The following is a 144,179-nucleotide window of genomic DNA, read 5'->3' on the forward strand; positions in this document are numbered from 1 at the left end:
CAATTTGGAACCTGCTGTTTTGTTTTTGTCGTGTACTTTTCATCTATTATATATTCTCTTCGTTTCTCTATTTCACTTCAAACGTTTTTGAGTCGAAACGTGATTTTTTAGCTTTCTTCTTATGGATTTTAAGATTTTCTTAGAGTTCAATTTAAGTAAAACGGAATAACCCGAGCCAAAGGTTTCAGACGTAATCATAATAAGTCTCATTGATAAAAAGAAATAGAAATAAAGCTTTGAGCCAGGGATATCAAGCAACATCGATTTCAACCCATTCCACTATAAAATAAAGAATTAATACTCAGGGGAGTGACACGTGTTCTGATTATCCCATGGACAAAAAAACAGTTTAATTTACCAAGTATATCACATGCAAATATAATTACAGACAATAATTTGCAAACTAAATTGCCAGCCATGCTGATAAAACGCTTTTATTTGAATACACCATGACATCAATACATGTACAGTGTATCATGTAGGGCTAGAAATAGTCACCTGCCATTTACTACTGGCAGTCTAAGACCATTTTGGACTTCCAATGGCAAATAAAATGGTACTAGAAGAAATTTGCTCCAAAAAAATTATTTGTCCTGCAAAAAAAACTGTCTGACCATTTTCATTTTCTGTTTTGAGCTATTTGACTACATCAATAACTCCACTGAAAACAAGCACTAACTACAGGCTATTTCAATACTAGTAACAACAAAGAAAATATATTCCAATATTTGTTTTTTTTAGCCTTCTAGGGACATAGAAACTAACTCAAATCTAAAATGTACATTCATGCATAAATATATTACTAAATAAAATGTTTGACAAAATTCAATTTTTGTACTGTTGAAGGATAATACATATATATTAACTGCATTTGAATTGTTATTTCTATTGTTCCCACTTGAATATTTTTTATATTTCCTAATTTCAAGCCTATTTTTCCCACTGGAATAAGTGGACTATGATAATGCCTAGAGTCTAATTTGGCTACTTTATTTGAGAACCTAATGTCTATAATAATTGATATATTAATTTTTGAATCTTTCCTATCACTTCCACTTAATATTGAATCCATTATTCATCCATGTCCAGGTTGACGTTAATACTGCTGGGATCAAAGTCTTCACCAGTGATTCTCTTGTACATAGCCATGATATCTTCACATGTTGTTTCAAAGTGGGTGGTGGCATCATATGACTTGGATATAAATATCTATCAAAAAATGGCATATTTAATGATATCTACTACCTATATTATCTATCACAAATAATAATCCATCAATGACAAAAACAATTAACTCAAAGTTAAACAAAATATATGCCAAGTACAAAAGTATTTTGAGTGTTTGTATATGAAAGGATAAATGATTGATATTTACAAAGGCTAGCCTGCGTCACATCCAGAATTTTCTTCTTCTAAATATTTACAAAGAAAATTCCGGATGTGATGCAGGCTAACAAAGGCAAGCATAACTGAAAAAATAACTATAATGCACAGAAATACATAAGAAAGCATCATGACCCTTGTATCCTGACAGCCCATTTCAAAGCTTCAAATATTGGATTTTGGTCTTTTCTGAGCCGTCAATCATCCTGGTCTTATGCAAATAAGTCTTTGAATGTGCTGCAATCCCTCAATTTCGGCCATTAGACATATAATATATATTGTTTTTTCCCCTTGAAAATCACAGAGAAAATGACTCGAAAATATTCCAATGAAATAATAATATTCCAGAAAAACTGACCAACATTAATAGAGCATTTCTTACTGTACCTTGCTGTCTGTCCCATCATCAAGAGGCTGATAAACATTAGAAATGGACAGAAACTTCTCATCAATCTTCCCCAACAACTTCAAGCCAGGCTCAAGCTCCTGTTCTGGATTGCTTGTTTCAACCGTTGTGCTGACTATGGCAAGGTACTTGCCTTTAGGTGTGACATTATTGGTGTAGGACACACAGCAAACATAGATATCTAAAAAAATAATAGTCAACAGAAATAGAAATTTCTAAGAGCTCCTGTTTATGACAGTTACATTTTGTAGGGTTGGTACAATGTTAAATAAAGGTGTCATTCATACAATATTGATAGGTTGCAAGCATTCCCAAGAGAGTTAAAAGACAAAAACATGGCCATTGTGGTACCGTTAACAATTGATGCTAATGAGAAATCTTTTGTTAAATGGTACCAACATGGCCGTGATGACGTAATGTGCAAATGAAGAATATAAGAAATGTTTAATTTGTTCAAACAGTAAAATAGAAACTGTAAAATGACATCAGGTTTTTTAGTTAGTTTGGTATCATTTGGAGTTTTCACCTACATTTTTTAAGTCATTATTAACAGGGTTCGTGCTGAGGTAACCACTTAAAATTCAAGGACTATTCAAGGAGTATACAAGGACTCTAAAATGAATTTTTAAGGAGTATGGTTAGCTAACTATGCAAAGGTTTTACACGGTGGTTGCACATGGCTGACTTTCAGATTTTCAATCTTTCTGACTAGATCTATTTCAGAACCATGCAAGTTAATAATCAAAGCAAAAAATTCAGGAGTTTCGCTAATCATAAAATTCAAGAGTTTTTCAAGTGCCCTTAAAAATGTGAATTAAATTCAAGGAGTTTTCAAGGAGTTTAAGGAGTAGCACGAACCCTGTATTAAGAACTGTACTTTGGAATTTAAAAAAGCTAATTGTTCCAGCCCTCATAAGCTTTCTTGCCTGTTCTTAGAGCTTAATAATTCAATATTTTTTGTCTTTTTTAAAAACAAATTAAACAGAATTTAATTTTGGACCAATTTTGTCAACAGCCCCAGCAAAATCAAAATGTGAGCTTCCCAGACCATTTAATTTTGATGACATACGTGGCACTAGTATAGAAACAAAAATTTCAGACAGGATATTAAAGTAGAATATACCCAAAAGTTCTGCTACTAACAATAGATCCAAAGTCAGTCTATTCTGTTGACCTGAAGATGTTTTCACGATGAAAACTAATTAATGCAGTCTTGAGATTTTGCCAGTCTTTTTATTAAATTATTTACCAAAAATTACTTTGATTAACAACCAAAATATGCCTGTATCTTTACTACAGTACAACCTCATCAATTCCTCTTAAAACCAAAAACGATTACCAAGGTGACAGTCTTTTATTTGCTGATTTCTTGAAGTCAGAAATATTTTTTACGGAAATGCTGGTATTTATTTTAAACATTACAAGTAAGTAAATAAAAATATAAAATAAATAGAAATGATTAAAATCTACTTTGTGCTTTGAGTGGATTTTCCACACACAAAGACCCTACTTCATCTTCAACATCTTAAAAGTGAAAATTCTGAAAAGTATAATTCTGGAGTCTTGGTAATTAATTTCTTTATTTACCCAAAAACTAGTAATTCAGATATCAGCTGGAGTAATTCTATTTTACAATGATACAATTACCTGCTGGGAATACTAATTTGGATCAATTTTCTTTCATCTATCCATTTATTCATTCCTATCTCAATTTATAACCCTCCCATTCATTCATTCACTTTCATTCTTCCTTATGACATAAGAGGAATTAATTAAACAAAAAATACCAATAGCTGAAAGAGCCATTTTATCATATCACATGTGGCATTTAACACAATATATTTGACAATATTCAATGAAGATATTGCATATGTTTTTTTATCACCATGCTAAGAAGATAGTTGGTTTTTGGTGAGATCCATTTTACATCATATATATTGTTTATCGAAGTACAGTATCAGGATCATCCAGATGGATGTAAATCCTAAGAAGCACTGTTTGATGTGACTGACATTTCCACAACTTGAGCGGAAGTCATCTTCTGAAGATGACTTCCGCTCAGTTTGTCAAAATGTCAGTTCCATCAAAACATTGCTTCTCAGGACTACATTCACCCGGATGATCATAATAGTTCAATTAACATTCATTTTCCTGGGTTCAGACCGTTTTATACAATATCATATGTTATTGTTAAATAAATTAATAACATTGGTCAACTACTTACCAGAGTTTCTATTGACCTGCTTTTGTGGAATAATAAGCTGACACGACTGGTTGTCATAGGTATTTGGAATGGGATGAGATAGAATACAAATGCACCTTACAACCTCACCGACAGCCTTCACCTTATCTGGAAAGTAAGATGGGTCACCAATGACTGCCTTTGCTTTGGCCGTTTCTTCCCCGGATGTAACAGCAACCATTCCATTCTCTGAAGTAACAGATGTAACTGTTTTGTTCAATATGAATGTACCTCCCCAAACAGCAGAAAGACGCGCAAAGCTCTGAGGCAGTTCACCTAGACCATAGACAGGATAGAGGTAAGGGGATTTACCATATCGCGACAGAGAATCATAATACAGTTTAATCCTTCTAATAGCATCTCCACATGGCTTTTCTTTATAGCCGTCATCTAAATAAAGAGCAATGGCATGACCAGTGAATTCTGCTGTATCGTTGCTAAGTCCCCAGTGCTCAAATACCTCTTTCATGGTCGTGTTGACGGGATCACAGCCTTGCCAAGTAGAAGGATTTTCGCAGTCGTAGTTTAAGGCAAAGATAAGAAAACTCCGGAAACGTCGCTTCTCGAATATTCCCATTAGGCTAGAAGACAATGCCTCTCGTTCATCTGCGGGCACTTTGTAGATATACCCGCCGGTATAGACGTAACTGCCATCTATCTGCTTGAAGTTCAAGTACTTGGTTACTCCTGTGTGCACTAACAATTTTACCAACGACCCGTGAGCCATTAAAAACTTGGGAATAAGATCCACATTATAATCTTTAGGTTTGCCCAAGCTTTCTTCAGGAACGTCGCTTCGAGTAAAGAACTCATAAAGTTTGCCGAGAGGATGAAGAGAAGCGCAGTCACCGCCATAGTAATTATTCCGGTCGATTTGTAGGACTTTCTTCCTTTTCACTGACAAAAGACCGCTCAAAATACATTCCTTTAGACCTGTGCCCAGCACAATGTAATCATATTCTTCATTCATGGTGGAATGGCAGTGATTTTGAAGGTTTTTTGTGGTAATACTTCAAAGGAATTCCTCCACCTGCGGGTGTTTTCTCTGTTGTTTTTTTCTCACTCTTCATTTTTTCCTAAATTTTCCGCGCATGCTCACACCACTGGAAACGTCCACGATAAAACAAAACATCTGATTGGTTTAATTTTGGACTAATAAAAGTCAACCAATCATTATCGTTGATATAAAAACATTTCCATATAAACCGCTGGTTGTAATATTTTCTGACAATGGGCTCGATTCTAGAGACACTTTATATTCATATCGTTGATTGGCTAGACTACAAATATCTACCAATCAAAAAGCTTCTTATATAGACATTCCACGCTATATCGCTTTAATCCTAAATAACGATATAAGAGGAGAGGTGAATTACTAAAAAATATTACTTAATTCTATCTTTCCTGAGGCATAACCGGCATCAAGACCTTCTTTCATCTCATCATAACTGAAAAGTTTACTCATTTTGATATCTGGTTTGAATTCACGGCGTGAAAATGTGTGGTGAGTGCAAGTTGTTTTGTGGACGGTTTGTTTTGTTGAGTAGGTTGTGCCAACGTGTAAGGGTTTACCCGGCGGCGATTCACGGCTTCATTTGGTGGCTTCATTCAAATATTTCTTGTTTTCCAAACATCACGAAATCTTTTGTATCTGTTTATTTCGTGTTTTGCATTAACCATTTTGTTTTTCTGTTATTTTTTAGGAATTTTTGCTTATCTTAATTTCTGTGTCCCAAGAAATAAAAAATACATCTTACAAACTTTGATCAAAGGGCTTCAAAGGCTTGAATATAGAGGATACGATTCTGCAGGTTTGTTCTTTATTTCATTCTTTAATCTTTTATCGTATTCCATTTCATATAATTATATTTATTTTTTAATCCATTTTCAGGTGTTGCTTACGATTCGAATAACAACACTACAAGGTAAGCTATAGTTTTGAACTTTGATAAAGTTGTGAAATCTTAATCTTAGGCTTAGAACCAGTCACGAAAAAAATTGTTACTCCAGAATTAGCTCTAATTTCTCTTTTTTTTTATCGAATAATTCTTATCTGAATCTAACTATATTTTTCCTTAAACGTCATTAATGTTTTTGTCGCTTTTTTAAAATTTATACCAAATAAATACGATTATCCAGACCATGTAGCAACCGTGCGTTTCCAACGTCGTCTGACGCACACACCATTGTTTTTTTCTCTCTCATTGTTATAGTATTATTACGTACATGTATTTCCGTCGTTTGGGACGTGGCTGCTTGATACTTTGCTGATACCAATATCAGACGTGAAGGGTGTGGTTGGGGCATACCTCTCATTTTTCATTATTATTTTATTCATTCATTCCTTGCAATGAACCTTTATGTGGGAAGAGCAGTGTTAAAATCAAAATGTAAAAAACTATCTTTAAAAATCAAAATTTTGCATTCAAACCCTTCCTGTGGGCATATATTGTCTCTCAGAAAGGTTTTCTTATGAAATTCACTATTTTCAAAAATCATATGAGTTTGGAACTTACTGCATTTCCTTTGAACTTCAAAGTTTTACTGATTTTAACTTACTCTTTCCAGTTATGGTGACCATATATACCTGATAAAATCCCATTCTTCCCTTTCCTTCATAGTGACTAAAATAGATTGGACAATGAGCAGGTTTCATTTTTCTTTGCTCTGTACCGTGGAATCATATTAATAAGATTTAATGATGTAAACATTGCAAGATGCATTTGATATAGTTTAAATCTGTGTCTGTAATATATATACTTGATTCCAATATTTCAAAGGATGAATTATGAGCTAATATGACCTTTTAATGAAAACCTTTTAAAATGCTTTTGGTACATTGATTGATTTGACATCAAGTTTGACATTTGGACATTGAACTGCATTGCTTAAAGTTTTCTCAGAACATTAGGTAGTCTTAACAATTCCTGTTCCTGTTTTCCAAAGAATTCCTTTTAGACTTTATACAGGCCTGTAATATGAGTATATATATATGAAGGATTATGTTTTTAATGTATTAGTAAATTTTAGCTGGCCCATTTTTTTCAGCAGGTATAATTGAATGATGCTTTACTAACCATGGTAACTAAATGTTATCAAAAATATGTGATATGTGTCGTGTCTTTTTAATAATGGATTTTTTGTCTACCAGATATTCCAATTTAAATTCAAATTATTATTTTTTAATTTGACTACCCAGTCAGTAATTTAATAACATTTGATATAATATTATGCATGCACTGACTGGGGTCATAAATGCATTATATATATTAAAGAGGATATAGATGCATTATAACCACAGTACAAATATAAATAATTGATATTTATTCTCATATACATTATGTTTTCACCAACTTAACTTTTTTCCTAACTTATAAATTCAATTCTAATATTGCAGTTATGATCAGTCCAGATTTGATGTGATGATCAAAACTTTAGAACTTTATCTCCATATTGATACCCTTGAAACAACTATGATTGCATGATCAATATTATTATTGTTAGCATTCAATTAAGAATGTTCCAGATTATTATTAGATATTTCTTAAAACTATTTAAAATAAGTAATAATGTTTAAATCTGCATTATTAAGAAATAATTATAAAGAAATGGTTTATTTTAAATTTTTATTTAAGATAAAAAATATTTATTATGTACAATAGTGTGCAGTAGATTTAATTAAACTGATTTGGTTAAAACATGACCAATATTACAAATTGTATTTCATTGCATAAAAATTTACATTTGCTTTTATGAAGCTATGAAATTATAATTTGTTTTCACAGTATTTCTAAGTGCAATTTTTTATTCCATGTAAAAAGTTTTTGTTAAAAAAAAATTGTTTCAAAAACAACTGGTTGACCAGAAAAAGAATATTGAATTTCCTTCTACTTTTTTGACATTTTTTACAAGTAATTTTATAAGAATTTTCTATAATTTTAGTACTATAAAACATATAATGTAAATAAATCTAAAATTAAAGCTGTAACTTTTGATTGAGTCATACATTCTGTGAAACAGTCATGCAATGATTTGGTTGGTTGAGCAAAGTTCATCAATGGAGTAGTTTTATTCTTTTAAAATTACTGAGAACTTTGAACTATAAAGTTAGTTCCAGAGGGAAGTCTTAATGAATGGAAAAATGCCAAGTTGCATTTTGAGGTACATGTATTTTTGATAAATTTGTTTCAAAAACAACTGGTTGACCAGAAGAAAAAAAATATTAAAAATTTACTTCTACTTTTTTGATATTTTATACAAGTAATTTTGTATAATTTTTTTAAGTACAGTAGCTGTAATTTCAGTACTATAAAACATATAATATGTAAATAAATCTAAAATTACAGCTGTTGATTGAGTCATTCTGTGAAACATAATTCATGCAATGATTTGGTTGGTTGAGCAAAGTTCATCAATGGAGTAGTTTTATTCTTTTAAAATTACTGAGAGCTATGAACTATAAAGTTAAGTTCCAAAGGGAAGTTGTAATGAATGGAAAAATGCCAAGTCACATTTTTAGTTATTTTTGAATGATGAAGTTGGCTGTGAATGACAGGAATCGTGATAATGAGCATGCAAGGACTCAGATCATAGGCTGAACTTCAAACAGGAAAAACTTGATGTCACGTCCATTAGAATTAACGCAACGCTGGTTTTGAAGTGTGGCAGACAATATCTAAGTGGAATTTCAAATTTTTCATTCATTTTGAGTCTGCCACAGCTAGACATGCAGATAGAGTTCATGTACATGTAGATACCTTCTGATCAAAGCCAACTTAATCTTTCTAAAACTTTTCTGTCTGAAGGTTCCACAGTGTATACTTGATCCCAAACGTTTTTGACCTAGTGAAACTTTTATAATATTGTACAATAAATTTCTGTTGAAAAGCTACTTAACTGTAGTTCTGCATTTTAATCATATTAAGTTATGTTACTAGGGTATGTATCTATAGTCAATTGACATTAATTAAATTGGTTTTCCATATTGCTATTTTAGAGAAAAGAAGCTATAAACAATATTTTTTCAGTATTCTTTTTCTTATATTAATATGTGACAATAATGCAATGAACATCGTTTTAGCATTTATTTGTTTAAGAATTTTAGTAATTTGAATTTTTATACCAACTAGTCAACACATAACTTAATTGAATCTTATTTTTATTCATTGCAGGATCGTAAAGAAAAGGGGAAAGGTTGCAGCCCTATCCAAACACATTGAAGGTACTATGCTGTATGTACACACACTGATCGCATTGCATACCCAAACTTTTACAATGAATTTTAAATCTTCATAATATATGATTATCTTGAAGCAGTAGAAGTTTGAGTCTAGACATTAATTATAGAATACTGTGTTTATTGCTGCAGTATATTGTCTTCTATTTGGTAGTATATGTATTGTATGTAGCCTGTTCCCTGGGCAATCATGTTATGTACCGTCTTGGTATGTTGCAGTAGTCGTAACCTAATAATAATGATACTAATGAAAATTTATATAGTGCCCATATCCATATAAAAATACCAATTTACAATCTAAAAACCTTCTCTTTTGCTGCACCTGAACTCTGGAACTCTCTACCTCTATCTTTAAGATCCTTTCAAACTGTCCTTAAATTCAAGTCACAACTTAAAACTTATCTGTTTAAAAACTATTTTGATTTTTAGTTATCATTAGTTTTTGATTATTATTGTTATTATTATAGCGCAGCGCATAGAGCATTCATTTGGATATGCGCTATATAAATGCACTATTATTATTATTATTATTATTATTATTATTATTATTATTATTATAGACACTTATAGACACTTATTATAGATAATTGTGAAATAACTGAGGGGAAAAGTAAAAATTATTAGAGGATAATATGGATAATATAAAGTGTCATTTTTAAAATGCTTGAGCCTTTACACAATATTTTCAGAATTGATTCTTTAAATAGTGAAAATAATTCATCATTTTCAAGAATGTGGGGTCTTTGAGATAGAAAGGTTTACATAATTTCCAATATGTTAATGACTATGACGTAGCATATTAAGGGATAGGAGTTTTTTATGGCAACTTTTAATATTGAACGCTGGACATTTTTTGAGAACAAATTTGTAAGAACCTTTTCGTGAGTCATGAGTAAAAGGGTGTCATGTTTTTAAAAAGAATCTAGGAAATCTAAGAATCTCATAAAAAATCTAGTATCACTCTGATTGGCAACAATAATCTGAATAAGTGTGTTTTTAACTGTTTCTTGAATGTATCAAATGGTATCTTGAAGTCTCTGAGATTGTTTGGGAGAGAGTTCCATAATTGTGGTGCAGACACGCTAATAAAAGTTTGCAGCCATGACTTTTCATGTGGTACATGGTGTAGACTCAAGGTAGCACCTGGATGCAGAATGCAGGCTTCGCATCAGTGAATAGACCTTTGCCAATTGTTGTTACTAGATAGCTTGATGCCTTTCCATTAAAACACTTACAAGTCATTAATATGATCTTAATTGTAGACTCAAGGTAGCACAGGGATGCAAACCGCAGGCTTCACATCAGTGAATAGACCTTTACAAATTCGACCTTGTTACTAAATAGCTTGATGCCGTTCCATTAAAACAATATTGCAAGTCATTAAATATGATCTTGATTGTATATTCAATTCATACTTTTACTGGTAGCCAGTGAAGTTCTTTTGGAAGTTAAGCTAATCAGTCTTGCCGAGGAGTTTTGTGCCGGAGTATATAATCCAGTATAAAAATTATCCATACAGCTGTACACTGCAGTCTACTGGTACTCTGGTACTGTACTTATATGGACAAAAGTTAAATTTGCTACAGCTGTATACTGACAGCAGCTCTAGTTGATCTATTAGCACGGTTTTCCACTTTGGGAGGTTGAAATTTAACTTGGGAACATGTTCAATAATTCAGAATGTTGAATTTAGCACAATATCTAGACCATTCATTGTTTGTCTTTCGTCTGTCAGCTATTCAGCCAATATCATATTGTCATGCAACACTTACTACTTAGGGGAGTAAGGGAGTAAGCGTTGCATGACAATACCAATAACAGCTGCATATAAGAGACTACTGTCAGCTGAAAGTGCTTTAAATGCTTTCCATGATTTTGACATTCAGATCAAGATGAATTCAAAAATGGTGAAAAAACAGACATTCATGTTGGGATTGCACACACTCGCTGGGCAACTCACGGAGAACCAAATGAACTCAACAGTCATCCACAAAGATCTGGTCAAGACAATGGTAGGTGACGACTGTCGTGATGAAAGTTGACTGGAAAATACTACAGCTGATGAATAAATGAAGGAATGAATCCAAATGCATTTGAATGAATGAGTGAAACAAGGAAGGGAGGGATGAAGAGATGGATGGAGGAATGAATCAATGAACAAAGGTCACAGGATGTTTAGCTACATGCATTCATTTGTCTCTTTCAGAATTTGTTGTTGTGCACAATGGAATCATTACAAACTACAAGGACATAAAAGTTTATCTGGTAAAATCTACATGTATTTAATACCCTTACAAGGGATGGCTTAACAAATGACCATTTAAATATGCCCATCATGATGTCCTAAAATTAGTTTTAGCTTAGTCAGACCTCACTTTTGGCTCAGCGTTACTGGTCAAAATGACCAGTAAGGAAAAGATTTCCCTTACCACCGCTCCCTTGTGGACGGGGCCACTTATATTTATTTACTAGCACTTGAAAAAAAAAAATTCTTTCCTTGGTCAAAGAAATACCTAGTGGAAAATTTTTTATATAAACTTTCATTTTATTTCATTCAATTGTTTGGAAACAATAAGTTTTATCGCATTTGTTCATATGCTCAATCTAACCTCCTTTACAAGACCAAAGGAGGCCCAAACTTTTGTTATGGTGTGGGAACCCCTGTGTTTGTAACTTTATTGGATAACTATGTAATTAAAAAGCACAAAATAATGAATATATCATCGTATAAATATTGCAAATCTCTGGGGTTTTTTTAGGAAGGAAAAGGGTTCAAGTTTGAATCTGAAACAGATACAGAGGTCATCCCAAAACTTGTCAAATATGTTTACGACAAATCTGTAAGTACATTGTGAATATGAGCACACTTGTGAGACTACAGTATATAGATTTCATTTATATAAATCAAGGGTCATGTAGTGGATGTGAACTTCTCCCCCTCTCTCCAGATCCTCTGGGTACTGTAGTTTTTCTGCCCATGGGGGGGGGGGGGGGGGGGGCTCAGGGAAAAAAGTACCAGGCGTTCTTTAATCTCTTAATCCAAAGGTTGTTCTCTGGGTTTTCCTTACTCAACAGAACCTTTAAAAACACTAACACTAAATTCTAATCAATCTGTAAGTTATTCATGCCTTTACTTCAAGATCAAAGACTGAGACTGAGACTGTTTTATGGACAGTACAATGTAATAATTAGTTGCCAAATTTAAAGAAGTTGTGAAATGTCTCTACAGGTCCTCTTTTAAATTGCCATATTTACTAATTTAAGCACCGCCCTCAAATAAGTGCCGCACGTGCGCACTACATGACCGAAATAATTATTAATAAGTGCTGCCCCCAAATTAACACCACATATCAAACCCAGCAAAATTAATAACTTCAAACAAGTAAATGTGGCATCCTACATTTAACAATGCAGTATACTTGGACTCAGATAATCATTTTGAATTTAATCAATCGTATATTGAAACCTTCTGGATAATCATGTAATAGTATATTTATATACTGTTTATAATCAAATGGTGAATAGATCAAGAATACAACAATTTGACAAAAGTTTACCAGGGTGATCTCTCAATCTTTCTCTAGAAAAAGGAAAACAAGGAATTGCAGTTCAGGCAGTTGGTTGAGTTGGCCATCTCTCAACTGGTAAGCTGGGATGGATTGTTATCGATTGTGCTACTGTACTAACAATGTAAAAATGTGATCAACTGAATGAACTTTTTCCCATCTAATTAAATTAGGTCGGAATCAGCTAGTTATATTCTTTTAATAACATTGTGACCACAATGGTTTTTCTTTGAATAGTGAACATCGGTTCTTTAATTTAACTTTGTTCACTACTGTTCAGTCCAAGGAAGTTACGTGAAGTGGGTAATCTTGTAGTACCTCTATGACCAGGCTATGTACTTGTTGGCCGACAGTCACAGAGCCAACAGCAGAGTGTTGTCCAAGTGTTGGCCATCAGTTTTTGAGTTTTTTTTGTGGGCCAATGCTTGACTCCAACACTTGGCTGACAGATGGGAAATACACTTACATGCACGGCCATGCATGGCCAATGAACAGTAAAATAAGAAAGTATCCCCAGTTGAACAATATTTAATTCTTTTGTAATATTAAGTGGATTTTATACAGTCAGTAATCAAACCCTTCAGTTTAAGGAATTCCTCTTTTAGTCTTGCTGCAGTAATAAAAAATAACTGCTACTTTTCAATTAATTTTTCTTGCTAAGAAAGTAGCTGCTTTTTACCTTTCTTAATTTATTATTAATATTAATATATTATTATTTTTGCCAGGAAGGAGCATTTGCTTTGGTTTTCAAGAGCCGTCATTTCCCAGGACAGATTGTTGCTACCAGGTATAAATGTCAATTAGAAAATTTATTGAATGCCAGGGTTTGATTCAGGAATCAAAATAAATACACCCCTGAATGCATGTCAAATAAAAAATTATATGCAAATAAAGTAGCCTGAGCCCACTGAACCAGAGTAAAATCGCTGAAATTCATACCCTGTTGCAGAGCAAGATCTCTGAAAATCATAACCTATTCCGGTATTGCAAAAATAGATACCCTGTTCCAGAGAGGAGAGAGCGTGATTTCATATACCCTGTCCCAGAGCGAGCGCGATTTTATATACCCTGTTCCAAAGTAGAATTACTGAAAACCATACCCTGTTTGGCAGCACGTACGTGTATAGCAAATATAGGGGTATGAGCATAATTAATTCAGTGTAATTAAAATTTGTGTCTTCATTGAAAAGCATTTCAAAACTTAGACAGTCCATTCAAATTGTTTTTTTCAACATAGGCGTGGTAGTCCCTTGTTGGTTGGTATTTCTACCAAAACTCCTTTAAAGGCTGATAAGCTCCCAGTAATATACAGCGAAGGTATGTACAGGTTTTTGTCATTACTTAATTATAATAATTTATATTAAATTTATATTAAATATTCATTGATAGTTATTGTAATTATAGTAACTATTTTGTGCTACCCCTTATAATTAAATTTAGATTAATATTATAATTATGATAAAAATAATGATAATAATTAACAATATTTGCCGAAGGCAAAGTATATATTTGGTAATATTAATTTTACAGTTCTGCGAGCCCTCAAGCAGCGAGGTAAATATTACATCATATTCACTGAGCCTGAGGTGAATAATTGTTTTAGTATTTTTAACACAAGTGAATTTAATAAATAACGGTACAAATCGACAAACAAGCATACATATGCCCGGTGCTATATTCACCTGTAGTTGAATATTTAACAATTATTCGCCGAAGGCGAAGTGGTTATCGAGCGGCGAGGTAAATATTCCCCAATAATCACTGAGCCTGAGGCAAATAATTGTTTTAGTATAAATACACAGGTGATTCTTTCAAAAAAAGGAAAAAAAATAAGATAAAAGGCTTTTTTTTCCCCGGTAACAGCAACAAAGTGGCTGGACGCGATTTTGGATTTTCGCTCAAGGTGATTATCGTGTGATAGTGTGAGTTGCATGACCAATCAGCGTGCGAGATTTTCTATAACCACTAACCACCTGCGTATTTTTACTAAAGCAGCATAATAATGATGTAAATTGTAACCAATGAGCGCGCCAGATTCTTATATTCACTTGTATTAAAATAATTATTATTATATTATTATTATTATTTATCATTATTATTATTATTATGATCATCAGCACTATTATCATCATTATCAACATCATCAGCATCATCACCAGCATTATCACCAGCATCATCACCACCATCATCATCATCACCATCATCATATCATCATCACCACCATCGTCACCATTATCACCATCATCATCACCATCATCATCACCACCACCATCATCATCATCATCACCTTCATCAGCATCATCATCACCATCATCATCACCATCATTATCACCACCATTATCACCATCATCATCACCATCATCATCACCACCACCATCATCATCATCATCATCACCTTCATCATCATCACCATCATCATCCCCACCATTATCACCATCATCATCACCACCATCATCACCATCATCATTACCATCATAAAACATTTGAGATACATGCATAATGCAAATGTTGATTGGCTGGCTACTGTGCTTATACCTGTCCAGAGGACAGAGCTCGGACAAATTCTGCTCAGACTCTCTGGCTTGTTCATGATTTTCTCCTAGTATAATGATTTGCAAAAATCAATGAAAACCTTTAAAAATAAGGAAAGGTGACTTTCATCAAATTATACCCATTACCACAATTAATAAATACTGGGCTGTAAAAGCTAGCTTATGCTGTACGCAAACAGTACTAATTTAAAGCTTGCTAGCTTTAACTTTAATGATACTGTATGCATAGATTTGATCTGCAAATTCTTTTTTTAATTGCAAATGTTAATGAAAATATTTATAAGCACAATTGATAAATTGTTTTAAATTCTATAATATTGCACATGATGATGTATTAAATAGAATGAGTTATAGTCTTGCAGCAAAAAGTAAGGATAATTACCTAACATTCCTCCTTTCCTCAACGCTCATCTCCTCTTCACTACCTAGCTCTCCTCTTCTCCCCTCTCCTCTCCTCTCCCCTTTTTAAAAAAGATCTAAATCACTATTAGTATCAAGTTAAATAACGTAAATAAAGGTCACACAAAGGCAGTAATTGTTACCTGCCAATATACAGTACTTGTCATTATATCAAAGCCATATTTTTATCAGTGATATGTTGAATTTAAAACTCCTGCATCTTAAATGCACTTAATTCAATAATATTTAAGCACTCTATGACTTGTAATATAACAATAAAATGCACTAAAATCATGTTTTAATAATTTCCCATCTTGCTTTTCATGTGGTGATGGGATATTAGGGGATTTTAGGTTAGAAGGTTCTGGTAAGTGCACTGACTCTCTGTCTTGACTAATTATCTGAAAATGAATCATGATTTTATCTCGTCTATCCAACATGCATATATGTCATACGTAAAGTTATGCCTTGACCATGATATAACCATGTACAATGATTGTGATTGGATGAGCAGAATGATCTAGTGTGATCTAGCTGGTCTAGCATGTTATGATTGGTTCAACAATTAGTATTATTAGGGACCTTAAGCTATTGCTAGCATGGCAATAAGGATCATCACCATGGTAACAACAGCACTAATTGCCACATTTCAACGTAGCAATTAGTATGAAATGTGACATAATGTCATTCGCTGTATTAAGGCGATATGCTGGAAATACATCATGAAATGTCCTCCTTTCCCGATGAAAGTAAAAATATTATCATGGCAATGTCAAAAGGTCATTTATTGCTGCACTTGATTTTTTGTTCTAAGTCATCCTCTTCTAAAAAATTTGGTTGCTTTTAATTGTAACGAGTGAAAGACCAGACAAGCATTTAAAATAAATGATACAATAGAGCCAGGTAATAAGTGCATTGATTTGCTGTTGTTGCCTGTGTTAATAATAGTTGCAATCTTAAAGCTTACTGTGGTTTTGCATATTCTGGGAACTCACACATTTTAACGGCTTGTTGTGAAATTGTTTTTTACTGCCGCCAGTCAAGAATACAAAAGGTAAGGTACCGAGGGATTATTTTTGATTGACGGCAGTGAAAAACCAAATTTCAGCGTGCAGTTAGCAATGCTACCGAGTTTGCAGAATATGGGAAACTGGAGTAATTAAGGTCCCTACTAATTACAGTGTGACTGTGTATATGTAGCTGCACAAAATCCACTGATACTTACTTTGTAATACTGTATCATCCTCATTCATTTATCATCCATTATGTCAATCTTTTATCACTATCCCAATTATTTGAGCTGTTTTCATGTTTCAATGACCTCTGTATAACTTTGCCTTCTGCTTTATATTATAATTGTACCAAAAAGTGAGTGCCAGGCCCTACATGTGTATGCCTTAGGTTTTGGGTGAATGACACTGAGGAGTTGTAGAAACATGAAAACTGCCCTGACTTTAAGACCATAACAGGTTTTACCATGATGTATACACCAAATTGAAAAAAGTGCGTAATCTATGATTTGACATTTTCAAACTGACCACATCTTTTCAATTTGGTATTGTTCCGTTTGTTTGTTTGTTTGTTTTTTGCATGCATTCCATTCATCACAATATTTGTTTGAATATTTATATGTTTTGCATTTGTCATTGAATGATTATTTGTATGCTTGTTTATTGTTATTACTGCTTAAGTAGTATGGTATGTTCATGTTTGTCGTGTAAAGGGAGGTGGTATGTGGTCAGATTAGGAGGGGCCTAGTCTAAAATGCCCCAGTTTGTATTATTGAGTACCCAAAAAAATTTCAGTGTTCAATGCTCCCCCCCACCCCCACTTTTTATGGGAGTTAATTTTCTAGGGGGGGGAGATAACGTTCATCATTAATTTGCAACATTGTCAACTTTATTGTCAACCTGAAAACCAGCATTAGGTCCTTGGGGGGAAAAAGGTTCAAATAAATAGCCCACTTAAAAGATATGCTTTGCTTGTCATACACAAAGAGGCTTTGTGCATAATGCTCAGTTGTTCTTGACAGGAGAAAAGAATTTCAATTCAATTCAGCACATAGCCTCATACTAAAACCTTTAAATAAAAATCAAGTTAATAAGGGAAGCATATCTATCTCAGAAGTAGGCTATTCGTTGTAATTAATATTTGATTAATAATTTAAGATAATTTATACTAATGTTTTATTGTCCTATGTTCCAAGGAATTGGCAGCTCCAATGTGATAAAGAATGAAGAAATGGATGGCAACTGGTCAATCCTGCATGAGGAGGGTGCATCTATTGAGTATTACTTTGCTTCTGATGCAAGGTAATGACAGTCAAGCTACATAATTATTAGATCAATCTAAGAGAAGGGTGCAGGGGGCTACAACCACATTCCTTACCCACCCACCCAACCACAAACAAAAAGAATGAATTATCAAACAGAAACTATCAGTTGTCAAAATGCCAAACCCATAGAAAGGTTTACTTAACTACTCAATCCACCCTCTATTAAGGCATATAATGCTGTATATCTCGGTCATCAATTTAATGATGCATGACTTTGTATGGAATCTACTATTATTATTTGCCATCACAATGCAATGTTAAGATTATGTTGGCTGTCGATCAAGGTTCATATTCTTTATAAACTTGTTCTTGATCGAAAACTTTGTGTGCAGGGACAGTGGAACCGGGGGGACAGGGGGGGCACATGCTCCCCCACCAAATTTTTTGGCCTGGCCCCCCCAAGAATATTGGTTCTTAGTCATTGTTTTACGGTGCATGCATTTGCAATCAAACAAAACATTGTCATTATCACATAGCGTTAAGTATAATATTCAGTGCTCCCCCCAAAGATTTTTGCAGTGCCCCCCCCCCCCCCAAAGCTTTTTGCAGTGTCCCCCCAAAGATTTTTAGCTTCCGCCGCCCCTGGCGTGTTTTTTGATAGTGTCATGGAAACACTTTGTCTACTAACTATACCAATACCTACTTTGTCTCACAAATCAATAATTATTATTTTATGGCTTCTTTATTATATTATTTTCATGCAATTTACATACTGTAATTCCATTATAATGCACAAGGCATATTATATAGAATACAAGTACATATTTGCTCATCAATCTTACATCGTACTTAACCAGCAATAAAAAAATCTTACAACTAATATAACAGTATGTTTAGGTTCTTAGTAGTTTGTACACTGTTTTATATCTCGTAGTATAAAGAATAACTTTATAATTATTTATTTTAATTCTTTCCAACTGTCTATTTTCTTGACTTTTTCTTGACAATGCAGTGCAGTGATAGAGTACACTAACAGAGTGATCTACTTGGAAGACAATGATGTGGCTGCTGTCGTTGATGGAAGTAAGTCATACTCAATTATTGTACATCTGTCCTGATCAGTCTATAATGACTATTACCCTATACCCCTTATATTATTCCTGAGAATATCTGATGACCATGAGGATGCCATGATGGAGATAATACAAACTAGGGTAGAATACAGGTGAATATTTTTTCAAGATGAGAAAAAATGTCCACTCCTAAATTTAAATCCACCCTAAAATGTCTAATATCCAACTGAGCTTACTTTTTCTCAAAAAGAAGGCTTTAAAATAAATATTTTTTAAAAAAAAACTAGTTTTCAAAACAGGCTTTTTTACCATGGTGTACAAAATAACCTAATATATTTGTGTACTTGCTTCAAGCTTTCTTCGCTTTATTTGTACTCTAACTTGAATGGTTGGATAATAAGTCATAATTATTATAATTACAGTTAACTCTTGTTGCAGTAGACACCCTCGGGACCATCACTTCATGCCCGTAATAGCGATAGTCCACAATGTAGCGAAAATTATTATAATGGTCATTTCTTTGTCAGTATTTTTGTCGGGGAATTTTTCTCCTGTCCGTAATAGCAAGTAGGTGTCTGTAATATCGGGGCCTGTCCGCAAGGTGAGAGTTGACTGTATTGACACCTGTTTTCATATCAATCATTTGCCAAGTACCGACAACTCCTGACCAGTTTGCCTGTGTTAAAATAAACATTACTGTCTGCCTATAGATAGTTCAGGTTCCATTAAAGATGGGAGAAAATAGAGTAAGTGCAAAGTTTCAATGTCAACATGCACGGCACCATTATCAAGCGATTTGAAAGTAAATTATATTTAGTAAATGTCAGTGTCAAGGATGTCACTACAAAATTTGCATGAGGTTAAACAAATTTAGTCCTAAGGGAATCAGATTGCATGATCAAAGTTAGGTCTCCTTTATTAGAGCATCTCGTAAAGTAAACTTCTAGTTAAAACAATTGCAAATGATTGGAAAATTTGATGTTTAGTAGAACAGACACGTATCTTAGTAGGGGTTCCAAGAGTGGTGCCTTGTGACCCTCCTTAAACTTAATTCCCATTGGTAGTTTATCTTAATATAACATTTATGCATTTTGTTGTATATTAAATATTGACTTCCTCATGAGGAATCCAGGAAAATTCCTATATTCAGAAGCCAAAAACTCAGTTTCCTGCATACAACTTTGTAAAAAAGGTATATATTGCTTTTCTTACAGATCTTACGATTCATCGCCTAATACAACATGATGAATCTGATGATGACTATTACAGAAGCGTGCAGACTTTACAGATGGAGCTACAAGAGATCATGAAAGGTATTTAAACATACCATTAGACAATAGGCTAAGAATTATCTTGAAATTGTCAAAGCTAAGTGGAGTTAAAGTTGTCAAAGTTGTGTTTATATGTAGATTCAAGTGCATTTCTCCTGTTGGCTTTTAGGGTGTGCACCCTCACCCCCCCCCCCCCCCCCCCCCCCAAAAAGGCCATTGAGCTGAAAAATTATAAACAAACCCTTCAATGTGCTGTAAGACGTCGACAAATACCATTAGTGGTGCCCCCTGGATCCATTCCTGACTTAATTTTTAAGTTAGAAATGAAGATAATTAAGAACTTACAGTAACGTTATATCTAACTTTAGAGGTTCAAGAAATATTCTGGTTTTCTCATGAAACCATCTTGGATCTGCCATGACCCCATTCCACCCACCCACCAAGGGGTATATATAGGCCATTCTAAATGCAAAAATATGACAAAATTAGACAAAATATGTGTGCAATAATATTAATTAATTTTTCAATCAATATTGCTTTTCAGGAAACTTTGCTTCATTCATGCAGAAAGAGATTTTTGAACAACCAGAGAGTGTGGTAAACACCATGAGAGGCCGAGTTAACTTTGAAAATAACAATGGTAAGTTATAGCAGTTTTCAATGTTATGTACCAGATTTTGGCACCTTATAATATTAACCCAAAATTTTTCTGGTACTTATAATTTATGCCAAGATGGAGCTATTTAGGGAAGCAAAGTTAAGTGTTGTACCTATCAGTTAGAACAATTTATTGTAGTTAGTTACCTTTTTTTCTGGGAATAATGTATTTCAGACAAAGGAACAGGACATTCCCTTGAGAATATTAACTAAGATTCTTTGTGTGAGTTACAACGAGTTACAAAGGACCACGTATATTAATGTACCATATGTATCCACTCATGCGCAACTTATTCTTCTGGGTCTGGTTTTACGAATCCTGGGTAGCACTATTCTGCAGATAAATCCTTATCCAGTGGATAAGTCGATGCTGTTATCCAATAAATTTATCCACTGGATAAGGATTTATCCATCGGATAGCACTATCCAGGCTTTGTACAACCAGGCCCTGTAAACAAAAAAAAGAAAAACATTTACTAAATGAATAAATAAAGAATGCACAACTTAAATAGGGAAAACAACAAATTAATATTATATGCCTTGGCTTTTTTTGTTATTTATTGTGAGAGACACTTATTAACAATATTGAAAAGATATATTTTATTGTTATCCAGTGCTTTTGGGAGGACTCAAGAGTTACATGAGTACCATTAGAAGATGTCGTCGCATCATGCTTATTGCTTGCGGAACCAGCTTCCACAGTGCAGTAGCAGTAAGTACTTCCATGTTAATCACCACATTAGTTAATAGACCTAATTCATCTTCAAATGGTGTAATGTTTACCCATTTCAGAATGTGTCATTCCCTAGAGAATGTTGCTGTAAGATTTTTGGAAAATTGGTGCTATTTTTTTGGTTTCCATGTCATCATTTGATATTGTCTTCCTTTATCCTAGACAAGACAACTTTTAGAGGAGCTAACAGAGTTGCCAGTTGTGGTAGAGTTGGCCAGTGATTTCCTGGACAGAAGAACACCAGTTTTCAGAGATGATGTGTGTTTCTTTATCAGCCAATCAGGTCAGTCTCAATATCTGTTCATATTATAACATTCATGCTAAAGACGAGTGTGGTGTGGGGATATGTCATTGAATACTCACCAGTGAGCACTTGCAGGTAATATTGAAACTTACCCTGGTAGTCTCTTTGTCCTCAGTATTGGCCACAGACCCTGCCCAAATGGAAGTTATACTAATGTGGCTGCTAATTAGGAGACAATACAATATGGTAATACACTGACTGTATTTTATTCATTATATAATTAGGAGAGACTGCAGATACACTCATGGCTTTGAGATACTGCAAGGGGCGTGGTGCACTTATTGTGGGCATCACCAATACAGGTATGTTAACACCTTGCCACTTCACATCGGAAAGATATACTTCTAACTACTGACAGTGATTTTGAGGTTATTTAATTAATGGTGAGGAGGTTCGGACAGTGAAAAACTGGTTTGAGGTCCTGAACATACTTTATACACTGACCAGGGTCAAGCAATAGCTAGGAGACAGGAGGGTTGATAGAAAATGCTGCCTGCTCCAACAGCCAATCAGAATGCACAATTTTTAGGATACCAGACTGGAAAAAAAAAAATAATGGTATATATTGATAAATTAATGATGGTAATTGAATTGAGTGGAGTGCAATTTGGTCTGAAATCAAACGCGCCATTACAAAATCGCTCGACCGCGTAGCGGGAGTGCAATTTGTAATTGTAAGTTTGATTTCAGACCAAAATTGCACAACACGAAGTTCAATAACCACTTAATCATATCCTTTTTGTAATCATACACAAGAAAAAGACACAATAAAGAGTGCAGAATAATCAATATAATGTAGTAGAAGAACTAAATGCGAACAAAAAAAAAACATCTAAAAAAACTCTTTTTTTTGATTTTTTTGTTTTATTTTATTTTATTAATTTTATTGTTTAAAAAAAAATATTTTGAGGATGTGATTAAGAGCTCCTAAGGATGCGATTTGGGAATTAATCGCACTCCTTTGAACCAATCAGATTGCAGGATTTGGTAGTGATTCCGAAAAGGATAATTATGATTAATACATTGATCCCAATCTTAATCTATACCTCCTTCAGTAATCTAACTATTCAATGTGGAAATTCTTTGCCTAACAATGTGTGCAATTTTCCCATTTTTTATTCATTTAAATTTTTCAAGTTTTCATCTGCATCCATTTATTCCTCTTGTTCATCCTTTCATTTCTCTCTTTCATTCATTCAATATTCATTTCATTATTTGTTTTGCAGTTGGTAGCTCCATCTCTAGAGAGAGTGTATGTGGATGTCACATCAATGCAGGACCAGAAATAGGAGTTGCAAGTACAAAGGTACTGACAAACTCACAGATGGCAAAATAATTTAACAGTAGGGGGCTGAGTAACGAGCCATAAGATACTTGAAATGTATGTCACGTTATTAAATCATGGGAGTGGACAGGATTAAATCCCACCTCTGCTGCCTATGAATCCACCTACTACACTGTAAGCATATCATCAAAAGTACTATCTCCTGCTTCAGGTAATGTTTCCCTAGTGTTTCAAACCTCTTGTAAAGAGGATTCCTTGTTTGAATTTCACCCAATAAATGTCTACCCTCTCAGGTACCCAAACAAACAATCACATATGATGATCCATTCTACCTCGTTAGCAAATTTCCTTTCCTAAGCATAAACAGATGAGTAAATTGATTGGTTGTATGTTGTTGTTATCGTAGGCCTATACCAGCCAGTTCCTCACATTAGTCATGTTTGGCTTAATGATGGCTGAAGACAGAATCTCAATGCAGGGAAGAAGAAAGGATATCATCAAAACCTTAAAAGAACTCCCAGGTATGTGCCACCCACCACCGGGTAATATCTATTGGTAAGAGCATCAGTCTGCTGTGCTGGAGTTTTTGGTTGAATCCCAGCTTGACCTACGCGCAGGGTCTCATAATAACTAAGGAAAAGGTGCTGCCTCTTACAATAAAGCAACTGGTTATGCCACTAAATCATGGCTTAGATAACCACGTTATAATTAATGGCGGTCCTTTCTCTAATCAACTATAACTTTAAAAGATGACTACGAGTCGATCAATTATATTACTGTCAAGTGACTTTTATCATCACCATAAAAAAATAAATGAATACTTTTTATTCCCCGCTTTTATCTCCCATTCAGCACCTTTTCAAATGCTGCAGAGGAATGTTCCAGAATTGTAAATTAAATTTGTTTGTTTTATTGCTTAATTAACCACCTCTTACTGGTGAGATGAAGTACATGTAACCCCATCCCACTATAATATTATCACTAACTGTTTTCATTGCTACACACGGATCTAGACTATATACTTGTGACATGGAAATTTGGTCTGCCGTCAATTAATTAAATCATTAGTAAAGTACATACATAATATGGCCTCAAGTTAATCAGTTAACAAAATTACTGTCACATGTCACCCGGCCTCATTAAATAAAGTCTTCAATCAATCAATATGGAGATAATAATGCAAAGGTCCACGGGCAACTTACTCTTGACTAACAATTTATTTGATTGATTATAGTGTATTGCCTGATTTCCATGTAGCAAATAATCTTTTTCTTGAGCAGTGCATACAGTATCTATATATAGCAATGAAAACAGTGGTAAAGCCAGGTCTTTTATCAACAATTTCCAAGTCAAGTCTAGAAATCTCTATCTGAAGCCAGGTCTTAATGTCATTTCCCAATATTACCTTGAGAGGGGAAGGTCCAAATTCATAATACTTTTATTTTATTCTTATCGTCTATGCAGACCTGATTAAGGAAGTTCTCAAGCTAGATGACCAAATGAAGTCCTTGGCAGAAGAGATGTACAAACACAAAAGTCTTTTAGTGATGGGCAGAGGATACCAGTTTGCTACATGCTTGGAAGGTGCCCTGGTAAGCATTAATATAAGACAACTTTTTATAGTTTAAAAAACTCATACCTTTTTTATTAGTTGAACCCTGAAGCAGCCTAGTATGTAGGTCAGGGTGTAGCTAGATAACACACACTGTCAGATTGATTTTCAAAAAGCCATTAACCATTACAACCATGTGGGCTCAGCTCTGTTGGGCACCATTGTTGTGGGGTGTAAAATTTATGGTCCTGTCTCATAATTCAGAGATGTTAAACAGCTAGATGACCACAAGTTTATTGATCAGCTGTGACTGTCACTTGTCACCATCACTAAAAATAAAATTGATTATTTACATATCTTGCATCTTGCTCTCAAATGCAGTGCAATCAAAATTTTAAAATGTAAAACAATTGAAATGTAATTGTTTTACATTTTAAAATTAGGGTTGCACATTTGAGGGCAAGATATGTAATAATTATGCCATTAAGACACCGGCATGCCTACAAGAGGTATTCTGGGACAGGTTCAGTCCTAGGATGGTAAGGGGAGTAACTAGTCACACCCTTTTTGTCCCTGGTGTATATTTGAGTCTTATTTTGATGAATAACTTGATTTGTTTTGTAGAAAATCAAAGAGTTGACATACATGCATTCAGAAGGTATCTTAGCTGGAGAACTGAAACATGGTCCATTGGCGTTGGTTGATAAAGACATGCCTGTCATGATGATTGTTGTACAAGATGCTGTACATGTTGTAAGTATGATTGGATCGACTCTTCATAACACCACCAACAACAACAATTAACAACTTTATTTCCTTTCAATTGGTACAAGAAATTGAAAGTTAGATGCCAATCGCTCTATTCATGCCTCTTCTTGGAAGAGATTTGACAATTCTCATGGGGCCAGTGCATGGAAGGGCGAAAGGGGTGGGTTGAGAACAACACAGTGGCCAGGCATGTTCAACATATGGCTCACAAGCAGAACTCAATTCTATTAATTGGGAAGTTCATATACTGATAGAGTCGTCCAATTTTGTCATCCCAGTCATCCTTAATGAATAACTTCCTAGTTTTCCTTTTTTTCTTGACAAACAAGAACTTATTTATTAATCTAATCTTTTTTTTTTCTTTTTTTGTTTAAACATTTTTGTGTGCATGATTGTGCAAAAATACTATTTTCATCTTTTTTCCTCCAGAAATGCATGAATGCACTCCATGAAGTCACTGCCAGAAAAGTAAGTAATATTAAGAATTATACAGTCACGAACAAAGCTGCATGTTTCAATTAATGCCAGCATGATAGCTAATACTGTAGCCCAGATTCCCAAGACTCTGACTAAAATAAATTTTAGCTTTGATAGGGTTTTTTCTGATAATGGACCATTCACCAAGAATATTTCATCTTAGATTTCAAGGCATTATAAGGTGTCCAGGGGACAAATAAAGCTTTGTTACAGCTGCGAGAGCACTTGATACTGCACCACACCACAAGAGAACACTGGCAACAAATTAAAGATGAATTAGGGCGGCACATGATCAATCACTTTTACCCATTAAAAAAATACAAACAGTCATGGAACTCTTCTATATATTTTCCATTATCTTTGTTTTGTTTTGTCCCGTGGCAAGATGGCTGTCGTATTGTCTTAAAGTGCTACTACGACGAAAATCACTCAAACTTGGATTCAGCTGAAACTTCCTAAGAATACTCTTTAAAGGTCCAATAATCACTGTATGAAGTGTTTTTTCGATATTCAGGACGAAAGTATGATATTTTTACGATTATTTTTTGGAGTCTGTGACATCATACACTCAACATCGAACATCGCTCCATACATTTCTTCGTAGTTTATGATCAAAATATCAGTAGTAAAGGGAGAAAGAAATACCCAAACACCCCAAAATATAAATCATAGTCACAAGTAATGTGAAATAAGCACATTAGCCACCCTTTGGGCTTCATAGGAATAAAATGAATTAAGGATTTATATACAAAGAAATATATGTAGCAATGTTTGATGTTGAGTGTATGACGTCACAGACTTCAAAAAATAATCGTAAAAATATCATACTTTCATACTGAATATCGAGAAAACACTTCATACAGTGATTATTGGACCTTTAAAGAGTATTTTTAGGAAGTTTCAGCTGAATCCAAGTTTGAGCGATTTTCGTCGTAGTAGCACTTTAAAAATGGACCTTTATCTTGTTGATTGGAACAATAGATTTTTCCTGCATTACCTCACATTCAAGGGCTTCAGGATGAGGATTTTCGGGGCTAAACAAAATAAATTCACTTAATAGGAAATAAATATTGTGCCATGTTATAAAAGTCCATCAAACATTTGAAATATAATCAACTAATAATCAGATGGTGTCTGTAATGCCAATATCCCTTTCCAGAATTCACTTAATGAACATGAAACAATGGTTTGAAGTCAAGACTTAACTTGCTTCTTTTATTCATCAAGTCCTACCTCCACTTGAAACCATTGTTTAGTGATCAGTCATGCGAATTCAGGAAAGGTCTATTAATTTAGTACAATTTTTTTAAAGTTTGTTTTATGTACTAATTTTACGTTGATGGTGTTATAGGGCCGTCCTATCGTGATTTGTAACCCGGGTGACAAGGATGTCCAGTGTCATGCAAGCCGTGTACTAGAGGTTCCCAAGATTGTTGACTGTCTTCAGGGACTGCTGACAGTCATTCCTTTACAGCTCTTGTCATTCCATCTTGCTGTAATGAAAGGATACGATGTAAGCTATCACCATGTAATGTTAGGTTATCACACTATAGAATCAGCAACTGTGATCTTGAAACTATATGGAATAAAAAAAACTCCTTGATGGTAGCACTTCATAGACAAAACTGTGGCCGTCATCCATGATCAAATTGGAATAAATTTAGGATTGAATTGATTTTTCTGGAGGCAGGAAGGGACACAGGAGAGAAGCAACTAATTAACAACTCTAATCACATGCGCCACCAAAATTAAACCCTGCCAAACTTAAACCTATGTTGCATCAGTTAGAGGAAAGCAGTCTCACTGCTATGCCACCCATCCTTCCCAATATTGACCCACAAAAATGGTGCCGTACATGTAGCATTTCAAGGGGATTGGTTGCTACCAAGAAAACAACATGTTCTCATCTTTTCAAATTGATTTGTTTCTATAGGCCTATCCCAAATTTGCTGGTCATGAATGACTTCTAAAAATTGGCTCCTCGGCTTGAAGCCCTTGTTTTGTGGTCACTCATGACAAGCAAATCTGGGAAAATTCTGTTAACTGCTGCTTGGATATCCTTGAATAAATAGCTTCTTATAAAAATATAATTAATTGATTAAACTTTCTACTTTTCTCTAGGTTGATTGTCCACGAAATCTGGCCAAGTCAGTCACAGTTGAATAAAATAACTGTTAGAGAAGATCATTTTAATCCTATTTTAGCAGGCACATTTTAACTCCATGTGCCCAGTTGATATATCACAGAGTGACAATAATGACTCAAAGTAGAGCTGTCCTAACTTTAATCTCTATCGGCATTTAGTATTATTATTCTCTTTCAATTATAGATTGTTGTTAGAGTATAATAAATTGAAAAGAAAGACAGTTATTAGTTAGGAGCATTGTAAGGTAGTCTGTAGGTAGGTGGTTTGGTTGATTCATCTACAGGTGTAGTAAATAATTAGTTACACCCATTTTCATAATTATGTGACCAACTCAGCCCTATAGACATCTCTGGGTTTTGGGCTCTATCAAAAAATTACTATTCAGACCCTTGAGTTTGATTGGCAGAAGCCAAAATCGCAGAGACATCTCTAATTATAGCTAGTTGTCTGGCTGGCGTAATTATGGAAATGGGTATACGTCTGATTGAGACAAACTTTCATTGACTGGTTATCAGGCATTAGACTGTCAATCAAATATTCATCTCCATTAACTTCTCGCAGTTCCCATACATTACTTGAGTTTGTTGTAAATTATTGCTGTAACAATGAAAACATATAGAGGATATTACATGGGCACGCGGAGATACAAATTTTATCTTCAAGTGTTCAATTGATATCTCACGAGTGAGCGCAGCAATAAAATTCGTATCTCCAAGGAGCCATGTAATGTTCTGTTTATTATATAGATATCGATGAAACTTTTGTTATTAAATATGTTACTATGTCAACAGCGATATCTTCACGTGTGAAAGACATGGTATCTTCCACTGGTGAAAGATATCAAGTTTTCAACACTAGAGAAAACCTGGTATTTCATCGATATCTATGTAATAAATATACATAGTCAACAATCTAATAGTGCATGAAAACAAATAAACAAAAAGCATGCATATTTTACAAACATCACTCCCTGTAAGGGGTTCTTCGTGTGAGGTTCACTAGTGCATTGTTTGTGTCATGCAAGGTATAAAGTAACTCAATCAATAAATTAGCATAAATATTGGAACATTATAATTAGAATAATCATTTTAATCCAAGGGCAGATCCAAGGGGGGCTGAAGCCCCCCCTTCAGCAGAAAAAACGATGCTTTTTTACATTGTGTTCCGTTGTGTCGATGGAAGAAACTCCATTACTCCCCCCCCCCCCCCCCCCCCCCCCCCCTAAAATTTTGGCTGGATCCGCCCTTGGAATCACTCAGCAAAAATCAGTAAGGTACCTAAGCCTACTGACAAGAAAGGATGTAGAATATTCTAGCTTAAAAACATTTTACAGCCCAGGAACATTTATTTAAGGTAATGTTTTATAGCATTTATGGTATTCAATGATGTAGAATTGGTATAATAAAAAGGCATTTTTTGAAATGATGGTACACAATATTTTGTAGTTTGTATCCTGGAATTTAGTGCCTGCATGACATCTGTCTGCATGCTGAGAGGGCTGTGGGCAGGGCAAAGGGCCCCTCTGGATATCAGCCAGGTAGCTGAATGGGCCCACCCTGTTTAAATAAAAATAAAGTCTTTAAAGACCATCTGAGTAGCAGAGACTGGTACAAATTGTAAAAATAAAACTGAATCCAGGGAAGCTTGCCTGAACTTGCTCCAGTCTTGTTTTTACTTAAAGAATGAAATAAATATAGGAATTAGCAGGAATTAGCAGTGGCATTTCCAGAGTGGCTCCTTATCCACTGGATTCCATTTGAAATTTAGAAGTTGATTTTTTTGGAGGGAGGACAGTTATCTGGAAAACCCCCAAGCAGGCAATTTGTGCTATTTTCCTTTTATTTGCAGGATAAATTAGTTGGTGACAAAAGTTGGTCCAGCTGTGGAAGAAGAGGGTATCCCTATTACCAAAGAAAGATCTTCTGCCCTCTTTTACATTGAGGGATATACTCATTCCAATAACTGCTAGGCGTAGGTCAAACGTCGCACTTCACATGAGCCCAAAATCTAATTGAAACAATTCTGACTTGAGATGCAAACTAAATATCAAAATTTCAAACCAAGAAGCAGCATTGCCCATAACTTTTTTTATTTATACAAACACCCTGAGTCGGCTCTATCCCCTTTACATGCATCAAATCCCCTCTACATGCATCAAATATCATAATAAAATAAAACACTGAGCCTTGAATAAGCCTCTATTTTCACTAGTTTATATAAAAATATGAGTGATTTTAACTGGTCCTTAAAAAAATATAAAGTATAATAATTATTTATAGACCCCTTGCATGTGATGTCAAAGCAGCTTAATCTGCTGGGGGACAAAATGAAAAATTCCAATCCTGAGAATTGCAGCCTATTATTTTGTCCCCCAGATTGAGCTGCATTTTCTAAGTGCTACAAGGGGTCTATAGATGAAGTACGTAGGCACAGTACACTAATTCCATTCTTTTCTTTTCTTTTACTTTGACTATTGCTCACTAATTATGCAACTATATTTCATATTAGCCAAGTAAAATCACTTGGACGTTTTGACTGAATATATCTAGCCAGTATACAGTGCTCCTGTAATCCTCCCCACAGCCACTTCTTGCCTCCACTGGAGAAAACATTGAGACAGTGTTACTTTTAATTTGTTTTTTCCCCACTGAGTGGGGAGATTAAGAGTGGCTGTACAACACCTTTTGAGTTAGCAAAGTAACTTGTGTAATAGATAAATAACACAACTAAGAAATTATATTTACTGTGAGTTTTCTTGTAGAATTCACATTGCATAATATATATTTTTAGATACCTAATCTATACTAGAGGTTAAATTTACTTAGATCTGAATATTTATGATAGGCATTGCTCCTTCATGCATCATTTAACTACCTAGTTCCTTTTCAAATGCAAGGTAAAATCTTTTAAAGTCATCACTCAGCATGCAACAGCAATGATACAAGCATAATCTATAACCAACGCCTGCTACATAACTGCTTTAGCCCTTCTCACGTGCGAAATTGTACAATTTGAAGTAGGTTTTGGTGGAGGCCAAACAGATATGTTTCATAATTACAGATTTGTGCTAAAAGCACAAACTTTTCAAAGCCATATGCCCTTGGGTTGTCATGGAAATGCCATAATTGACGTCCACCAAAACCTGCTTCATTGCAATAGCAAATTGTATTTTTCGTGCATGTGATTAAGAAGCACTGTCATAATAAGGTCACTCCTATAGTACGGACTCTTATTGTTTTTGTTTTGATGGGGACACCCTATTGCTATGCCAGGCAATGCGTCTGGTCTTCTGTCCTGTGTCCCTATATTTTTATCCCTTACATGTTCTAATTGCTACAAAGTTCTATTATTGTAACAAATACAAATTCCAATCTTCTGATAACCTGCAGTGTTGGGCAGGAGGGAAGGGGGGGAAAGGAGGTGTTGAGTGGGGGTTAAAATGAAAATAGGTATAATAAATAGGTTGAGCTACTTTGATCCCACATACAAGCTATAGTCTTAGTTACCCAACGCCTCTTTCGCCTCTTTGATGTCTCCCACCAGCTTCCGCGAAAAACAAAACCCGAAAATCTGTAGCATAGGTAACGCGGCTGCTATGGAAGCCATCATAATAAGGTTACTCTTCAACCACTTCTCCGCTTCAACAACACAACCCGATGTATATACAACCTTGCTGGCTTCAGCATTGGATTGTTTTATCACACCAAAGCCACACTGAGAGTTTATTTGATCTTCAATGCAGCAAGAGAATGGCACGCCACATCTTTCTACAGAAGGAGAGGAACAGTTGAAGTATATATTCTGTTCCCAATCTCGATACGTCGTAGTGCCACAACATTTCAGCTCTTGTTGGAGAAGGTCGATGATGTTCTGTAAATCAGGATCATCCCGGTACCTTTGTATTGCATGATGTACAGCATTTTCAACTTGGGTTCTTACTTTAGTGGCATAAACATAGCCCAGAACGGCGGCAATTATCTCTAACAGTAACATCAATCCCAACATTGCTGAGTAGAAGCGTAGAAAGCATATGTTCTCTCTCAACGCGCCCAGACATCCAGCAAACGAGATCAAAAACATCAGTACTCCGGCAATGGCGAGCATAACGGCAGGGTCGGTACTCAGTTTAGTGATTTTTCCGTAGAGTTCTTGCTTGTTTATAATGGCGTATATAGCGACAGCGATGATCAAGCAGCTTATAAACCAGAACAACACGTTCATGAAGAACATGGTGAACTTCACACAACAAGTAGATTTACTGGGGTAAGAAGGTTTCGGAGTTGATCGCTGCTGTCTTGGAGTCTGGAATGGCTGTACACGAGTAGAACGAGCCATCTTTATATTATGGAACAAGAAGAACGATTAGACTGATCACACTTCAAGCTGTTTCTTGAACCACTTTACGTGCTAGAATGAGAACTCTACACAATATATTACATTTTCCTTGGTGAGTGTTCGCTTTTCTCGTCAAATGTTTACTCAGATATTTAGTAAATACCAAAACTGTACAGAATGTATTTGGTTAGCAACATAAACGTTCCCAGTGACGTCTCGAGGCCAGTTCACTAAGGTATGACGAAAAATTCTCTCGTCTGATTGGCTGAAATAAATCTAATTAAGGCCAATATCGTACCCAGAGCCTCAAAGGACGAGATTAGTCCCTGCTGTGACAAAAAGTGAAAAATACATAGAATATTTCATCGAATTAACCTAAACCAAGTCTGTTGGAGGGATGTGTAGTAAAAGGACTGCCTCATTAGAAAATTTAATTTTAACGCTAGCAGTAAACTTGACAGTGCCTACACCTCATACGCAGAGAAAAAAACAGTAAGCACAGCGTTTGTAGATTGTCCATTGGGACTGCCTTCCCTTTTATTCGTCTTTGCTCAGTCTAAGCCTCGATTGTGCACAAATGTGTTCTTTTCTTTTATTAAGGTCCAGTCACAGGCGGCCAAAACAAGGTTCCTGTGTATGGTTTATAAGGGAATGTATGGAAGTTATGATAAAGTTACGAAAATAAAATGTTTCACTCAACAATTGGCCTCAAAACTTGCTGCAGTTGTTGCTTTTACTTTTGTTCAGTCTTCTGGCTAAGTTTCAGCGCGATTTGAGGCCGTTATTTAGGTAGAGAAGAGCGGATTTAAAAAAAAAAAACACTAAACGGACGCGTGGGAGCAAACAGAACTCGACCCTGGAGTATTTTCTACAATTTTTCAATTAAAACGGAATCTATTCGATCTAAAACTCTCCGTCGTACTAAAATTCGTTCACGATCATACGCACGCAGCTGGGCAGGGATTAAATGCCCGGTAATTTTTAATTCGACGATTCACTAAACGAATCGCAAAGTTACGAAATAAGTAGCTATTAGTTTCAGGTCACCCATCCAGGTACTATAAACTTCGCTCAACCGGACTTGACTCAGTGTCATCATTGAAGCCCATGTTTTTACACCTCGTTTCCAGGTGAATCAGCATATCAATGTCAATATCAAAACAATGCACCAAATCAACCGAATTCGTGTGCGGCAGGATGTAAAGGATTAGCTGTTGATATGGTGTGGGGGGCTGGCTAGTCTCTCCCCTGATGCTTTTGGGCTAAAACATTTCCCCTCTTTTTTTGCCTTATTCGTACACCCAAGAACTGAAAGCTATAATTGCCGTCAGGTCGGAAGTCCATACCACGCCTCAGCTCATTGTATGTCTCCAGTGGAATGGTATTTTGTTTGTTCGTTTGTTTGTTGTTGTTGTTTTTTTGTTTTTGTTTGTTTGTTTGTTTGTTTTGTTTTGTTTTTTGTTTTTTTTGTTTTGTTTTTTTTTTGTTTTGTTTTTTTTGTTCTGGGTTCGGATGTTATCGTATTCAGATAAGATTTTCTTTCTTTCTTTACTCCACTTGACTTCAATTCTCGGTATTTTCTCTCTACATATGGCTATATTTTATGTTCAGTTATATGGTACTGCGACTACTGCATGTCTATTCAAAGGGGACAGTATTTCTCAGTCCCCGCGCTTGCCGCAATATTTATAAATAAATAAGTACTCACAACACGCAACAAATCGTTTCTTATTTGCAACAACTCGTCTAACATGCAACAAATCGTTTCTTATTTGCAACAACTGTGTAACATACAACAACTCGTTTCTTTTTTGCAACAACTCGTCTCTCTGGCTACAAGACTATGTAGATAGGTGTGTGTGCTAACGTGCATGATGGAAGAGGATAAACAAGTTGCGAAAGAGATTGTCAAGGTTATTGTTGTCTTCCCATACATTCCCTTGTAAGAGCCTTTCGCTGAATAAGCGCGAAGTCTTCGAAGAAAATCTTTAATTTCTCAGCCTGTACATAAGCTGCGAACTCCAAATCAGCAATTTCAGCGACTTTGGAGCTCTGGCTACAAGACTATGTAGATAGGTGTGTGTGCTAACGTGCATGATGGAAGAGGATAAACAAGTTGCGAAAGAGATTGTCAAGGTCATTGTTGTCTTCCCATACATTCCCTTGTAAGAGCCTTTCGCTGTTCGCTGAATAAGCGCGAAGTCTTCGAAGAAAATCTTTAATTTCTCAGCCTTTACATAAGCTGCGAACTCCAAATAAGCAATTTCAGCGACTTTGGAGTGAACATGCAACAAATCGTTTCTTTTTTGCAACAATTCGTCTAACATGCAACAAATCATTTATTATTTGCAACAACTTTGTAACATGCAACAAATCGTTTCTTTTGCGCAACAACTCGAACGAGTGAGAGATTTTCGACACGAGAAGATAAATTTCGTATCTCAAAGCGCCCATGTAATATTCTGTTTATTTTATAATTATCCATAAAATTAGCTTAATAAGCTTTTTATTATTATAAAAAGTTTTTATTTATAAACTAATAGCTTAGACACACATGGTAACGATATTTTCACATGTGAAATTATCAGTTTTTCGAAAAGGAGAAATATAGGTATTTTATAGATAATTAGTGATAAATAGAGGATATTACATGGGCGCGCGGAGATACGAAATTTATCTTCGAGTGTTGAAAAGATCTCTTACGAGTGAGCGCAGCGAACGAGTGAGAGATTTTCAACACGAGAAGATAAATTGCGTATCTCCAAGCGCCCATGTAATATTCTGTTTTTATATAATTATCAATGAAGTATGTTTTGGCTTTTTCAGGCAATTCTTTCCGTGTATTTTTGAATAGCCATCGCAATGGTGTTATTTTCACGTGTGAAGATATCAATTTTTCGAAATAGAGAAAAATAGATATTTCATTGGTAATTATATAATAAATAGAGTGTTCTTCGAGTGTTCAATTTCGATATTTCACGAGTGAGCGCAGCGAACTATTGAGATATTAAATTTGAACACAAGAAGATAACTTCCATATCTCCAAGCGGCCATGTATTTTTCTGTTTATTATATAAACCATAGCACTGTATTTTTTCAAAACAATCAAATTTTATTGTAGAAAACATCCCAAATACAAAGTTCAATTCGACATAAACCGAGAATTTATAAATACAGTCTCTAATAAACAAACCCAAATCAAGTTCAACTCTAGACTGTTCACCCTCGTAGGGTTGTTGGTTCATATTCCTCACCGTTTTTCTTTCTGATTAATAGCAAAAAACTGGACAAATACGAGTCGAGTTCTTGTGGGGAAATCTCTTCAAACGGTCGAGTCTCCTTCTCAGTTGTGAGAAATAACTGAATGAGCGACAGGTCGTTCTTTGTCTTTTTTTGGTGTTTGCATTTTCCTCCTCGATAAAATCTATGACGTCTTGTAAATCAAATGTGACAAACCTTTCAGCCATGTTTTTGAGCTTAATTTTCGATAATTTTAACAAAATTATCGATCCAGTGAGCAATCTTTGCAACCACATACGAGACAAAGCTGCCGACCGTTGTGATTTCCCCGCGCCTGTGAGAGCAATGACGTCACAGAATACTGAAAACTGTTTGGTTATAATTTTACATGTGAAAATTATCGTATTTTTACTTGTGTTGAAATACGAAATTTCTCAGTTGTAGAAATCTTTGTAAATAACTATAGTTTATATAATATGCAACAACTCATCTAACATGCAACAAATCGTTTCTTTTTTGCAACAACTCGTCTAACGCGCAGTAAGTCGTTTCTTAATTGTTTGACCTGCTGCATAGCTCTAACTAACTTCATTGGAATAAGAAGAACTAGAAATGAGCGTCAAGCAAAATAGCTGCGTTTTTACTATACAAAGAAACGACGACGGGAACAAAGCTACAAGCCATCAAATTTTCTTTCTTTTAATTTCTTCAGGCTAAAATGAAATAAAAGAATAACAACAAAAGAAAGAGCTCACGTCCAATTCACCTCCTCATTTATTACGCGGCCATCTTACTTATCAAATCAAAAGCTGAGAGGGGACTATATTTCTAACTCATGATCATGCAGACTTTAAGTGACGTTAATATACAAGCTATAGAGTACAGGCTATTTATGATTTTTAAAAAGTGCATTGTCGTAAATATTGTAAAAAAATCAGCATTATGTTAAATCGATAGAAATGTCTTTTTGCATAAATGTGCATTAAATATATTTTTTCGAGGTTGTTCTGCAGGTTCCACCATACCAAGATCCGTCAATCCACAGTTTACTAACGCCAAAGGTAGAGACTAAATGTTTAAGAAATTGTTACGAACAATTGGACCTGGAAATACGTCACCGTGAGTTTTGAAGCTCTATTACTCATGCTTGTAAGATATACTTTCAAACTGTATGTGATCAGATCTGTCCATAGCACTTCAGGTCCCCAAGTCTATAATAACCGCGTTCATTATAATCATCAGTATCTCCAAACCTTAACTGAGTGACGGGCAGCGTGGATTTGTCAGTCAACAGACCACTGTCACTGCGGGTTCCAAGCAGCTTGTTATTACAGTTACACCCCCCTGGCTCCCCCTGACAGGAGTTAGTCATACCACAAGCACACTTCTTACTTCCGGGTGTAGCCCCTCCCCAATAATCTTGTCGCACATTGTCACGTGATACCCACCAGGCGAACCCAGCGGTAATAAACATCACGTCTCCTGTGCACTCGAATTCAATGTATTGTTCACAGTTTGACGAGATGTTGGTTAGTGCTGTTATTTGAGCCATGGTTGATCCATAACTGACAGTCTGACGGTAAGAACCAGGCATCATGGGTACTCCAAGGACTGGTATCTTGCCCTCGCTATCATGACTAAAGGAAGTCACACCCACACGTCCTCTATCATTCATGTTGCAAAACACACTAAATGCAGGCTGTCCTGATTGACCATCAGGGTCGATGACGTAATTCCCAGAGGGTGTGTGGGGTAATACCTCTTTCAACTCACTGCAGCTCTTTGGTGCTATTTTTTTGAGGTCATCTGGGGATCGTGGTATTCTTATCTTTACTTCAACTCCTGTCTTTATCTTCCGTTGTTTAATCTTAGCAACGCAAACGTACTGTCCTGCATCTTGGGTCGTACATTTAGTAATGACTAGTGTGCCATTAGAGTTAACTGACGCTTGGCCTTTCACAATGTGCACAGGTTTATCATCCTTCTCCCATACTATAGTTGCAGACATGGAGGCTTGACAGTGAAGTACTAGACGTCTACCTAAAACATACGTTGACGTTGGTGGTGGTTTGATTAAGAAAACTAGAGAAGGGATAACTGTTACCCGCGCATGTGCAGTTACACGTCCCAGGAGGTTCTCAGCTGTACACACATAGGTACCATCATCATTGATTCCTACGTCAATTATTCTCAAGCTCCCTGTATATGACGTAATTGTTCGTTCTGGCAGGGTTCCTGTGGATCTAGACCATGATATCTTGGGTGATGGGACACCAGATGAAGCACATGCGAGGTGCAAATCTTGTCCTTCTTTGATGCTAAGGGGTTTGGGTCTTTGGATCAGACGAGGTGGCACTAAAATATAGCAGAATAGTAAACTGATGAGCTTCAACTAAGATTGATTGAAATACTTTACATTTTCTTTACGTTTTCTTAGGGACAGGTCATTATTTATCGCCTATGGGGAGAGGGGGTTGAGGATTAAAAATATAAAACTCTTTCATTATAGTTGTCACTGTTATCAAGAACAGCGTTTTTTTAGGAGCCTGGAAATTCATTATTTCAAAAGGAAAAGGGATAGCTGAGTTTTGTAAATTTTCTTGATTCTGATAGCTTAAAATGTTGAGCAAACCGTGATAGTACACGTGAAAGTGGTCTTTGTTTTCAGAATATTCTGGAACTCGTACTGACCTTGCACTGTCAAACTTGTCTGTGCCTGCACCATACCGTGAGCATTCGTTGCTGTACAAATATAGTTTCCACTGTCCTTTGATATCACATTTTTGATTGACAGACTTCCATTGGAATGAGCCACGTGACGACCAACTGGAAGCGATGCATTAAGCCTCGACCACGTGACTTTTGGGCTGGGATTCCCATTAATAAGACAATTAAACATTGCCATGCTACTCTGATTGACAACAAGAGCTTTTGGTGGTTTTGTTATAGAAGGGACTGATTCTGATTTTGTATTGGATACCCTGTGTTTATGGGAATCAACGGACTCAGACGGCCCTTGAGGTTCCTTATCTCTATTTGGAGCTTCAGGACCCTGGTCACCTTTTGGCCCTTGAGGTCCTGGATCTCCTTTGGGTCCTCGTAGGCACATCCTCTGGTCTCTCGTGCAGATCTTGTCTTTCACGATATTTTTCAATTCCTTTCTGATTTGCCGTCTGATAGCAGAGGTTAAGGTGGTGTTAGGGCTGCTGCGGCGTATCCTAAGAAGAGGCTCTAAAACAAAAATAACCAGAAGTATTTTACCGGGAGAAGGGGTATGTTTTTGGGGGGGAGGTGGAAGGGTCATTCAATCAGTCTCAGGGGGCTCACATAGGAATTCGGGTCGAAGAGTCAACAAAAACAAAATTTGGCAAACAATTGAGGAATCATTTTATCATGCAACAAACTTCGGAGAAAGGTCTCAGATTATTTGGGGGGCTATCAAGTGAATCCTGCCCCCCCCCCCCCCCCCCCCCATCCCCTCCCCCGATAAAAAATAAACATGGTATTAGCATGTATTAGTATAAATCCGTTTTGGTAACTAATACGAACGTTTTATTTCTAAATTCACAATGGAATTCCCATGGAGGTCAAATGTTTAGTGAAACAATGCATCACTAGTGTCTGGCTGTATGATAGTGAAGGAAATTGTATCCAGCTGGAAAAAAAACTGTACATTTTTAGCTATTTTGGACTTCGAAACTAATATCGCACACAGTCAAGTATGTTTGTGGGTGACAAACTGTCCAGTTGGACACTCGCTTTACGGACATACTTCATATTAATAGTGTTTAACGAGTAACTGTTACCAATATTTTACCTTGTTTTTTGTCGTTCTTTAGACTACGATGAAAATACTCTGAACTACCGGCCAAAACTAATTGATTACGATCCAACAGTCCTTGCTGTTTGTTCATCTTAACTTTTCCCTGATTCGCCTCAGCTGTAGATGATTCCATTGCTTTGGAGTCTTTGATATCAGGAGCTGTTTTTTGGAAGTGTTCGTGTGCGTAGAGTCTAAACTCCACGTGCAGAACACCAGCCAAACACAACAAGGATATCAACAAACTAGTTCCAGACAACAATGAACTAATGTCTTGCTTCATGACTGAAGATCTTACACGAAGAGCAGCGACGGGAGGACAACGCACACTAGATTTACAAGTATTAAGAGCAGAAATGTCTCCTGCAAGCTGCCAGCGGGCAATGTAGATGTAATCGGACTAGCAATAATTATATAGATGCAAAGATCTTTTAGAAGAAACTGTTAGTTGAACTAATGACCTTACTGTATCACATTTCATGATTCTTGTTATTTATAGCTAACAAGAAGAAAGAGTTCCATTTTTTTTTCTTTTTCTGTTTGCAAAGTAGGTCATTCCTAGCTCACGTTTTGTTTTTTTTTTTGTTTTTTCCGCTTTTGTTTTTATGTTTTTCGTTTTTGCTTTAAAATTTTCGTTTTTGTCGTCAAGTTTTTTGATTTTTTGTGATTTCGAAAACCGTAGTAACTTTTTGTTTTTCGTTTTTGATTTATTTTTATTAACGTGACGCGAAAAATAAGTGTCGCAAAAGGTCAGCGTACTAAAGAAAGTAAAAAAAAAGGATTGAATGGTTCTTCAGCCACTTAATTTCAATTGAAATTTTGAAGGTTTTTTTTGCGGAAACTGTTGCCTCCTTTGCAGCCGTTCTTAGGGTCGTCACGCAACGTTGCGTGACGACCCTAAGAACGGCTGCAAAGGAGGCTACGGAAACTGGGGAACAAGCAAATCTGCTCACATACGATGCCTAGCCCGGTTCGCATTGGTAAGAGGCGAGCCTTTTCACCATTATGTCACCTGTGCCTCCCATTAAAAAACACACACAAATACTCCATATTGCAGAATATTTTGAGCATTTTGGGGAAAGAAAATTTTTTAAATAAAAATCAATGTTTTAGACAATTTCGCCAATTTCGCAAAGGTCTCCAGTATTCTTAAACCTTGTAAGAGCACACACATATTGCTTCCGAGGCCCAACGTCTTTTAATCTCCTTCTCTCTCTCTTTGTCTACCACTTACCGTGCACACTTGTAATACACTATATCCCTCCTTTTTTCAGAATGCATAATAGGCGAAACCAAACTTCTAATGTTCAATGACTGAGTTCATATACAATTATGAAGTTATTATAGGTTAGGGTTAGGGTTAGGGTTAGGGTTAGCGTTAGGGTTAGCGTTAGGGTTAGGGTTAGGAAGAAATCGAAAGGTCTCCATGACTTTTTTTACTACTAAATAAACCCGTATAATTGGTAAAGTGAAAAACCATTTTTGACCAAAACATTTTCAAGAAATCACTGGACTAAAACATCTTGGTAAGTTTTGCTTTAAAAATTTATTATCATATCGTTTAAGTACTGAAGAAATTACTGATATATTGCTAATTAGGCAACGGTACTGTCTCCTGCTTTGACTCCGAGGTCAAACGTCGAACTTCACATTTTACTTAATAACATCCAAGAAGACCTCCTTGTTATCCATTGTTTCAATTTAGTTTGGCTCATGTGAAGTTCGACGTTTGACCTGATCGTAAGTTATCCTAGCTTTGTTTGCCATAGCGACTCTCGTAAAGGTAAAAATATCAAAATGTACTCTTAAAAAAAATTTTTCGTAGCGACTTTTTGGCCACTTGTCAACTTATTTCCTTGGTTTCTTAGCATTAACAGGATCAAAAATATCCTTTCTAGTGTTCGATAGAAATAATTCAACTTCTGGGTAAGATGGTATCGATTTATGTGACTTATTTTTATATGCAATAATTCAATAAAAACAAACAAACAGAAACTTTTAGTTTGCGAGACAAATTCACGCAAAACTTCTAGCAAAACGTTTAGGCCATAATTCGTTGCCTTTTTAGTATTGATAGGAATGGCATTTACTTTCATTTTTTTCAATTTCCACATCGGAAATTGTAGCAAAACAATTGCCGGCAGATGCCATTTTGTTGCCGACTCAATATTCCGAGATTCAGAGGTGAATATCGTACAATATTCACCTCCAATTAACCAATGACCGCGCGCGTTCTTAGGAAGTACACAAGCTGGTATATGCTAAATTGAAATAGTATAATACTGTTATCCAGAATATTTTAGTAAAATGTCGTCTAGAGTTTGGTTCTTTAATCTGTCTTTACAGGATTTGCTCTTGAATGCTTTACTTGCCCAGATAAAGACTCCTGCCAAGCCCCAACCAAAACAACTTGTGGGAATCTAGAGGGCTTTCCTGCGCCTTATGACCACTGTTTCGTTCATAGGTAAGCGGTCTAAATTCAGTGTAATCCAACCGTTTAAGTCAAATATCGTTAAATAATCTAACGTATACAAGTTGGTATATGCTAAAACTTAATACCAACGAGTCGTTTTATTTGTGTTTTAGGTGCTGCCTTTTCTTGTTATAGGTGTTCTGATTTACCAATGGGGGCCATTAGAGACGTTGCACAAGCACCATGCTCACATCCAATCAAACAACAATGCAGCCATCACAATTTTCGTTCGTTTGCAGTGGAACAAGACCGCGTTTCTATAACGTTTTGAGTGTTCTACAGCTTGAAGAGTGTTTCATCAGAGAACAGAACATAGCTAAGCCTGATCTATTCGCTTTATATAATAGATTTTTACGAAAAAAATAGCGTAAAATTTCAAAAAAAAAGATTTGTTTACAAAAAGTACGCGCGTATGTCGTCAAACTCACACAAATAAATTGGATCTATGCGATGATTGGCTAAAAAACGCGACCTATGGCTATCTGATTGGTCCAGTTACGACAAAACAATAGCTAGATAAATAAGAACACCATGACATCTGATTGAAACTCAAATATAACAGTGTTCAAAGAAATTAACAAATTGCTTGTTTCAGTTTCTATAAGTTGTACTACTAGTCATAAGTGTGATGCAGTCGTTTTTTATCTTAATAATTGTAATATAAACAAATTCATATCAAACTTTCCACATAGAAAAGTTGTCGTTCCGCTCGAGCTGTTTCTTTTACCATATATGGAATGTACTTACCATATTAGGAAATTGGAATATAATTTTCTTCACTAAATAGGCGAATTTCTTGCTCAAAACCGCTCAAATTTACAGTAAATCGAGTGAAAACATCACTAACTAGTCAGCCATCTTGGTTTTGGCCGAAAAAAGACTGGAAATTGTGTAGGGGAGGGGAGCGTGGTTTGTCACCACAGGAAGCCCGCGAATGACAACAATTGTTTGATATGGTAATTGTAATTAATAACAAACTGTAATAAAATTTCATGCATGCAACAGTCCTGAGAATATGAATGAACGTAGCAGCGTCATTGCGTTAAAATGAAATTTGAAAATCTGAAATCTTTCGTTATCATCGTCCTAGATATCATCTTCCGATCTTAGATATCAGCGTTCTCCTCGTAACAAGTCCTCGAGCCTACTACGTAATCTTTTTTATCATATGACCCGTTCGACCCTACTCGTGCGCTCTAATAAAACCTTTAGAAAAAGTCACGTGATGGAGGCTGGACGGGTTGGCGTGAGCGGGCCGGAAAAATCCGTATGGCCTTCCTTCGGTTTATGCTCGTTGTATTTGTCAATTTTAGCAGGATGTTTTAGCCTCTCACGCAACAACAAAAATTGCTGCGTGACGTACGACATGACCTGGAGCCAAATATTTTCTCGTCCTGCTCTTCCGCTCAGTCAATTAGTACATAATATACTAAAAGATATGAACTATCAGATACCAGAGTTGCAAGATACAGAGTTACAGAGTTAGAGCCGTGTGTATGTATTAGGTATTATTATGTGACATTTATGTTGTATTTTTGTCATTTTAGGTGGACAACCTTAATGACATTAGCTGTATACAGCTATTTCAAAAAACAATTTGAATGCTGCATACTGAATACTGTACACTGGATAAAACGTATAACGCAGGTTTAGAATTAAACTGTCGTGGAACTCCCACGAAATGATAGAATAGCATTGGGAACCCTGTGTTGCACATCAGTAGACATTATGGGATAGCCGAGCGCTTGATATTGTAAAAACGTCTCGACTAAAATAACTTGATTTGCAATAAACGAGAAGAAAAAAGAGTACTTTTTTTGCTCTATATGCTTGTCCGTGTTGCTCACAAGCCTATCATGACTTAACCGGACATTTATTGACTAATTATCGAAGATAAAGACGAAACGTTAACGTTTAACAGAAAAGGAGCTATTTAGTGACAATAATAATAATAATAATAATAATAATAATAATAATAATAATAATGATAAGTATATTATAGTTATATATATATATATATAATTATAATATTATATATTATAATATATAATATTATATATTATAATATATAATATTATAATTATAGTACACCCCCATGGTTTTCTGATGTCAAACCCAAACCACTCTACAAATCAACTGACGCTGAAGCATACTGGGATGTAACTGTCTACAGTCAATTCAAAAAACGTTGTCGTCGACCGGCTCAAGCCTACGCGACTGGACCGAATGGCATATGGGTAAAAATTACTGAAGCGAATATTCGTTAAAAATTAAATATAAAAATTAAATATTCGTTGTGAATTAATTGTTCCCGCTAGTAATAAAATAATAATGGCGAGAAACAATCCATCAAATGCATGTCTTTGGGTTTAGGGAAAGAAAAATAAAGTAGTCAGGATTCAGTTCACAATTTCGAAAATATAAAGGCATTAAAAAAACCGTCTCCTTCAACACCTCCCGCTCGCCTACGAAGGTTCGTGCTGTAAACCAGGCATAACTAATCAAGCGAATTTGGGATAGGTCTATTATGGAGTCAACTCATGATCAGCTACAATGCTACCCAGAGTTCCTTTCGGTCCAGTCGCGTAGGCTTGAGTTGGTCGACGACAACGTTTTTTGAATTGACTGTATGCTGACCAAATGTATGTACGATCTAATCGTGTGGACGCGCGTTTCATCGACCACAATAACAAGAAAGTATTCATGGTGGAAATGAGCTGTCCGTGGGTTAACAACCGAGAAAAGAAAGATATCGAATCGAACGAGTGAGCATAGCGAACGAGTGAGATTTCAGATACAAAATCAACGAGTGGAAAAATCCGGAACAAAGCGCTTTCCATGCTGTCATTTATTTATTTTATACATACTGAGATTTTGTTGTTTTTATGTTTATTCACCTTTAATGGGTTCTCTAAAAAAATACAAAACTGCGGTATTTTAGAATTCTCTTCGAAAAGCTAAAAGCTTGCTACATGTAAAAATATCACTATTCAAATCAAAAAACATATATCTGGTACAAAGTAAATAGCAAAGCGTTTATATTCTAAACTAAATACGAAACTGTTCTTTAGAAAATAACGAAATAAGCAACCAAAATCAGTGGTCAATGAAGTCTTATAAACTTAGTTTGTCAAAGCGGAGGGCTGTCTTCGTCTCGACGATTCAAACACACGCTTGATGCGTTATGAAGCAATGTGTTGACTCGATCTGTTGATTTGAATGAGTTATCGGTGAAAGTCGGCGACTTGTTTTCAGTTTTTATTGTCATGTCAAACTGTCCTCATTGAAAAACTGCTCCACTGAATGGACCTGCTGCAGGGAAACTAGAACTTTTCATGAATGAAGATTCACGGCACTCGGTGCCCACTGCACTTTGTAAACTCGACACTGGCCTTTTTTCCATAGACGTACTTGTAGTATTTCCACTCAGAATCAAAGACAAGTTTTTCTGTTGTTCGTTTGAGATAGTACTGCAATTCACTGATATACCCATTAAGCTCTTCTGGCGGGATTTTCTCGAATCTTCTCGTTTCATTTTTGGAGTTGAGAAACTCAGTCAGCAAACTTACATCTCATCGTGTTTTGACAGTGTTTCTGTTTTTTTGTTGTTTTTTTTTTGTTTTGTTTTTTGTTTTTGTTTTTTTCTTCGATAAACTTGTCTATAGGTTTGTCTAGAGACACAAATCTTCTTGATTGTTCAGCCATCCTCACAAGTATCTCCTAGCTCTTGATTAGATAAGTTTAATTTGAACTACGAACAACTTGAATACACTGAAAGTATTTGAAAGCTGCTCGACAAAGCTAGCCGCGATGACCGCGAAAACACAATCCGCCTCGACAGTGGTTTGCGATTGGACGAAACGTTTTTTTCACGTGTGACAAATCGTTTCGCTTTTCTGATTGGCTAAAAAAAGTCGCGAACTTGTTTTTCACACAGGGAAATTTGATAAGAAAATCTCAGTATCTATAAAATAAACTAAAATAATCCATCCACTAATTTATATCTAACCTATGTATTACCCCTTAATGAAATATATCTATATGTATATCTATGTGCATATACCCACCCATCCAACCCACTAATGAAAAAACTAATACTAACAGAGAAAAGAGAAAGAAAGAAAAATGATAAGTTACAACCCTCCCAATCTGCACACCAATGTACATGTAACCCTATTATTTATTTAAAAGTAATCATGAATATATCTCTATATATTCATATACTCGTACCCACCCATCCAACCTGTTTATCAATGGCTTATGCAGGCCCTTTGCAGATGTTGAGCCCTCCATGAACCGAACCCAGCCACAACCATGGTTGTCAAGGAACTCGGCTCATCTAAAGCTCGTTATTTACAAAATAGCTTGCACTGACTGCGACTCCATTTACATCGGACAGACTGGTAGGACCTTAAACGACAGATTCACTGAACACAAACGCGCCATTAATAAACAAGCAATCACATCGCTGAATATCACAAGACATGACATAGGCTGCGACTCTGCTACATGTATTACATATAACACCAACCAGCATCAATGCCTTACACTTGAAAGCTGGTATACATTAAAACAAAAACCGATTAGCCCATGTCAACAATTACCTGCATCTAACAAAAGATTCATTCACGACGACGTCAAACATAAGACTGTGACTTGTGATAACACCCACGCACCTTTACATAACAGTACCCAGGTGATGTGACGGAAATCAATAGAGTACCGAAGTGTGACGTCACGAAAAACAAAATTTTGCTTTTGACAATTTTCGATACTCCTTTTCGACAGAACATCAAAAAGACGTTAACAAGCCAAATTTTAAGAATATCGGTAAAAAAGCGACGGAAATATGGCCGCTTGAATGTATAATTTTCCTATACAAATCACTGTATTTTATTACGTAATGAACTAGGGCAAAAATACAGAGATTTGTTTAGGGGTAATTATATATTCAAACAGCTGTATCTCTCTTGCTATTCAACCAATTCTCCTGAAATTTGGCGTGTTAGCGTCTTTCTTGATTTCCTATCGAAATCGAGGATTGAAATTATGATAGCGTGAAAATAATATTTTGTGACGTCATCACTTCAGTACATGTTACTACTAAATAGAAATTTGAGCATATTATCAAGTATTCAATCATTTTCTCGAAACAAAAAAGCTTTGTAAGGTTAACTTTGTTGGCTTTACGAATTACAAAAAATGGATAAACATTTACTTAAAGTAAGCTTTTCTTGTAAATTTTTTCTTGTACAGAACTTGAATCACTACTATAGACTTCAAATGTGCAGCTACGACTTCTTTTCACCAGTATTTCGGCATTTTTCTACATTTCAAGAGAATACGTATTCAGATCTAACTCAAAACAAAATGGCGTCCTTCACGGCAGTTCGTCCAAAACTCTAGGCGCATGGTCATGTTAGGGATTGATTCTTTTTCGAGTCAGAAAATCATGCATTGCGCGCTTTCCGCGATCACCTGGACCCACTAAATACCGTTTACATTACGACTGAATCAGAGGTATATATTGTTTTCTCACTCGACTCTGGAGATGACTTTCGCTCAGGTTGTCGAAACGTCAGTAACCACTAACAACAGTCTTTCTCAAGACTACACTCACCCGGACGACCACACTTCTCAACAAACTGTTCATATTATCTGCCACATAGTTACTACTATGTCTGCCACAATGACATGAGTACACTATTCAGTATGCAGTATATATAATTCAATATTTTATGAAGTAGTTGTATTTACATAATAAATTCGGGGTATTTTGTTTGAAACTCTTTGAATTCAAGAACCAAATAGATGTTTATATAATCATTTTGCATTTGTAATTTTGAGGTCACCTGAAAGTTAAAAAATGTAAAAAATATTTTTGCATACACTGAAAGCGGCTGTGGGGGAGACTAGGGCTAGGCTTGCCCGCTGTTTTCTTAGCCGGATATTTTGCTTCACCCTACTGCAGCGAGGCTTTCGCTTTAGTCGCTAAAAACGAACAGACTGGCCAAATGCATCTCGACTGATCCGTATGAAGAGAATGGCTTCTGATTATTGCAAACATCACTTTAAGAATTCCAATAACAGTTATAAAGATTTTGCTCCATATCTCGCCGTGATGAACTTGTTGACTTCCTTGTGTGCAATGTTTCTTAACGCTTTGGTTATTATAACTATATGGAAAACACCTCCACTACATACACCATCACGGCTTCTTCTGTGTAGTCTTGCATTGACTGATTTCTGTGTGGGTGCCTTTGTGCAGACTTTCATCGTGATGTTCTCGGTGGCAGCCATCGTTCATTGGCCAAATGTCTTGTGTATATCCTTAGGAACATCTTTCAGGATCGGATATTCTCTTGGTGGGATTTCTTTAGCAACTCTGACAGCCATTAGTAGTGACAGATACCTGGCTATTAAGACCAAAACAGCTTATCGTACACTAGTCACAATGAAAAGAATCACCATTTTCTTGCTATTTTGTTGGACTTCTGTTACTTGTGCAATTATTCTCTTATTTGAGGTATTTTACCAACTTTTGATGATCGTCTCCGCAGCGACTGCTGCTTTATGCTTGGCAATCATACTCATATTAACCGTTAAATCTTTCCGTATCCTGAAGCGTCAAACACTTCAAGTATCTGCTACTAATGCTAATGATTCAATCTCAATTCGAACACCCGATATCAACGTGTTCAAGTACAAACGATCTCTTATCACGATGATGATGATTCTGGCAGCAATTCTAGGTTCGTATTTACCATTCACGGTGTTTAGTATCATGGAACTTTTCATGTCGCCATCCTTTGGCGTTATGGATCTTTTGAAGATTTACTTGAGTTATTTTTTAGTGGTATCGAATTCTACTCTTAACCCAATTATCTATCTGTGGAGAATGACTGAACTGCGACAAGCTGCCAAGCATTGGCTTTGCTGTAATTCATTCAACTCAGCAAATTAAACGATATTTATTCGAGAAGGTAGAACTGTAATAAATATGTTTATGGCTAGTTACTACGAGAATCTTACAATCTACTGGGATTAAATTGAAAGCCCTTATTCACGTTTACATTTGTCATGAAAATGCTAGGCGTCTAGACCCGGCTTTATATTATAAAAAACATTCATCGTTACCCTAAAATTACCTATATTTTTCCTTTTTGATGAATTCCGATTCTAAGGTTTTGTTCGATTTGCTATAGCTTAATCACATTGTTGGTCTGCTTCTTCATGCTGTATCGGGAAATGGGACGATAATATTTAATGTCTCAAGTCGGCTATCACAGCCCCTTTATTACAGCCACTTTATTCATACTACAACTTATCGAAGGTCGGTTAAAATCTAATACTATAATATCGCCATCATTAAATCTAGATTGTAAAGTAATGCCGCTTTTCTTTGAAAAATCTAGAAAGTAAAAAATAGGATGACATCAAACAACAAAATTATTATACGATTTCTATCGCGGAAATTGGGAAAAAGTGTAGTTCTAAACTCTGCTAGTCAAAACAAAACAAAAACAAACAAAAAATTTCAACTCCCTACAGGGCACGGCGCAAAAGCTGTATTCTTTGATATTCAATATGCATAATCAGATCATATGGCCAAAACTTATTAGCCGTATTTGAAAGGACAAACAAGCGTTTGTCATAATTGGCACACTTTCCTGCCAATTTATTCTCCTGCTCACAATGATACTTACTGGCAGACACTGGCTGTCATTGATTGGAGACTCTTCGTCTCCTACAGCAAACATAGTGGGCCAAAGATCTCTTGTAGGTCGGAATTATGAATATAAGTACAATTGTATTTAAAACTGGAAAAAGAAAAACAAGGATAATGACTAATCTCTCTCCAACATGACACCACCTGTTCCTTTCACAACCAGATACAAAATAATCAAAATTCAAAATCTGAGAAAAGTAATAACATAAGCAGAATATCATAAATGGACAAATATAAAATAAAGCAGATGTTATATAGTTTCTTGCAATCTGTTTGTTTCGTTTTGATATGTGTTGTTGTTGTTGCTCTCTTCTCGATGTATTTTCTGGATGTATTTTATTCTCATGTCCAACTGTGACTGGGTGCCTAAGCCTGTAATAAACGTATCCAGCAACACTTGTGAAGACAATGAGTGGAATCAGAACAAATACATGAATGTAAATTATCCTGTACATCTTGAAAGAACCAGCCCCAGTTAAAGGCAGCAAGCAATAGATAAGAGATATCAAGTTAAAGGACACTAGTAGTCTTTTGATGTTTTTCCTTGTTGCGAGGCGGCGTACCAAGTGAGGCTTAGCTAGGCCTAATGTTGCTTCCATTCCCGTCAGAATGAAAGTGAAGTTCCCGTTGCCTATGAACATCCGGGTTAGAAATAAAAGTATGAACTTGAAAATAATTCCATCTTGATGACTAAGGGAATCTTCATAAATATCGAAGAAGGTGTACCCTGGCACCAAAACCACACTGCCAAACAGGCTGTTGCATAGAAAACAAATTTCTAAAACGACTGCTGGCTTATTGAAGGACCGATACGGATCTGCCTTGATTACCAGCAACAGAATTACGTCGACAACGATCGTGCTAAGGACAATAACAGCCCAGACGATCCAGTTAATTGAAATAACATTTTGCATGAAATTCTCAAATGCCAATTCTGTTTTACTGGACGAGGAATTCATTTCAAGTTAAAACAGTAGTATAGTTTTCCAAGAAGCCACAAGATTCTTCGTCGCTTTAATTACGATTCAGTTCACTTTAGTTCTGTTCAGCACAGTACAGTTCGTTTTCTTGTTAGCGAAAGACACTTACTTTCTTGCAAACCTTGATTCCGTTAGTATTGATGTAAATTGCGATTTTCCTATATGTCCTTGATGTTAGTCTTGGCAAAAGCCGTACTTTTTTTTCGTCGTTTACTTTCCGCCTTTAGTCTCCTCAGTCTTTCAGTAGATACGACTTACTTTACTTTACGTCTAGCATAAACTATTCCTCTGTGTCTTTCTTGCCAAAAGCTTGTTATTAATACCAATAAGATCTATATTTTACCTCTCTATCTTGACCTTGTGTTGCCATTTTCGCAATATTCGACAGTAGTTTCTATTTCATTCGGTCGCAAAGCCCAAACTGATGCGACACTTTTGTCCTCCGGTTGCCTCCCTTCGCTTACAATATTAAAGAGCCTAAATACACATATCATTTCTACCAATCAGCGAGAAGAGTCGCACTCAATACCGCAATCAATCAATCAATTAACTTTAATGAAATGTCGGAAGTATTATACCTAGCTTTAACAAACTAATCGGGGACATTGATTTTAAAAACTAAGACTATATAAATATGAACACATGAAATATAACCATGATTATTCCTAGCTAGAATTGTATTAAATGTTGGCCTTAAAATTAGAATTTATGATAATAAAAAAGTAAACTTATATATATACATGCACACACACACACACACACACCCCACACACACCCACACACACATACGTCACACACACACACACCACACACATACACACACATACGCACCACACACACACACACACATACGAACACACACACACACACACACACACATACGAACACACACACACACACACACACACACTACACACATCATACATACATACCATACACACACACACACACACACTACACACATCATACGTACATACACACCACACACACACACACATGCACACACACACACATATACACACTCACACACACATACACACACACACACATACCTACCTACCTACCTACCTACCTAACTAACTACCTACCTACCTACCTACCTACCTACCTACCTACCTACCTACCTACCTACCTACCTACATATACATACATGTATATAAGAAGAATATATAAGAAATACATCAATAAATATGAAAAATATGAATACTAATTATAATAGCTCTATCTCAGTATAATTTATGAACTAAATATTGGGCAGCTATACAATTATTATTTCTATTATCACTTTTCTCGTGATGTATATGGAGATTTAATACTGTACAACCGATGGTCCACACTAGACAAGAAGGACAAAGAAAACCAAGCCTCCTACTTTTGCATAGGAAATTAAGAAAAAACTAGCTTAGAATGCTTTATCATTATTTGATATGTTTTAGCCTTAGTAAACCTGGACTTACAGTAGAAAACTCAGGGTAGGTCACCGTGTAAGAGTTTTATTTATTATTTGTAAAATTCATTAATAATGCATGAGGTAATTACCCAGTGAAAGACCTGGATTCAGGTCATGTGGATGGTTTGTAATTCTCGATACAGGACGTGTGAAACTTAAAGCACGGGGAGGGTTGAATAGTCAGCAGGGAAAGGCTGGGGTTGATGAATTGTAAATAGTATGCTTATTAATATGATTAACTTTTATAAAAAGATCTCTAACCCGCCTAATTAGTATTCTTAACTTTTATAAAGATCTCTAACCCGCCTAATTAGTATGCTTAACTTTTATAAATAGTCGTGCTAGTAGTGAACCCCCCCCCCCCCCCCCCCATATACCGTAGTAGCTAGGGGAGGGGTGGTCTAAATTCCTGACTACCCCTTAAGAATGTAGGGGGAGGGGTGGTCTAAATTCCTGACTACCCCCTTAAGAATGTAGGGGGAGGGGTGGTCTAAATACCTGACTACCCCCTTAAGAATGTAGGGGGAGGGGTGATCTAAATTCCTGAGGTGTCTTGAGGAATTTTAGTAAATACTTCGTTACATACTATGGAATGTGGAAAAGAATATATAATCTGAACGAGAGGACACAGGACATTCACTCAATATTAGAGAAACCGAAAGAAAGGCTGATAAAAAAATAAGAAAAAAAGAGATCGAGAACAGACGAATCATGTCTTACAACGACAACTCTTCTGCACGTCAGTGTTTCTGTGGTTCTCTTTGCTCAGTCTACCAATCCAAAGACAAGACCGAATTTGTAAAATGTGGAACCAAGCTGGACTACAAAAACTTGGCTGAAATATGTAAAGGGTACAAGACGAAAGAAGCCAAAGAAAGGTTCTTGGACAACGAGATCTTGGGATGCAAACTGAACATCAAGATGTCAGACTACGACATCTTGGATAACCGTCTATGGGATTACCCACCAGGAGTTCATCCACGATGTGACAAACATAATCTCTACGCTAAGATAGGTGTCAGTCATACCGAGAAGAACAAAGACCGCACATTCTTTTGTTGTGCCGTTCAGTACCCTGATCGTAGCTGTGATTACTTCCATTGGTCTGATGACCTCATAGAAGGGATGGAAAATGAATTTAAGAAATTTGAAGAGGAACGGAGAGATCACAAAAAAGAATTAGCTAAAGAAGCTAGAAAGCCTGATGAGTATGAACCTCGTCCCAAGAAGGCACGCTGGTTAAAATGAAGCAATCGGTTAGACGGCGTGAAAGAATCACAATTTAAGAGTGAACTGTGAACTATAAGCTAATGCGTAAACATAAATCATTGTAATTACAGAACCAAAGGAGTTAATAAACTTTTTGAAAAAGAAAAAGAAAATTGTCTCGTATTGTTTGGTTGTTTCTTTAGAAATCTATGATGAGGATGTAAGGGAGAGTGCGTGGTCTAAATTCCTGAATACCCCCTTAAGAATGTAGGGGGAGGGGTGGTCTAAATTCCTGAATACCACCTTAAGAATGTAGGGGGAGGGGAGGTTGGAATGTAGAACAGGGTCAAAGTACGAATTCCAATCACCAAGGCGGGAATTTGAAATATGAAATATGAAAACATATTTTTATGGAGAGAAAAGTTTAAAAGCCCGATCAAAATCAGCAGAATCACTTGCTCATCACCTTCGTCGGAAAAACCCCACTTGCACTCAGCTATAATCCATCCAGCCAGATTACGGATAGATTAGTTAACATGTCATCTGGAAAAGTAATACAAATAGGAGACCGTGGATACGTTATTTTTGCGAAGGATGTTCGAAGGGAGAAAAAAATATGTATCCGCAAACAGAAGAAAGATTTATCGAGCGGGAAGACGGTTCTAACTAGCTCAGGAGTGTCTTTGACTTTAGACGAATGGACATCACTCAAATCGGCAATTGAAACAGTGGATACGGAGTTAGTGAACAATGAGGCAACTACTGCATCCAGTCATTCCAAAACCACCGATATTCATCAGGAGCCAACGTTCTCTGGATCCATCCAAACCCTTCTGGATGATGGCAATGCGCAAAATTACGAGACACAAGGAAAAGATTATTTACCAAGAATTTTCACCACTTCTGAACTGGACACTATTTTTAATGCGCTTGGTCCGGAAATGGAACTGACAACAAGGGAACAGCAAAGTGGATTAGCTACTGGACAGCAGCAAGTACCCAGTTGGGGATCTCGAATGTACTATTATCCGCCGTCATAGAAAAATAATTATACCAAAGACATATTGTTATTGTTTTGGATTTGCTGTAGCATTTATTGAAAAGTGAAATAAAATATTTTGTTTCTTACAAATGAAGTTGGTGTCATAATTAATGTACATGTTTGATATGATTTCGAGCTCTAACATTGCAGTGTTGACAGGCACCATCAGTTTTACCTGTCAACTAGGGTCTTATCCGTAATAACAAACTATTATTATATTTCTTGTTACAGATTCTTATTCCATGTCTTCTGATTCGTCCGTTTGTATTTGTAGATGTTGTGTAGTGAATAAATTGTTCAAGAGAAATTTACGTAGATCAATAGCAACCTGGGTTGCTTCCATCCAGTCGTAATCACCAGTGTCCAGTAAATCTCGTCGGGTTCTCATTATTTTACAATAATACGCATCCCTTCTTAACGCGCGGATCCATACCAATTTTTCCAACAGTACGTTTCTCAACTCGTTTTGAAATGCAGGGATCATTTTGTTGTACGCAAGCACTTCAGCCGCTGCTTTCGATTCGCCTTTTTCCATGTACTGGTTTTCCAGAGTTTCTAATTCAATCTCGTGTCGGTCCATAGTTTCTTTGATCAACACTGACCAGCAGTCTTCTTCAGGCTCATCATCGTCATCATCAGGACCATCATATGACTCTGATTCACTCGTGTCTACTTCACTGTCTTCTTCATCTTCTTCGCTTGACGTCTCTTCATCATATATTGATTCATTTTCCTCTATATCGTTCATTTTGCAAATATGATTGTCCAAGTGACGTTTTAGATTGAACCCCGTGGAGAATGTCTTGCCACAATAATAACACTGCTTGGGTAACGTGTCCTCTAAGGGATCTAATACTAAATGATTTTCCTTTCAAAGTTTGCCGCAATTTATGTCCTCCCTGAACTACTCTCAACCTGCTCCTTAACTGCTCCTCATATGCTCCCTGCTGCTCCTTATGATATCAGGCTGCTCCTTCACATTAAATACTCCTAAGGACTCATGAAAAGAATCTCTACTCGCAGTGTACCTCGAAGCTTTTTTTTTTTTTTTTTTTTGTCTTTCTTATTTTGGATAATTTGAAGCAACAACCTTCTGATCTGGAGTCAGGTGTCAATCAGTCAATTCTTAGAAAATAACGTCACTGTTGCCCATGGCCTTTTTGTCCTTTTCTGCGAGATTGGCCTGGTTTTGTCCTTTTTGGCCTGGTTTTGGCCTTTTTGGCCTGGCTGAAGGCCATATATAAACCAAAATTAGGAAAAATAAAGTCATTTTATTTAACTCTTCCTGAACTGTAAACATGGTTAAACGAGTTTGTCGAGACTGCCCGATTGCAGGATGTGGTGCAAAATATCTCGTGAGATTATCGAACCATCTGTCGGATGTTCATTTGCTGGATGGCGATCATCGGAGAAAGTATCTACAAGAGGCTAAACTGCAACCGAAAGTAAAATTCGTTTTGAATCCAATTAGTGCCAAAACTGATGATAACAATGACAAAAACGTGACGCATGTACAAGGCAGAGAATATGAGTTTTCGCAACCAAGACAATACAGGGTGCAGAGACTTGCAGACACTGAACTAAAACAGGGTGCAACCTATTTCAAAACAAAAACCAAAGACAAAAAGAAGCGAAGTCATGGGAAATCAAAAGGATGGTTAACGATGAATTAGGACGAGAGAACAAACTAATAATTTGTGCCAAAAAGCTGGTTGTTTGTTCAGTTGAATTCAATAGTAAATACGTATGACACATCCCAGTCATGACAAAAATGAAAATAAAAGAAAGCCAAAGAAAGCCATGGTTTGTGTAATGTGTACGAGATTAGCTTGTTATTCTATGGAGTACAAGAAGGTGTCGTCACTTTCACCGGCTTAATCTTATCTAATTTTGACTGTTGCTTAGAGCTGCATTTCATCTTTCGATTGAAGATTCAAGGTAGAGTAAATGTATGTTAGACAGTAACTAGAGTGATTGCCATATGACCGTGAAAGAATAGGCAAACTAATAGTTAGTAGTAGACTCTAAACCAATGATTTTCTTTTGTTCTTTATCAACTATTACAAACTAAATGGTCTATTTTCTTTCACGGTCATATGGCAATCACTCTAAGCAATGATATTCAATAACCAATCTCATAATCCCATGAACAATAAAAGTACTTCGTTCGGCATGCTTACAGGAGTATATTAAACAATCTTGACTATACAAAATCACAGAGGATCTTGTGGTGTAATGGTTATCACGTCTGACTCCAGATCAGAAGGTCATGGGCTCGATTCCCATTAAGGTCATTGTTACTGTATTTTGGACAGAGAGGAGGAAAAGTATCCTGATTCTGGTTTTAGTCAGAAGCTAACCGAACACGTATCTGTTAAAGCACCTTACATAATCAATGAATACGTCCAAAGGATTTCGCACTCTAAGTTGTGGCCATATCGTCGAAGTTCCTTTGGTGCACGATCGCTGTGGAAAAAAGTACTCTGACTGCTCTCACACAGTGGAAATACCAAACTGCTTTATTTGCCCTGAATATTTTACGACATGCCCGCATTGTGGTGGTAATTTCTGGAATTGCTCCTGTACCTGGCCTGAAAGCCTAAATCTAGTTGACCTCATTGCCAGTGAATAGAAACGTACATACTAGTTGACAGGTAAAACTGATGGTGCCTGTCAACACTGCAATGTTAGAGCTCGAAATCATATCAAACATGTACATTAATTATGACACCAACTTCATTTGTAAGAAACAAAATATTTTATTTCACTTTTCAATAAATGCTACAGCAAATCCAAAACAATAACAATATGTCTTTGGTATAATTATTTTTCTATGACGGCGGATAATAGTACATTCGAGATCCCCAACTGGGTACTTGCTGCTGTCCAGTAGCTAATCCACTTTGCTGTTCCCTTGTTGTCAGTTCCATTTCCGGACCAAGCGCATTAAAAATAGTGTCCAGTTCAGAAGTGGTGAAAATTCTTGGTAAATAATCTTTTCCTTGTGTCTCGTAATTTTGCGCATTGCCATCATCCAGAAGGGTTTGGATGGATCCAGAGAACGTTGGCTCCTGATGAATATCGGTGGTTTTGGAATGACTGGATGCAGTAGTTGCCTCATTGTTCACTAACTCCGTATCCACTGTTTCAATTGCCGATTTGAGTGATGTCCATTCGTCTAAAGTCAAAGACACTCCTGAGCTAGTTAGAACCGTCTTCCCGCTCGATAAATCTTTCTTCTGTTTGCGGATACATATTTTTTTCTCCCTTCGAACATCCTTCGCAAAAATAACGTATCCACGGTCTCCTATTTGTATTACTTTTCCAGATGACATGTTAACTAATCTATCCGTAATCTGGCTGGATGGATTATAGCTGAGTGCAAGTGGGGTTTTTCCGACGAAGGTGATGAGCAAGTGATTCTGCTGATTTTGATCGGGCTTTTAAACTTTTCTCTCCATAAAAATATGTTTTCATATTTCATATTTCAAATTCCCGCCTTGGTGATTGGAATTCGTACTTTGACCCTGTTCTACATTCCAACCTCCCCTCCCCCTACATTCTTAAGGTGGTATTCAGGAATTTAGACCACCCCTCCCCCTACATTCTTAAGGGGGTATTCAGGAATTTAGACCACGCACTCTCCCTTACATCCTCATCATAGATTTCTAAAGAAACAACCAAACAATACGAGACAATTTTCTTTTTCTTTTTCAAAAAGTTTATTAACTCCTTTGGTTCTGTAATTACAATGATTTATGTTTACACATTAGCTTATAGTTCACAGTTCACTCTTAAATTGTGATTCTTTCACGCCGTCTAACCGATTGCTTCATTTTAACCAGCGTGCCTTCTTGGGACGAGGTTCATACTCATCAGGCTTTCTAGCTTCTTTAGCTAATTCTTTTTTGTGATCTCTCCGTTCCTCTTCAAATTTCTTAAATTCATTTTCCATCCCTTCTATGAGGTCATCAGACCAATGGAAGTAATCACAGCTACGATCAGGGTACTGAACGGCACAACAAAAGAATGTGCGGTCTTTGTTCTTCTCGGTATGACTGACACCTATCTTAGCGTAGAGATTATGTTTGTCACATCGTGGATGAACTCCTGGTGGGTAATCCCATAGACGGTTATCCAAGATGTCGTAGTCTGACATCTTGATGTTCAGTTTGCATCCCAAGATCTCGTTGTCCAAGAACCTTTCTTTGGCTTCTTTCGTCTTGTACCCTTTACATATTTCAGCCAAGTTTTTGTAGTCCAGCTTGGTTCCACATTTTACAAATTCGGTCTTGTCTTTGGATTGGTAGACTGAGCAAAGAGAACCACAGAAACACTGACGTGCAGAAGAGTTGTCGTTGTAAGACATGATTCGTCTGTTCTCGATCTCTTTTTTTCTTATTTTTTTATCAGCCTTTCTTTCGGTTTCTCTAATATTGAGTGAATGTCCTGTGTCCTCTCGTTCAGATTATATATTCTTTTCCACATTCCATAGTATGTAACGAAGTATTTACTAAAATTCCTCAAGACACCTCAGGAATTTAGATCACCCCTCCCCCTACATTCTTAAGGGGGTAGTCAGGTATTTAGACCACCCCTCCCCCTACATTCTTAAGGGGGTAGTCAGGAATTTAGACCACCCCTCCCCCTACATTCTTAAGGGGTAGTCAGGAATTTAGACCACCCCTCCCCTAGCTACTACGGTATATGGGGGGGGGGGGGGGGGGGTTCACTACTAGCACGACTATTTATAAAAGTTAAGCATACTAATTAGGCGGGTTAGAGATCTTTATAAAAGTTAAGAATACTAATTAGGCGGGTTAGAGATCTTTTTATAAAAGTTAATCATATTAATAAGCATACTATTTACAATTCATCAACCCCAGCCTTTCCCTGCTGACTATTCAACCCTCCCCGTGCTTTAAGTTTCACACGTCCTGTATCGAGAATTACAAACCATCCACATGACCTGAATCCAGGTCTTTCACTGGGTAATTACCTCATGCATTATTAATGAATTTTACAAATAATAAATAAAACTCTTACACGGTGACCTACCCTGAGTTTTCTACTGTAAGTCCAGGTTTACTAAGGCTAAAACATATCAAATAATGATAAAGCATTCTAAGCTAGTTTTTTCTTAATTTCCTATGCAAAAGTAGGAGGCTTGGTTTTCTTTGTCCTTCTTGTCTAGTGTGGACCATCGGTTGTACAGTATTAAATCTCCATATACATCACGAGAAAAGTGATAATAGAAATAATAATTGTATAGCTGCCCAATATTTAGTTCATAAATTATACTGAGATAGAGCTATTATAATTAGTATTCATATTTTTCATATTTATTGATGTATTTCTTATATATTCTTCTTATATACATGTATGTATATGTAGGTAGGTAGGTAGGTAGGTAGGTAGGTAGGTAGGTAGGTAGGTAGGTAGGTAGTTAGGTAGTTAGTTAGGTAGGTAGGTAGGTAGGTAGGTATGTGTGTGTGTGTGTATGTGTGTGTGAGTGTGTATATGTGTGTGTGTGTGCATGTGTGTGTGTGTGTGGTGTGTATGTACGTATGATGTGTGTATGTGTGTGTGTGTGTGTGTGTATGGTATGTATGTATGATGTGTGTATGTGTGTGTGTGTGTGTGTGTGTGTTCGTATGTGTGTGTGTGTGTGTGTGTGTGTTCGTATGTGTGTGTGTGTGTGTGGTGCGTATGTGTGTGTATGTGTGTGGTGTGTGTGTGTGTGACGTATGTGTGTGTGGGTGTGTGTGGTGTGTGTGTGTGTGTGTGTGTGCATGTATATATATAAGTTTACTTTTTTATTATCATAAATTCTAATTTTAAGGCCAACATTTAATACAATTCTAGCTAGGAATAATCATGGTTATATTTCATGTGTTCATATTTATATAGTCTTAGTTTTTAAAATCAATGTCCCCGATTAGTTTGTTAAAGCTAGGTATAATACTTCCGACATTTCATTAAAGTTAATTGATTGATTGATTGCGGTATTGAGTGCGACTCTTCTCGCTGATTGGTAGAAATGATATGTGTATTTAGGCTCTTTAATATTGTAAGCGAAGGGAGGCAACCGGAGGACAAAAGTGTCGCATCAGTTTGGGCTTTGCGACCGAATGAAATAGAAACTACTGTCGAATATTGCGAAAATGGCAACACAAGGTCAAGATAGAGAGGTAAAATATAGATCTTATTGGTATTAATAACAAGCTTTTGGCAAGAAAGACACAGAGGAATAGTTTATGCTAGACGTAAAGTAAAGTAAGTCGTAAAAGACACCTCAGGAATTTAGATCACCCCTCCCCCTACATTCTTAAGGGGGTAGTCAGGTATTTAGACCACCCCTCCCCCTACATTCTTAAGGGGGTAGTCAGGAATTTAGACCACCCCTCCCCCTACATTCTTAAGGGGTAGTCAGGAATTTAGACCACCCCTCCCCTAGCTACTACGGTATATGGGGGGGGGTTCACTACTCGTGTTCTTTGGAATTCTACAAGGTTTATTAATCAATAAGTTTGTACATGAATACATGCCAATATTATAGATATTACTTATTCGCGTACCCAAAGTTGATATTGCAGTTGTTAAATACTGAACTTGCACAAAAATTATTTATATTACTGCTCAACGAATCCTCTGAAATAAATATTTTTCCACCTAAATATAAAATGCGATTTAAGGCAATTCATTTAAAACACCCAATAAATTTACTTGCCTCTTGTCAGCTTTATTGAGAACGTTCAATGCATTCTCTCCTCTCGTCTCACTTAAATGTCGGTTAATCGCACAAATTACCAAATAAAGCGTTTTAGGTGGATAACGCTCTCCATTTTTCTTGGCCACTTCGCCAACGAACTTACACAACCAAAAGTTTAAGGTATTTGGCAACATGTGCTCCAGATTAACGGTCAGATCTTGAACGTCATCACCTTTGAGACCGGCCACTCCAACGTGTTCTAACATTGCTAATTTATTTGGACGTTGTTCCTGCCATTCCTCGAAAACTTTTATGCCCCATTTAGTGTTGTATTGGGTAGCTTTTGGAGTAGCTTCCGACACTAAACTGGACTCTTCTTCTTTACTCTTTGCAGAGCGAAACCGATCAGCCATGTTTCTACTACAACCTCTCTATGAAAATGAACTGCTAAATTCAGTGTTCAATATTTCGAAACTCCTTTGGGAGAACTCATTCCGGCAACTAAGCCATGAAAGAATTTTGTTATTATCAATGAATAATATGCTATTCAATTTCGTCATACAATCAACTAAGTCCTCATTTGTTAATAACATTTCAAAACTCATGAATTATTAATTCATTTCACAAGTAAGATAAAATATTCGCGTCCGACCTTTATGGGCTTTAAAACGGCTCGCCTGCGGCTCGCCGTTTTAAATGCCCATAAAGGTTCCCGCTCATATTTTATCTATTACATAATTACCAATGAAATATCTATATTTATCATATAATTATCCATAAAATACCCATATTTCTCCTTTTCGAAAAACTGATATTTTCACATGTGAAAATAACATGTTCCTCTATATAATCGCCGTTGAAAATGAAAATGCCTAATCCGCTATATCAAGTGAATATGAAGTAATGATAATAATAATAATAAATAGAGGATATTACATGGGCCCGCAGAGATACGAATTTTATCTTCTGCAATCCGATTGGCTCTCATCAGTGCGATCTAATCACGAATCGCACCATTTTGAGTTTTGAATCTAACTGTTTTGAAGGGCCAATGAAATTACAAAAAATAGCATTTGACCAATCAGATATCAGAAAAGAAAAGTGAAAAAAGACATGAGAACAAAAATAGAAGGGATTTTTTTAGGTGAAAGACGGGTATTTTGACTAATTTTTGTAAAATTTAATTTCAATTGTATTATGATTGCAGGAGATTTCAAAATGGATATAATTAAGTGGTAATTGAATTACGTGATTAACAAATTGCACAACGCGAGTATCTCCTTTTATTAACAACTGCTGCGCGGTCGAGCAATTTTGTAATCACTCGTTTGATTTCAGACCAAATTGCACTCCACTCAGTTATCAATTACTATTTATATGAAATAAATAGGTTTACATTAAGGTATTTTTACGATTTTTTTTCTGTTTGTCATTTCTGCCACTAGGAATGCCTGTTAACGTTATATCTTCCCTTTCCCCTCGTGTTTATAGAATGAAGACAACAAACACATTGATGAATTTTTTTAATATGAGACATTTGCATTTGGAAACATGCTGATATCAACATATCTACTATCCATCGTGCTTTTAAAACTATCTTCCCGTCATAAGTCACTGACAAATAAAATACAATGTCACATAAAAAGTCAGCCATATTTTTTTTGTTATAAAATTTTAACCAATCAGTTCATTATTATTCCACCATTACTAGATTTAAAATCAAATCAAATGTTTGCTAGCCTAGAAACCAATGAAGGTTCTCCTAGTAACCTGGCATACACTTCAGAAGAATCCACTCTCATAGCTTGAAAAAGGTATACTTGTAGATTTCGAAAGGAAAACCTCGCGTTGTGTAACTCTTTCGCCATAGTAAGATCAATTAATCCAAGAACAAGATTAAATTTGAAGGCCAAATATCAAACTTCATGCTATACTTCGGTCTAGTGCTGCTGCTGGTGGGTATCGTCTTTTATTCACTTAGTTTATTTATACTTGCAGTGGTAATTGTCAAGTAAACACGAAATTATATTAATACCAAATACTTTGATCTCAAAAGGCAGTCTATTTTCCACGTTCTCTTTATATAAGCTTTACCTGTTTAGTAAGTCTTCGTTAAAGAAAGATATCAAGTTAGTTTTCTTGTTGCGGTGAATATTGTACAAAGTATTTGAAAAGTTCTAGAGACACTAAATCAAAAAAGAAAATAATTGACATTTCAAAATCCTAATTCTTTGGACGAAAAATGAATGCTGACACTATCTTCGCGATACTTTTATTTCATCGGAGATTTACCATAATTGTTAATGTTCAAAACCAGCGCTTTTATTGCTTTTAACTTTCTTTTAACTCCTTTTTAATCTTCAAAAGATTTTTTCATATTTTTTAAATATAAACGTAGCTCTTGTTTTCAATTTTGAAGATGGGTTTCATTGAGCTACGTTTTTGGCGAATAAAAAGAAAAAGTGAAGAAAAAAATATCACTTAATACGAATTAAAAACTCAATTGTTTACCGGTGCTAATTTTACTTTCTAAAATGACCCAAATCAGTATTCGTTTTTCACATTTCATAACTTCCAGCAAAATTTTAATAGTATTTATTTAATTTTATGGAGTTGAATAAATTGTCCCGATTTATCAATAGGTATGTTATCTTTGTTGACCAAACTACAATTCCAAAAAAGGCACTATTTATCATCTTTTGTAACTGTGTAATTTTATAGCGGAGCTCCTGCGCGAGCGGAGCACCATAGGTATAGAATATGGTAAACTATGCAAGTAAGTTTTCGTGGTCATCGCATGGGAACCCTGTGCGTAACGCTAAAAGTGTCGCCCGCCAGGTGTACATCGCGTTTCTGATTGGTCGAGCTTTCAAATCACATGTCATTTGGAAAAAGACGACTTTTTTTAACGAGCTTTTTTACTATCATTTTTTTGTATTGTAAAAACGAAACAAAAAATTATTGAAGAAATCATGGAAACAAAGAATTCGCCACAGTGTGAAGATAGAGGTTAGGACATTTTCTATTTTGTTTTATTTAGTGTAGATAACATAGCTACAACATTACCGGAAAACGAGCAACAAACTAGTATGACGAACGAGCGAAAAAAATACTTGTTTTGTTTTTATGGTAAGAGTATTCGTAGTTCATACCTGATATAAAATAATCATTTGAAAAAGCACTTTTTGAATTCCACAATTAAACAAATCCAAGAGATTTTTGACAAAGTTTAAAGCTAAATAACCTAAATTCCTAAAATTACCGGCAAACGAGCAACGATCTAGAATGACAAACGTGCGAAAAAAGTGTACCTGTTTTGCTATTAGTATAGGAAATCGCACGATCTCGAGTACAATTTGGTAAGTTCTTGTAATTGCACGAGCCTTTAGGCGAGTGCAATTAAAGAACTTTCAAAACATTACGAGTGTCTATTAATTCCAAATTGTACGAGAAGATCATGCGATTTTTTGTTTATAGTTCACTCAACAAAATTTTAGTAAAAAATGCGAAGCGACGCCGTTCATCTTTGTCTATTTGGCGACCGATGTTCAGTCCATCGCGCAACTGAAATGCATAAAAAAGATTAGTTCTTACGGTTTTAAAATTTCATTTATATGTTTTTTTAAGAACAAAATGATAGAAAATAATTGTTTTGACATTGTTTTGGCCGTGTTGCCATAGCGACTTAATTCGGTACTCCTACGGAGTACAATTAACGCTATAATTGTACTCCTCTCGACCAATCAGAGTCGAGTAATTTTGTTGAGTGTACTATAATAATGGTAAGAGTACTTTCATTTTGAATTTCATTCAATAATTCTATATCTTTCTACGGATAATTTATCTAAATATTGAATGAGTTTTAAAATTACACCAAATATCCAACTTGAGCTTAAATTTGTGTTGTTGTGAGATATGTTATTGTATAAAGAGCGGTGCCTTGTCTTTCGCTTTCCGAAAAGCTAAGAAAATATTAAAAAAACATTTCCAAATGCCAATTTACTGACAAAGAAAATTTTATTTTGTATTTGCATTGCATTTTGCGTTATTTTCTATTTTGCCTCAGTTGTTCTTGTCAAGTATAAATGAATGTAAACTCATTCATTAGTTTTTCAAAAACTTTTGTTTTTTAACAAGATGAAAACAAGATGAATTTTCAAAATCTAGTAAGCTTATGTTTTCAAGCTTCTCGAAAAATAGTTAAGACTTTTATGAATGAAAATACGGTTCTTGCAAAAACATAAAACTTTTGATGTGGATAATTTAAGCTTATGTATTTTGCTTACCTTTTTTTTTTTTTTTTTTTTTAATCAGTTTTCAAGTCTGTTTCATAGTCTTGATTTGTCCATAAAAGTTCGGAAATCTCCAAAATTTCGATTTCAATGAAAGACATCCGAGGTAAATTTCACTAAACCTGATATTGTATTGGATTATTTGTAGTTATCTTTCGTTTTATGAGTAAAATGAACCAGGAATTCAAAGCTTTAAAAATGTCGGCCATGGAAAACTTTGTCGAAGAATCTTCCAAGAAAAAAACTAGCCCCTGGGGGGGCTGGTGGTGAGTTGTGTACAAAATATATTCTTATAAGTTGGATCGGGAGAGTATTTTCGCGCAAAAAAACGATGTAGTGCATTTTGATTCGTTTTCAGTGCATGTTTTTCTATTATGGGAGACATTATCTTAATATTGAATTAAAAAATTGAATATTTTTTTCCGATTTTAATTTTATCTTACACATTCATTCAAATTGGGCTCCCTGTGACTTGTTTATCGGGAGCTCCGCTTTTAGGCAGTGCCTAAATATATTTAATAATATTTCATTTTTGTCATTTTTTTAATGAATCGAAAAATTATTTATGATCAATATTTTTATTGCTATCTCCCTGCCGAAAGTTATAAACTACTTACTTATTTCCAATATGTATATTATTTGCAATTCATTCTAGGTCAGCGGTTGTGCACCATTCTCTATAAAGCAACATTATGCCCAAAGCCCAGGTAAGGTTAAAAATTGTAACTCTCTTCTGGACGAGTAGCAATACTAATAATCTGCGTAGCCCTTATCTTTAGAGGTATACCAAAGTAATTAATGTTATTCCAGTTTTGATTCTCCCTTGCTCAGCGTTAGTTCAGTTCTATTTTGAGAATAATACTGGAACTTTAAACTGTCTTATTGTCGAAGTTGCGCATCATTTATTTTATCCCGAGCAACAAAGATACATTTTACGAATTCCATTGTACATTTATATAGTTAGGTCTTTCGCTTCGCCTCTTCTTAGTCATTCTCCTCTTTCTTTCCACTCTGTCATGCGTAATTAACGTTTCTAAACTTGTCTTATTAGAATGTGGACACGTCGAAGGCAATTTGCTCCAAAGTCCAGGATATCCACATAATTACCCAACCAACACCCACTGCGCCTACGCTATTCCTCTTGACAAAAATAAAGCATTGAAACTACAGTTTCTTCATTTTGACGTGGAGCCATCGGTTGACTGCAGGTAATTTCCACAATGTTAAAGACGTTACTTTTCCACGCGTGACTTGGCTCATATCCGCATCGATTCCCATATAGTTGCAGTTATTAAGACCATCCACCGTTTCTAATAGTAGTAAATTTCCGTGCGTTTATCATCATAATGCTAATTACCTTATCGTATAAACAAGTTTGCGACCTTGAGACCCTTACTCGGGAAATTTAGCGTCTATGCGTGATCAGCTTAAAATAGCTAACGCCAAACATGTGTGTTGATAAAGCAAAAAAATTGTCCAATGACAATAATTAGTTCAGTAAATCTGTCCTTATATTGGCAATTATAAGCAGGTCAGTAATACATATTGGATTGAATTTGTGTTACACTTTCTCGTAGTTACGATTATGTAGAAGTGAAAGACCAAGAAGTAAGTTATGGAAAGTACTGTGGCAACACCTTACAAGGTGACGAAATGGTGATTGACGACACGCCATTTGTATACATCGAATTTCACTCTGACAAATCTCTCACTAAAACTGGGTTCCAAATAAAATTGGAAGACGTCGATAAAGGTAGGCATGCACGCAGTCAGATAAGGGAGTTAGAGTGAGGAAGAAATTGTTGAAACAAACATTGAAAAAAGTAACACTATCTTCTACTATCTTCTATGTAATGAAGAGGTGGAGTCTAATAAGACTATTTTATGTGCTATATAGCTACTCTAACCAATGTCAAACTTTATCACAATACAGCAAATTACAAAATCAATTTAAATAAAATATTGTTTAAACAGCAAGGCATTCTGATCTCTTTGCCTTTTCTTAGACATAGACTCAAAAACTTAACAATCGTTAGTTTTGTGCTTTATGTACTCGATGTAAAATTGGATGGTTTATACCGATATTGGCGAGAGTTGCCTTGCTTTTGGTAGTTCCGTGCAAAGCATGCAAATATATTGGTAATATATTTTATCTAATCTTTCTATTAACGTTCCTGTCAAACAACTGGGATTCATGTTTTCAATGGCAAATTACGGTCCTACAACGCATTAAAATTTTTCAACTTTGTTTGATCAAGCACCATGAATCAAAAAAATATTTTTTTTACATATTTTCAGGGCATGTTAATGGAGGGCACGAGGTCGAAACGGTAACGGTTGCAAACACCGAGGCACTCCACTTGAAGCCAACAACACCTCTTGATTTTAAAACACCGTCAAAACCAAAAGCAGCCTCCGAGTACAACGAAAAACAAACTACTTTACCGTCTACTGCTGAAACCAATCAACCCAATCCTTTCACAGAATTTAAAACTTCCGAAGCTATACCCGATATCTTTCCAACAAATAATAGAGCTACATCCGATATTTTTCCTACGAAAGACACTACACCTGATGCCTTCCCGACAAACGAAGCCACACACGAGTTCTTCCCGACAAACGAAGCCACACCCAACGTATTCCGAACAAACGAAAAAACACCCGATGCCTTCCCGACAAACGAAGCCACACACGAAGTCTTCCCGACAAACGAAGCCACACACGAGTTCTTCCCGACAAACGAAGCCACACCAAATGTATTCCGAACAAACGAAAAAACACCCGATGTCTTCCCGACAAACGAAGCCACACCCGAAGTCTTCCCGACAAATGAAGAAGGAACAACCGATGTCTTTCCTACAAACGAAGCCACATCCGATGTCTTTCCAACAAATAAAGCTGCAACCGATGTTTTCCCGACAAACGAGTATAGCCAAACTGCCTCGGAGACTATTGAAATGACAAGTAAGCTATTTGTTAGTGATCTTCCCAACTTGAGCTTTGATAAGTAAAGTTTGAAAATACAGATGCGTTTTAGAACGTATTTTTATTTTTAAGATAACATTCATTTGCCTACTAAGCATTATAAAATGATATATAATGAACTACAATAGCACAGTGGCTTAATAAAATAACGGGATGCCATTACATTGGTATAGCATGCCATATCGTGTCCAATGGCTTGAGTCATTGCCTTAAGTTATACATTAAAGAACATTGACTGAACTGCATGGAAATTGTCATTCTTGCATTGCAGAAGCAAAGCCAACTACCAATGAACGTCTAGACAGATTTGTCACAACTAAAGAAAGCAACATTCCTGACTCTTCTCCAGATAAACGACAAATGAAACAAGGAATTTCAAATGACAATAGTGAAGAAGATCCCTCTGCTACTACTAGTGCTGAACTAAATGCAACAGACGCCATGATAAATGCCTCGGCATCATCGGTAAACGAAAGCTTTCCTACTGAAGTTCCAATGTGGAATGAAAGTATTGTGTCCAGTAATGTTACAGGTAGTGAAGGCGCACCAACTGAAGCGACAGAAACGCCTGAAGGGAATGTTGATTTGATGAGCACCATGTATCCCACACTTGAGCCAGAGTCAACAAGTTACAACCCAGAACCTGAGGGCCATGTTCTTGACAAATTGTAAGTGTTTGTACATGCATGTATATAATAAAGGAATTTGTTATAATCCTCTTAATTCGCAGCGGCAGATTTAGAGAAAAGGCACAGGCCAAGACGCCATTTTTCGTCTTTCCATTTGCCAGATATTCTTTTATTCTCCTTACGTGAAATATTTGAAATATTGTTACCCTAAAATCTCGATTATAAGCCCATAATCTGAATATCCTTGCAGGTTAAAAGCACCCCTCTGGCATCTTTTGTTGATGCATAAAAAGAAAGAAAGAAACGTTTCCTCTTCATCCTGAAGTCTTCCCCCAGTATAAGCCCCCCCCCCACTTTATAAGCCAGTCAAAAACCCTTTTCAAATGAGAATAAGCCCAGTGTTTATAGCCGGAATTTTACAGTAGATCACTACAACTATCTACTTTCATGATATGCTGTATCAGTCCCTGACAACCCATTATGTAAGGTTCTGTACCCTTTAATTATGTGCCATTTTCTTTATTTCAGAAAACTAATGGCCTTGCTACAGCGCATCAAATTTGCTGCACTACAAGTAAATATATACTTAGCAATTATTGGATGAAGCTGAGTATGATATATAAAAAATTGCATAACGAGGAGAGTGTTATCCGCCGAAGCCGAAAGCTGAGGTGGATAACAATCTTTGAGGTACGCATAATTTTGTATATCATACGATAGCCGAATTTCAATTATTGTTTTATTATTTATTCAAAATATTTTCAAAGTAATTTAGCCATTTTTTTTCACCTCGGTATAAAAGTTCTTCCGTAAAACAGCGAGTTCTTGGCTATTTTTGAGTAAATTGGTTACTCCTTTTTCCTTCAGATATTGGTCGAAGGGTATTTTGCTGCGTTTGGTACATTTTTGGTGTCTTTTGACTCTTTTTCGTCCAACATTCGTCGTATTTCGTCTTCATTCAAGCTCGCAAACTTTCCCTGTTGGGAAGCCATTTTGCAATTGTGTGGCGCGCGTTTCCATCTATGATGACGTCATTCGTCCAATAACTTTTTACTTATTCAACGGTAAACAATAGTGTTAGATTCCTGTTATGCATATTAGACAACACGAAGAAAATGTTGGCAAAAATTCTTCTTTTTGATTGGTTTTTAGATGGAAGAACTTCTCATTGGTAAAATTGTTGAAGAAGAAGTTCGTGAGTCGAGGAATACCAAGGAAGCAAAGAGTATGTATATATAGAAGTGAAACATCTTATTTGTCTATTGCACTTCTAGTATATGTGGCATTAGTAGCGGGAGTTTCAGCTCATGATAAGCAAAACAGGAGATATGGCAATAAAGAGTAGATCGAATGTTTTAAAAGGGTTTGCATGAGAAAATGCTCTGGCATGGCTGACAAGAGCTTGCTACCCAATAATCTTCACATACACAATATTATTCAATTTTTGATTTTATGATTTCATTTCATTTTTCCAACTTTTGAGGTGAAACTTCGCCCTCTTACTAATGTCGAGGCGCTCTTACTAATGTCGAGGCGCTCTTACTAATGTCGAGGCGCTCTTACTAATGTCGAGGCGCTCTTACTAATGTCGAGGCGCTCTTACTAATGTCGAGGCGCTCTTACTAATGTCGAGGCGCTCTTACTAATGTCGAGGCGCTCTTACTAATGTTGAGGCGCTCTTTTCAATTCTGATTTCCCAGCTGACTGAGCGTGGAATTTTGTTTCAGCCAATCACAGCGCGTTTAGCTGTTTTGCCGCCGGCCCTCACTCCCAGGCTACGTAAACCATTTGTTGCTTATTTTTCTGTTTTCTTTTGAATAAATATAATATTCTTGCATACAAGTAGCAGAAACATGATAAGGAAAAATAAGTCCAAACTTACTTTACCGTCACGTTTGCTTCGTTCTTTCAAGCTCCAAAAATGTCTTGCGCCAGTTATTTTGTTCTTTCATGCACTGCGGGACGCGTTCGTCGTTCAGCTGGTCGATCACACACATGAAATATATCAATCATATTCATATTCGCGTAATTACTGAAGTCACGTGAATAATTTCGCCTATGATGTTTCAGGAGAAATGGATGACTTTAGATATGGCATTGATTTGGGTTTTGGTCGTCGGCACAAAAGAAAGGTAAAGCGAGATCTTGGAACAGAGTTTATTGACGAAATAAAAAGGATAGACCAAGAACGAAAGAAAAAGAAACTTTCAAAACAAGCAACAGAAGTCAAATCCCAGAATTAAAAAAAGTAAGTTGAATTTCGTCCGGTAATAAGTTTATCGTAAAGGGTAGAGACTGACCTCGATGAGGCTCTAAGTCTTCATCTAAACTTGAATGCACCTTTATCCGGCTCTGATAAGGTCGTCTTCCTCATTACTCTTTATATAAAGAACACTAATGAAGAGGACATAAAGGTCCATGCACGTGACATGTATGGTCGCTCCCATTGGTTCGAATGCTCATTAATTATTCATGGTTTAATCATTACACATTTCGTTGTCAGTAATTAGCCATTGATTGGCAAATGTTAATCTGCTTGAAGGATGTCAAAAATGCTGTATACCGTTTTAATTACCATTTGCAATGTTCTGAAAATGTGTTCACTGTCTATCAATGAAGTCGATTTTCCTTTGATAGGCTATCCGATTTATATTTTCTTAGTCCTAAATTTATTTTTTTCGAATTCTTTTGTCATTAATCGTTATGATAAACGACAACATTGTGAGAGACCTCTACACTTTTTTCACTTTTTTCAGCCAAACCTCGAGTCTAACTTTTTGTTTTTGGTTGCATTTCAGGTTTGTGACTATGGAGCTTTATGAATAGCGAAAGCTCGAAAAAAGATTTCCAACCTTTATTATAAGAATTTGATAATTATATTGTTTGTATAAAGTGGGGTGACTCTTCAGATATGTATTTGAGTGGTGTTACTATAATACTATATGTTATATAATTCACTTTATGGGTACTAAAAACAATTTTAAAACTGTCAGTTAAGTGCAGTTAAAATATCAGTTGCCTTGCTTAGTTGTTGGTTATTTGGAAGGCACAGATAAGTGGTACGGCATTGTTTAAATTGATTGAATTTAGGATTAAATATGCTTTTTATGCTTACATATAAAATGGGATAAGCATGTCGCGGATGTAACTTGTGCTAAGATCATCAGACATGATCAGGCGTGACCTGGAATATTAAAGAAGCAGACTATATCCACCTAGTTTGCCACTCCTAAAATCGACTTGAAAAATTCGTGCTACTAGCGATTCGTCATATGATGGAAGATTACTCCAACTTCAACATGGCGGCTATCACCAAATTATGGCATGATTTATGCAAGTATATTCTTCTTTAACAAGGAGTTTGACAACTTCAAAAATAGCAATAGACGACTTGCAATTACAGGTAACGTGACCCTACTTCCCTTGTAGCGACATGAGTTTTTGCTGCGTTGCCTAGCTCGCGATACGAAAGTCACAGGGAGCCCATTTGAATGAATCTCATATGGTAAAAATAAGATTGGGGAAAAAATCTTAAATTATTTTTTATTCGAGATGAAGATAATGTCTCCCATAATAAAAACCATGCAGTGAAATCGAATCGAAATGCACTGCGTTGTTTTCTTTGCGCTAGTGATACTCTCCCACTTAGGAATTTTCTAAACTGCTCACCGCCACCCCCAGGGGCTAGTTTTTTTCTTGGAAGATTCTTCGACAAAGTTTTCCATTGCCGACATTTTTAAGCTTTGAATTCCTGGTTGATTTTACTTCAAAAACGAAAGATAACTACAGACAATCCAATACAATATCGCATGTCTTTCATTCAAATCGAAATTTTGGAGATTCCCGAATTTTTTAGGACAAATCAAGACTATAAAACAGCTATAAAAAAATAAGCTCACTTACGTCTTTTATAACGATGTTTGGTTTTCCTTAGCAATTTTTATGTTTTTATATGAACAGTATTTTTACCGCAATGAAAAAAAAACAAATGCTTTGGTAGCATCAGAGAGAACATTAGCTGGAGACCATCAACTAACCAAACTTGTGAATTGAATGTCCAGAACGTTAAAACCAAATGTGTCATCAGTTAAAAATCTGGTCATAAAGTCTTTGTTTTGGACCCGAAAAAATATTTTTAGTACGATTTACGTCCCACTTAAAAGCACTATAGAAAAATTCTAAATAAAAATCGTTTTAAAAAAAAAATAATAAAGAAATAAATATAAAGAAAAAAATCAAATGCTAGAAGAAAAGAAGAAAAAAATGTATTTCTAATATGGTGGGAATCGAACCCACGTCCACTATCTTTTAATAAAATAAGTAATTCGAAATCACAGAAGAGAAAAACAGTGCCTTCATGCCATACCCCAAGACATCCGCTGGGTCATCGTATGGACTTCGGACATGACGGCGATTAAGTCCCTCTGCCCTTGGGTGTACGGATTACGCAGGTTAGTGTTCTAGCCGAAGCATCAGGGGAGAGACTAGCCGGCCCCCAGACCATATCTACAGCTAATCCCTTGCACTCTGCCACGCACTGGCACGTTGATTTCAAGTGGAAAGTAATCTAGTCTATCTGGTGCATTGTCGTCATGGCTATTGTTGTGCTAATTTCTAGAAATCGTGGCCAAGTGGAAAAAACTTGGGCTTACAAGACACTGAGTCAAGCACGTTTGAGGGAGATTAGTAGTGGGATGGGTGACCTGTAACTCTGTTTTATTATTTTATCTTTTTTGTTTTATTTTTTATTTTGTTTGTTTGTTTGTTGTTGTTGTTGTTTTTTTTTTGCTTTTTGTTTTTTGTTTTTTGTTTTTGCTTTTTGGGTTTGTTTGTTGTTTTTTTTTTGTTTTTTTGTTTATCTTGTTTCTTGTTGTTTTTTTGCTTTTTGTCTTTTGTCTTTTGTTTTTTATTATTATTATTTTTTTTTTCCGACAATCTTTTTTCCCCTTGCTTTAGATCTTGTCACTTTTCACTAATTACCCTTTCCTCTCTTAATTAATTTTTTTCTCTCTCACAATTCCATTTTTATTTCAATTTTTATAGAAAGAGTTTGTTAGGACCCCTAAGAAGAATAAGAAAACCAAAGAGGCGCTACAAGATATCTCAGAATCAACAATATGCCTTATCCACTGTTTTCCCATTTCAGATCACGTGTCATTCCCTATAGTTTATTTCTTTGTTTAACGGTTGCACATAAGAAGACACATAAATATGGATACAACTCAAACAAAGAATCTTATTCTGAAGAGAGTGATATGTGGTTCGAAATGGGCAAAACATTGCGTCCAAATGGATTTGGTCCATTAAGCAAAAGATGAACCACAACCCAAGGCTCCTTCAGGAAAACCTTCAAGTCAAGTGTATAATCATACTAGCTGGAAAACCTCAATAAATGGTGAATATTTGGTGTAATTTTTATAAGCCATTTAATATTTAAATAAATCAAATATAAGTTGCCGATGGGACCCCGCGACAGGAGGCGAAGTTGCTTTTTCTTGAACGAAAAACATACATAGTTGATTAAAACAACCGAATTGTTAAAGATTTACAAAGCTGAATAAAGGACGAATATTTGTTTTAATATGCTCTCCGTGTTATATTTCCTCCAGCATTAAAATAAATTAAGCTTATGTATGAGCATAAACTTAAACAAAAAAATGTTTGCAAGAACTTAGATTCCCAAAGTGTAACACCTCTAGCTCTCAACTAAATGATTATGCAAAGCTGGATATCTTTTCAAAGATTTCCATCTTGTATTGACAATTTCTTTAAGAAAAACGCGCTATATCATATTCAAGCTATAATCAGCTGTCAGAAGGCGATTATTTACAATTATGCAAAATAACGGTTGACATACCAGTAAGTAAATCTTGATTACCAAGAAACTTAGTCATACAAGCTAATATATAATTTCCCTTTATCCGACAGCTTATCAAATTAATCCTTCTGCTTTACCAAAAACAAACACTGTAAAAATAATGTTTAACTTGTAGATGTATTAGTGCTTAAAAACTAAGAGAGAAATCTTCTGTACAAGCCGAGGTAAGAGGTCTTTGCTCTGTTTTTTTTTTTTTTTTTTTTTTTTTGTGCATGCTAAAGAATTTTTTGGGTTATTTTTAAAACCTTTTCCGACCCACCATAGCCCTGAGATCGTTCAACATTTTAAGCTGCCGGGCGGGCCGATTATAAAATCAAAATATTGTTTATGACTTGTTTATAGCTCACTAAATATAAATTATATAACCATTTTACTAGAATTTGCAGCAATTAGTAGAGTATTTAAGGTTATATTGCTTTTACGGCTATCGTTTATGGTTTCCCAGTTGAACACGAACCTGATTGCAATGATAAAAATCGAGTTAGTTTTGACGGTGAGGCGTACAATGAGTTCCATATCATGTGGCAGTACACTAACAGGTATTTTAGTTTATTCGTCCTTCTCTCGGGTCTTTGAAAGTATTTATAGAGGCTCTTCTTTCGTTAGTACTTTACTCAAACAAATCTAGTGAATGTTCCGGCATATATCTTTTCAGTTTGTTCTCGATCTTCCATGGTATGGAAATACGTTGGACGTCGCCACTTATGATATAAAATATTCCCATCACTGGTTGGAGCGCGCACGATTATTTTCCGTGTTATTATTTCAATTCTGATTATTATGATAAAAGTAACTCGATATTTTCAGTATTAATTCTACATGAAGTAAAATTTTTTATGTGATTTGAGTGATGCATCTTGGAGATATCAAGGTTTATTCTTCGAATATGTGAATGAGTGTGATGTCGTAGGAGGCATTACTAAATATACAAAATCATTTCTTGGGCACCAAAACATCCTGTATAAAACATCATTGTCTTACTCAGGGTTTATGGAAAGGTTATTGCAACTTTGTTTTCTCATAGCTTCTATATCTGACCGCGGTCAAGTATGCTAGCATAACGGATTGCTAAAGAACACCAACAACACCAAGAAAAACAACAAAGTTGTAAATTTGAAGGATTATCTACAGTTCTAAAGTCGGTCGGGATAGGGAAAGACTGTACCCTTGGCCTTGGAAAACGAACCTCCATATACTGAAGACTTGGGGCACAGGTTTGCCTATCCGGCCTGACTTTAGGACGGTAAAAAAGCCTCTATGTACACTTTAAAGGATTGATTTCACCACTCTTTTCACTGCAAAGCTCTGATCGAGGCAACAGCGAAATAGGCCAGCCAGAGAATAGAAAGGTATCATGACCAATTTATTTGATTGACGGGAGTGTATTGCCCAATTTCCCTGTCACGACTGTTGTCTCGATCGGCGCGTAGCAATAAAAAGAGACGTGGTAATATACCAAAAAAGTTCTATGTTTTATATAATCTTTCACAAGAGGAAATATAACCAGCATGAAAGCATAACTGATTTCAATTTCATTTCTTCAGCCCCATTACACTAGCTAGTCATAACATTAATTACTTAAACAACAGTTCTTTTACGACAGACAAAATTCATGGCTGGTTAATAGTAATAATAATAATTATTATTAATTAATCGAATCCTGCTTTTCTAAGTACTTCATACTTTCTTGTTACTTTAGCTGTAACATAGTGCAGTTTTCGTATGACTGTGAAAAGCTCAGTGCCGTAAGCGTGACGTGCCGTAACCGTGATACTTTCTAGAATTTTTTAATTGGCTGATTTTTTTTCACGCGCGATATGATTGGTCTAAAAGTGCCGTAATTTTGGCGTGACCGTGTCCGCGCCGTGTTTATGCCGTGTTCCGGGTATTTGATTGGATGGAGAGTAAATACTGCACTATCTCTCCACTTCAACTGCTTTCAGTGTTTCATTTACACTGATAATTCCAAAATGTAGGTTATAATAATCTGTAATAATATAACATGATTTCATTAAAGAAAATTTCACTTAAAACTCTAGATTTTCAATTGTAGAACAAAGTGGTTTGGATTGCATTGTTCCTAGCCTACACCAGGGTTGCCAAGGAATCCCTCTAGAATATTAGCATAATATTAGCATATAAAAAATTCAAGAAATGGCGTCTTGGACAGTTCTGTAGTTGCGTTTACCAGCAAATTTGTTTTCTTAGACTTTCGTCAAGTCACTTATTCTTTAAATAATGAATACTAGTTATAGCAGATCATTTTCACGTACTACAGCACTTAATCTTGCTCTTATTTTATCATTAATATTATCATCATCATCATTAAAGGTGAAAGGTGATAAAATATGAAGAACGTTTATGGAGGTCGTAGAGGACCAAATGCGCGCGTATACTCGCGAATGAGACATTGCAATTGAAACAATAAGACACTAAGAAGGCGTCTGCGTAGGAGGCTAGTGGTAGTGGACAGTGGACAGTGAACCATTATCACTGGTCCCACTGTACTCATTGATAAATTATGGGAGCAAACCTGGCTCCGCAACGAAGCCTCATACGCTGAGATGACCTGATTTACTGATGAACGTCCGAGACAATACTTCACACCCAAAATTCAAAACACCAAAACTTTTAAAAAAACTCAAAAATCCTGTTAGATTTGCATTGATTGACATGTAATTATATATGACGATCGTACATAATAAAACACAAATACACCACAATTACTGGCGACGAGGATGGCCACATTGTAAAAATTCGGAGGACTTCTTCTTGAAATAATGTGAGATTTCCTTGGTTTTCACAAACAAAAATGGCCTTTATTGGAAGAATAGAACCATTCGACGAAGCTACAGAAACATGGAGTGCCTACATCGAGCGTTTGGAACAATATTTTACAGTCAACGAGATCAAAACAGAGAAGAAAGTTCCCGCGCTTCTTACGCTACTTGGAAGTAAAACTTATAATCTCTTACGGAATTTAGCAGCTCCAGAAAAGCCTTCTGAGCTTGAGTATAATACCATCGTACACCTTTTGGAGAGACAACTATCGCCTAAACCGTCTGTAATCACTCAACGTTTCCGATTTCATACAAGAATGCAAGACGAAGGAGAAACTATAAACGACTATGTAGCACAACTAAGGAAGTTGGCGATTCACTGCAACTTCGATAACCTGAACGACACACTCAGAGATAGATTAGTATGTGGAATCCGTAATACCGGAATACAGAAAAGATTGCTTTCAGAATCTACGTTACCACTGGAAAAAGCTATCGCAATATCCGTAGCAATGGAAATGGCCGCGAAAGACGCCATTGAATTACAAGGTAAGCACAAAGAAGTTGGTGTAAACAAGATAGCTAAAGCAAAGCCTAGAAAACCAACCGAAAATCAGCTTAAACCAAGAGATAATACGTGTTTTAGAGATGATAAACCAGGTCATTCATCTAATTCATGTAAACATAAAGAAGCTACATGTTATTTTTGCAAGAAGAAAGGACATATCGAGAAAGCATGTTTAGCTAAACGCAGACAACAAACACGCCGCCATACACGCCGGAATGTACACGCCCTCGATAACAATGCCGATAGCGAAGACGAGTCGGACAGCGACAATGAACTTCCCGTAGGAAGCTTAGACATTAATTCGATAAAAGAGAAGAAAACTAAGCCTATTCAACTACCATTAAATATTAATGGAAAGAAAGTATCAATGGAGCTTGACACAGGATCAGCAGTTTCAGTTATGTCTAAAGATGAATTTGAGAAGCGCCAGTAAACACGACGAACGACGTAAACGAATGAACAAGCTTTAATAATGAAACGTAGTCGCAAGATGGCCGACCAATAACAACAGTAATGAACAGGCGTCACTGGCGCGGGCGCGCGCGCATGACAGGCACAAATGTCCGCGGGCACAACGGGCTCGCTGGCGCAGTATCTTCTTCTTCCTTATTTTCTGTTAATTAACTGGATAACAAAGTTATTATGGTTCATACATCTACAGGTCGCATAATGTCTCAATATAGGAAGTAGTCCTTGAGGTAGGCTGGGGGTTTGCGTGTTCGTTGTGGTCTCGAGGGAGATTCTTCGCTGCTGAGTTCGTTGTTGATGGGCAGTGGGACGGTGAGAGTGACTTGCGAGGGTGGTGGGTCTTGCTCAGTTGTTTCTGGGGTTGTGTTGGTGTCTTCTTCCGATGCGTTGTCTTGATTGTTTGGTTTACACCAGCTTGGTAAGTCAACTTCGTATGGGCGGATAAGTTCCGATGGGGGTGTTGGTGGACTTGGTTCTTCTGACGCTAACGTTGGGTCTACGGTGGCGAAGTCTTCGTCGGCATCGTTGTGGATTACTTGAGTACTAGTGTGGGAGGAGGCGAGGGGAGCGGGAACGGCATAGCACTCACATAGCTTGACCTTGTATGATGTGGCGCGAAGTTGGGATCCGGTGAACTTCTTAATGTAACACCAAGGGTCGCTCACTTCTGTAACGATGTAGCGGTCACGAGCACGTAGTTTGTCGCGGTCAGCGATCAAATAAACTATGTCTCCCACTCGAATCTGTGGCTGAGGTGCGGCAACTCCGTGTTTGTCTTTGGACTTTTCGCTGTGGGGATGGTTAGTGGACCTCTTCTGGTGCTGCGCTACTATATTCTGGTAGTCAGATAGTGGGAGTTGGTCACAGGTGTATTGACTGCGCTGTGTCCATAGTTCACGAGCGGAGAGACCTTGATGGCGTAGGCGAGAGTTGAGACGAGCTGTTGCTAGTGCGAGGCCAGTAGAAGTAATGGGTCCACCTCCGGGCTCCTGTCGCAGAAGCTCTTCTTCTAGCTCTTGAATAGCCTTTTCGGCGACTGGGTTCTTATTCTTATTCTTTATGCGACCAACATCGAGCCAAATGTTCAAGTGTTTTAGACCGTCGTTGTTGCTAAGAGATAAGAAGCTTGGTGCAGGGTCTACTCGAATGACTGCTCTTGGACCGTCCAAAGGGTGTAGTTCCACAATGAGGCGTGTAAGGGCGTCGCGCAGGGTGTCGTACTTTTCGTCTTGTATTAAACAAGTGTTGGTGTAGGATGTCGAACACTCTCTGAGTAGTAAGATTGCTTGTCGTTGTCGTTTGATAACGTCAGCAGCGAAGGATATGCCGACGACGTCGGGTGGTTCTTCAGATGATTGGTTTACGAGAGAACTTGGAAACTTCCGTAAGGAGGCACATGGGTGGCATGACGAGGATACCCTGGTTAGGGCACTGTTCATGTCTAACGCAAAGAAGTGGCGTAGTACAACCATCTGAAGCTGGTTGCGAGATGGATGGTTTAGACGAACGTGGAGAGCTGTGAGAAGACCATCAAGTACGGACCGTGGTACTACTATTGCCTCAGATGAGGGGGTGAAAGGTTGGTTGCGTTTGACTACTAGAATGCCGTCTTTGGAGATGGACGTTACGTTTAGATAGCGTTTGATGTCTTTTATGTTAGTCAGTTTCTTCGAGGGTCTAGTTCCTTGTTTCAGATGGGCATGGACTCTGCGGAGGTCGGGACATCCGTTTTGGATTTCTCGCCAGGCTGATCTCGTGGTGAATGGAAGTGACTTGGTGTTGTCGATGATGTCTTGAACGGACACGTCACGGACGACAGAGTCTTCTGTTTCTTTGATGAAACTGCACACCTGGCATGTTGGTTCTTGGCACTCTGGAGCGTTGCGGCTCGTAAAGTCTGAAGGGAGGTTAGCCGTACCGGCCAAATGCTGCAACGTGACTTGATATCGGCTAACGGTAGTTAGGAATGATGTTACCCGAGGGCTTGCGGAAAATTCGCCGCGACAGAGTTTATTGATGGCTTGGACGCATGGTTTGCTGTCAGTGAGTACGCAAGTACGGTGTTCAGACTGTATTATAAACGGGCTGAAGTGCTTGACGGCCGCGGCGATACTCAGTGCTTCAATTTCACAGGGCAGCCAGTTGACTTGGTGTTTGCGGAGTTTTGCGCTGAAAAATCCGGCAAGATAGAGGTTGTTCTCACGGGACACATATAGTGTTGCTCCGAGGCCACGTTTGGTTACGGAGCCGTCTGTTACGATCCATAAGGAGTCGGATGGACGTGGTAGAGCGATGGCTTTGGTTGACGTGAGGGCCTGCTGAGCAGCTTTAAACTTGTGGAGAAGACTTTCGTTCAACGTAAGTTTGTCTTGTGACTGGAGACCCGAGATTGCGCCTTCGAGGGGGTCGATTAGGGAGGAACACTCTGGTAGGACGCGGCTAAGGACTTTGTAGGACCCGATAAAAGAGCGCATGCCTTTGACGGTAGTTGGAGGAGGACAAGATGCAAGAACCGCGACGCGATGAGGACTTGCAGATAGTTTGCCTTGGGACCACACCCATCCTAATATGGTGGTGGACTTTGGACAGATGACCGTTTTAGTTGGTGAGAGTCTAAGGTTGCACCTGTCAAGCTGTTCCAGGACCCGTGCCCAGATAGGTAGAAGGTCTTCGGGGCTTGCTCCTCCGCAGTACAAGTCGTCTGCTATCTTTGCCACGCAGCCTTCTTGGATGAAGTCACCAAGTACTCGACACATCATCTCTTCGAGTGCTGTTTCTGAGCCGGGCATTCCCATTGCGGAGCGGCAGTAAACGCGTACGCCACGAAATGGTGTGGCTACGCTGCAGTACTTCCTGGATTCTTTAGCAAGGGGTATTTGGTAGAAGGCGCGGCTGAGATCAGACTTTATCAGGAACTTCCATGGTGCAATGGTGCGTAGTGTGGAGTCAACGTCTGGCATGAGTGATGGTTGGGGTTTGCTGTACCGTCCCACGTCTGCAAAGGCAGTGACGAGGCGATGACCGCCAGAGGGTTTCTTTATGAGGAAGGAGGGGTTCAGGTATTCTACTGCCACGTCGATATCTTCGGGTTTTTGGAAGACTTGGTCTCTTTCCAGTTCGTCAAACTTCTCTTGCAGCTCTATTAGTTGGTTTCGAGAGTATTGAGGAAGGCGCCCTTTACGTTGGGGCGGCTGTACCGGTCCCATGTTTACGCGGGCTTCTATATGGCCCGCTGCTCCGTTGTACCCTGGAATGTCCGGTTTGAAGACGTTGTCGTATTTCTGTAGGACCTTCTGGAATTGGTCACGCATGGAACTTGTAAGTAGCTTGTCTGGATCTAGACTTACGCTGCCTGAGGACGGCGGGGTAGGCTTTACTTCTGTAACGGGGAGTGTTGAGGGTGGAGCCGCTTCGGGAGGAGTCGCTGGGACGGTTGGGCGGGCCCAGCAGATGTGGTCGTGGCGTCGGACGGTGTATGGTTCGTCGGACGTGTTGGTAATTCGCACTTTACCTCCGACTGTATCTATGACTCGTGGTTGGGGCCATGGGTTTTCGCTGGGTGGAGGGCGTTTGAGTTGGGACGTATCACTACGGGGTTCAATGGCGATAGTGTTGTCAGTTCCCAGCTCGGGGGGGACGTCAACTTCTAGGTAATCTCCAGGCCAGATAACGGTGGTGGGCGACGATGAACGTAACACATACGACGTGGCGTGGCGTATGGTGTGAGCCTGAGTGCTGTGTTTTTCATCGGTGTGGTACAAGATGGTTTCGGAGCCTTGTATAGTTATCTGTTGAGTGGCTGGGCGAACTGAGATGTCGTTCGCGATGAGGAAGGGTATTCCAGCGAGTATGTCAACATCTATGTCCTCTACTACGAGGGCGTCGAGCGCGAATTTCTTGTTGGAACGAGAGAGCAGGACGTGTACTTCGCCAATAACGGTCAGCGGTGTCGTACCATCGGCTTGCAATGCTTGTTGGGAAGACTTTTCGACGGTAAGACCAAGTGTCTGGGCAACGGACGCTTTAATCATGCTGGTTTCGGCGCCGGTGTCGAGGGTCAGCCTCACTGGGTGTTGTCGATAGAAGGCGTTGAGTAGGGGTGACCTTCTGGTGCTGACCCTTCGGGAGATGGAACGTGCGGACGGAAGGGCTGACGCTTCACTGTCAACTTGATCAGGTGCGTACAGATCTAGGTTATCGTCGTCTTCTTCTACTTCCTCTTCATAGTTGGTTGTCGAGCGAGTCTTGGCGAGGAAGAGTCTGTCCTCAGGAGGTAAGTAAGGGCACTTACTTAGGAAATGCTGTTGATCTGCGCGGCCTGCTTCTTTGCATAGTGGGCATGACCTGGGGCGTCTGGAAGTCGTTGGGCGGCGACTGTTTGGCAATTTGTTTGGTTCACGTGAGGCAGGGAATCTAAATTTTGACGCTGTAGCGCGTAGTATCTTGGAATCAGCGGCTGTGCGTAGTTCGTCAAGCAGTGAGTCCAACGCTTGGGAGATTTCTGGTTTTATCGATGCGAGGGTTCTGGAGCGAAGTTCCGTGCCATATCGTTGTTTTACGAGGTTTGGTAAGTCCGGGTGGATTAGTCTAAGCCAGGTGAGAACGATCATATTTTCAAGACTGGGTGTTGATTCCTCGTCGGCGGTTATAATCTCGCCATGGTGGGTGATATTGCCATTAGCGATGAGGAGATTGTCTTCGACGAAGGACATCAGTCGTTGAAAGAGGTCTTCTGGGCGTTCGTCATGTTCCAGTTTAATGTTATTAAAGTCGATAAAGTGTGCTCCGGTGGACTGGAACCCATAATGCATGCGAATCATTTGCCAGATGGAGTTGATAGATGTTGAGTTCTTGACAATTGAATTTCTAGAGATAACTGGGCAATAATTAGTGATTTGGCCAAGCATCAACTCCAGATGGGTACACTTTTGCTGTGCTGTTCGACGTCTAGCGACAGGGACTGCTTCACCGTCATCAGTAAAGCCTCTTAGAGGGCCTCGAGATTTCTTTAGCCACGTCACGGTATCACCAAGGAAGGATGCGAAATTTACGTCGAGAGATAATGTATACTGTAGGTTTTGTCTCCATGCTTCGAAGGAAGTGATTGTCTCGTTTTTAGTAAGTGTCCATTGTTTTGGTGCTCTTGTTGAAGTCATTTTTGGAGTCGATGGTTTGGGTGATTGTTGATGAGGCCGTGTGAATGTGTTTCGTAAGCTCTTGTGTACGTTTCTTGCTGTTCGTTTTCCAACCACCGTACAGGTTGGCTCGTTACGAGACTTCTGCTATTGATCGTTGTATTTATACTGTTGTTCGTGGGTCCTTTAATCGCTGCCACCACGCCAGTAAACACGACGAACGACGTAAACGAATGAACAAGCTTTAATAATGAAACGTAGTCGCAAGATGGCCGACCAATAACAACAGTAATGAACAGGCGTCACTGGCGCGGGCGCGCGCGCATGACAGGCACAAATGTCCGCGGGCACAACGGGCTCGCTGGCGAAGCAAGTCGGCAAGGCTAAAATTGAGCCCACAAAAGTTGTTTTAAAAACCTACTCAGGAGAGAAAATTCATCCGTTAGGAATCACACGCGTCAAGGTAAAGTACAACAATCAAGAGAAAAACCTCGAATTATATCTAGTCGAGAGAGGCACAGCAGCACTGTTTGGCCGAGATTGGTTAGCAGCGATACAGTTAGAATGGAAAGGGATAAACAACGTGTTAACACTGAATAAGGAACCTGCAAGTACCAACAACGCACTAGACAATATCTTAAACAAATATCCAACAGTCTTTGAAGAAGGAATTGGAAAAGTGAAGAACATCAAGGCGACATTAAAGTTCAAAGAGGAACCGCAACCAGTATTTCTGAAAGCCAGACAACTACCATATGCCTTGAGACCAAAGGTGGAGCGAGAATTAGACGAGCTAGAGAAAATGGGAATAATATCCAAAGTGGAAACAAGCGAATGGGCCACACCCATAGTTCCCGTACTCAAGAAAAACGGAAGAGTAAGAATCTGCGGAGACTTTAAGCTCACAGTTAATCCCCAGCTTGCAGTGGACCAGTACCCGTTACCCAGGATAGAAGATGTGTTCGCATCGTTAGCAGATGGAGAAAAGTTCACAAAGATCGATTTGAGGCAAGCCTACCTACACATGGAGATGGAAGAAAACTCAAAGAAGTATTTAACTGTGAATACGCACAAGGGTCTATACCAGTTCAACCGGATGTTGTTTGGAATCGCTTCTGCACCAGCAATATGGCAGAGGACTATGGAACAGATTCTGCAAGGAATACCATCAGTCCAATGCATCCTAGATGACATGATAATAACTGGTAAGGACAATACCGAACATTTTAACAATCTGGATAGTGTGTTGAGCCGTCTGCAACAGTACCAACTCAAGGTCAACCTAGACAAATGCCAGTTCTTCCAAGATAAGATCGAATACTGTGGACACAAGATAGACAAGCACGGCATACACAAGACAGAGGAGAAGATTAAAGCAGTGCGTGATACTCCAGCACCAAAGAATGTCACTCAGCTTCGCGCATTCATTGGCCTCGTAAATTATTACCACAGATTTCTACCAGACCTAGCCTCGGTAATGAGACCACTCCACCAGCTACTGGAACAAGGTAAAGCATGGCAGTGGACGAAAGCATGTGACAAAGCCTTCGAGAAGGTAAAAGAGATGGTCACGTCAGATTTGGTATTGTGTCATCATGATTCCAAGAAGCCTATCCGCTTAGCATGCGACGCGTCACCATATGGAGTCGGCGCAGTTCTGTCCCATATCATCGATGGACAAGAAAGACCAATAGCATTCGCTTCTCGCACCTTAACGAAAGCAGAGAAAAACTACTCTCAAATTGACAAAGAAGCATTAGCAATCATCTTTGGAATCAAACGATTCCACACCTACCTTTACGGAAGACAGTTTACGTTGGTTACGGATCATCAACCACTAGTAACCATCTTCAGCTCAACCAAAGGCATACCAGTGACCACAGCTACAAGACTACAGCGATACGCTATGTTTCTATCAGGCTATACTTACGACATAGAGTATAGGAACACTAAGCGACACACTAACGCTGACGCCCTTTCAAGACTACCGTTCGAAGTAACCCCAGAGGATCAAAAGGAAGAAGCTGTTGACATTTTTCACTTAAGTCAGTTTGAACAGTTACCAGTGACAAGCGCAACAATCAGGCGAGAGACAACAAGGGACAAGATCTCAAGTAGAGTCTATGAACAGACCATGTCTGGATGGTCAACTAAGCCAGACGACAAGTTACTACTGGCGTACTACAATCGTCGAGATGAAATCACAACGTATCAGGGATGTCTCATGTGGGGAATACGAGTAATCATTCCAGACACCCAGTAGTATAGGGGATGGGGGTTCCAGCGCAACGACCACCGGAGGATTACCCGTCTAAAGTACCCCCCTCGATTCGTACCGCGATTACCCGCATCCCGTGTTTATGTAAAATATGTTAGTCTATATATGGAGTGCGAAGATTGTAAGAGAACTTTTAAGAAAGAAGCGGATTTGAAAAAGCATTTGAAAATGAAGACGAAGTGTATGAGCAGTTATGATTGTGGATGTGGTAAGAAGTTTGAGACTAAGGTTAAATTGTTTTGGCATTGTCAGGACTGTGAGTACGACTACGACGACTTAAAAAGTGCTTGGTATTAGGTATAAAATATTTCCTATTATATAGATGGAATCCCAAAGCAACTTCAGCACGGTGTCAATACCCGGTAACGGTGAGATTGACGTTAGACAGTTTTGGCGTCAGTCAGAAAGGAAGGTTAAAAGGACTCTCCGAAAAGGTATAGAAGAATTAGGAGCCCTGAAAGCGAGCATAATGGTAGAAGTAAGTTTGTCAAAAGACGAGGTAATGACGACAGCAATGTTGCGATCAAAGTCGTTAGTGATATTAGAATCCACGAATCTGGATAGGTCACTCAGTGAAGCCTTAGAAGCAATAATGGAGTCGCTGTCTAACTACACGAAAGAAGGATCGGGTTGGACAGTAGAGGAGGTTGAAGGAATAGAGATAAGTATGGCCAGGTACGTACCCATACGAGGGGGGAGTTACGTACCGCTACCAACGTGGGTAGAAAGGAAGAAGGCTATTGTAAACGTGAAGAATGAAGACAATCGATGCTTTATGTGGGCAATCAGGTCTGCACTGTATCCAGCAGAGAAGGATCCCTGTAGGACAAGTAAGTATCCCACAGATGATTTAGAGTGGGATGGTGTGGAATTTCCCATGCAGTTGATAGACATCCCCATATTTGAGGAAATAAACGATCTAGCAATTAACGTTTACGGAGTCAGAGAGCAGACGATAGTACCGTTAGTTCTGTCAAAAAGTAAAGGAGAGCGCGTACATTTATTCTACCACGGCGGGCACTACTCATGGGTTAAACACATTAGCAGACTATTCTACAGACATACTAAGCACAAAGGCAAAAAGTACTTCTGTGACTGCTGCTTGCTGTCATTTACATCCTTAAATACCCTAAAGAAACACGATGAGATCTGCCGCGGAGTCGAAGAAGTGGCGCAACGGATCCAGATGCCCACCAACAAAGAGCTTTCATACGCAGACCATCAAAAGCAGATGCAAGTGCCTTACGTGATATATGCAGACTTCGAAGCGTTGATAACTAAGGAAGAGCAGAAACGTGGCGCCACGAATAAGGTAGGATTACACGAGATCTGCTCCTTTGGTTACATAGTAGTCAGATCAGACGGTAAAGCAAACCCTCCTGTGATTTACCGAGGTAAGAACGCAGCTAATGAGTTTCTAGAAGCATTGCGAGAAGAGGAGGGAGAGATTAGAGAACAATTAAGACGTCCAAAGAAGATGGAATTTACCAAAGAGAACCAGGAGGCTTTTAACAAGGCAAAAAAATGCCACATTTGCCAACATACGCTTCTTCAGTTTGGAAGACGAGCCAAGAAAGCGTGGGATGAAGATGGAAAGTATCTAGGAGAAGCTCATTTTAAATGCGGGAAGTATGCTAAGAAAGGTGAGAAGCCGGGAAAGCCCTCCACGCACTGCATTCACTGTCACAAAGCATTTGTTGAGGATTTCTATGTGGATAAGGTTAGGGATCACTGCCACATCACGGGTAAATACAGAGGAGCGGCTCATTGGAAATGCAATATAAACTTCAAAGTAAATCCAGACATGGAGATTCCGGTGTTCTTTCACAACCTCCGCGGTTACGACTCCCATTTGCTACTACAAGGAACAGACGGCTCCGACGTCAAATGCATACCCAACAACAAAGAGCGCTACATGTCCGTAACTGTGGGTAAGCTAAAGTTCTTAGATTCGCAGCAGTTTATGGCGGACTCCTTAGCAAACCTCGTAAAGTATAACACCAACTTTCCCATTTCCAGTCAATACGGCGCGGAAAGGAAAGGAGTCTACCCATACGAATACATGGACTCCTGGGATCGATTCAAAGAGTCCCTACCACCCAAAGATCGCTTCTACAGCACCCTAAACGAGTCCGGTATAAAGGATGAGGAGTACCAGCATGCGTTAGACGTGTGGGAAAAGTACTCCTGTGAGAACATGGGGGACTACCACGACATCTACCTAAGGTCTGACGTAGTGCTGCTCGCAGATGTTTTCCAAAGCTTCAGAAAGATGGCTATGGAATATTACGGATTGGATCCCGCTAATTTCTACACGGCTCCTGGGCTCAGCTGGAGTGCTTTGTTAAAGAAGACAAATGCGCAGTTGGATCTCCTAACGGAGTACGACATGTATCGGTTTATGGAAGACGGTATTCGTGGCGGCGTATGCGGACCCAGCCGACGTTACGCCCGCGCAAACAACCCCTTAGTAGAGCACGACCCAGAGAAACCAACCACATACATTTACTACCTGGATGCGAATAACCTTTATGGTTGGGCAATGTCACAGTACCTACCTGTGAGAGACTTCGAATGGGATCCAGTGAAGCCGATAGACTTCTACATGCAGGTAGGAAAGGAGGAAGACAAGGGTTACGTCTTAGAAGTGGATCTGGAGTACCCAGAGCGCCTGCACGACGAACACAATGAGTTCCCCTTAGCACCAGAAGCGATAGAGATACCATTTAAGCAGCTAAGTCCGCTGCAAAAGCAAATGTGCCCTGGTTACAAACCGTACAGGAAACTAACTATGAACCTGATGGATAAGAAGAAGTATGTGGTACATTACCGCAACCTGCAGTTCTACGTGCGACACGGAATGCGCGTAGAGAAGATCCACAGAGTCCTAAAATTCACGCAGGAACCCTGGATGCGCCCCTACATTGACTTTAACACGCAAAAGCGTGCCGCAGCGAAAAATGACTTCGAGAAAAATCTCTTCAAACTGATGAACAACAGCGTGTTCGGAAAGACAATGGAGAACATCCGCAAGCGCGTAAGCGTAAAAATAGTCAGCACCAAAGAGGAAGCAGAAGCATACGTGTCACAGCCAGGCTTCGTTAGATACGTAGAAATGCTGAACTTCTACGTGATTCACATGAAAAAGGCAAACCTCTTACTAAACAAGCCCGTTTACACAGGCTTTACGGTGCTGGATCTATCGAAGCTGCTTATGTACGAGTTCTACTACGATAAGCTTAAGCCAAAGTACGGAGACCGCTGTCGCCTCCTGTACACAGACACCGACTCCCTAATTCTAGAAGTGCAAACGGAAGACGTTTACAAAGACTGCCTCCCCGACATAGACGAGTACGACACCAGCGGTTACCCGAAGGAGCACTTCCTTTACTCTGCGAAGAATAAGAAGGTAATTGGGAAGATGAAAGACGAAATGTTAGGAAAACCCATAGTAGAGTACGTGGGCCTGAAACCAAAGATGTACAGCGTGCTAAAGTTAGACGGCGTAGAAAAGAAAGCTAAAGGCGTAAAAAAGTATGTGGTTAAGAAGGACATTACGCACGAGTCCTACCTCAACGTATTACGAACACGCAAGGAACAGCGGCATAAGATGAACAGCCTGCGCAGCTATGGTCATCAGATACATAACGTCACGCAGGAGAAGGTGTCACTGTCTGCATTTGACGGTAAGCGATGGATGTGTGATGACGGAGTGCATACGATAGCATTCGGACATCACACGATAAGCAGTTCTTCTTTGACGAACCCACGCGTGGGACCATCATGAAGATAATACAAGATGGGCTGGCCCTTCTTAGCTATCGCACTTCGGATCTGATAAGTTTCCAAAGACCAATTAGGATCCGTAGCTCTTTTGGATCCTCCTTCTAATTCACCCGACTCATAGAGATATCGAACCGTGACATTACCTAATTTCTTTTCCTGGGGGAAGACCGCCCTCGAACTTCTGACGAAGGACTTGTGTTCCACGTGTTTCTTTTTTATGGCATCCTTGGGTTTCATTCCCGTAGCCCTGGCCGCCTCGTTGTTCGAAGCTGCGACGACCTGGGGGAGCCTCTGAGTCCATTCCCTATTGCGTTTGGAGGGATCTTCCAGCTCTTTCCAATACTGGTATCCAAAGAGACGCTCGGCCAGGGTCTTATTGAATCTTTCGACGATGCTCTGACCCCTGTGGTACTCAGCTTCGGCTCTCCTAATTTTAGTGTCGTGGTCTTTCAGGGTCTTAGTAACCACGCCCATGAACTCAGTCCCCGCATCCACTTGCAGCAGCTTGGGCCATTTCAAGATACGCTTATAAATCCTACCTAGGGCTTCTGCGACTTCCCCAGAATCCTTGCTGGTTATAGGTTCGGCGTCCTTGTATCTGCTTGCGATATCAACTACGGTCAAAGCGTACCTATAGGTCTTCTTTCTCACCTTATCGTGCGGCAAGAAAAGCAAATCCGCCTGATGAACTTCATTGGGGGTATTTACGGTGAAGCTGGGCCTGGGAATGTACTTAGGCACGGGAAGATAAACCTGCCAGAGGGTTTGTTTTTTCAACCAGTTCTTAGCCGTTTCGTCTGATACCCTGGCCGCGGTCGCGAGTTTCTTGATAGCTGACGCTCCTCTCCAATAGCCTTCCGGCCCATAGTAAATCCTTTTAAGTTTGTCCTCTACGCGGCCCATTATATGAATTCCAAAACAAGATTGATCTTTCGTCCATTGAAATCCACCGTCTCTCCGTCCACTTTAATGGTGATGTTTATGCTTTCTACCAAATTAGACAAGTCATAGCTCAAAGAAATGGGAGTGTATTCTACTGGGTCAAATGGATTACCTTTGGGTAGAAACTTGGACATAAGAGAAGACTTTTCTCCATTGTTGTAACTATGGACTAAATCGCAATAGACTTCGTAAGAGGATGCGACTTTCCATTTCACATCATATGTACTGCCGCTATTTATCGTGGTACTAGTAAGGCCCAGGAGTTCTACCAATGAACTGTCCTTTAGATTGGCGCTCCCATTATTTTTCTTAAATGTCATTTCATGGGGTAATCCTGTGGTAAGAGTGTATCCATGCTTCGCTAGCTCCTTAGCCAGTGTTATTGGGGTGTAATGGGAATCTGGTATTTTTGGTTTGGTGCCGGAAGTTCCGATGACAAAGCCATTAATTAAATTATACCAAGAATTGTACAAAGAGCAACTAACCAGCCGAACCCTTTCCGCGCGGATGGGAGGATTCAGATAAGTAGTAAAGTTATTCTTGTCGCTTTCCAAAAAGACGATCATTATATTAGATACGCCAAGGCCACGCCTCCCGCCAGCCCTGCGACTCCTACAAAGACCAATTCATTGTCTTTTTGTTTCTTAGAAGGCTGGTAGTAATTCTTGAACTGAGGCTTTTTCATTCTAAGGGGCACCGACCCCGTCGATGCCGCGGGGTGTGCTTGCGCATAAAGTTTGAAGGCGTAGTCTGTGTTTTCGAAGTTCTTGTCTGCCTGCATTTTGTCTTGGTAGTTCTTATCCAACCAATCCCTGTAAGCTTGTCTTTTTTCATTCCAAGCCGCCACATCCCGCTGATATTTCTCCAGCGCTAAGTCGTGTCTCTTCCTTTCGGCGGCCAAATCTCCGCTGCGATCACCTCTAACTAATCTATCCAAATATTGACCACCATAATTAGCTCCAGTGAATGCTAAGGCTGCAATAACTCCACCTGCGACCACGCTAGCCATTTATACATTAGGGATGTACTTTTCCTTCCGTAGGTAATCCTTTACCATGATAGCCCCGCCTACGGCAGCGGTCATCTTAGCAAAGTTAGCGAAGCTCTTGCTTGGGTCTTCAGTAAAGTCTTCTTTGAGCACTTTCTTACCTACCCAACCAATACCCGCAACAATAGAAGTAATGATAGCTGCTTCTTCAACAGTTTTCAATAACGCGGTCGACATTATATTACAAAGCGAGAAGGAAAATCTAGGTCGCCACGGTACGTGGTGATAAATCTACTCCATTTCAGGGATCTTACTTTTTCTAACCTCCACAGGTGCGTGATATGTTGCGGCCTCCCACTTTACTTTTGGCTTCGTAGCCCGCCATTGTAAGTAGAGGCTGCCTGCTGCTATAGCGACTCCTAACGCGCCAATGACGTACCCAGGATTGATAAAGGATTCCTCTTCCTCCACCTTTTCCTCCTTCTTTGCTTTGTTCTTTTTATTCATCTCCGCGAGCTTCTTTCCGGCAGCGACTCTGCCCGGAGATTTAGCCTTGGTAATCTTGGTATCTTCTACGGGAGCCTTTTCTGGTTGTTCTTCGGTGTCACTCATCTTATATTAAGGGACTTGAAGGACTTGACAAGTAACTTGATGACGACTTGACAATGACTTGGCAATGACTTGACAACGACTTGACTAAGTACTTGAGAATGACTTAAGGACGACTTGACTAAGTACTTGAGGTGACTTGACAACGACTTGACTAAGTACTTGAGAATGACTTGACAACGACTTGACTAAGTACTTGAGGTGACTTGACAACGACTTGACTAGGTACTTGAGGCGACTTGATCAGGTACCTCAGCAAGTGCCGCCTGGAAGACCTTTTCGACTTCTCTGTCCTTCTTGAAGTCCTTCCAAGATGTTCCGAAGGAACCTAGTACCTCCTTCAAGTCGACGTGCTGAGCTACGTGAAGTGCCGCAGAGGCGACTGCCATTAACTTACCGCACTTCAAAGACAACCAGCCGCAGGTTATCTTAAGTTCTTGGGCGATGACATAGTCCTCGCTTATGTCCTTCCGCAGTTGCTCCACGTCGTCTATGGGCAGTGCAAGTCCAAGCAATTTAGTGGCAAGTCGGATAGCGGAGTCTGCTACGGCGTCCGTGGTCTTACTTGCAAGGGCAGCCTCGTACCTCTTATGGAACTTCTTAACCTCCTCTTCTGACAGCTTATTAACCTGCTCATGGGTAAGTTCCTTACCTATCATTTCTTTACACTTCCCAGAAGACACAAGAATGTTAAGTTGTTCCTTGAGGTTACTTTCATCTAACTGTGTGGGGACTTCATCTATGAGCTGCTCAATGTCCATATATGTTAACGTCATACGGAAACCTCAAAGAGAAGATCATCTTGGAATGTTGGTGCGTTTTTAAATGCCGCATGTATTCGTGCAGCTGTTCCTTGCTTATCTCACCGCCGTAGTCGCTTAAGATGGTTTCCAGGTCAGACTTACTGGGTGTATAAAATACTATGAGAGAGCCTATGTTTTCCCTGAAGGGTTTAGAGACGCTGGTAAGCTGCTGCGAGAGTAACCAAACGCTGATATTGTCATGCCTACCGCTGAAAGCGAGCTTCACTAATTCGGAGGTGCGCCTTTTTACGTCGTCCCCACAGGCAATGTCATCCAATATGAGGAGCGTCTGTGTATCTTTAGGGAATTGCTTGTGCCAGAACTTAAGATGGCTGGATAACTCGTTGGGGTCTAAGATATCTACGAAGAAGTCGTCATCTTTCACTCCTATGCCTTCCCAGGTGCGGTTATTCACGTAGGTGGGACAAAGCAGCACTATGTAGTCAAAGCGGTATCTAAAGGATCCTAATAGCTGCTCCACGATGAACTGGGTCTTTCCGCAGCCGGTGGGTCCTACTATCAGAGCGTTACAAGGCATGTGATCTGGGTTCATATATAGATGGAACCAGTGGAAGCAGTAAGAAGGATTACCGCCGACGCAAAAGATAAAAAAGACACCATAGAAATGCAAAGGGAAGAGATAGACCGGTTAAAAGAGCGCGTACAGGAATTGTACGATGAAATGTGTGGTCTGAAGCGTGCAGAACGGTTTGGCGCGCTTTTGACAATGGCGGGCTGGGCTAAGGAGTCCATTAAGGACTTCATGCGATACCCTCCATAGATATATGGACTGTATTACGTGTGAAGCACCTGCTGACTGCATTATTGTCGTTCCAGAAGAACCTATCGATAAAGCCCCCTCCAAGCCTGTGAAAGAAGCAACGTCACCCGGTAAGTATCGTTGCCTTAGTTGTAACAAGGTGTATGCGTGCGATGACTTTGAGGGTCACTATTGTCACACGGACCCCAAGCTGATTCTATGAACGTTCCAGTGAAGAAGACTGAAAACATACCCTAGGATTACTAAATTTGCATGGGTCTTCAAAATAGGGGTATGAAATGTTGACAAAAAGGTTAAGATAATTGTTAAATATATGAGTTGCAAAGATTGTAAGAAGACATTTAGCAGTAGGCAGAGGTTAGAATACCACGTAAATAATGCTGTATGTAAGAAGGAAACCGTTCCTAGGATCTGTAAGGATTGCCTTAAGGAATTCAGTACACAGCAAAAGATGCAGCAACATGTAAAGAAGCGCATTTGTATTACCTGCGATAATTGTGGTGGGGTATTTCCTACAGGATTGCATGAGCATTTAAAGAGAGGTGTATGTATTAATAGCCGTCAATGTAGTTTCTGTGAGAAAGTATTCAGTAGCATACAACGACTCCAAACGCATAAAAGAAGGCATGAGATATCCTATATGCGCCTTTCAAAGGAATATAGTCTCCAGGACGTAGATTGTAAGATATGTCTCGGACCTTTAAATGATTGCATTCATAAAGAAGAATACCTTAAAGGTTGTATAGATAATTATAAACATCTCTTACGGTTATTTCCTTTCTTTGAACGCTTCTGAAGGAGTTCCCTGGACTAACAGAAAGTATTGGACAGATGAATGTTATAGCTGTAAATGCGCCAGAGAAGATGAAGGACATATTTCATACTGTCTTAACAAAAAGTTAACTTAAACGTCAACATTTGAAACCCCTATTTTGAAAGCCCTTGCAAAAATAGTAAGATATCGTATTTTGCATTGGAGTGGTGGTTACCATGACCATGGGTTATGTTTGTGGTAGCTGCATTACCGCAGAGGAAGAAAATGAATAAGATATATGCTACCTTACATAGCTGCATTCACAGGCGGAGCTTTGATTTACATTGCAAATTACATAGGAGAAAAAAAGAGGGCAGACACAGCAGATGACTACTTATCCGCCCATGAAGAGGATTAGTCGCACAATGGATTATTCTCCGTTCGACGTTCGATGTCAAACTTCCATCGGCCGTTTACCTTACCATGACTGCGTAGGTGTGTATATTCTTCACCCTGCAGTATGTATCTCACACAGTCAGGCGCCCAAAGGCTGTATTCCTGACCGTCGCGTTCTAAGACCAACCTCAAACGGTCGATGTCTTCGAATGCGACGTAGTTTTTTATTCGGTATGAAACGCCTTGCAGCAGATCTCGCCAGTATGTTTGTTTAAGAATCATTATACCTATGAAATATTTTAAGGTGCGTGCTTAAAGTGTCTTGACCTTTGAATGCCTTAATGCACCAAGGACAAGGAATGCGAATGCCAGCAACATATTCATCTATTTCCCTGCAAAGTAGATCATAATCATTGCTTACGATGGTTAAATATCCATTTTCTTCATATCGTTCCAACATTACCTTTTGTTTCTCGGACAATACGCCGGTGCCTTTGGGTGTCTTCAATTCTATGCATAATCCATTGTATTTATTATGGTTGTTAAGGATCAGCAGATCAGGTTGACCTGCCTGGTAGCCTTTCCGCCAGCTTTTAATGCGCTTACTTGCGGTGTCCTGCAGTTCTCCAAGACCTGGAACTATGATTACGTGCGGGTAGAACCTACGCACCCTGTGTACGGTTCTATCGTGTATGTCTGTCTCCGTTTCTATCTTGAATGTCATTGGATTTGAACCATTGAATCGCTTCTCCATATCGTATTTACCTGTCTTCCTTAGCGTAGGTAGAACGTCACCTAACACCCATTTTCTGAACTCCTTAGCTACGGACTTTTCAGATCCGAATATTAACTCATAAAGACCCATTTCGGTGATGTAAACGGAATGTGGTTGCGCATTAAGGGTGTCAGTCAGATTGACACCCTTTATAGACCCCAAAGTTACCTTGTTTTCCTCTGAGACGTGTGCTCTAGCTGCGTCCCTAGAGTTAACATAGCCCAACGCCAAAGCCACCTCCTTCGCTTTGAAATAAAGTTTATCGCCTTGCACTATGCATTGCAGTTTGGTGTTGTTGTTTTCAAATACGCGAAGCATTATATACCAACGATATTTTTTATCAAAAGGATGAGTCATCAATATGCAACGCTCTTTAGCTGATTCATTTCTACACTCAGTTGCGCGTCTGAGACTACGAAGATATATGCGTTGATCTTAGTAGTGTCGCTGGCATGTTTGGTGCGCTTGATCTCCAACGTAATACCGTCCTGGGTATTTACCAGCCGCAATCCCTGTCCATGTAGGTCTTCGTCGTTCGTCGTGCGCATGTCGATCCACAGCGCATACTTATCCTTAAAGAATTCCTCGGGGCTAATTTGGTCGCCAAACTTACGTGCGACTTCCCGGTACATATCCGCGGGCTTTATCCCTTGTGAGTAAACCTTATTAGGCACTCCGTTAATGCTAACGCCTACGTTAGTGATGTTAGGATTAAAGAATGCCTCAGAGTCGCGCAATCCTGCCGTGTATGTCTTTGCGAACAGCAACATTATCCCTGTAAGGCTGCGCCTGGGAAGGTTAATGCTTTGGTTGATGACCTCTTCGACGTTGTTTATGAAGCTAAAGGTCTTGTACATCACGACGTGATCGTAAAGGAAAGCCTTCCCGGAGCTGTATTCCATGCCAGCGCTACGTGCTAAGTCTTCGCTGTATACCGTTTCATACTGCAGCTCTAAGTTAGTAACCGAGTATGGGTGGACGGCTGCTGAACTTACGTCTTTTCCCTGTAGGATGTTTTTAGTGTCTTCTAGGGTTACTTCGAACTGTAGTTCGCTTAGCTGCCTTGGGTAGTATGCACCGTGGTTCGTGATAACTTCGAAATCTAATGGAACGACATATTTAGTACCATAAGCCGTCTTTATTTCATCTTCTCCTGAGGCGCCAGAGGTTGCGCTCCTTACCTTGCGTATGGCTACGCTTGCTATTCCCTGCTCTATCCTTTGCGCACGGTCAAATGCAGTCAACCATAAGTCTTTGTAAGTGGTGTACAAATCATACCTGTTCAAGTCCAGCAAGGATTCCCCTGCGAACTTGATTCTCATCTTAGAAACTAGGCTCCTACCCACGTTATTGACGACGTGACGCGCGTCCGCAGTGTTTGGTTGTATTGCTAGGTCAAACCTTAGCGCCAAGGTACCGGGTACTAGGACTAGGTTATCCGTTAGGCGGGGTACGCCTACGTACAGGGTTTCCCCTGGCTTAGCGCTGCTGGGCGTAAAGGTGACCCGGTGAAAGGTGCGTTCTGCTTTCAGTCCGCCAACCTGCTTAGGTAATACGTTGGGGTTTAACTTTGAGCTTATCATATATAATGGAAGTAGAAGGAACGGATTTTGACCCCACCACCGAAGAAGGTCAAGTCGACATTAACGACGATGAATACGAGTCTTTACTACCTAAAACCAACGACCCCACGGAATTCCGAGGTAACATGGTGCGTCGGTTTGGAAAAAGAGCCCGCGCCGGCTGGATGGCTTTCCTAGACAAATACCGCACTAAGAACCCAGGCAAACCCATACCAGAATACATAAAGCTCGATAACATCGACTTTGGTAGTAAGACGATGATGAAACCTCCTAGGAGCAAAACCGCGGAAAGCAGCTTTGGTCCGGACGGCAACATCCCCGAAGCCCCCGGCGCTGCATGGCTTAGTAGGGTTCAGGAACAAATGGACGAATCCATGGAAGAAACCCCGGACGATTTTGATAGGATCAAGGAAGAATTCCCAAACTGGGATCCAAACAAAGTCCAAGTAATGTTTGACGCGGATAACGAATGGGGCAGGGAAGTCGTAGTAGCAAGGTTAAATAGGTCTAATGCTCATCCATATGTCATCAGGGACATAAATGGTAAATACTACGCAGATAAAAATATTCCTCCAACCCTTAGAAAGGCATTAGGAGAACCCAACTTACCCGAAAGAATGAGAGAAAATAGTGAGAATATTGACGAAGCCGTCGAAAGAGTTAAGACCATAATGCAGCGGCAACAAAAAGGTCTTGAGGCGATAAGGGAAGTAGAAGAGCTAAAGCAAGCGATGGAGGAAAGGGAAGCAGATTACATGCGGCAAAACCGACTACTCCTTGATGCTCAAAAGAGAGAACTTGACGACAAGAATCAACGCATATTAGAACTTAGAGAACAAAGAGACATTTCTCTTCGCGATAGGAACCAAGCCCAAAAGACCTTCGAGCTCGCCCTGCAAGACCTGGATATAAGCAAGGAAGAAGCCAAGGACTTACGTACCACCATAGAGGGTTCTTTGGTGGAGCGGCGGCAGTTAGTTGCTGAAATCAACACTAAGGAAGAACAAATCCGGCAAAGAGATCAGGCCATCGAAGACCTGGAGGGGCAAATAGAGCGGCAGCGAGAAGTAGTTGCGGACCAGACTCGTCCAGAAGAGGAAAGGGAAGCAGCTCAAAGGGAAGTGGAGGCCCTCGAGGTACGCCTTGCGGAATTACAGGCGCAAAAGGAAAACCTGGAAAGGGAGTTGGGGCTTACTACCAAGGAAAAGGTAAAAAGAGCCCTTTTGAAGTATGGCATTCCGCTGGCATTTGCGGTCGCTATTTCAAGCGTAGTAGGAGTTATCCTATCCGCGCTTAAGGCTACAGGCGCGGGCGTAAAGAAATTAGGCAATGGACTAACGGACTTGGGAAAAAAGATGGCAGCCGGTCTTCCTGGGCTGCTGGGTTCGGTTGTTTCCTTGGCACTTAGGGCCGGCGGCGAACTGTTGAAGTTCGTGGGCAACAACATTTGGATCTTGGTTGTCGCTATTGGGGTGGTCCTCCTGAAGAAGATGAAGGCTTGATCTTCTCATCGGGCGGTGCCCTGCTTCGAGGATAATAAAAGACAGTATTAGCACCACCCTGGTAATTTGGAACCAACGGCAACACACTCATGGTAGAAATGGGTCTATGATTCCAGGCTGCACTATTAATAGGCCAGATACCCATGCGATTTATCCTAAACTCACCGTCATCAGAAGTGACTTGTAGCTTAGCATATTTACAATTGGCTAGCATATGAAAAGTCACTGGCGTTAGGTCTTCAGTGGCCCTAGTGTAGGGCTCCATCGAAAAATGGGTAACTTTCCTGGTGTTCGTTGAAGTTCGATAAGGAAGCAGAGGCTTATTATTTTCATCGATAAGTCTAAACCCCACATTTGCATGCTTATTTGTATTAACGCTAATAGTGCAAATGACCAATGCAGTGCCCCCAACCTCAACCCACATTCCAACGTCATGCCAAGCGATGTCGTCATATTCCTCTTCATCTACGAGATGGGTGTAATAAGTTTCCTTCACGTGTGGGTTCATATATTTCAAGGATCAAAGATCCTCCTAAAGACTAACCACCGTCAAAGTGCTGATGGTCATGTGGTTATAGACGTAATTCCTTTGGTCATGTATGCTATTCATACAAACACTCGCGGTGTCATCTACTCTTATCTGCAGCTTTACCTTCCCGTGGCAATCAGCAACCATGTGGAAAGTCCAAACGGAAAGATTCTCAGAGCTATTCGTTGGCGGCTCTACTGAGAAATGCGTGGGCTCCCTGTCGTTTGTCTTCACGCGCATGGGCTGTAATACTCCGTTGTCGTCACAGAAACGAAATCCTACATTCGCGCTGCTAACGGCCCCAAAAGAAATGCTGCATAATATCAATTTTTTTCCTGAGTAGTTTAAATTCACGGACATACCCGTGACATCAACCCAAGACGCCTGGGTGTATTTTTTCTCGCCTGTGTAAGTCGTATAGACACAATCTACTCCAGCTACGTAGGGGTTGTTCATCGCCATATATAATAGCTCAGACCAATGCTTGCAGCTGCTAAGCCGGCTTTTAGTAAGTTATGGTCGTATTCCTCGGGTATCGTAGGCATAACATGGGCCTTCTTTTGGGGCTTCTTCTTTGGTTCGGGTTTTTCTGCGTGTTCCTTTTTTGGCTTCTCCACGAAGTGAGGAATGTTCCTAAGAGTGTCAGAGTTCACGTCATTCACCCCAAACTTCATATCCTTAGTAGCTCGTTGAAGTTTGTTGTTGTATCCTACTACAGAACCAGTATTTATAGATAAATTACTAGGCATTAACCAACAACCCGGGGCTACTGCATAGTCCAACCTCGCCTTAGAATTTTGTATAGCTAGTTGGTAACGCTGTACGCCCTTGCTAATGTCGCCCTCCAAAATCGAACTTTCGAATAGAATCAAAGCTTCGGCTCGCGTCTCTTCTGCGGCGCCAGTATTTCCCACTATGCTGGATCGGGTGTTTACCTGAGCTCCAAGGATGGAATACACGTAAGCTTCTATGCTGCGGTTCAAACGGGCAAGGCCGGCTTTGGTTAGTCCTTTACCTTCTGGGGGTATGAAATTAAAGTATTGCTTCGTTTGCTCGTCGTTGGTAATCTTAATAATCAGTGGATTGGCCCCTGCATACTTACCGCCCTCATCTTTGAACAGAGGTCCGTCTCTGACTTCCTTAGTGGTTTTGGTATTTGGTTCAAAGAAGGTGCTACTGTCGTGAGTTTCTTTGTGATATCCCGTGTCCCATCGCAACTGCAGCGCATGAACTTCCTTATCACTTAGCACATGCCCACCAATCCCCCAATAAGCCCAAATATGTCCCAAACCATTGTTAGCACCGGTAGTGCATCTAAAATCCTTCCCTACAACACCGAACTCCTTACAAAGCCTGTTATAGGCTGGAACGTCGTATTTGTTATCTCTAGGATAAAACGCAGCATCTCCCGGTAATGCAGTAACGCCCATCTCATGTAGTATTCTTCTAACCGTGAAGTGAAAATGAAACATAAATATTGAATTCTTCATCAAGCTTGCGCTTACACCACAGCCGCTAGTGGCACACCAAACTGCAAAGTTTAGTTGCTGCGCCCAATAACGCATGTTAGGACCGCTTAACCATTCATGAGATTCCTTAGCGGTGGTATGAATAATGGGTACGTCTTTGAAGATATCCCGCACCTTTAACGGAAAGGAATGCTTGTTAGAAATCCGCATGTTCAGCGTTAGGTCCAAGCTTGGGTGTTTATCAAATGAAACTGCGGGTATCGGATAAGTACTGGTACCCAGCAATAATTCCTTTGACCAACCTTGCACGGGCTTATGTTCAACATATGTTGGCTTAGGCTTATGTTCAACATAACCAGAATTCTTCAGTTGATCGTCTATCTGATTAACCAGCGTAGGTTTCAAATCCTCATTACTGTACATTCTGGAGCCGTTATAGTAAATACCATCGGGCCTTCTTTCGAACTTACTAGCATCCGCGTGCGGAAACATCTTCCTGAAGGCCCTCCAATTCCAGTAATCCTGTTGTCGTGATGTGGCTGCTCCTGTATATCATTCCCAAAAGCGTCGTACATTAGTATATATAATGGATGTTATACCATCAGCACCTCCACTCTATCCTGATTTACCTACAAAACCCAATGAATTGAATGCCGAGAACTTCCGCTTGAATAAGGCAAATCTAATCCTCGCTTACTTAGAGGGTCAAACGAAGCACTATGAGGAGGTCAGGAAAAAGTATGCTAGAGCCCGAAGCATATTACATAAAATCGCGATAACTTCCGGCTCCATGTCCGTGGCGTTAACAGGCTCTGGCGTTGCTACTTCGCTTACTGGACCGGGAATAATTGTTGGAGTTCCTTTGGCCGGCGTTGGGGCAGCCTGTGGTATTATCTCGGCTGTTGCTACGGGCATTATGAAACAGCTGTCAAGCAAAATATCCAAGCATGACACGACAATAGCTCTGTCAAGGGCTAAAGTAAATACGATCACTGACCTTGTCTCAAAGGCTTTGCGTGACAGAAAGATAGACGACGTAGAATTCTCGCTTATCTTAGCCGAAGAGGAAAAGTACGAGAAATTAAAGACTGACATAAGGAATAAAAAAACAGTCGTAAGAGATCTTTCCGAGGAATCTCGCAAAAAGATCTATCAAGAAGCGAAAGAAGAGCTTCAAAGAAAGCTTGCTCAGTAAACATCTGCTTCGAAAAGAGCGTGACGGGATTCTATTTACATATCGAACGTCAGTCTAGAAATTATGCAGATTAAATATAATAATTTTCACATACATAAGCGTCCAGATGTGTCTGGCGTTCGCTCGTGATCGTGGGACTTTGGAGCTGGGGAGGCCTAAAGTCCCGAGTTCGAGCCTCGCTGTAGACGCATTTGGACCGGTTGCTGTGAGTGAAAAAAAAAAAAAAGCCTCCCCACACTCACAGCAACCGTGGGGGGAGGGGTAGAAAGTGCGATTCAACCCCGCGATGGGGGGTTTCGTGAGGAAAAGTTGGAAAAGTCAGGGGGTGTCTCGGGACGCTGTCCGGAGTTCACCCTCTGGTGGGTCGTAAGAAAGATATATGTGTATGTACTAGAGGGCCTCTGGCGCGGGATGAAATAAGCCCCGTAAGCCCAAAATGCAAAAAACCCCACTGGGGATAGCTTGGTGTTCTGCGCGATGCATTCCCCAGTGGGGTTTCTGGCAAAATAAACGCCAGTTTTGCATTTTTATTTTCTCGGAATCCATCCTAACAGGGGGTGGTTGGGGTCTATTTTGTAAAATATTTCGTAAATTACGTCAGGGTAATAAGGAATATCCTTATCCAGCCGACAAAACATCCACTCGGCTTTTGTCATATCAGAAACCTCGGGAATAGACTTACCGGTAATTTCAGACAAAAGATAGGGAATAGCTTTGTAATATTTCCCTAGTTTTAATTTTTTCAATGTCTTCCGTAGACTTTGTGGGGTTGGCTCTTTTAAGTGGTCTATGATTTCCTCCCATACTTCATCGTCTAGATATACCGGTCGATAACCTTGGATATGACTCATCCAGTCCCTAAAGTATTTTATTCTTTTGTATGGCGTCTTCTTACGACCTCCATTGGCGTAATATTGCTCTTTGGTAGCATTTGGTACGGCATTACGAATATTCTTACCGCACTCGTAACACTGTGCTGACGTGTCGTCTTCTATTTGCATTTTCTTACCACAACAACTATACTTATTTGGTTTAGTAGGTACAAACTTGGGTTTCAAGCACTTTACACAGAAATCATAAACAAACTCTTTACAATCTTCGCACTCCATATATAGACTAACATATTTGCGCTGTTGCCCCCAACCACACTTGGAGTGGGTTGTTTCCGTAGGTGGATTTTTGACGCGGGTCTTACCCCGTGTTGAGATTGCGCTGGAACCCCCATTCCCTATACTACTCACCCTAAGGAAACAAGTATTGGAGGTCATCCATTCAACTCACCTAGGCGTAGTGAAAATGAAAGCCCTCGCTAGAAGTCACATCTGGTGGCCAGGAATCGACTCCGAAATTGAACAGATAACCAAAACCTGCTCTGGTTGTAACAAAGTACGAAACAACCCAACAAAGGTACCCATCCACCCATGGGAATGGCCAAGTTCACCTTGGGAACGCATCCATATCGATTTTGCTGGACCATTTATGAACAAACAGTTTTTGATTATAGTCGACGCACACTCTAAATGGCCAGAGGTGTTTCCAATGAACAAGATCACAGCAACAAGCACTATTGAGGTACTACGCTCAGTATTCGCAAGAAACGGCGTACCACAGCAGCTCGTTTCTGACAACGGACCGCAATTCACGTCAGAGGAATTTCAAACATTCATGAAGAGCAATGGGATTCACCATTTTAGATCAGCACCGTTCCATCCTGCAACGAATGGACAAGCAGAAAGATTCGTGCAAACCTTCAAACAGAGTATGAAGGCAATGAAATCAGAATCAGCCTCTTTAAACAAGAAGATAGCAAATTTCCTACTGATGTACCGCAACACACCTCATGCTACCACTAACGAAACACCAGCCAAAATGTTCCTTGGTCGAAACATACGTTCACGTCTGGATTTGATGAAGCCAGATGTAAAAAGCACAGTGCAGAAGAAACAAATGAAGAAAGCACTTGAGAAGAAAACACCTATACGCTTGTTTGATGATGGACAGCCAGTGACAGTTCGAGACTACAGAGGACAAGACAAGTGGGTTAATGGAACCATCAACACACAACTAGGACCATTGATGTATGAAGTCAAAACAGAAGCTGGAAGTTATTGGAGAAGGCACACCGACCAAATCCAAGAAAGGAAGCATGATGAAAATCAAAGTGACCCTCAACCAAGACCAGCAGAAGATGTCTGCCCATCAGCAGTAGAACAGCCATCAGTCAGCACAACCCAGACAAGCAAGAAAGTTACCCCCGCTAAGAGCAACATGACGCAAGAAGGACAAGGCAAAGGACATCGATACCCAACAAGGCACAGAAGCCCACCAAAACGTTATATGTATGAACAATATTAGGACAGTCATAATAGATATGAACATTCAGAGACATTATTATTGAGTTATTTTTTCTATCACAGTGATTCATAACTAAGAAGGGAGGAAATGTTAGATTTGCATTGATTGACATGTAATTATATATGACGATCGTACATAATAAAACACAAATACACCACAAATCCCAAACTCCAAATCTCCAAATTCGATCAAGTTTGTTGAAACTAAACTGAGATTCTAGGGAGTTCTAAGAGTACAGGTAGCTGAGAAAACTCTCACTGACTTATGCATGACCATACATATTGAGGTTCAGAGAGCTTTAGCAGTAAACGTGTATACCAGATTAATGATGTCCATGTGAAAGTTGATCTACAGCTCCTCGACGGGAATCACGTGTCAAACTCTCCCCCAGAGCCCGGTTAAACATACTCTAAAGGCGGCCTTCGATTCTGGCGGCGATTCTGGCGGCGATTCTCGCTAGATGGTCGAAATTATCGCGGCGATTTTTCACAGAAAGTAACAAAATCTTCTCTCTCCACTCCACTCGGGCGGAATTTTGCACTGTTTTGTAAACATGGAGGCAGAGACGATGAAAATATTCTTCCTGTAGGTAATCCCACTTTTTAAAATATGAAGTATCTGTTGCTGAGAGACTTCCAGAACGAAGAAAATTGCTCTCAGTCTTTGATTAGATGCTGGAGAAATAATGAAATCGAAGAAATTGAAAATAAGTTTTATTATGCAACACTTGTTGACCCTAGTCTAGACAAAGTCGACTATATCGAGTTTATACTTAGATTAACCGCAGAAAATAACCACTAGAGTGACCACAGTAAATCCGTGAAACTTTAGTAATACTAAATAGCGCAATTTCATGCAAATTCCATTGTTTTCTATTGTTTAACTAGCACTATTCTGTACTATTTAGTTATTAGTGTTTCACGGATTTACTGTGGTCACTCTAGTACCGACACCAGGAACTAGAGATAGTATCTACTCTTTCTTTAACTTCATCCAATGCTACGCCTTGTACTTTACTAAAACCACGACAGCACGCTCAAGTCGCAGTGAAATCTCGAGATTCGCACACTGTTTACATCATATGCAACTCGGTCGTCGCGGCGATAATCGCGAAAGAATCGCACTGCAAAATTTGCTAGTGTAAACGGGCCTTTAGTGGGACCAGTGAAAATGGTAATAAATAAAGCCAAGGCACGCAGGGTACTAGAACATCTAAAGTGGTAGGATTTGTATTTTTCGATTAATTAAATCGAAAGATCATTATACTTGTGTTTACTTATTTTTTGTTTGCGTTCCTTTTTTGCTAAATTGCGGTTTCCACTAACGGCTGTTCCATACTTGGCTCTGACGTACCAACAATAATGCGACCGCGCGATGTTCGTTCGTCAGTAATACTCAACCGCGTGTACCACTATAAAGTAAAAAGTATCATGTATTAATATTAAAATTATCGTGAAGATTCTTTGGGAACACTCACGCATTGTGGAGTAGATACATATTACATATGTACAGTCTATGTCATTAACGTTGTCCACCGAATCCTATACTGTAGCTGAGTATTATCTCAGTCTCTCGAGCAAGAGTCTCTTGCGTGAGTTTTCGACAACAGTCTCATTCGGGATTCAGAAGTTGAATTTCGAAGATAGAAAAAAAGACGAAGCACGGGAGAGAACCAATCTGTTACCAAGTTATTAATAATCACATAGTTCAAATACATTTTACAAAAATCTTTATTTTTTATCTTCGTATTTTCAGTGTATCTTGACTCAAATTTGCATAACGACCATTTTATTTTATTTATTCATTTTCACTGTAAATATTCGTATAGTTTCGTTACCTTTTTCCTGCATTTGCTTTGTGCTGTGTTAGGTTCTTTTCTAATCCACATGACGCAGTAGTCATTTTCAAGCGGCCCCAATATTCCAACCACAAACCGCACAAGACTATTAAACTTCACATAAAACCTTTGTCGAATGAAACGCAAGCTCTAACCACTTCATTTAAATTCAATCAACGTTTCTGCCACATACCTCATTAGGTCTAGAATCCACTGCTTGTATGAAACATTGTATAGCTAATATAATGATGTGACGATGCTTAGCTATGCTTTATTAGGGAAAAGCTTGATTGACATGTATATAATGCGCTAACGAAAACCTACAAAGCTTTCGCATCCGCGATAAATAAGCCTCAACCGCAACAAACGGCGGTCGCAGTAAATGATAACAAAGAGCATTTCATATCTCAGTCACATTCATTTTTAACTTCTTCCTTCTGTGGTAAGTAATCAGATTTCATATTATTATTTCTCGTCGTTTCAGCGATATTTCAAAGTTATTTTACCGATCGGTACTGATAACAGAAATTCTTGTTTAAAAATAGGTAATTATATAGTCAGCTTTTGCTACCATATAGTATACTGAACAAGAACTGAATCATTTAAGTACTTTTTTTCTTAAAGAGTTTCAAAGCACAATAACTAATTTGTTACGAAAAACAATCGAGTCAGGAGACACTCTTATACAGCCACATATCCCTCATTAACGTGATGAAATCAAGACCGGCTGATTTATTCAGTTGAGTTCCTATCACTGATTTTCTCCTCAAAACTGGTTAAGGGAACAATACTGAGCAACAGGGACATAACTTTTGGTCTGTCACGAGAAAACCTTTCGCCCACAGCAAAGGCTAACCAGTAGATGAGTGTTTCTCCCATCAACGCAAGGGCTTTCCTGAAGTTCTCTTTTCCTTCATAAAACCTTAATACGCTAATTACGATTTGATCTGTGAGTTACTCTTTCCCTGACTTAGATCAGCCCAGTGGTTACATCAGACCTCTATTTTAAAGGTTGTATCCATAAATGCATTTTTTTTTTCTGTTCGAATTTTAATCATTTCATTTAAAGAAAAAAATCGACATATTTTCAGAGTCGATAAAATGAATAGGACAGTTGAATGTATACAGAGAGGCGAGTACCGTTATTTGTAAAGATCGCAAAAAGTGCACTGCATAACTGTGAAACTGCAAGGCAGTCCATTCAAGGGCAAATATTTTCAATGTCAGACATTTACTACTAGAAAGACAATATTATTCACTTGATGCCCAAGGAACATGCATATTGGAAATAGCTAAAAAATACTACTTATACCTGGATCAATTACCGAAAGAACCATGCTGATTACAACACAGAAAGAAAATCCGGTAAAATCTAATTTACTACCTGCTTCCGTACTAAAGACGTCAGTTAAATACATGTGTAGGCATCAAATTAAGTTTTGAAGGGATCTATTAAGATGAATACTAGCTACGTATACAATGTTGTATGTCTTGATTTTGACTTGACTGATGTGATGTCAGGGTATTGGAGAGTAGTCATTATTCATAATTTTCAATCCTGCACAATCACCTCTACATGAACAAGAGATAGTTTACTAGCATGCAATTAGGGCGATAAAGCGCTGGTTTTTTGTTGTTGTTGTTGTTGTTGTTGTTTTGCTTTGTTTTGTTTTGTCTTTGTTTGTTTGTTTGTTTTGTTGTTGTTTTTTGTTGGTTTTTTTAAATCGGGAATTGGCCGTTTTTATTTTTCGTGAAATGGCCTTGCACGTTGAAATTGGCTACTTTAGAAAAGAGTTAATGACTGGAAGCGAGTTTTAAGAATTACCGACCTTATTGAAAAATAAGCACCACAGAGTGCAAACAATATAACCGTGAAACTTTATTAATACTAAATAGCACAATACATGCAAATTCTATTGTTTTCTATTGTTTAATTAGCACTATTTTGTACTATTTAGTAATTAGTGTTTCACGGATTAATTGTTTGCACCATAACAAGAAAGAGAACATCGAAATTAGTAAATTTCTGGAACATACAGTTCTTTGTAATTATTGATGCTTTTCAGGATTGCTTATATATTTAGCTGTTACTTAGGAAATCGAAGCCATACTGTAGAAACCTGTTTATTTTGATGTGCTCTTTCTCGTCATGGAAATATGTTTTTAATAAGATTAATTATCAATACTTTCTATATACTCTTTCCCAGTCCTTCACTCGCTATTTTCATCATTTCGTGAAACGTGATTTGACTATTTTATAGGATTTTAGGAGTTTAGGGGCTTAGGATATTAGAATTTTTGCAATGTAGATGTCGAGCTTTTCTTCTCTCTAGGCATTTTCTGGCAATTTTTCCTCTTTTTTTCACTTTTGTTCGCTTTCCAAATATATATCAGCAATAACATTTCAATAATTCATTTAAAATGATCAGCGGGAACATTGTTTGATTGAGCGCTTAATTAACACACTCGCACACAAACCTACCTGCAAATGCATGTTTATCCCGCTTGCTGCTAGTCACCGCTTGTAGTAGTAAAGATAATAATAATAATAATTATTATTATTATCATCATTATTATTATTATTATTATTATTATTATTATTATTATTATTATTTATATGGTATAATATAATTTTAGTTTTTGTGTTATTTGCTCGCTAAAAGCTGGTACAATAAAAATTTGTTCACTTAAGGTTTATATTCCAAACTCAAATTGACTACTGTGGTCAGTTTTTACCGTAAGGTAATCAACAGACAATATACACTTTTAAAATGTCTGATCTCGAGGGAAAAGGTATAGTTAGTTTTATTCCCATGGTCTCGATGTTTCCTGAGGCGAAGCCGATCAAAATAAGAACTTTATTATAGAAAGCAATCATTTAAATGCATGAAGATTAACAAATTGTTTTAAAATTTACAATTACAACTACATACGAGACAATAGCCTCTCGTTTCGTATTTTGAAACCTTTTTTTTTTTTTTTGATGATACTCTTTATTTCTTTTGCTAGGTGATCTGACTAAGCGCGCAGAGCATTATTTCCGTGTTCGAAAAAAAATCAATCCCATCAACCACCGCAAGCTTAATCAATGCTCACTTGAGTTTCGTGACTGGCTCAATTCAATTCTCACTTTACTTTCGTGACTGGTTCAATTCAATACTCACTTTACTTTCGTGACTGGTTCAATTCAATGCTCACTTTACTTTCGTGACTGGCTCAATTCAATGCTCACTTGAGTTTCGTGACTGGTTCAATTCAATGCTCACTTGAGTTTCGTGGCTGGCTCAATTCAATGCTCACTTGAGTTTCGTGACTGGTTCAATTCAATGCTCACTTGAGTTTCGTGGCTGGCTCAATTCAATGCTCACTTGAGTTTCGTGACTGGCTCAATTCAATGCTCACTTGAGTTTCGTGACTGGCTCAATTCAATGCTCACTTGAGTTTCGTGGCTGGTTCAATTCAATGCTCACTTGAGTTTTTCGACTGCCTCAATTCAAAGCTCACTTGAGTTTCGTGGCTGGTTCAATTCAATGCTCACTTGAGTTTCGTGACTGGCTCAATTCAATGCTCACTTGAGTTTCGTGGCTGGTTCAATTCAATGCTCACTTGAGTTTCGTGACTGGCTCAATTCAATGCTCACTTGAGTTTCGTGACTGGCTCAATTCAATGCTCACTTGAGTTTCGTGACTGGCTTAATTCAATGCTCACTTGAGTTTCGTGGCTGTTTCAATTCAATGCTCATTTGAGTTTCGTGGCTGGTTCAATTCAATGCTCATTTGAGTTTCGTGACTGGCTCAATTCAATGCTCACTTCAGTTTCGTGGCTGGCTCAATTCAATGCTCACTCGAGTTTTGTGGCTGGCTCAATTCAATGCTCACATGAGTTTCGTGGCTCTTATCTTGAAAAAGAGATAGATATAGGACTTTTTCGCAAATAAGTTAGGTGATCTGACTATGGGCACACAGCATAGTTTGCGTGATCGAAAAAGAAAACGAGACACTCTCAATAACAGATATGAAGCTGAGAATTTAGAAGCTCACTTCATTTTTTGGGAAGGCGTAAAACAGGAGAACTGTACTCGAAGAAAAGACCTCGAAGCACGGGAGTGGAACCAAAAAGCGACACTACTCACATATGTTTTTGGGCGTGTCACTTTAGTAATATGCGTAGTTCTCCTTTCACGACCAGAGAGTTAGTCAAGTTCAAGGTAATTCAAGGTCAGAATAGGACGCGTACGAGCATCACAACATTAATATATGCCCTTTAGAATAAGACTTGTCTTTATAATGAACGCTACTATGAACTGTATTATTGATCGAGCGCTGAGTCGGCTTGTCTAGTCACTAAAAGATGTATCTTTTACAAATATTCTCCTTTAATTTCATATGCATTGAAGGGTTTTAAAGCAGTCAAATAAAAATAAGTACGCTCACAACTATTTTCGCTTACGGATGCTTGTTGATTACTAACGCTTGACTTCCGTGTTATTCCCTGTCGTGTGCTGTTAGTCGTTAGCGTACTTATTTTTATTTGACTGCCTTAAAACCCTTCAATGCATATGAAATTAAAGGAAAATATTTGTAAAAGATACATCTTTTAGTGACTTCATTTAGAAAAAAATCGTTCGACGATTTTTTGAATGCCGCTTTCATCGATATTTTCTATCGCTTTTGACAACAAATGGGGTCATTTAGCTTCATATCAAAAAACCTATAAGGTTAGAAAGAAATTAAGTCACAATTTGATTCATACTCAATAAGGACAGTGTCTATATTCGTACCTATATTCTAGCTACTAAAAATATTGAATCCACTAAATTAAAGTCCTGATTTTGAGGGTATAAAGTTGACACGCTGGAAATAATAGTAAAAGTCTATGAAAATATTCATCGCGTAATATTTGGAAAACGCTCTCATACATTTTTTTCATATTGCAATATGTTGGGTGCCTTGATGAATACTATCGACTGGTGCAAGTCGCTTTGAAAGTTTAGGTCTAGTTTTCGAGAAAATAAGAAGTAAACGATTTGTGTGATGTCATCATTACGTCATAATGAAAAGGCCGCTTTAAACTAATTTATCATTTTTGAAACCTTTAATCCTTTCCTGGCATTGTGTGAAAAGCGCTTTCAGATCGAGTTATTTAAGACGAAGTTGTAGCCGTTTCAATGTGGCTAGGTGTGCCAGACCAAAACTACCCAGTCCCTCCTTAAACGCATATTTGCAGACGCGCTATTTGTCGCCTTGTCGATATTGCGTGCGGAGAAAAGATGCGCGCGCGAATGCACAATCGCATTACTTCAAAAAGGAATATAAAAAGTGGCCAAAAAACGCTCTCTTTTTTCTCTTACTGAAATTCTTTAATTTGTTATCGCAAATGCAAACTTATGTTATCACTCAGCAAAGTAATCTAATTAAGACACTTAACCATAACGTTAGGATTCATACGTTTATTCATTTGACCATCAATCATGGCTGATTTTTATCTGAAATGGCAGTTTCAACAAATGTGTTGTAATTCAGAATAATAAGATAATATCTAGTCTGTGAACAGAATACAGCACTCTTACTCTCTGAGTCAGTGGCTCTGGGCGAATCTTACCTTTCATTGATTACTGTCGTTATTTTCTTCAGAAATCAGTTGCAACATTTATCATAAATGCACCCAATATAGAGCTGTCTGATCTTTTCATATTTTCCCTATACCGCCTAAAGTCAAATGAAATTGATATCAAGTTTCCCAAGGTAATTTAGTATTCTTCTCAACACTTTACGGGTGGTCGTACATTAGTATACAAAGAACAATACACTACAATTAATAACACAAAAAAACAGCGGCTTGTTATTAACATCTGTTTCTGCAAAGAATAAATTTCTCTTAAGAAAGCGCGACTGGTTGCTACTTTACATTGGAAAATGTGAGTCGACAAGAAAGTGCACAGACAGTTCTGTCAAGGACAAATGATTTATTTTTAGGAAAACGAGCGCCTAAAGAGCCATTAAAAGAAATAAGGGAATTAATTTAGATCCAAAGAAGATAAATAATAACTTAAAACCAAGAATATTGGATAAAGAATTAATCCAATATTCTACAAAGAGCTCTAAGCTACGAGGGGAAAATTGATAAATATATAAAAACCATAAACTTTTCGTTTGAAAATTTCTTCCTATCCACTCTGTGTGCCGTAGAACGTCACGTTGACATAGTGTGCCACTTCTCTATTTAAATGATATCCCCAAAATTATTATCTTACGGCCCATAATGATAGGTTTTCATTCCCTCATTTTGTTTTCAAGTCTATTAGCCGTTGATTGCAGAGCACAAAACATCTCTTAATGATTGAGATGATTATTTAGAAACAGTCTCATGAATATTGTATAACTTTTGTTCAGTTTACCTGTCTTAACACTTTAAGAATTCGCCACTTCAATGACCAACCTTTTTCTCTTTCGGTTTAGAGTCTTTAATTAGGCCTTCAAAACGACTTTAGATAATCTAGATGTCTGCCGCGACTTCAGATATTAAGCTAGATGTCTGCCGCAACTTCAGACATTAAGCTAGATTGAATGCGGGGACTTTTTATATCAGACATTTTTCAGTAAACACTAATATATGTACATAATCGTGGGCATATGGTCTAGCTTGATTGTGTTAGGAATAACGGAACGCAAATATTATATTTTTAAGCCATTGTACTGCTTTTCTCTCTCTCTCTCCTCTTCCTCTCTCTCTCCCTCTCACACTCACTCACTCACTCACTCACTCACACACTAATTGACACACCAAATTGCAAACATTAAAAAATTCGTTTCTCGGCTCGTTTTCATTGCTACGGAAAATACAAAGGTCAAATTAACGCATAGGTTCTTTACTTTCGGAGTTTAAAATGTCACTTTCGTGTTGTGTCAGGTTCGTATCTATTTTTCGGGCAGATTTCATTCGAAGCAGTTATAAATTTTAAAAAACTCCGCAATACTTATAGTTATTATTATCATTTATTCAATCAGACTACATTCAATCATTTGGTATTCACAGAATATCATTACGATTAGTATGGACTTCAAAATAAACCTTAAGCAAGTGTTCAGCCGTATATATCCTCAGTTCCCGCGCAATGTTAAGCGTTTGGCAGCCCTGGCGTCATTTCAATCATCTTTTTAAGTTTGTAATATTATGTTCATTATGTTAGTTTATCAGATAACAGTCAACAGCATTTATATTATAATAATCCCGTAATCCGTATAACTGTAAACTTTAAATTTCATGTTATTATATGGATTGCATTTGTACAAAGTAGTTTTCTTCTTCCCGCAGCGATTCAAAAAAAAAAAGATTTGTACAGATTTCAAACCTTCCATTATTACTTCATTCATTCATATTTGATCATTTGTTGCTATGAAATTACGTGTATAATTCATTTTCATTTAAATTAGAATTTTCTTTATTTCATATCAATATTTTATACCCTTCTATTTCAGTTGCAGCACACTAATGATGAATGCAGTCAGATCGACTTCGCTACTGAGGTACGAAGGATAAAGAAGGCTTCCTCCAAGTTCCTCGTGTAAAAAAAACGTCCAAGTTTCCTTCTTGTCTTTTAAAAATCAATGGTAAAATCTGAATGTTTGTAAATACTGTTACATCAAATACTAACTTTTTGAAAATATGGACTCAAGTACTTATTAATTTATATTCAGCCTAAGTTTACAAAAACTGCTTTGGTAGGAATTACAGTACATCACTATTAACTAGTGCAGAAGAAACCAAAATGGACAAAAGGTTTTTGGTCTGCATCTTGGTGCTATCGTCAGTCTTACAAATTCAGTTTTGCTCTTCCCAAGAAGTTGAAATTCGAGTCGGTGAGTAGATTTGTTATTAACTTTAGCCAGATTAAATATATATATACTTCATGAGTTTGTTTTATGGCACAGGAATCTATTCCATCTCACATTACATATAAATAGCGATTATTTAAAAGTATTTTATGCTGCTGAAATAAATACTAAAACGTCACGGGTTTTAAAAGATAAATCACTACACTCAACTTCCAAAGGAGTTGAGTATTACGAAATAGTGAACACAGAAGAAAAGCTTGTGGCCCAGACTTTTTTCACTACGTTATATTTTTAAAGAATATTTTTTTATCTTTTTTTTTTAATCATTACGATATACTTCGTCTTGAATCACAAAGAAACCGTTTACCAGCTATATAAGGGAAATACAAAACAACCATGTTCAACTATCTTTGCCTTTTCGTATAAGCAACAAAAAAGGGGGGATATTTCTTAAAAATGAGCTAGCTTTTTATTCTTTTAATTAGCTTTTATTTTAAATGTATGATATTTTGAGCTTCAATAACTGATTATTTCAAAATGGAATCCTTCTTGTGCAGACGCGTGAGGATTTCCCGCCTTTTGAGCAACAGACGTCAAGGCCTACTGCGAAGCCATAGCCATATACTCAAGGCTACATTTTTATTCTACTTGTATGTGTGCGTGTTTTTATTCCAGTCAGGAGTTATCTACTTAAGCACAATGACAAAAAACATTCCGTCCGACACTGTAACAAGATAAGACTAGACATAATATTCAGATAAAAACGGATATCTATATTTTTACACAAAATTTTGTCTCAATTTCAAAGTCAATAATTTCGACTACCAAGAATCCCTAACCAAGTATGAGATAATCTACATGATTAAGATTCCTTGCGGGAAGTCTCATAAATATTGGTATGAAAATAATACACGCGTAAAAAGATAAAGAATTTTAAAACTTAATGCTTCATAAGAAATGACTTTTTTTCCCAACTAGATCAGGGCAAACCAAAAAAATATGATCGGAGCGCAAGGAATATGCTGGCTCTTTTTTATTTCGTCCATCGTCGTATTCCATTCTAATCATTTCTATTATAGATGTGTTTGTTTTGAATGCCTTATAGTTGTTTTCCTCTTCTCTCTATTTATTCTTCACTTGATCTATTTTAGTATTTCCTTTTATTATATACATACTGAGAAATACTCACTGAAAATCTATTCAGTAAATTTTCGTCCGTTCACTGGTCTCAGCCAATCAGAGAGATAAAAAAACGTGAAAACAAGTCGTTCGCCGATCTGATTGGACGAACGATATTTTTGCACTGCACCGTTGAATGGTTTCCATCCCTGCGCTCATAGACTTGGTAGCTTTGTCATTGAGCGAAGCAGTACATCTTGTCAGTGCTGTTGTTGTTCTTATTTTACTAAAATAGGTCATTTTTTACTGTAAAAAGTAAACAAAGGCATAAAAAATGGAAGAAAATATATTTGTTACTCCCAATGACACTGTAGAGGTTATTTAGAAAGTCTACGAAACAAGAATACTAAGGGAAAAACCAAGCGAGATGTGAGGCTACTGAAAAGCTATCTAACATCACAAAATGAGGAAAGAGAAGTTCATGAAATAGAGCCACAAGAGCTAGATAGATATCTAGCAGAGTTTATTCGTTCGGTTAGACGAAAAGATGGAGAGGACTATGAATGGAATATTATCAAATTTCTCAGTATGTATATATATCTTTTCTTCTTTCCATGAGTACTGGCCGTTTGGCTCTTCTTTTTCCTCTCCAGTTTCCTTTCCTACTTTCTTGCTTTGCCTTTTGCTGATTTACAAGAATGAATCAAGTACCGCCCTTTTTTCAAATTTGTCAAATCCTCGTCACTTTTGGCGCAGGCCAGTGTAGGAGGTGTTTACATTAACGTCCAACACCACTGACTTTCGCCTCACAGGTTTTAGCAAACACTATAGCGTGACTATAACTAACAATCCTTGACCTTGGAAATGTGGCTTCGAATCCAGTACTTAACACGTGCAGTATGAAAAAAAACATGCTTTTTGTGGGAGATTACTCGGGATAAGATCAATCCAAGGAAAAAGAAATGAAAGATAATGAGATAGCAGTCAAATGAAAAAAAAAAAAAAAAATTGAAAAAGTCCTTTATCTTTTGCATTGCAATTGTCATTAGAAGCATCTCACCTCTCGGTACTAAAGAATACCAATGAATTTGGTATCCGCTTATTGCCTGTGGGCACAACTGAACCTTGAATTTAGTCCAACAAATAGCTATAGTAGCGTACTAGAAATGAAATTACCCTACCAGAAGCATGGCATGTAGAGGACTTCTGTATCATGTCAGGAACGACGAAAGTTTTATTCAATTAGGATGGGAGCTAGCTAGACCCCACAACAGTCATAATATGATTAAGTCTTGCTCTCGCAATGTCGCATGCGCAGAAAGGGAAAGTAGCCCATCCCTCTGTGAACCCTGCCAATCTCGTACCACGAGCCTGCGCATATTTCCTTCGGGAAAATTGCGCTTGCGTCAAAAAATGGATTATGCCAGAGCCCTCGTTCGGACGCAGGCCAGAAAATACGCAGTCTCTGGATACAAGATTGTGAACCTGGCCGAACCCTGCATGATTTCTGCCTAATAAGCTACATAAATAGAAAACGCAACAACGAGTAATAATTTTTAAAAAGTCAAAGATCCTAGGAAATCTAATTGATTTTTTCTCGTAATAATCATCAGCGATAGTAAAGTCCTTCTTGAGCCATTGCGGTTTTCTCTTTAATGTTATCTTTCAAAATTGTGTCTCTGTTAAAATTTGAAAAAATATTTTTCATCGAGGAAAAAGAATTGCACTATTAATACTTGATCTACAGAGCAGCCACCAAGAACACTGGATATTGTACAATAGATAACAATTTTAACCTTCCAATTTATCGAGTCCTAAAAGCTTGCTCTGACGTGATGTAGGGCAGATTATGGCGGGACTCACAAGTAGATTAGATGCTAAGAAACACCCTTTCTTCATGAAAGAGACCTAATAAACTCTACTAATTCACACGCATGCATGTCCACCCTGGACCTTGACTGAATTGACTGAATTTGCATGCACTTTTTTATCTAGATCAAAATACATAAATTCAATGAAAAAAATTTTGAAAGGAAAAAAAAAATGTGCACCAAGTATTGCCAAGAATTAGCTTAGAATCCAATAACTCGTCATAAATAAGCGTGCTGATTGGCTAGAGATGACATATACAAGTGGGTATTGCACAGGAAATCGCATGAAAAACAAGGAACCCCCTTTACTCAAATTTTATATTAAATCTCGAAGGGTAGTAGAGAAACTAAAACCAAAAAAACCATGTCTCTACTTTTAAAATACAGCATAGCACTACTATATATCATATGTATCAGGAACGTACATCACTATACTGACAGTGAAATAATGGATAGAGCAGACGATACCATATTTAAAATGGTGGCGTATCAACACATTTATTCATCTGTGTCGCACCCCATCACAGTCATCATACAAAATTTCCTTACTAAACGATGCAAATTTTCTGCTTATTCTCAGAGTCGATTACCGAAAGTATTATCCACTTACTATCACTCAATAACAGTGATTTTTTTAATTTAAGGAGCGCTTCTGGGTTTTAACGCAAATACCTCCCAGAAATCACCAGAAGAAATCGCTTTCTACCTTGCGATCGAATGGATTAATCAGAATGATTTTTTACCCCCGGGAAAACAACTTCGAGGTTTCGTAGAAAAAGTGGATCCAAACGATGATTATGACTGCATATACCATGGTGAGGTCCATTATTAACTGTCTCAGTATTTAATTGATAATTACTATAAAAATGAATATATTAACGTCTCAAAGTCTTATAGCTAAGCACACATACCTTTATAATAGACGTCCTCGACTCTGGAGTGCTAGAGCGTAATGTTGTCCCATTTCAGACCACGTGTCATTCCCTTGAGAACAATATTCATTGTTTGAGTTGTATCCATATTCATGTGTCTTCTCATGCGCAACCGAGCGCAAACCGTAACCAAAAATAGAGAAATGATACTCTAGGGAATGACACGTGGTCTGAAATGGGAAAACATTACGTCAGATCCGAGTAGGTCTATTGGGGAGATCTCTGTCTGTCTATCTCTAAAATTTCTATCAAAAATAAAATGATCATGTAATGATCTGAAATTTGCATCTTTTAAAGCCGATAAGCTCCTATCTCTTGGAGTCGTCGCTCTTATTGGTCCTCTGGCAAGTACGCCAATCCCAGTAATCGGACCCTTGACTTCTGTCGCGCATGTACCGCAGATACTTCCTCTGACCAGTTGGGACACTTCAGATTTAGATGTAGATGGATACGAGTATTTATTGCGCATGAGTCCTACCGAGAAACTGAAGGCTCAAGCCATGATCGACATTGTCAAACACTACAAATGGAAACAAGTTGCTGTTTTAAGTCTACGAGGAGACGAATACCCAGAATGTAAGAAACTTGAGTCTGTCGATTAATTTAGTAAGGAATTTTTATTTGCTAAAACAATGGTACGGTGCAATGATATTTGTCGCCCCATGTAAGGGAATTTGAAATCCGGAATCCGGAATCCGGAATCCGGAATCCACGAAATTTTAGGCTTTGGAATACGGAATCCGGGCCTTGGAGTTTATAATGGAATCCTGAATCCACCCTTTTGGAATCCGGAATCCGCTACTTTGAAATTTAAAGTATACAATCAAATGCTATCGCCTCGACCTAGGACTGAACCGATGTAGCCCCTCCCCCACTGTGTAATATCTCCACCAAGAATATCTGTCATCGGATGCTGATTTAATTGATAGACGATTCTACTTATACTGGCAAGTATATGAAATATAATTTTCCGAGAAAGTATCGGAAAATTAACGATATGGAATCCGGAATCCGCAATACAAAAGTTTTGGAATCCGGAATCCAGACCCTTGGAATCCATAATCCAGAGTCTCGGAATCCGGAATCCAGAGCTTGGAATCCACCATAAGTCCGGATTCCCTTACATGGGGCGATATTTGGAAATAACATTTATTTCCTACGGTCTTCGGATTCATGTTTTGGTTTAGTTTTCGGGTAATTAGTTTGAATAAAATATATTCGCATGATTTCCGAACATTAGATATTTATAGGGTCAAACTCTGCAAAAGCTGTTAACTTACTTTCAAAATCAATTTCTAGATAATCAAGGACAAAATGCCTTTCGTATATTGGCGTCTGAAAATGAGATCGACGTTCTCTTTGATCGATTAATCCCGCCAAATCCGAGAGACAGTACGAAGATTAACCCAAAAGATGAAATGTATGGCTTAACTCAATCAGATCTAAGGGTCGCTATTGTGTTCTGCCCAGCTTGGTCTGTGAAGGAACTTCTATATGTTGCAAATAAATACAAGCTGATTGAAGAATGGGCCTGGATATTCTCGGATCTTGGAAGCAGTGATGTAAGTTGCTTACAGAATTATAGAATCGTGATTGGCTACCTTTAAAACCTAGTAAGCGGATTCCTCTTGATTCTCCAGTATTATCTGTGCTGACTACCTCACCTTTATGGCTTTCACCTTGGTGTGAGCCTCGAGTACACTGATCAGCGGTTCTTAGCAGCTAAACATGATACACTCAATGATCACGTGATTGTTAGTGTAAGGTCTAAATAGGTCACGATCAGCAAGTGCACAGAACAACATATTAGTAAGGAGTAATGATGAAAAGGTAAATTATACACCGTGAAAAGATGAAAAAACTTACTGATGTTTCGGACGCTAGTCCTTCGTCGGAGTAAAAAACTCCGACGAAGGACTAGCGTCCTAAACGTCAGTAAGTTTTTCTATCTTTTCACGGTGTATAATTTACCGTTTCATCATTACTGTTTCATTAGAAACACCGACGCAGCTCACACTAGTTTTTAGCTAGTTATATCTTCATATTAGTAAGGAGGCAAGCTTTCAGCTTATAATTTGTAAAACAAGAGAAATGGCTTTTTTAAAATATAAAATTGAATATTTTACTAGGATTTGTATAGAAAAGTGCATTGGATGGGAAGTGCTTGTAATCCATTTGGCGGCAATTTTTAATTCCATTCAAATTCTAGCGTGGTTTACTGTTTATTGATTGATTCTTTGTTATGGAATTAAACTTCGCTTTCTTAACAATTCGAGACCGTAGATATTTTCATGCTTGCGGTTTTGTGAGGCATAACTACTTCGTTTAAAGGGGCTAGGGTCACGTGACATATTACGAATATGACCAGCTGCTTTATACATTGGCAGGTCGAGTTAACTGGCTCAACAGGAGCTGTTCCTACTTACATGAGAGGCGTGATTGGTATGAGGGCCTCAATAGGCAAAGGAGCTGCATTTAATGATTTGAAGGACAACTTTCATAAGAAGATTGACAAATTGAATATAACGACTGACATCACGGTGAGTAAGGGTAAAGATGGTTTGTTTGCAATCAGTTGATTGAATTTCGATACCCTGAAACGACCTCTGGGTTGATTAAGCTAGGGCGCGGCTAATTAACATAATTAAATTTATATTATTGTTAGGACTTGACGAAGAGTCAAAAACGAAGAATCGTATAATTCTGAAGATCATACCATATGTATGTGCTATTTGTCTATTGTTTCAACTAGTATAATCACGCAAAAGTAGCTTATATTTCAGGGGATCATCTTTTGGTACTTATACACGTCTTTTTCTATCAATGATTTCTGTTCCGAATATTAAATTGCACGAGCTTTGATGATTTTAGTGTCAATTGATAACTCGCCTGTTAATAATAATAATTAACAATTATTCGCCGAAGGCGAAGTGAATATCGGGGAATAATGACCGATAGGTTAATATTCCCGATATTCACTGAGCCTGAGGTGAATAATTGTTTTAGTATAAATACCAAGGTGATTCTTCCAAAAAAGGGAAGAAAAAAGATAAAATGCACATTTTTCCCGGTAACATTTTGGATTATCGCTGAAGGTGATTATCGTGTGATAATTTAAGTTTCTCGACCAATCAGCGCGAGAGATTTTTAATAATCACCTGTGTATTTATAATAATGACTATCATTAACAGGCGTGGGCCTTCGGCTGAAGATCATCTTGGATGTGAGAGTAAGATTTCCTATTAGTCTGGCAATAAATATGATTTTGAAAGAGATATATACTATACATGTTGAATATAAAAATATTATTATTTAGGCAGCTGCTGGTCACGTGTATGATTCAGTTCTCATAACAGCGAAAGGAATTCAAGATACACTGAATCAAGGAATCCAACTGTCATCTTCACAGATACCAAAAGGACTGTGTCACAATGAGAACGAGCCCAGAAAAGGAGGGAGGGAACTCTTTCAAAGTATCAAAAAGGTGAACAATAAATGGGTTATATTTTTAAAGTTCAAAGTTAAAAGGTTAATGGAGAATTCATACTGAAGCCAAAAGAAAAAATAAATAAATAAAAAGATTTTTCTAGTTCTTAAAATAACGCTGCTATTTTTCTGTTTACACATTAACTAAGGGTTAGCCTCATTTCAGCATCAAAATGTTGACAAAAGCCAATGGAAAAGTAAAGAATGTAAAACTTCAACAATAGAAACACCAAATGATGATGATGAATAGAAACACTAGAATTTCCGCGGACTCTCGCCGGAATACTTGAATATTTTACATGAAATTGAGGTTAATCCTGAGCAACAGAGAATTCTAAATTGGAGTATGAATGTCTAAAAGTCAAATTTTATTACGCCTTTTGCTGTTCATTAACCGCAAAGGAATATTCATTGAAGCGAAGAAGTATTGTCATTAGAGCGAACAGGCATACAATAAGGCGAACGGACTCTCAAGAGTGCGATGGAACTTTCATTAAGAAATTTAGCATTGAATTTGCCAATCATGAATATGTTTGCGTGGGTTCATTAACGTTTTCAAACTTTCATTAGCGTTTTGGTGCAGACAATAAACCACAACACACATTCAATACAACGTTTTGGACATTTATTTACGCAATACAATATAAGTATATTGTGCTTTTACGATTGTAGATTTTCAAAAACAAAAAAGTGAACTTATCCTTGAACGTCTTCTCTATTTAAACATCTTGGACGATATGTTTGCATGTGGTTGTACCATTGTATGCATTTCTGTGGATCTTCATAGGCCCTCACAAGACGCTATATGACTTCATTTGAAATTTGGTTTCTTTGTTGAGCCATTGCAATATCCAAAAGAGAGGGATTAAGAAACTCAGAACTGATTTGATATTTATACCTAACGGCGCTTTGCTTGTACGAAATCATATTCACGGCTTGTAAAAAAAAAGGAAAACAGTTAAAATCCTACAATTCCTAGTGGAAAATATACTTATATTGTATTGCATAAATAAATAAATGTCCAAATCACTGTATTGAATGCGTGTTGTGGTTTATTGTCTGCACCAAAACGCTAATGAAAGTTTGAAAACGTTAATGAACTTACGCAAACATATTCATGATTGGCAAATTCTTAATGAAAGATCCATCGCACTCTTGAGAGTCCGTTCGCCTTATTGTATGCCTGTTCGCTCTAATGACAATGCTTCTTCGCTGCAATGAATATTCCTTTGCCGTTAATGAACAGCAAAAGGTGTATATGTTGTTAAACTCTCGTATCTATTTGTGCCAGACGACCATCCAAGGTGCAATGTCTGACTTAGGCTTTGAAGAGACAGGCGAACCAAGATGTGCCAGCTTTGATATAGTGAATTTACGAAAATCTGGCTCTGTGAAAGTAAGTAATAGCCCCTACACCATTCGTAGAGCATGCATAGATTCCGTTACACTATTCATCATATATCCCTTGCACTCTTTTTAAAAGCAACATGGCTACCCCCTACACCATTTCCAACATGGCTACCCTTTACATCATTAATCCAACAAGGCTGCCCTCATCAAAGTCATCCAATATGGCTGCATGTTAAACCTGCCATCCAACAAGTTGTTTCTCTTTCGTGCTCGTATACTCTCAATCCTCTCATCTACCATGGCTTCCCGCCAGCCTACGTTTCCATTCAGCAGGGAAATCTTGCAATGTCTTTTTGAAGCTACCTTTTTTCATTTTTGCAGCTTGCAGAGTGGGACACAGCTAACAAGCTAAGACAAATTAACGGCACTAGAGCAGTTTGGATGTCTGGGAAAACGAAGGTCCCTTTCGATATCCCAAACCTTCTCAAGAATAAAACTATCAACGTGGTGGCAGTCTTGGTAAACTAAACATATTTATTTCATGATAAATATAACATATGGTTATCAGCTAACCTAATATTAATCAAACATTTTAACTTGCCATGGTTATGGATAACCGAATAATGTAACTACCAAACACAATGGTTGAATATATTAGGCAGCTGACAAGAATATAGTCACATTATATAATTGTATACATACAAAATTGACTACAAATAATGTTGCAGCATTATAAAAAAGAAACTAGAAAGAAAAAAGAAAATAACAAAAAAACAAAACAAAACAAAACAAACAAAAACACACTTTTGCCAATTAATTCTCGTTCATTATTATAATTACTGACCAAGTATGACAAGAAAGTTGTTATCAATGACGTATACTGTTCTGATCTAGGCGCCACCTTTTGTCATGAAGAAGAGTTCGAGTGACAACAAAACCGCAGAGTACGAAGGTTTGAGCATCGATCTGCTGGAATATATGAGGAAAGAGCTTGGATTTCGATACAAGATTTCGCTGGCTCCTGATGGAGTGTTTGGAAGTAAAGATCGATTAACTGGGAAATGGAATGGTGTTATGCGTGAGATCATAGATGGGGTAAGATGCTCATTCGCTCACAGACTCCTTTTTTCCTCACCCACCCACCCGCACAATCTCTCCTGCCTTTATTAATCGTCCATTCATTAACTGTCTAACAGCGGTCACTATAACTTCAAGTACCTTCCGATTCTCACAGACAGATTTCAGATTTCGTTACTTCTCTAGATATTTAATACAGTGTACAGGGTATCATAATAAAATTAGTTTGTCATTCACCCTCACTCAGTCAATTGGTGTGTGATTCCATGATGTGACATTTAAGCATTATTATGGGTGTGAAATGCTATTATCTAAGACGGTTGTAAGATAGCGCTTATTTATGCATTGTTATTTTTGTAGAAAGCAAAGCTAAGTATCGCACCATTGACTATCAACTCTGACGGGCAGAATGTGGTGGATTTTACACACCCGTATATGACGTTTGGTATCGCATTCATTATGCGGGTAAACGAAGTCGAGGAAAACTACTTCAGGTTTCTAAAGCCATATCACACGTATGTATTCATTGTCTTTGAGAGCATCAATAAATACGATGGACGGAAGGACGGACGGATGGATGGATGGATGGATGGATGGAGGGAAGGAGGGAGGGAGGGAGGGAGGGAGGGAGGGAGGGAGGGAGGGAGGGAGGGAGGGAGGCTAGGGAGGGAGGGAGGGATGGATGAATGGATGGCCGTAAACTAGGGGGGATCATATATCCAATCTTCTTAGTACCATTCACTACTTTACTTGTCTTAATCCCACAATGCTCCCTCTCCGTCATCCATGCACTAGCTGCCTGTATATATATCACATAAATAATTTCTTTTCTACAGGAATCTGTGGATAGCAATATGTGGTATGGTTTTGACAATGGGAATATTTTTGTGGAATTTTAGTATCTTAAGTCCTTTTGGCTATTATGGAAGATATTCCCAACATCCAAACAAATTAAAGGTAAGAGCATGCTCATTAAATAACAAGGCTGTCACGGCAGTATAGTATGCAATACCGGTAAGCAGGAGGTCGCTCTTTGTCTACTCTATAGACCCTTTCCATTAATTACATATCTGAGGATCAAAACAAAATAATCCTTTCTCTTGAGGATTGAATATTGTTAAGGTAGAGATGTAGTGTGAAGACCAGGTCAATCCCATGGATAGGCATTTTTATTTGTTCCTTTTACTCTAATTCGAGGTTTTTCCGGGCTTTTCAGTTTTCCTGCGGCGCCAGATAATGCCCTTAAAGCTACTACGCCAGGGTAAAACTATACGTTTACTTTTTGTAAGCCACTCGTGATTTTGGAAACACATTATATTAAAGGTATATCTTGACATTTCATTGTTCTATGCAGGTTAAGCCCAAAATCAAAGCAACCAAAAACACCCTTAGTTTTGTGAACGCCATTTGGTCTTCATGGCTGTGTTATTTGAGCCAAGGTGGTCAGCACCCGGCATCTCTATCGGGCAAAATTGCGGTATCTGTGTTCTGGTTTGCAATATTGATCATGAATGCTACCTATACTGCAAATTTAGCTGCGTATTTGACGGTGTCAAGAATGCAAACTCCTATTGAAACAGTGGAGGATTTGGCGCTCCAGACAAAGATTCAGTATGGCACCCTCGTGAACTCACAGCTACAGAAATTTTTCCTGGACACCGATGTACCCAGGTAATTTTGATCTTTTGAATACTAGTATACTACTTTAAGTATCATAAAGGTTTGTGCTTGTGATGATGTTAGGAGTGAAGGGTGGCATTTAGGACGTGGTAGTGCACTCACCTCACGAACTTGTGCTCGATCCCTGGACTAGGCAGCACATTTTAGTAAAATTTGTTTGGCTTCCTAGATTCAAGGATATTTTCTCTGGATATTCTTCTTACCGCAAAACCAACATTCCATCTTTAAGTTGACGCAGATCAGCCCAGTGATTGACACCTAACACCTTTCAGGGTTCGCTTTAAAACAATTACAAATAGCAATGGGCCACGCAACTGATTATACGTACATGAACACTACTAGGTTTCTTGTTATGGGACAGTTTATGGAACAGAGAAAAACATGGATGCCGACTATCCAAGCTGCTATTGACCGCGTGATGAACAGTAACTTTGCATTTATTGCCGACAGACCTATTCTCGAGTACATTGCAAGGCAAAAGGAATATTGCGGAAAGCTTAAAGTCATCGGAGGGTAATTAATTATTTGTTGTATGAGACAACTTTAGATCCTTCATTACGCCGCCTTAACCTCTAGAAAGCGACCATTCATAAAAAAATGAAGACGATCGCTTACGAGATGCCAGCAACTTAATGTGATCGTAAAATGTTTTACTCTAGCCTTTGTGGCTGCCATTTTTCTCGGCTATGAAGGCATTCTAGCAGCGATCAGCCTCACTTTCATGTTCTGGAAAAATTACTTTTCAAAGTGACGGCCACAAAGAAAAAACTGGATTACGAAAAACTACTAACGATATTATGACGTCATATAATAATGTTTCTACTTACTGCCTACGTGCCACTTTTCAGAGGAGAACGAAAGTCTATCACATGCAAGAAACGAGGAAAACGAAGAGTGTGCAAAAAGACCAAACTAACGTACGTTCTAATCGGGAAATTGAACTGACATTCCAACAATCAACATTCCAAATTCTGCCGCCATCTTGAAAAGTATCCAAGGCTGTACGAAAGTGAAGCTGTATTTTATGTTTTTCCTATTCACGACGGGGAGACCCTAATTAGCAAGCAGTTGATATAATGTTTTCATAAAAATAAAATGAATCATTCTTAATTCAATGGATATAACGACAATAGAATACAATATATTTTCTGAATACATTACATCGACTGAGTGCTATGTAGATTCTACGTACCATTTATGACCCAGCCGGAATCCAGGCTGATCAGGGTGGTGACCGGTATATATTTTTTATGTTGCGGTGCTTCTGAAGCGAAACAAGCGAAAATGAAAAATACAATGAGTTATGTCCATGCAGCATATACCTGCTGGTTGCCAGCCCGAAGTGCGCAACATAATGTAAACCTCATTCAATCCAACTTGCAGTTACTTTATAGCCAGAAACTAACAAAGTATTCTAACTAAGGCGAGGACGCAGCAACATAGAAAGAGCTGCAGGTGTTTATCATGCTTTGAAAGAAAGTAGCATGTTTGATGGATTGCATTTCGAGATGGCGGCTATTTTGATGAGGTTATTACTCTATGATTTTAGGCCTTGTCAACAGGTATAGTCAAAGGAGTCTATTTTGTGATGTGGATGCTTTTTCTAACTGTTCCAGGTTTGGAACCACCTATGGGTATGGTTTTGCTCTCCCACTCAACTCCCCCACCACCAATCTCTTCAATATGGAGATATTCAGGCTACAGCGAGATATGATTATGGATTCACTAAAGCACAAATGGTCATCAAAAGAAACTTGTAAGATGATTGATAACATGAATATCAAATCACAGAACGCCAAAGGAGGTGGGTATAAAGCATTCTCGCCGTCGGTTAACTCTTTTCCGTTCACTCTCAGTAAAATCGGAGGAATTCGTCTGATGACGTCACAATCGGATAAAATCGTCGGATCCCATCGAAAAGCCACGAAAATCGATATCTAGCCTTCGGAAGAAATGAACCAATCACTGGCTTCGTTTCAGAATCCCCTAGTAATTATTGACTCTGTTTTTGACCGGCCACTCTAATGTTCCTTTTCGAATGACTCTAAGATACTTCAATCGCTTTTTGTTGTCTTTGACAAGTTACATACAGTAGAAATACTAGTGTGACAGTCATCTATAACGATCAATAATGAGTATAATACATAAATTTAGGCACTTCCTAAACACGGAATGTTCCCATTGTTTTAAACACAGGGAACCCAATTTAAATGAAACTGAAAGGTGAAAATAAAATAAGGAAAAATCAACTTTAATATTTTGTTTTCTTCAAGAACAAGATAATGTCCATAATAATAATAATAATAATAATAATAATAATAATGATGATAATGATAATAATAATAATAATAATAATAATAATGATGATAATAAAAAACAATGAAGAAATTTGATCAAAATGCTAATTTAACAATGCCAAAACTACATGACAGCTTTTTTCAAGGTTGTGATCGAAAAAAAGTATTAGCCAATCAGAATCGAAAAAAACTAGTGATTGCAAAACCGAGATGTCATCTTTCCTCTTGAAATTATGGATTTCCTAGCTACCAAATAAAAATATGAAATAAAAAAAAAACGTTGCTAATAAGCGCTTGATAACACCATTCTTACAATAATAAAAGATTTTTATATTTTCTTTCCAATGGCAAATATGTTTTTGATTTTTTTTATTGGTCAATTTTTGGAAGCTTCATGTAATCTCAGTTTTCTCAGTTGACTCACTTGTTCAAGTTATGATACGCAAACACGCAAAAGAGAAACGATGTCAAGCTCTTAAATAACATGTGGTAATCTCTAGTTAACATTGTTTTCCCATCTCAGACCAAATAAATGTCATTTCCTACAGCATTCGTCTTTCGTGTAACGGTTGCGCTTTAGAAAATCTAATTGTCTCAAGAGAAACTGACGTTGAATGAAATGATATATATTTATCAGAGCTTTCTTTTCAATTAGAATCAGCGTTTATACAAAGAATAGGCTTGTACGACATGCTCGGAGTGTTCATATTCATGGGTATTGGCATCGCCTTGGGATTCATATTCATGATCATCGAGTGGGTATACGCATGTATACGTGATGTCGCTACAAAGCAGGTATGATATAACATGATATATGCTTGGGATGCTACTATATGTACGTCGATATCCAATTTATTTGTCACTGTACTTTCGTCTGTCGAAAAGAGCTTTTTTTATCCTAAAAGCGTCATTAAATGACAATGAAATGTTATTGTCGACTACATGCAAACGACTGATGTTAGATTATAATAAAAGTTTAAATCTTTTAATTTTTTTTTTCGTTTCGGAACCTCTTGATCCGTCTTTAATCTGTTAGATGTTCTTACGAATTTTAATTTGTCAGAAACGACTCCAAAATAAAGAAAAAAAATTTTTACGAAACGAACATAATTTTGAAAAATTGGCATTAAAAAAATTTGGCATTCTGAATTTCAGCAAAACTCTGGCAAAAAAAAAAAAAAAAAACAGCACATGCCTGGCCCAGGCTTACTAGCACAATCGGGAACACTGCACTAAAGCCTCATAATCTATTTTTTCAGTTTAAAAATGCAAGGAAATCCCCCAAGATATAGTTTACCCCTCCACTGACTCCTTTAATAAGAGGTAACCAGTTTCCCGCGCAAATTTGACTATCCTGAAAAAAATAATTGAATTGCGATTATATCATATAGGGTCCTAAGGGGTATTTCGAAGCATTCAGCTTGAGGCTCAATCGTGTATGCACCGACATTTTTGTGAAGAAGCAAGAACCCGAAGAAGAGCCCACCTCTGCCGAGGTCATCCAACCTCCAAAAATGCCAAAACAGTGGACCCGAATGACGAAAAGACTGAACCCTAAAAACGGTGAACCATCCACTTACGATATACAGTCTTACGAAGCTACTGTGTAAAACATTGCGTGGCATTTTGGTTGTCACTTGCAACACGAGTATAATCATAAGCTAGCAGCATACCCAAACTGTGCAGCTTTTATCAAGTACGTGGCAATAGTCCAAGAAATAATTGCTGTAAATACGCAGGGGGCGCAAGTCGCAAGTCGAGTGAGCTACACTCGTGAGAGATTTTCAACACGAGAAGATAAAATTCCTATCTCCATGTAATATTCTGTTTATTATATAATTATCAATGAAGTATGTTTTGGCTTTTTCAGGCTATCCTTTCCGTGTATTTTTGAATAGCCATGACAATGGTGTTATTTTCACACGTTATTTTCACACGTTATTGCGATGGCTATTCAAAAATAACATGTTATTTTCACGTGTGAAGATATCAATTTTTTGAAATAGAGAAATTCAAATATTTCTAGTTTTGCTCTTTCGGCTTATACAATATTTATTTACCGTTATTATCATTTTTATATTATCATTACACCTTTTTGCTGTTCATTAACCGCAAAGGAATATTCATTGAAGCGAAGAAGCATTATCATTAGAGCGAACAGGCATACAATAAGGCGAACGGACTCTCAAGAGTGCGATGGAACTTTCATTAAGAATTTGCCAATCATGAATATGTTTGCGTGGGTTCATTAACGTTTTCAAACTTTCATTAGCGTTTTGGTGCAGACAATAAACCACAACACGCATTCAATACAGTGTTTTGGACATTTATTTACGCAATGCAATATAAGTATATTGTGCTTTTACGATTGTACATTTTCAAAAACAAAAAAGTGAATTTATCCTTGAATGTGTTCTCTATTTAAACATCTTGGACGATATGTTTGCATGTGGTTGTACCATTGTATGCATTTCTGTGGATCTTCATAGGCCCTTACAAGACGCTATCTGACTTCATTTGGAATTTGGTTTCTTTGTTGAGCCATTGCAATATCCAAAAAAAGAGGGATTAAAAAACTCAGAACTGACTGATATTTATACCTAACGGCGCTTTGTTTGTACGAAATCATATTCACGGCTTGTAAAAAAAATGAAAAAACAATTAAAATCCTAAAATTCCTAGTGGAAAATATACTTATATTGTATTGTGTAAATAAATGTCCAAAACACTGTATTGAATGTGTGTTGTGGTTTATTGTCTGCACCAAAACGCTAATGAAAGTTTGAAAACGTTAATGAACTTACGCAAACATATTCATGATTGTCAAATTCAATGCTAAATTTCTTAATGAAAGTTCCATCGCACTATCGAGACTCCGTTCGCCTTATTGTATGCCTGTTCGCTCTAATGACAATGCTTCTTCGCTTCAATGAATATTCCTTTGCGGTTAATGAACAGCAAAAGGTGTATTACCGTTATTAATCAACTGAACTCATTTTGGGGGCTGCAAATAAACCTTAATGAAATCTAACAAGTATTATATAAGGACTGTGAAGAACCAGCGATCATGCGCAGGGGACTGGCACCGATTTCCTTTAAACAAGTCAAATAAATTCATATATTGGCGGAAATTTGTGAAAACTGATAACAGTAGTCAGGATCTGTTCCCCTGGCTTTTAGTCACTAATTGTTTGATTTCTAACATAATTTGTAATAAAATAATACATGTTAGGATCCAGTCCCCCTTTCCTGATGTCTCCCAATGTGGCTAAATGCCCCCATTTTCGTACTACTAACAGCCTACTTATAACGAAAATAGTAGGCTCTGCGCAACCCTAAAACTATATTGAATTTCGTAGGCTGTTGAAAATAACAACGAAGCCTGATTGGTCAATAGAATGAACAAACGAACATACCAACGGAAACCAAGTAAACCAAATCGACAAACAAGTCGACATTTATAGTCAGCGCTTTTGAGATACAGCATGCGCTCTGACGATAGGGTTGCAAGATTCTGGCTTCCGGTCAGTATGGTTTCCCAGACCCTACCATTTGGCTAATGAGTAAAACTGACGAGAATGTAAATGTGCCTTTGCATTTTCTCTCAACATTTGGATTTCCTGCAGCTGAAGCTATCTTTTGTCCTACAGCTATTTGCTTAGCTTTATATAAAGTGGCCTACCAATTAAAAACCTTACGATAATTCAATGTGGTCTTGTCAAATATCTAAATTGGCCACTTTAGAAACAGGCAAGAAACTGGGCGAGTTTTGAATTTTAATCTTATTAGCAAAAAAGTTTGATCACCAATTATTACTGCTTTTGAGATGCTGACTGAAATGGAAAAAGGCTTTTTCCTAATAAGATTAAAATTCGAAATTCGCCCCGCTCTCTTGCTCGTTTCCAAAGTGACCAATGGCTTTATTCCAGAGAAACGATTGTACGATTTTTTTTTTTTGGATTAATATAACCGTATACATTCAAAATCAGTGGACAACAACTAACTGCTTCATATAAGAATGTTGACTTGAAAAGTGAACACGCCTAATCACCCTCAGGTCATGCTATTACTTATAATTATGACAATAAAATGCACAAAAACACATGACCCCCCCAAAGATGATTGCGCATTTTTTTGGAGTCAGTTTATTCGGACCCTCTCCCTATTTGCACAAGCCCTCCCCCCATCCCATCCCCTCCCAATCCTCCTCTAACAAATGGCTGCATTCTAAGAACTTGTCGTTATTAATAAAAACTGGACGTTTTTGAAACTGAATAAAGTTCTTATTTTCAATTGATTTATTTTATTACCTTAATTTTATAGATAGTAATGATAATCTAAATACTAAGTGTGATACTTACTGATTATCACTCTTCCTCTTATCGAAAAACGTTTTATGACGATTACGAACAACTGCTATGGATTTTCAGATTTTTCCTCATTAAAACAGCTAGATTACGGGAACCATGATACTTTTAAATTGTAATACCGCTGATTGCTCATATCTCAAAAGCTTGTGACAGAAGAACAAAAGAAATAGATGACCATCAACACTACTAAAATTAACGAGCAAGGCGGCAATTGTTTTACTGCCAAAACTACAAAGAAAAAATTCCTTCAACATTGCATTCTCTCACATTAAGTGTACCTGCTGCTATATCATTTGAGTTTTCTTGACAAAGTCACAAAATTTATGTCACAACATATAATGATATACACATCCCCAAAAAGCTCGCACAAGTTGAAGATAGCATGACAATCTCAAGACAGGACTAGTCGGCAAGATATCATGGGTCTGATCTTAAATGAGGAAAGTATTTACGACGGCGACGTCAACCGGAAGTGTAAAAAACATTTGGGTTTCGCGCCTTCAAATTTGGTTTTTCCTTGTGGATGAGTTGACTTAACTGACAATGTTTTGAATGAAATTCCCAGAGAAATTATTTACACTTCCGGTTAACGTCGCCGTCGCAGATTTTGCAAATCATAAGTCGCCTAATATTAGCCTAAAATAAGCTGATGAAGAGCACTTATTCGTGTAGGGGGGTCCATATATGTGACGTGTATGATGACGCTTAATTATTCATGAGTTTTATGTAAATCGAATCCTAAAACTTTCAATTTGGCTATATATACACATATGTATTTGGTAGCTATTTTTTCGTTGAAAAAAAAAACCGTAAACAAGGAGAAAACTAGCTTGTAACATGCAGTCTCATTACCTATCCTAGAACAACTTGGTAACAATTTTTGTTGAAAAAATTTGGAACTCGAAAAAGATCTATTGAAAAAGTAAGGTTTAATCATCGGAGTTAAGATCAAAGGGTGTTCGGAGTAAACAGTTAATGAGGCTTTGGTTAAGGGTCACAGAACAAAGCATGTATCTTTATGCAAACAAAGCAAACGCTTTCCAAATGCCAACGATAGTCGACTGCCCAGAACACCGCTTGGTCTTCCCTTCGAAGATTTAACTTTTCAACCCGACAATTTAAAAAAGTATTTATATACTTTTTGAATTTGGGGTATAAGGAGTAGATGATTTGGACTCGTTTTAAGTTTAACAAATATTTTAAACCTTTTTAACAATTTCCCGTCCTTAACTTGAAGATTAAAACAATTAAGTTCTTTAAAGAAGTTGATATATTTGTTCTTTCCTCCAACTTGAACTTCAATGAATGTTCCTGTACATAACAGCAGTGGAATCTATCTAAGATATTTTGCTTCAGCGATGAGTTTCTTAACTAAGTCCATTGCACGTGTCCTGAAATATGGATAATCCGAACGCAACAAGACTTTGGTACTAGGACTTTGGAGATCTTGCTTCACCAAGAATCAAGTGATTACAACTAGTAGCTCTTGTCAATGAATACAAATTACCAATATAAGAATCTAGATTACCATGGCATCCTTTCTACGTATGGTACTTCACCATATGTTGAGACAAGATATCCGTACGCATAAAGGACTCTCCACATTCTTTACACTGAAAGGGCTTTTCACCGGTATGAAGTCGAACATGACGTGCAAGGTTACCAGCTGCTGAGAATACTTTTCCACAAAACTCACACCTGCGACCTTTGTTGCTGCAAGAACTCTTACCAGAACGCTTATTTTTAGTTACAGGTGGTCGATCCTTGGGCTCTTCACTTTTCTCTTTCTTGGCCACATTTATTTGGTTGTCAGTATTGACTTGCTTTTGATAGGAATGAATGTCTTTCCTATTTTTCTTTTCAAATGCTTTACCAACTGATGCTCCAGGGGGACGCTCCTCAGATACGCCCTCACGATGTTCTTCAAGAGGGTGGGATGAGCCATCTTCACTATTATCTTCTTGATCGCGTTCCACATTCTTTGAGGTGTTGAAAGTTTCTGACAAAAGCTGTTTAGAATCTCCTTCAGGATATTCTACGGAAATATCTATCAAGCTCTCGTTCATTTGGCTCGACTTATCATGTTCCCTGTTATCCAAGGCAGCCCCGTCATTGGAAGGAAATGTCTCGCACTCGTTAATTTGAAGTTGTTTTCCAGAACTTTCAACTAAATCTTCACTTTGTTTTGGCTCAGCACCTTCTTTAGTATTTTCATTTGTTTTACATTCTTTTAAAGAATTACTTTTAACATGGCTTTTGATGTATTCTGGAAAACTGGTCCCCAAAAGATTGTCAGCATGTTTAGGACGAGCGCGCCTTTTACGTCCAGAGTCGTTCAAACTAGTTCGTTCCGATGAAGGCTTTCCGGAGTTGTTTTGAAGATTTCCGTCGGTATTTTTTATCACGGCGTTAACAGTTTTTTTCTCTTGTGCACGCTTTCTTCCACCTGAGGATGGATGATTCTGATAATCATTCTCAGAGATTTGTTTAGCCTTTTTGTTATCCGTGGCGTTGCCGTGAAGCATGTTGTGGTCAACGACTTCAGTCTTTGATGGTTCAGTTTTTATCCTTATCATAGTTTTGGTTGACTTGGGATGTAACTTCAACATATGGCGTTTCAAAGCGTCGGACACCTTGAAACCCAGACCACAGTCTGGGCAAAGATAGGGTCGTTCTCCTGTGTGTACTCGCAGATGTCTGGTAAGATCAGCGGTTCTTGCCCAGCATTTGCCACAATATTCACAAACTATCTGACCAGCTTTAGCGTAGCTTTCTATATGAGCTTTAAATTCATCGAGCTGGCCAAATGTCTTGTTACAGTTTTTGCAGTCATGTGAAACTTTCTTGGTTTTCTTCTTGTTTGTAACATTTTTCTTGCCGCTCTGAACCGATTTAGCAAGTTGTGCAAGGGGTTTCTTTTGTGCACGAGGCTGATTACGGGGCTTTGGCTCTTCTATCTGTTGCTTTTTCGACGTAGCATTCTTTTTCTCAACGATAGGAGTTTTTGGAGAATGCTGCTCTTTGGAATGGACCTTAGGGGTGGTTGATGCAAGTCCTTGGGCGCCGGGACATGATTTTTTCGCAATGTGTCGCCACACGGAACTACGATCACGATACCTCTTTCCACAATGTTTACAATGAAAAGGCAATTCAGAAGAGTGGATAGCTGCATGCTTGCTTGCCTGCTGTGAGGTAGTGAATCGTTTCTTGCAATGTTGACAATAAAATGGTTTTTCTCCAGAATGCCTCCGTGCATGTTTTGTTAAATCGCCGGCCATATGAAAATCCTTTCCACAAACGCGACACTTGAATGGCTTTTCCTTGGTATGATGGACTCGGATGTGATAAACAATTCCTGTGTGCCAAACAGTTGCCTTTCCACAGATCGTACAACGGTACTGTTTAACGCCATTTTCCTCAAACATTTCAAAACACTTGCTTGCTTTAACTCCGTCGTAATTCACTGGAGTCTGTTTCTCGACAGCCTTCTTCTTTTTAATCCGTTTCTCTTTGAAAGGACGCTCTGCTTTAATTTCTGTGATTTTTCTCTTGTGGACCCTGCGATGCTTCACTAACCAAGAGGGCCAGATAAATTCTTTGCCACAAGTATCGCACACGTAGACCTTGGATTTACCTTTGGTTACTGGAACTGGTTCGAAGTCCTCTACTTCTTTTTCTGAAGAAGATAAACTCACGTGTTCCCTTTTGTGCCTTGTTAGCCAGAATGCTACGGCGAATCCCCTTCCACATTCCTCGCACTGGAAAGGAAGCTTGGGATCGACAGGGTTCGAATGTTTTATTGCTGCTGCTTCTTCTTCTTTCTTGTGTTCATTCTTATGTCTCGTCAGCCAAAATGATGCTGCAAATTTTCGCTCGCACTGGTCACACTGATATGGATGTTCCGGGTCGGGTTTAGCAGTCTTTGTTGAAGCCTTTTCTTGTGAAGACCTTTTTTCCCCGAGGTGTTTTTCCATGTGCTTGTTCAATATGTGCAGACTCTTAAATGATACATTGCAGATTTCACAGACGTAACTTTGTTTCTCGACTCCCGGTGAGGCCGCGTCTTGGGGAATATTTAGTGCCTTGGTGAGGTTCTTTCGAGTCTGTTCGTTCTTTGTATGTCGTTTCAAATGTCTTTGCAACAGTAATGGATATGAGAACACTTTGTGGCAGAATTTACATGTGTGAGCAGATTTACTACCAGATTTAGCTACGCTTTTGGTCTCCATGTCTGCTAATACGGCTTTACTCTCACCTCCTCCTAAGGCTGAAAGCGCCTTGCCGTGCATTCGTTTGATGTGTCTATTCAGCAAGTCCTTCGTACTGAAAACTTTCTTACGAAACTGACACTCAGAGGAATCAACAACGGCATCTACGTCAACCACCATTGATTCCTCTGACTTAACGTGATTCTGCATGTGTCTCGTCAACATTCGTTTAGTTGAGTAGGATTTTCCACAGTTGGGATATTGACAGATAAAAGGAGGTGCTGTTGGTGCTGAAAGTTGCCTCAAAGATTCAGTCACATCATTTGCTTTATCCTTCTTAAGATGTCTTCGCCTGTGCCGGCCCAGTAGTCTCCTGGTCTTGAATGACTTTCCACATCCTTCACGCTCACACACCAATAACTGGTCTATATCTTCGGCTTTAGGTATTTGGTAAAACCCATTGGTATGTTTGTTATTTTTCTGGTGTCTTTTAAGCCATGATTCAAACCTAAAGCTAAGGCCACATTGTCCACAAACCCAAGGTAAGGTCATCGGCTTCTTTGACTTAATGGACACAACAGGGTTGATTGGTTTGGATTTCACACCCAAAGTATCAGCATTCTTCTGCTCAGAGCCCTCATGGATTTTCAGATGTCTCGTCAGCCAGAAGGCTACCGCAAAGGATCTGCCACATATACCACAGAAATGTTTCTTGGAAACATTATTCTTGTGAGCAGTCATTCTGTGACGGGTAAGCCAGGCAGCTACTGCGAATCCTCTACCACAATCCCTACACACGTGTCCCCGGGGTTGCAGCCTCGGTTTAGTAGTTTGTGCTTTGCTGTTTGGATGAATAGTTGCTCGGTGACGTGTGAGCCAAGCTGCAACAGCAAATGTTCTGCCACAGTCGACGCACTCGTACGGATGTGGTGGGTCTTCATTTCCTGGCTTCCTGTGAGCAGTTGCTATGCTCTTTGTCTTTAAGTTTTTAGTATGGACTTTTTCATGCCTTCTCATCCAAGAAGGACAAGCGAATTTCTTGTCGCAGTATCCACATTTGTAGGGCTCTTTTCTTGGTTTAACCTGTTTTGTATTGCTGATCTGATCAATGGTAGAAGAAAGGCTTTCCACGACGATGGATGTGCCGGTACTATGATTAGCATTATCTTTAATTTTCGCATATTTCTTGCGACAGCGTGACTCGTGCTTGGCCCACCATACTGGACGTGCAAATGATTTCCCACACTCGTTACAACGATATGGATATTTGGAGTCTTCTTCATCTACACACGTCTCGCCATCTAGCCGTGGTCGTTTTTCTTGATAATCAGTAATACTATCTTTGGTGTTCAATCTTCTTAAATAGTTCTCATAAGCATAATCTTCAGGTTCTATAGCCTCTTCATTATTTATGATAAAATCTGGATGCGCATCAAAGGCCTTGGCTTCTGGTGGCAACATCACCATGGTTGTTCTATTTTGGTTTGAGTCAGTCTCGTTATGGTTCAGTTCCGCGATTGGTGGAGGACCAAAAGGCTGTTCTGGGTTCCAAGCTTCCTCGTTATCGGATGGACGAGGAAGCTTCCTGGGTTTTCTTTTTCGTCTTGAATGGTGTGACTCATCAGATCGAGGCTTGTAATCATTGTTGCTGGGGACTGGACTCGACCAAGTGTCGTTTGCAATCGCGACAGGTAAGCGGAACAAGGCGCCAACAAGTCCTGTAGTGCGAGCACCGTATGTGCAAGCTAAAGGACCACCGGGGCACCGGAACTTGTGGTGCTTGTAAATATATGTTGCTCCTGCGAATGCCAATCGACAACGCTGACAGGCAAACTCGGGCACTGGAGTAAAAAAAAAAGGTATATCAGCACTAGATGACTAGACATGATGAGGAAATTAAATCATTGCTCTTAGAAAAAAACACCCTAACATCCTATATACCTACTCTTTTTTTGGTACTTTGTTTTAAAACGTGTTATTATTTGTACATTTGCAGGGGGGGGGGGGGGGTGAATACTCTGATGGTTTAACTAAATAAATTATAATAAAAGAAAAGTCTGAAGTAAAATAAGAGAGGGGTTAATAACTCATAACCCATGAAGAAGTCTCGCAGATCGTTAGAATACTTAGGCATAAGAGAAAATAAATCAACCAATTACAAGGACTGAACAATTATACACGTTTGAGTACATAACGTCGAATATTTACCAGTACACGAATGAATTTTCATGATTGAATAAATATCAATGATTATTAGATAGAAAAGGAAAATCGATAATCAAGAGTTGATGACTGGTTTGAATAGAGGAAGAGAGACTAAGAATGAACAGACTCACGCATGGATGATGGATGGATGGATGAATAGATTGGTGGATATTAGAAAAGGTAGATGAATGGATGGACGGATGTGATAGATGAATATATGTCTAGTCATATCTGGATTGACAAATATTCAAACAATTACCCTGATCTTGCGGAAACTCCTGTGGTAGTTCATCTAAAGAACAGCTGTATTCATCTTCATACCAGACCATCAGTTCTTCGCCAGGATAGACGTCTCTAAATGTACGATAGAATATTTCTCCTTGGTACTGAAAGGCTATCAAGTTTTGTTCCCGTTTATCTCGAGCGTAAGTCACGTAGCGAATCCAGTTACTTTTCTTTTCGTCTGTTCCATCGAGAACAAAATTAGAGATACCATTCTGAAGAATCTGGAAAACAGCCATAAAAGTAGAGCACTTTGAACAATCACTGGAGTTTTTATACTAAAGACAAATAATTCGTCGAGCATAGGTGCGAACACCCGGTGCAATATCGCCTGCAACGTTGCATGAAAAAGAGTGCTTTCTGGGTGCGATGACATGTCCAAATGTTGCACACGACGTTCTGTGCATGTAACGTCGCAGAAGCAGAAATTATTTACGCTTTTCGCGATGTCCTGGCGATCGCACTTTTACTTTACAGCGCAACGCGAGAAAGTATTACCACATTTAAGGTGACTGATTACGTAAGTACAACATAGAAAAATTTCTTAGAAAGCTATTTCATACAGAACTTAACGCTGATTCCAAAACGAAAAAGAAAAATGGAGTGTTCCAAGCCAGTTTTCGAGATATTGAATTTTGAATATTACCATCTTGACAACTTATCAAAAGAACAATAGCGAAAACCAAGCTTCGCACAAAAATAGCCACGTAAGTAATTTTCTCAGGAAATTTACTTTAAACAATATATTCCATGACTAACTTGAAATAATTATTTGAAGAAAAGTTCCAGAATAAGTTAAAAATTAAGCATTTTAATTTGTACATTTAATGAATCGAAACCGAACGCTTTTTTCTATAAGATCAAAGAATTACGTGTTTTGTTTCATACTTTGGCAAAATAATGCCTTTTACCTGTTGTTTTAGGACATCCAAAAAAATATAGTCCCGGGTTTTTGCCCTGTTGAAGTTCAAAATGTGTATGGTTCTTCATTGAAACTTTGAAGGATGCTCATCGTTTGTTAACAGTTCTTGTGCGCGCGCACATCGTGGGCTCAATTTAAACGTTCAATAGCACTAGGCAGTCAGTCACGATAGAGTGCACCCCTGATATCCGTGAAAACGTTGTACAAAAGTGTAAAAAATAGTGCAAAGTTTTGTTTTGTTCTACTGAGGTCTACTGAACTTACTAATTTGTGCAAATTTGTGTACCTGCATTACAAGGACGCCGTGCAATAATTTGTTCTCTTAGTTTCTCAGGTTATGTGTTGTAAAGTCTAATTCAGGGACCGTGCCGTGTGGTGTTAAAGAGTTATCTAACTTACGGTCCTCGCGTAGATCAGCTGCACTTAATTACAGGTCAAACTGCTCATAGGATGCACTGACTTGGATCAGTTGGAGTTTGTTTTAGGACTTAATCGTTTTGGTTTTTGGGTTATGCCAATAAGTCATAATTATCTCGCTTTGTTGCAAGTGTGAATGAGACATTAGAGAGTTTTAGATTTACGTTCACGGCAAACGTGAAACGTCAGTTGACCAGTAAAAAATTCTTTTAAATTACTGAAAAAGAATCGCAAAAAAGTCCAAGTTGTAGAAAAACAAAAGAGTATTTGCGCTTGGTGAGAAGGTTTGTAAAAGGTAAAGTAAAATAAAGGAAAACTATGAAAACGTGGTCACGTTTGCCGTTTGCGGGGAGAAAAAAAAGTCAATCTAAAACTCTCTATTATTGCATCAGGAGATCCTTTACATGGTTAGTTATAGAACTAAGGTACTTACATCCCATGAGTAGGTCAAATCCTTGCCATCTCGTATTTCACTAGAAGGTATCTGCACACCTTCAAAAGGTCCAAACATAGTCCTTTTGTAAATTAGTCTTGCAGCAAAGACACCCATGTCATTGTCAGGGATACCAGATTCCTTGATCACTAGACCATCCGGTAGAGAGGCAACACTAGGGGAGAAGTGGTCGGCAGATACTGTCCTAGTTGACTTGATCCACTCCAATGGACCATGCTCTGGGCAGTGACCTTTGTAGAGTTTGTCACAATCATCGCACACTGTAAAATAAATATTTTAGACTAAGTTATTATCCTCAATAATCATTTTTATAAGGCCAGGAAAACTAGCAAAATTGCAATAGTCCCCTTCAGAGTTCCCTGTGCCATCCTGAAAGGTAACCATGCCTTTGCATCAAAGCGAGACGAACGGTGAGCTTGCAATGATAGAGACATGTGAATAATTGTCCAAGGTGTTAAAAAAGGTCTATCATTGCAAGCTTACCGTTCGTCTCGCTTCAATGCAAAGGCACAGTAACCTTTCAAGATGGCGCAGGGAACTGTGAAGGGGACTATTGCCCCTATTTTTGGCTTTCATTGACCAAAGTCTGAAAAAGATTGAGAATGCTCTTTTGCTTTGGGATAATCTTCATTTTAAATCATGCAATTTGTTGTGCAACATTGCTGAGGTACAAGACTCCGTGCACAACCAATTGTCATATCATTCAAAAGTATTCTTAGATGATAATCATAAATGTGTTCTAGCTAGTAGTAAATGTGTCATTTACATGTATTTAGCAACTGTATGGGATTAACATAAGAATAGCAAGAATATCAAATGGTTAAGAATAATTTGCTCATTTAGAGTGAATTTTGCTCAATTTTGATTCTCGCTAGCTTTACAAAACTAGTGCCTGAATTTAACTGGGTTTTTCATATATTATATTTGATTATCCAAAATTCTAACAGTGTACTTAACCCAGTGGAGCCACCTTATCGTGCCATTTTTCACTAGACTTCCTCCCTCCGCAAAAATTAACTCCTAAATTCTATAATTCGATCTACATGTACAGTAGAAGGGCATAAGTAAAATTAACTCTGTGTAAACCAAGAAAACCTACTAAACCCACCACTAACTACAATTAGTACCACAGAGGGCTAGTTTTTATAGAGAAAAAAATATTTGATAATCTTTTTGGTGGCCAACATTCAATACACTTGGTGGTTGGTTTTACTTAAACTCAAGTAAATTGAATTAATTAATGATCAGGTTAAGTAGAAATGGGCTACATTCCCCAGTCTCTGTTCAGTATGTTGAATGATATAAACACGTGAGAAGGCTAGAAGCTCAGTGCAGTATGAGAAATGCAATACTATATGAGGAAGTTACAATACTATATGGAAGCTGCTCAGGGTAGTACAAGGGAAATGTTGAACATGTACAGTCAGCAAGTGGGAAAATTTGTAAACAATTAAAAACATCAAAGTTACAGTAATTTTAGTTTTAGCCTCTAACCCTTTTAATAAATAATATTCAAGGTGTACACTTATGGGCACCACTGTGCTACAGTTGTGCATGACTTTTGAATGTTTTTTGATAATGATAATGTCAGACCAGACAAATAGGAGCAATACACTGTAACATCAATAACATTCAGACTAAATTTTAAGAATGACTTCAATATTTATTAAGCTTATAATTATCTAAATTACGCAAAGAAAAACATTTGAATAAATTCCAAACAACATCTGAAGAAAAACAAAAATTAAGCTACTCAGCGCATACTAACCTAAAAACTAAGCTAAATTAACTGGCTGTGTTTTTGGACTTCAAAACATTGCAAACAACACAAATTTTGTTGTTTTTACCTTTGAAAATCGATTTTTGATCATAACATGTTTAAATTTTCTTAGTTTTCTATAATAATAACATAAATAACACACTAAGTCTTTCAATAATGATTATGAGCTCATTTTATGTGATATTGTTAAAAATGCATTGCTTCAGTTTGATACACTGTATTTTATATGATATATTATATAATATACTGTATTTTAAGTATGACATGTTTGATACTGTACTACGGTTTTCACCGAACTGTGGTGACACGTCAAAAATTTGTTTTGCTACCACACCCTAATTTGTCTACTGACATGCCTACTTTTGTCACTGTCTTGAATCTAGCACTTGCCAGTAAGGTAATCACTGTAATACATGTAACAAAAGTAGGTGTGTCAGTAGATGAATTAGGGTGTGGTAGTGAGACAAATTTTTGACGTGTCGCCACAGTTCGGTGAGGTCCGAAGAATGTGAAAAGCCAAATCAATCATTGTTTTAAACCATACTTACAGATGTGGTCATCTGACTGGTAGGATGAATTGTCAATTTCTTCCTGGCTTGAAGCCATGGCTTATACACTCCCTGGAAACATAGAAAATAAAAAAATTACATAATTAGAAAATTAGAATTAGCTTCATATGGGCTATTGGAATCGCAAATGGTTATTGAAGTCGTCCAAGAGTTCAGTTGCCTGAATCAAACTTGCCCTCTAAATCAGTCATGTTTCAAACACCCATAATACAGTGGAACCTCGCTCTCAGCCACTGGCTTACATGTAATATGCCCATGTCCCCAGGTACTATGGACAGGTCCCAAGCAAATACCCATACATTTTCTATCAAATATCCGGCTTAATATGGACACGGGTTAATATAGCCAATGGACACTATTCTGTGAACTGACTGACAGGTTGCCATACAAAGCTAAACATATTATAGACACTAGTAACTGTATCAATGCTGTGTATTTTCAATGGTCATCATCAGGTGCTAATTGAGCCATGTTATTAGTAAATGAAAGCTTTCTACAGCCTAGAGTGATCTTACTTTGCCCATGAAACAAACTTGTATTATTTAGCCTTGACTAACAGTCAAAGTAAATACAAAAGAAAACAAATTGGAATGTAAAATCACTTGTACAGTAACTAGAAACACAATAGAATAAAATGTTACAGGGCTTATGAACGAAAGTAAATTTAATACTATACTTAGATCTATATGCACA

At 38.1% G+C, this 144,179-nt stretch overlaps 11 protein-coding genes and 1 non-coding gene across 18 annotated transcripts in view; 6 read left to right on the forward strand and 6 right to left on the reverse strand.

Moving 5' to 3' along the window:
* Nucleotides 1-408: 408 nt before the first annotated feature.
* LOC116298195 (rab GDP dissociation inhibitor alpha) lies at nucleotides 409-5,124 on the reverse strand. Its single transcript, XM_031706575.2, has 3 exons — nucleotides 4,014-5,124; nucleotides 1,771-1,970; nucleotides 409-1,209 (listed from the first exon to the last, which is right to left on the reverse strand). Exons 1-3 carry the CDS (start codon nucleotides 4,999-5,001, stop codon nucleotides 1,072-1,074), a joined length of 1,326 nt encoding a protein of 441 aa, XP_031562435.1. The 5' UTR covers nucleotides 5,002-5,124; the 3' UTR covers nucleotides 409-1,071.
* A 248-nt stretch (nucleotides 5,125-5,372) lies between these two features.
* On the forward strand, nucleotides 5,373-29,747 carry LOC116298194 (glutamine--fructose-6-phosphate aminotransferase [isomerizing] 2). Of its 3 annotated transcripts, XM_031706572.2 has the most exons (25): nucleotides 5,373-5,535; nucleotides 5,735-5,842; nucleotides 5,923-5,956; nucleotides 9,203-9,252; nucleotides 11,154-11,279; nucleotides 11,474-11,532; nucleotides 12,027-12,107; nucleotides 12,852-12,911; nucleotides 13,559-13,620; nucleotides 14,071-14,150; nucleotides 16,128-16,151; nucleotides 17,991-18,096; nucleotides 19,072-19,142; nucleotides 20,347-20,445; nucleotides 20,948-21,043; nucleotides 21,675-21,772; nucleotides 21,956-22,076; nucleotides 22,322-22,399; nucleotides 23,324-23,403; nucleotides 23,789-23,903; nucleotides 24,847-24,974; nucleotides 25,559-25,687; nucleotides 26,132-26,170; nucleotides 27,531-27,692; nucleotides 28,301-29,747. In XM_031706572.2, exons 1-25 carry the CDS (start codon nucleotides 5,529-5,531, stop codon nucleotides 28,343-28,345), a joined length of 2,058 nt encoding a protein of 685 aa, XP_031562432.2. In that variant the 5' UTR covers nucleotides 5,373-5,528; the 3' UTR covers nucleotides 28,346-29,747. The 3 variants fall into 3 exon arrangements, with proteins under 3 accessions (XP_031562432.2, XP_031562433.2, XP_031562434.2); XM_031706573.2 differs by lacking the exon at nucleotides 16,128-16,151 and having other exon boundaries at nucleotides 5,374-5,535; XM_031706574.2 differs by lacking the exons at nucleotides 5,373-5,535; nucleotides 5,735-5,842; nucleotides 5,923-5,956 and adding an exon at nucleotides 8,697-8,969.
* A 650-nt stretch (nucleotides 29,748-30,397) lies between these two features.
* LOC116298200 (tetraspanin-33) lies at nucleotides 30,398-32,876 on the reverse strand. The gene has a single exon (XM_031706582.2). The coding sequence runs from the start codon at nucleotides 32,658-32,660 to the stop codon at nucleotides 31,824-31,826; it is 837 nt and encodes a 278-aa protein (XP_031562442.2). The 5' UTR covers nucleotides 32,661-32,876; the 3' UTR covers nucleotides 30,398-31,823.
* Nucleotides 32,877-36,574: 3,698 nt separating this feature from the next.
* Nucleotides 36,575-40,155, reverse strand: LOC116298202 (uncharacterized). The gene is made up of 3 exons (XM_031706585.2): nucleotides 39,718-40,155; nucleotides 38,592-39,131; nucleotides 36,575-38,255 (listed from the first exon to the last, which is right to left on the reverse strand). The coding sequence occupies exons 1-3, from the start codon at nucleotides 40,001-40,003 to the stop codon at nucleotides 37,078-37,080; spliced, it is 2,004 nt and encodes a 667-aa protein (XP_031562445.2). The 5' UTR covers nucleotides 40,004-40,155; the 3' UTR covers nucleotides 36,575-37,077.
* An 8,081-nt stretch (nucleotides 40,156-48,236) lies between these two features.
* Nucleotides 48,237-49,246, forward strand: LOC116298199 (trace amine-associated receptor 9-like). Its single transcript, XM_031706581.2, has one exon. The coding sequence runs from the start codon at nucleotides 48,237-48,239 to the stop codon at nucleotides 49,155-49,157; it is 921 nt and encodes a 306-aa protein (XP_031562441.2). The 3' UTR covers nucleotides 49,158-49,246.
* Nucleotides 49,206-51,297, reverse strand: LOC148904385 (uncharacterized). Its single transcript, XM_089025391.1, has one exon. The coding sequence runs from the start codon at nucleotides 50,879-50,881 to the stop codon at nucleotides 49,916-49,918; it is 966 nt and encodes a 321-aa protein (XP_088881517.1). The 5' UTR covers nucleotides 50,882-51,297; the 3' UTR covers nucleotides 49,206-49,915.
* A 5,527-nt stretch (nucleotides 51,298-56,824) lies between these two features.
* On the forward strand, nucleotides 56,825-56,897 carry Trnaw-cca (transfer RNA tryptophan (anticodon CCA)). The gene has a single exon. It is a non-coding gene; the product is annotated as a tRNA-Trp (tRNA).
* A 6,214-nt stretch (nucleotides 56,898-63,111) lies between these two features.
* On the forward strand, nucleotides 63,112-72,435 carry LOC116298201 (uncharacterized). The gene is made up of 10 exons (XM_031706584.2): nucleotides 63,112-63,270; nucleotides 66,263-66,314; nucleotides 66,659-66,815; nucleotides 67,185-67,360; nucleotides 67,906-68,571; nucleotides 68,864-69,260; nucleotides 69,750-69,795; nucleotides 70,374-70,446; nucleotides 71,292-71,469; nucleotides 72,020-72,435. Exons 1-9 carry the CDS (start codon nucleotides 63,241-63,243, stop codon nucleotides 71,462-71,464), a joined length of 1,770 nt encoding a protein of 589 aa, XP_031562444.2. The 5' UTR covers nucleotides 63,112-63,240; the 3' UTR covers nucleotides 71,465-71,469; nucleotides 72,020-72,435.
* A 5,476-nt stretch (nucleotides 72,436-77,911) lies between these two features.
* On the forward strand, nucleotides 77,912-78,880 carry LOC148904387 (uncharacterized). Its single transcript, XM_089025408.1, has one exon. The coding sequence runs from the start codon at nucleotides 77,912-77,914 to the stop codon at nucleotides 78,878-78,880; it is 969 nt and encodes a 322-aa protein (XP_088881534.1).
* Nucleotides 78,881-78,883: 3 nt separating this feature from the next.
* Nucleotides 78,884-84,377, reverse strand: LOC148904388 (uncharacterized). Its single transcript, XM_089025384.1, has one exon. It carries the CDS (start codon nucleotides 84,069-84,071, stop codon nucleotides 79,122-79,124), a length of 4,950 nt encoding a protein of 1,649 aa, XP_088881510.1. The 5' UTR covers nucleotides 84,072-84,377; the 3' UTR covers nucleotides 78,884-79,121.
* A 22,633-nt stretch (nucleotides 84,378-107,010) lies between these two features.
* Nucleotides 107,011-130,392, forward strand: LOC116298197 (glutamate receptor ionotropic, kainate 2). Of its 5 annotated transcripts, none has more exons than XM_089025409.1 (19): nucleotides 107,011-107,074; nucleotides 114,111-114,242; nucleotides 114,330-114,491; nucleotides 118,102-118,272; nucleotides 118,687-118,965; nucleotides 119,689-119,951; nucleotides 120,777-120,929; nucleotides 121,706-121,873; nucleotides 123,167-123,271; nucleotides 123,607-123,744; nucleotides 124,120-124,320; nucleotides 124,663-124,817; nucleotides 125,139-125,259; nucleotides 125,657-125,973; nucleotides 126,325-126,495; nucleotides 126,831-126,899; nucleotides 127,599-127,786; nucleotides 128,935-129,074; nucleotides 129,671-130,392. In XM_089025409.1, exons 3-19 carry the CDS (start codon nucleotides 114,401-114,403, stop codon nucleotides 129,887-129,889), a joined length of 2,949 nt encoding a protein of 982 aa, XP_088881535.1. In that variant the 5' UTR covers nucleotides 107,011-107,074; nucleotides 114,111-114,242; nucleotides 114,330-114,400; the 3' UTR covers nucleotides 129,890-130,392. The 5 variants fall into 5 exon arrangements, with proteins under 5 accessions (XP_088881535.1, XP_088881536.1, XP_031562437.2 ...); XM_089025410.1 differs by having other exon boundaries at nucleotides 114,358-114,491; XM_031706577.2 differs by lacking the exon at nucleotides 126,831-126,899.
* Nucleotides 130,393-133,901: 3,509 nt separating this feature from the next.
* Nucleotides 133,902-144,179, reverse strand: part of LOC116298196 (uncharacterized) — a 16,201-nt gene continuing 5,923 nt past the window's right edge. The window contains exons 2-5 of the mRNA XM_031706576.2: nucleotides 143,466-143,537; nucleotides 141,117-141,397; nucleotides 139,322-139,568; nucleotides 133,902-138,698 (exon numbers count right to left, since the gene is read on the reverse strand). Coding sequence (XP_031562436.2) covers nucleotides 134,191-138,698; nucleotides 139,322-139,568; nucleotides 141,117-141,397; nucleotides 143,466-143,523 — 5,094 coding nt within the window. The 5' untranslated portion in view covers nucleotides 143,524-143,537 and the 3' untranslated portion in view covers nucleotides 133,902-134,190. The remainder of the gene's footprint in view (nucleotides 138,699-139,321; nucleotides 139,569-141,116; nucleotides 141,398-143,465; nucleotides 143,538-144,179) is intronic.

This window comes from Actinia tenebrosa, unplaced genomic scaffold (assembly GCF_029948245.1).
Source record: "Actinia tenebrosa isolate PJP-AT-01 unplaced genomic scaffold, QUT_ActTen_1.0 utg165__unscaffolded, whole genome shotgun sequence".
Classification (NCBI taxonomy): Eukaryota; Metazoa; Cnidaria; class Anthozoa; order Actiniaria; family Actiniidae; genus Actinia; species Actinia tenebrosa.

What these genes read in the sequence shown, in the direction of transcription:
- LOC116298195 (XM_031706575.2), bottom strand. Translation starts at nt 5,001, where the DNA reads ATGAATGAAGAATATGATTACATTGTGCTGGGCACAGGTCTAAAGGAA. An exon ending in GCAGGTCAATAGAAACTCTG is followed by an intron (nt 1,971 to 4,013) that starts GTAAGTAGTTGA and finishes TTATTTTTTTAG; the next exon opens with ATATCTATGTTTGCTGTGTG. An exon ending in ATGATGGGACAGACAGCAAG is followed by an intron (nt 1,210 to 1,770) that starts GTACAGTAAGAA and finishes ATTTTTTGATAG; the next exon opens with ATATTTATATCCAAGTCATA.
- LOC116298194 (XM_031706572.2), top strand. An exon ending in GGCTGCTGTCGTTGATGGAA is followed by an intron (nt 19,143 to 20,346) that starts GTAAGTCATACT and finishes CTTTTCTTACAG; the next exon opens with ATCTTACGATTCATCGCCTA. An exon ending in TAGGAGTTGCAAGTACAAAG is followed by an intron (nt 23,404 to 23,788) that starts GTACTGACAAAC and finishes TTGTTATCGTAG; the next exon opens with GCCTATACCAGCCAGTTCCT.
- LOC116298200 (XM_031706582.2), bottom strand. Translation starts at nt 32,660, where the DNA reads ATGGCTCGTTCTACTCGTGTACAGCCATTCCAGACTCCAAGACAGCAG.
- LOC116298202 (XM_031706585.2), bottom strand. Translation starts at nt 40,003, where the DNA reads ATGAAGCAAGACATTAGTTCATTGTTGTCTGGAACTAGTTTGTTGATA. An exon ending in AAAGAACGACAAAAAACAAG is followed by an intron (nt 39,132 to 39,717) that starts GTAAAATATTGG and finishes TTTTTGTTTTAG; the next exon opens with AGCCTCTTCTTAGGATACGC. An exon ending in GACAAGTTTGACAGTGCAAG is followed by an intron (nt 38,256 to 38,591) that starts GTCAGTACGAGT and finishes GCTATATTTTAG; the next exon opens with TGCCACCTCGTCTGATCCAA.
- LOC116298199 (XM_031706581.2), top strand. Translation starts at nt 48,237, where the DNA reads ATGGCTTCTGATTATTGCAAACATCACTTTAAGAATTCCAATAACAGT.
- LOC148904385 (XM_089025391.1), bottom strand. Translation starts at nt 50,881, where the DNA reads ATGAATTCCTCGTCCAGTAAAACAGAATTGGCATTTGAGAATTTCATG.
- LOC116298201 (XM_031706584.2), top strand. Translation starts at nt 63,241, where the DNA reads ATGCTATACTTCGGTCTAGTGCTGCTGCTG. An exon ending in ACATTATGCCCAAAGCCCAG is followed by an intron (nt 66,315 to 66,658) that starts GTAAGGTTAAAA and finishes TTGTCTTATTAG; the next exon opens with AATGTGGACACGTCGAAGGC. An exon ending in GAATACCAAGGAAGCAAAGA is followed by an intron (nt 70,447 to 71,291) that starts GTATGTATATAT and finishes ATGATGTTTCAG; the next exon opens with GAGAAATGGATGACTTTAGA.
- LOC148904387 (XM_089025408.1), top strand. Translation starts at nt 77,912, where the DNA reads ATGGCCTTTATTGGAAGAATAGAACCATTCGACGAAGCTACAGAAACA.
- LOC148904388 (XM_089025384.1), bottom strand. Translation starts at nt 84,071, where the DNA reads ATGACTTCAACAAGAGCACCAAAACAATGGACACTTACTAAAAACGAG.
- LOC116298197 (XM_089025409.1), top strand. Translation starts at nt 114,401, where the DNA reads ATGGACAAAAGGTTTTTGGTCTGCATCTTGGTGCTATCGTCAGTCTTA. An exon ending in TCTTTCAAAGTATCAAAAAG is followed by an intron (nt 121,874 to 123,166) that starts GTGAACAATAAA and finishes TATTTGTGCCAG; the next exon opens with ACGACCATCCAAGGTGCAAT. An exon ending in TGCGTGAGATCATAGATGGG is followed by an intron (nt 124,321 to 124,662) that starts GTAAGATGCTCA and finishes TTATTTTTGTAG; the next exon opens with AAAGCAAAGCTAAGTATCGC.